Source organism: Marmota monax, unplaced genomic scaffold, assembly GCF_021218885.2.
Source record: "Marmota monax isolate L192 unplaced genomic scaffold, Marmota_monax_Labrador192_F-V1.1 WCK01_AAM20220418_F8-fsc00023, whole genome shotgun sequence".
Lineage (NCBI taxonomy): Eukaryota > Metazoa > Chordata > Mammalia > Rodentia > Sciuridae > Marmota > Marmota monax.
This window is the reverse complement of record NW_026692907.1, coordinates 4,990,171-5,127,500: the sequence shown is the minus strand read 5'-3', so window position 1 is coordinate 5,127,500 and position 137,330 is coordinate 4,990,171. Positions and strand designations below refer to the sequence as shown.

The window sequence follows — 137,330 nt, the reverse complement described above, 5'->3', positions numbered from 1 at the left end:
TATAAATTGAAGGTTTGTGACAACCCTACATCAAGCAAGCCTATTATAGGTTCCATTTTCCCAACAGCTCAGATGATTGTTAGCATTTTTTAGCAATAAACTATTTTTAAATTATATATACACATTTATAGGCATAATTCTATTGTACACTCAACAATCATAAATTTATATGCACTGGGAAACCAAAAACATAATGTGATTTGCTTTATTCCCATGATCTAGAATCACATCCACAAAGTCTCTGAGATATGTCTGTATTTGGAAAAATAACTTAAAATTTTTGTTGTTTCTGATTTATAAAAGTAATACATGCTAATTGTAGAAAAACTAATAAAAATAAGAAAATATAAACAAGAAGTTTTTTATTTATTTGCTTAGTTTTGGTACTGGGGATGGAACCCAGGGGTGTTTAACCACTGAGCTACATTCCTGGCCTTTTTAATTTTTTAAAATTTGAAACAGGATCTTGGTAAAGTATTAGGGCCTCACTAAGTTGCTGAGGCTGGCTTTGAACTTGTGATCCTCCTGTCTTTGAACTTGTGATCCTTCCTGATTCACTGGGATTACAGGTGTGCGCCACTGTACCTGGCCAAAGAACATTTTTAAAAAATCACTTCAAATTTTATCTTAAAAAGATAATCAGTTTAATATTTAGATATACTTCCTTTAATTCTCTTCTGTGCATATTGCTTTAAATATATTTTTACATATACTGTGACAATGTACTCGGGTGCAATTTCAGTTCTGCTTCTTTTCCCTAATTTTTTCCTGAGAAACAAATGTTATTTCTTTATTAGTGCCCCAACAGGCCCTGTCTCTTCCCTACCATAGTCTTGATATCTAGTATTTATAATTTAGTGTTTAATAACCCTTGTCACCATTTCAACACTGCAATTTTTTTACTTCTTTGTTTACCTGTCTTCCTCTCCCATTCCTACTACAAACATACAAGATAACAATGTTCGTGATGGCAAGAATATATTTGTTTTGTGTCGACTGTATCCTGGTGTCTGAGATAGACCCTGGCACATAATGGGTGCTCTATCTGTTGAAAAAAAAATAATCTCAAAGAGGAAAGCATGATCAAACATCACAAGAGATGATACCTTACTTTAAAAGCCGATTGGATGTTGCCAGTACAAAATACATATTTGCACACATTACATGGTCACTCTTGCCTCTTGTATCAAGTTCCCTTCCTAGTGGTGTAGGCTACAGTACACAGGCAATGATGGATGTGCCCTTGTGAGTGATGAATCAGGGGTCGTGGCTGATGTATTCTTTTGTTCTCACAGGAGTTCTCGAACATCATAGATTTCCAGGCTTTTCTTTTATATCATCCTCTTTGTTCTGCTACGTTTCCTTGTGCCTTTTCCATTCCCTATAATTTTGGGTCCCTAACTTCACTGTGTCCTAAAAAATGGTTTTTGTTTTCATCATAGCCTTCAGTTTTACATATATTCTTTCTCCCTTATTTGGTTGGTTTGTTCAGCTGTCTGGATCTTATACTGTGTACTTGAAACTTTAGTAAAATCAGGCCATTTCCTATATTACCTAGATGTTAGGTGGTGGGACGTGGACCATGTAAACTCTCATTAATCAAAACCTGGATCATTGGAAGTGTTTTATTTTTCAACAATCCTTTCACTTTTATCAATAATAGTTGTGTTTTTCCTCATCTTATGCACATACCAAGATGTGCATGACATGTACACGTTTAAATCAATGCTATACATTACTCAAATAAGATAAGGTCTATAAAAACTTTTAAGCACTGTAGTATATACATTATCCTGACACAATATCTCGGACTGGTACATTACATCCCTTGTACATAGTGTTCTCTGGGGTGAACACCCTTCCTGTTTTAGAAGGCCATCATCAAATCCTCATTCTACTTTCTGGGCTGAATAAACTAATTCATTTAAAATTGCTCCTATGGTCTCTTACTCAGTCACTTAATGATCTTTGTATTGTGTGGTTTTTCTCTGATGTATAGCCTATTTGGATGAAAGATTACCATGTGAAAATAGAATCTGTACACACTGTCATATTATCAATGCACTAAGATTGCTAAAGTTACTTTAAAAACACTCTGTAGAGACCAGGGGGGCTTTAGAAAAATACCTGGTTATGGAGTACCTGCTCCCCGGCCTGTCTGTAATGTGCCTCTCTAAGCCCTTGTTCTTCCTCAGTGAACCAGAGACTGATCCTCACACCTTCCTGTGGGGGTGCTCCATGGTCAGGGGGAGGGTTCACTGGAAGATGTGTGGGACTGTTCTCAGCCCTCACAATGACAGGAACTGGCTGGGGTGGGAGAATGCAGGGAGGGACATAAATATCCTGCAATGCCCAGGACACTTCTTTGTTACTAGAAATTGGCCTGACACAGTATGTCCCTAGTGCTGCCCTCAAAGAATAGGTAAAGCAGCTTCCTACGAATCCCCCTTCAACAAATTAAGGGACACTAGTGGCAGGACAGGGATGTTTTGTGATATATATATTTTTAAGTCAGACTTCAGAATCTATGAGACTTTTCTGAGCTGATATGATAATGATTTTAAAATAGATTTCTGTATAAGTCTTCCCAAATAAAATCTGAAATTTCCTGTTTTATAGGATTCATCTTAAAATCTCTGATCAGCTCACCATCTAGACTAGGATACTTCTGTTAATGGCTTTAACAATGATTAGGTGGTTTCATTTTTTGTCACATTTTAAAAGTATTGTTTGACTCCAGTCAAATCAAGTAAGCCATATTCCCACAAATCATATAAGATACTTTTTTTGCATGTATCTGTGTCAGTCAGCTTTCTATTACTGTAACAAATACCTGAGATAAATCAACTCATGAAGAGAAAGGGTTTATTTTGACTTACAGTTTTGAAGGTCTCAGACCATGACCAATTGGCCCCATTGCTTTAGAGCACTTGACTAGAGATGCCTGTTAACCTCATGGAGGCAAGAAAGTAAGGAGAGAGAGAGCAAGAGATTTATCCTGCAATCCCCTTTGGGAACCCACATCCAGTAACATGAAATACCTTCCACTAGACTTCACCTCTTAAAGGTTTCCACCACCTTCCAACAATGCCAAGTAGAGGACCAAGCCTTTAACACAATGGACATTGGGAGGGCATTTTTTATCTAAATTATAGCAGCATTTATTTCTTATTCCAGCTGCTCTGGGGGCAGCCAGCCCTGCATTATCTCTGACAAAGGTCACATAGGCCTAAATTGAAATTATTTTACTTTCTGGCTCTACCTTTCACCTGTCTCTTCCTTTGTGTTGCGGCCTTTCTGGAACCTTCTAGGGGCCAACACAAAGACATGTGCAATCTGGAGACAGAGGAGGCGAACCTATGATCTTGTAGAACACAGCCAGTGGATAAAGTCTTGGTCTCTTCTGCCCCCTGCACCAGAAGTCCAGAGATAGAGCATATTCTGATTCTCAGGAGCATGGTCTTTTGACTCTTTTACACTTTGAGGCAACTAATTACACATTGCTCACTTTGGCTCATCCTCCTTCCTTGCTTCATTTTCCTTGCCCTTAACTCTTCTTCCTTGGGGAAAATAAAATAAAAATGAAGCACACAAACTCCTTGCTTCAGACTCTGTTCTTAGGAGATCCAGGCTGAGATATGAGTAAAGTGGATAACTGAAACCATCATCTAGTTCCTTCAGAACAATCTCTTGCAGAGATCAATTTGGATTCGTTTACAACACAGGATGAGAAGCACAGAAAAACAATACCATGCAGACTGCCAGCTGAGCTGTCAATACCGTCCAACCGTCATGCCACGTTCCTCTTGGAAGCGTATTTTCCCGTTCTCTGAGATATCGATTTCATAGAATCTCTATCCTCACACTTCCTGGCTTCATCTCTATCCCGTTCAAATGACAACCTCTCTTCCAATTTAATTGAGGAAGTAGAAACCACCCGATGGGCACTCCCTCCTCATCTTATCACCACGTCAACAGCCTATCTGAACCTGGCCTCTTCTCCTTTTCTCCTATTTCATCTGGCCAAGTGTGCTTTCTCTTCTTGCAGCCAACTCTTCCCTATAGATCAAATTCCCTCTGTCCTCTCGGAGGCTTGATTTCTTGTTATTCCCCCCTCCTTCTTTCAGCTACACTCTCTCACTCTACTAGATTGTTCCCATATGCATTAGAATTTTCTCCCATCTTTACAAGATCTCACGTAAACTCACATCGTCCTGCAGCAACTTCTACACCTCTGTGAAGCCTTAAATTTCTCTACTATTCATTCCTTGACTGGTTAGACCTCTGCCTGCAATGCTTCACTGAAACCGCCCTTCCTGAAGTCACTGATCACTCTGTTGCTTCATCTAATGATCTTTTGTGTGTTTGTGTGTGTGTGTGTGTGTGTGTAGTAAGAATCATTTTTTATGGCTCCATTTTAACTCAACCTCAAGCAGCAATGGACATTGCTTAGAGTTCGTTCCTTTCTAGGACCTCTTTCCCTCGCTTCTTTGTAACTCTCCTCACCTGCGGCCAGTTTCCCTATCTCCATGAGTTCCTCCTCCTCTTTCTGCCTGTTGAGTTGTCAGTCCTCACAGTCTTGTCTCTCTTCACCCGGGCACATGCTTAGCCATTCTTACACACACCCACAAATTCAAATGACACCACTTACAGGTGACTCATAGATTTATACCACCAACCAAGACCTCTCCTCTGACCTCCACCAGGAGATGGATCTGGTGTTTAGGAAGTCATCTTAAATGCACCTCCATCTCAGCATGCCCAACACGCCAACTCACCATTCTCACCCCACCCCCCCAACTCTGCCCAACCTGTTTCTTTCAGTGTTTTCTCTTCTTGTGGTTGAACTTAATGTCCATCAATTATGTAAGCAGAATACAGTTAAGAGAAACACTCTCTGAACCAACCCTTCTAAATACTCTCTTAGATATTTTAAGAATGTTTTCATAAATTTGATTTGATATTAAATCTATTTTAAAATATTTCTTCCCTCTGTCTACTCAGAAGATCAAAGTCTTAACCAACCTAATGAGAAGCTCTGGAGCAAAGAATAAGAGTCCTGCTGGGTGAGGTGGTACATCCTTGTAATCCCAGTGACTCTGGAGGCTAAGGCAGGAGGATCATGACTTCAAAGCCAGCCTTAGTCACTTAGCAAGGCCCTAAGCAACTCAGCAAGACCCTGTCTCTAAATAAGTGTAAAAAAGGCTGGGGATGTGGTTCAGTGGTGGAGTGCCCCAGGTTCAATCCCCAGTACTCCCCCCCCCAAAAATAGAGTCCTAATTGAGTATAAATGGCCAGGCTGTAGTACACTGTATTCGACTGTGTGTGTTGCCATAACAAAATATCATAAACTGGGTAGCTTAAACAATAGAACTTTACTTTTTCACAGTTCTGAAGGTTGAAAAGTTCAAGATAAAGTTTAGCAGGGTTTTTACCTAGAGTGAGGAGATCTTTACGAGATCTCACGTAAACTCACATAATTAGGCAAGTTTTTTCTTGAAAGAAGAGCTAAGGTGTACTTCTGTGATAGTTATAGTCTACCCTTTGTGCCATGTAGTTCACCTCTTGCCAGAGTATCTCTCTCCTTCAGGGCTTTTTAAGAGAGTTTGGGATGGGACACCTGATTATGCAACTTACTTTTTTTTCCCCCGTCAGCACTTTGGATTAAATTTAGGGTCACTTTACTACTGAGCTACATCTTCAGTTCTTTTTGTTTTTTGTTTTGAGACAGGGTCATGCTCAGTTGTTGATGCTGGCCTTGAACTTGCAGTCTTCCTGCCTCATCCTCCCAAGTCACGGGGCTTATAGGCATGCACCACCATGCCTGGCTCTGTGCAGCTAACTTTTGCCCTCTGGTCCAGCTTGTGCTTGCTCCCAGTTGTAATAATTCCATCTTAAGATAGATTGCTAACTGGGTTGTCCAACTCAATGTGTCTATCAGAACCTAGGTCATGACGAATAGTTCTTGACATCTGATCATGTAGTATCCTGTAGTTACTCATCCCCTGTCTACCAGGACCCAGCGGCATGTCAGGAACTGTTTATCAAGAGGCACGCAGTTCTCTGCAGCAGATTCCTGTGGAGAAGCCCAAGGTCCTGAATTGTGAATCTCCCATCAAAGCTTGTCACAAACTAATCATTATACTTTTTCCACCACTGATACTTCTAACAACGTAAGTTCTGCCAAACTGGCCTGAGTGGCAGAGCTTCTTGCACCACACCCCAGATCTGTTGTAGAGCCCTTTCCTATCCCAGGTCCCACTTGAAGGGGACAGGCTTTCACGACATCCTGTATATAAACAGTATTTCTAGGTGTGGAATGTGTCCAGAGCCCAAAGAAGTTTACCATGTATTGCATTTCCATCTTTATGGAAAGATACAAGAAGCATTGGCTTGTCTTTTCCTTTGGAGAAATGTTCTTTGAAAAAATGTGCCTGACCACTGGACCTTGGAGAATTTTGGTGAAATTGTCAGGTCCTGAATTACAGGGTATATCCCTTACCCACTGGAGAATACATGAGAACAAACTTTTTGCTCATCTTGCCAAATCAGTACAATGTCATCACCATAATGGATTGGTATGAGGTTTTGCAGAAAATCCAGAAAGTCCAAATCTCTTTGGTCTGTGTCAGACAAGAGAAGTTAACATAACTCTGGGGGCAAAACTGTGAGTATGTATAGTTGTATATTTCATATGAATAGATTCTGATCCTCTTTCTTAACTGGGTTAGAAAAAAAATACATCCTTCAAGTTAATGGTGACATACCATGCACCAGAACCCATACTAATCTGCTGTAATTCAGAGACCATGTCCAACATGTTAACTACAAATAGGGCTATTACCTGGTTGAGTTTGTAGTGGTCTACTCTTATTCTCCAGAATCCACCATCTGGTTTCTGCAGAGACCAGACTGGCTGGCCACACAGAGATATGATACCTACCACCTTTCATGCATCCTTGAGATCCTTAAGAATGACTCCAGTCCATTCCAACCTTTTTGAGATATAATGTTGTTACTAATGCTATCTGGGGTGGGGGTGGGGCACTTGGCCATCCCTGCTATCACAATTCTTTGCTCATTGGTCAGGGCGACTACAAATGCCAAGTATGTCAATCTCTATAATACATTCAAGGATTGGGGAAATAATCACAGGGTGGGTGCACAGATGTAGTACACCAATTGTAAGCCACACTGGCCAAGAATTTACTTATTGCTTGGTCCACTCCCCCTGCCCCGCCCTTTCAGTACTGGGGATTGAATTCAGGGGTGCTTTGACACTGAGCTACATCTCCAGCCTCCTTTTTAAAAATTTTTTATTTTGAGACAGGGTCTCACGAAGTTGTCCAGACTGGCCATGAACTTGGGATCTTCCTGCCTCATCCTCCTGAGTAGCTGGGGTTGCAAGTATGCTAACTGGCCCAATTTTACATGTAGTGTACAGAGGGTGATGGTAACATTGGATTTCTAGGTGTTTGTATTAGTTTCTCCAGAGAAACAATACCAATGGTGTGTGTGTGTGTGTGTGTGTATGTGTGCGCGTGCACACACACACGTGCACCTACCCCAGTAACCCTCACCTCAAAGCCCTTGCAACATGGACCTTGGGCCCTGCAAACCTCTTGTCCATGCCAGCACTCCGCTTCCTGCACTCATTCCTATCCCTCTGTCAGAGGTCCTTCTCCTACATTTCTGCCAACCTTTCTGATTCAGGCACTGTGCTCTGCAGGCATCCAACCTGCACTGGGGCCTGCACTCCCACTGCAAACCACTGCCTCTTCAGAGATTTGTCTCCCTCCTTTCCCAAAAAAAGTGGACTAGCTCTAACCTGGTGTGTTAACAGCTTTTCATCACTGTGACCAAAGTACCCAACAAGAATAACTTAGAGGAGAAAAGTTGAGTTTGGGATCACAGTTTCAGAGGTTCAGTCCATGGTCAGCCAACTCCATTGCTCTAGGCCTGAGGTGAGGCAGAGCATCATGGCAGATAAATGTGGCAGAGGCAAGTTGTTCAGCTCATAGCAGCCAGGAAGCAGAAGGAGAGGGAAAGAAGAGATAGAGACAAGATACAGTTCAAGGCCACTCTCCCAGTGACCTACTTCCTCTAGCCACACTCTGTCTGTCTACGATTACCATCCAGTAGTCCATTTAAAATTATGAATCCTTCAATGGATTAATCCACTGAGATTACAACCCCTAGGATCTAGTCATTGCCTGAAAGCCCCACATTTTAGGTATTTTGGGGATCATGCTTTCAAAACATTACTTTTGGGGGGACATTAAAGATCCAAACCTTAACAATTGACAACACCAGCGATTATCTCTGCCATCAGCATGCGTGACTATATCTTCCCCAACAAAACCTGAGCCTCAGCCTTCGGGAGAGGATGTCCTTTTACAAGTCTATCTTTGCTTAGTTACTTTCCCTCATCCCTAGGGCACCCTCCTATCTCATACATATTATTTTATGATAGCTTAATTATTCTTATAGAACTTCTTTTAAAATCACGATATGGTTTCTGTTCCCTGTTTAGATCCCAACTGATTGAGATTGAGAATGGTCCCAGGACACAGGCCCAGGCACATGGGGGTTGGTTTGGCCGTGCACTTGTGTGTGTGGTGCTAAGGACATTGCTAGTAGGAAACGGGTGCTAGTTAAACTGTGGTGTGTAACGTCATCACCATGAATCAAATTGTGGTTGGTTGTGATGGAGTGCCAGATGAAGCACATACTTTAGAAACTAAAGTGTCTTCTGAGCTTGACCAGCATAGCAGAATGATAGGTAAAAGGACTGTGATAAGGGTTGACTTCTTTCCTTTTTTTTTTCTTTTTGTACCAGGGATTGAACCCAGGGGTGCTTAACCACTGAGCCACATCCTCACCCTTTTTTATTATTTAGAGACAGGATCTCACTGAGTTGCTTATTACCTTGCTAATTTGCTGAGGCTGGCTTTGAACTTGGGATCCTCCTGCCTCAGCCTCCCAAACTGCTGAGATTAGAGACATGTTTCACTGCACTCGGCAGGTTGGCTTCTTTGGGGAGTATTTTGCCACTTTCAGAGAGAAAATGACAACAAAACAAAAACAAACAAACTTACAAAAAAAAAAAAAAAAAAAAAACCAGAGAGAAGATGACAAACTTGGCTCCATTGGCTTCCAGCTCTCTTGTCTGTGAAAGCAGCTTTCTCTTATATCCCATGCTGCGCTAAGAAGCCCCTGGTCATGGCTTGCCTGGGCCCTGAGGCCTGCTTCCTGCTGGGCTGGTGGCTGTGGACCAGCTCTGGCCTGTGAAATCAGAGAACATTCCCTCACCCTTCACCTTCATTATCTTTCACTGTACCTTTCAGATGAGTCGTAAAGCCCTCTACTTCTCCTTTCTTGAGTACTCTCCCTTAGCCCTAAGAATATTTATATCTTATACCACTCTCTTATCATAGCTTGTTAATTTCTTCATATTGAATTCCCCTGTTTAAATCACTGTGTGATTTCTGAGTTCTAATTGTATATACACTGAAACAAACAAAGCCCAGGCCTGGTGTTAGGCACAGGGCCAGAAACTGGTCAAGAAATCACGAATTTGTATTGAGACAACTGTTCTTGCCCCCTATTTATCCACCCTGCCTCTTTTTTCTTTTTTTTTTTTTTTGTGGTGCTGGGGATTGAACCCCGGCCTTGTGCATGTGAGGCAAGCACTCTACCTACTGAGCTATATCCCCAGCCCGCCCTGCCTTCTTTTGATTCCAGATACGAAGCAATACTTCCTTGGCTGCCCATCTCTTTTGCTCCTAGGGACGCTGTGCTCTGTTGACCACATCCAAACTCTGTGGGTCAAGCCCTCTTGGATGACACACCCTCTTGCCCATCATTATGGTAACTGTGGACCCCCAGCTTCTGATGCTTAAGCACTACATTTTGGCCCCATCCCTCTTCCTACCAATGAGCCCCATTGTTCTCCTACTCCCAGCCCTGGCCTTTGGAGGACAGCCACAGCTCAAGTTCTTAGTGAGGCTGGTGGCTCCCTCCCTGGCATATTCCTGATAGATAGCTGGTAAATTGTGTAATCTTTGAAACTTCCATGGAACAAAATCCTCTGTTGGGTCTTTTAACCTCACATAATATGTCTACTCTTTTATTTTCTCACTTCATAAATATTCAAGCATTTCAGTTTAACTCAGCAGAAGCTGTTACTTTCCTCAAATTCGCTACCAGTGCATTTGCACCTGTCCCTGTGCAGATTTTTGGAAATGCACTGAATCTACTATTTCATGAGAGTCCTCTGCCTGCCCCTGCCCAAGTCAATACTTAGTCTTATATTCTAGTCCCTTTTGATACTATGTTCTCAAAATCCAGTCCCACAAGCACACCCCTGGCTCCATCTGGAACATGCTAATTTTTAAAGCTCATGTGGAGTATAGACCCTATCTTTTTTTTTTCTGTGTGTTAGTCAGCATTCTGTTACAGTAACAAATAACTGACAATCAACTTATAAAGAGAAAAGGTTTATTTTGGTTCACAATTTTGGAGGTTACAGCCTGTAGTTGGAGACTGTAATTGTAGCAGGCCCATTGCTTTTGGGCCTGCTGAGAGGCAAGCACATAATGGCAGGAGATCTTGGAGGAGCAAAGCCATTGACCTCATGATTGGAAGGCAAAAGAGAAGGAAGGGCCCACAATCCCCTTCAAGGGCATACACAATGACCTAAAACCTCCCATGGGTCCTTCTTTTAAAAGCTTCTAACTACTCCCACTCCAGCCATGGGTTGGGGACCAAGCCTTTAACACATGGGTCTTGTTGGGGGGAGGGGATGTGGAGTGGCTTTTAAAACCCATTCTATAGCATTTTGTCATTCTATATGGCTACTGATCTGGCAGCTCAGGCCAGTTGCACTGTGAAGTTTCTAGAGTGCCTTCCTCCATAAGGAGAATGCCAGGGTGAGGTGGGGTAGGCCAGTTCTGGAGGCTCCAAGGGGTCACAGAAGCTCAGGGGCATCCACTCATACATCCTTATCGCAGGTGTTTCCCAACCAGTGCCCTGACATTGGCTTAATAAATTGTGTGTGTGTGTATGTGTGTGTGTGTGTGTGTGTGTGTGTGTGTGTGGTGGTGGTGGTGGTGGTGGTTTTAAGTGTTCCCTTGTCTCTGTGCTGCAGGATGCTCCTCAATTCTGAGTTTCTATTTTAGCTTTTTCTGCTACTCACTATAGGAGATGTGGTCTTCTTCCTAAGATACTGAAGAGGCTCTCAGGCCTACACAATGAATTCTGTATTAACTGTCTCAGCTTCTCTTTAACCCTAGGTAGAGTGCAGCCAAAGGAAGAAGGGGCACAGGATACTTCAGATTTTGGGTAAGGGGATAGCATGTACAGAGGAGGAGAGGCATCTTACATCTATCCAAAGTATGATGGAAGCCCAGAGTGAGGCCTACAGGAATGGGAAAGAGGAATGGGCTGAGAGTATTTAGGAGAGAATAGATCACAAATATTCTCCTCACATAATTAATGTAGCAAAAAGGACTGAAGAATGGATGCTTATTGAAATTGGGGTATAGCCAATTTGATGGAAAAACAAAGCCTGTATTTCACCAAGGGGGTGCTTATATTAAATGAAAAATCAGGATATAAGCTTAATATAAGCTTAATACTATAGTATTATTGTAAGGTGGCCGTCTTGTCCTGGAAAGGGTGGTAGTAACAAGCCATGTTAATTCAGCCTCACTGTACAGAGTTAATTGAGGGACACAAAAAGCAAAGGGCATGTTGAGGTTTAGATTTTTTGTTAGGATACCATTGCACCAGAAAAAGAACTCTGGTAGAGCAAAGGTTGGGGAAGAAATTCGAATGACCTGGTCACAGGATGCTGAACCAGAAGCAGTGTAGCAGCAGGGGAAATTCCCTGATGAGTTATGAAAAAAGAGATACTTCCTCAAAGGCTGGAGAGGGAGGTCCTTGGGGTCTGGTTGAGGTATTGAGAGGAAGATCAACGGGTATCGCAGTTAACAGAGTATGATCCAAACCTGCACAGAAAAAACATTCTGAAATGTTATTAACTTTGGATAAATTGAGAAACTGAAGGCCCTGACCTATCAGGGCCATCCATGAGAAATGGTCAGCTTTAGGATGGGCAACTACATCTGGCTGGTGTTGAAGTTCTTTCTCTTGCTCCTGGATGGTTATGTGAATTTGAGGGAACATTTGTATGTAAGTTCTCTATATTCTGATAGAGGCTGAGGAGTGCTTGGCAAAACCCCAAGAATAAATTTACTATCAACACCAGAAGCTCATTTGGGGTCCCATGGGTCCTAAATAGTTAATTTTGTGTAGGCTCGATTCTCATAGCAAGGCTTATCTAGGAAGCGTTTCTTGCATGAATCATAAGGGCACCCGCCATAGGTGTTAGGCCAGCACTTACAAGATTCCTCAGTTTGGTCTGATATGAAGCATAGTAGCATTGCTGAACATAGGTGGGATGAGGTCTCCTGATTGAATCCAGTAATGTCGGATTCAATCCAGTGCAGCTAGTGGAAGGGCAATCACCTTGACCCATAAACTGAGAGCAGGTGGTGCCTTGTTGCTTGGATGTAGAAATGTGAGATTGGGCAGGTAGGACACAAGGGGAGGTGGTAAAGTGACTAGAAAGCTTTAGTTGATTAAGAAAGGGTGCCCATAGAGTAGTTCAAAGGGGCTAAGGCCTGAGGGATCTCTAGGACATGCCGGAATTTGGGTGAGGGCCAATGGCAGGAGATTGGGCCAGGACAGCCTGAATTCAATAGCAAGTTTAGTGAGACGATCCTTGAGAATGCCGTTAGCCCTGTCAATCTTACCCGAGGATTGGGGTCGGTAGGGGATGTGGAGCCTCCAAGTGAGGTTGAGACCTTTGGAGACTAGTTGAACAACCTGAGAAGTGAAGACCAAACCTGGAAATTTGCTCAGTGAGGATGGAGGTGACATTGTCAGCAGCTTCCCTGGAGGGAGGGAAGACTTCTATCCAACTGTAAGAGAGTGCTATCCCCCAAGTCACAAGCAGTTAGATCCTGTGTCAAGGTTGCCTAAAGAGGTGGGGGCTGGCCCTGAAAGCCTTGGGGTAGGACCGTCCATGTCAGCTGTTGAGACCTAAAGGATCCTTCCCATGTGAAGGCAAAGAGGTAATAAGAGTCAGGATGGAGAGGCACTATAAAGAAGGCATATTTAGGATTCAGGACAGTAAAGTGAGTGGTCGAATGGGGGATATGAAAAAGAAGAGTGTACGGGTTGGGAACCACTGGGTGGATGGGAATAACCGCTTCATTAATTAGGAGGAGGTCTTGGACTAAGTGATAGGCACCTGAGCGTTTGTGTACAGGCAATATGGGAGTGTTGCCCGGGGAGTCAGTAGGGATGAGGAGTCCCAGGGCAAGTAACCTGTCTATGATGGGTTTAGGTCCCTCTGTGTGGGTTTTGGCCTGAGGAGGGAGGGGGAAGACAGGAAGGTGGGGCTGAGAGAAGCTTGGGTGGATCTGAGAATGAGGAAGAAAAAGAAGAACAGTGGGAAAGTGGTTCCCCACCAAGAAAAACTTTAGCAGTAGAACAGATAGAACAGAGGGGAGGACGGGAGAGTATCTCAAAGACTGAAAGTTTCTGCCCACTTCCCTGTCTGGCGATAGAACTTGTTCAATTCAGTGAGGGTTTAAAATCGAAAGTTCCTTCTGGGGACCATTGTGACTCATTGTCTAAGTCACACTGGGGCCAGGCCACAGTGGAGTAAAAGATGGTGGTTACAGCATTAGTCTTGAGTAAGTCCTTATCTGGCAAAATTTGAATATAGACATCCAAAGGAGTTTGGGGGTCTAAGGAGGACTCGGTGTTTCCCATGAACTTCTGGCACCCTTGGGGGTGGGTGGGAGCAGAAAAAAAGCATCCCAGATTCTGATTGCACTCAACCAAGAAATGGATAAGGGCCGGTCGGGGGTTGGGGAGTCCCTGCAACCCACTGGGGGCCCAAATGAATCGGAATGGCTCACACAAGAACTGGGACATTTCCACAGTTCCTAGGGCCTTGAATGGAACCGGTAGAGGTCAATGGCACGCGTATGATAGACCCCTTTGGACAGAGAGGGTCTGGAAAGTCAGGGGAACAAGGGAACTTACCCCACTCCCGTGGCCCAGATGAAGGGAGAGGAAAGGAAGAAGCAGCTTAGGAATTTCCTAGTATGTTTGAAGACAAAGGTAGACCTCTACCCCAGATGAAAGGTATGGGGTAATCCCTCCTGCGTTTTGGCACCAGATGTAAGGTCAGACAGTAGCAACCAAAAGGAGGCAGCTTTTAAAAAGGCTGCTGAAGGAGACTTTGTTGAGATTTCACTCCCGGGTGGAACTCTCAGACCAGGAGAGTAAGAAGAAGGTCTGAGAAGAAGCGTGCAGGGGCTTGACCAGACTGGAATTTTTATTGGACTTCAGGCAGGAAGGGAGGGCTTGGGACAGGAAAAGGGATTTTTAGAGGTCCTTGTTTTACTGGGGTTGGTTGGGGGTAGCTGGCTAAGATCCAGGATTGGCCAGGAGACCCTGCTGATTGACAGGCGGTTCTATCAGTGCCTACTTGGTGTTTCTTTCATGCGTGGAGCAGGCTGCTTGGTGCTTTGTTCCTAAGTCATCACCATCAACCTGACAATTATCATCATCATTTTTTTAAAATCAGATAGACAGGAAATAGTATCTGAAAGAAATATACTAAAACATGAAAGGTACTAATGTTACAGGAAATGGACAATGTCTCTTCCAACTTTTTCAAACTTTTATTTGGAGGGATCCTGGGGATTGAACCCAGAACCTCAAGCATTTAGCTATAAGCATATGCTCTGCTATTAAGTTATACCCCTAGTTCCACCTTCTCTTTTATTTTTCATATATTTTTTAGGTTGACAGTAAAAAAAAAAAAAGTTTTAAGAAAAATTCCAATACATTACGGGTGACACTATGCACCATGTTCAGTCAGAGGAATGAGAAGTTGTGCTCCATTTGTGTAGAATGTGTCAAAAGGCATCCTACTGTCATGTATAAATAATTAGAACAAGTTAAAAAAATTAAAACAAAAAAATGCCAATACATATATCTTACATACACACAGGTCTTTCCCTCAGTGCCTTGGTTTCCTGCTCTGTAATGGAATTTAATGTATTTAAGCCTTTAGCAGTACAATGCCTAGACCACGGTCATGGTCAGCACATCATTCCTTTCCAACAGGAAAGATAGTCGCTGCATTTGTTCAGGATAATTTATCATGCTGCATTATGCAACATTCCTGGGTCCTAATCATTATTCTGTGCCTGTAGCAAATGCCAGTCATAGTGACTATGAAAAAATAATATTACACATTTCCAAATATTTTTGGTTGAAAACCGCATGTGAAAAAAATTATAGATTACAAAGTATAGAAATAGATCTATGAAGGCAAAAGTTCTTTCTGGCTCTTAACAGAATCTCTCACATGCAAAACAAAACCAAAACAGAAACAATGGAGTGTGGTCAGGACTGGGAATGAAATCCAGGATCCTGGTTTTCTCTATTTGAAACTCATCTCTTGAACTCACTCTGTAGATTAATTTCCTGCATATAAAATGAGGCAGTAGTCCATCAAGAGTCTTTCCAGTTCTAAGAGTGAATGATTTTTATGCATTAAAGAAATACTTGTGCTGAGGTAAATTCTTTCTGTGGCAAAGGTGGACACTCCAGACTTGTGAGTTAGGGAGGGGAGGAGTTCTGATTCTATCACTCTCCTCCCTGTAGATGCAATCAAGTGATCCAGAGGTCAGAATGATAAAGCCTAGCAGGAATTTAAACAGCCCCCTGAGCTTTTTCAAATGGAGATTTTACTGGCCTACAAGAGCTCTCAGTGTTGTGTTTTCTCCTTCAGCCTTTTCTTTTTGAATGGTCTACCTGATCCAGAATTCTGCTGTATTTCTTCCCTCCTTTGTCTATATTTTGGAAAATTTAGCATTTCAAAGAGTTAATTCTCCATTAGGGAATGTCATTTCTTAAGAAGCAGTCCCATCCTGTTGGGTGAAATGTAAAATGTATAATCTGAATTAGGCAGTTTAATTAACACTTTATGTACCTTCTTTATTTATAGTAACACTGAAAAGCTACCACAGCTCTCCTTTAAGTGATCGGGAAACTCAGCAGCTGGCCAGAGTTCACACCTGCTAGTAAGCAGTAGTGTCTGCCTCCAACTCTTGATGGTAACAGTATCAAAATTAATCAAATGAATCATTTAGACAACTCAAGAAGGACAACCACTCTCTTCCAAGAGAGAATCCAGACATATGTTTATTGAGAGTTAAGAAATGAGACAGGGGAAGTCACTCAGTGGTAGAGCACTTGTCTAGCAATGTGTAAGGCCCTGGGTTCAACTCCCCAGCACTACAAAAATGACTGATTAATTAATTAGTTAAGAAATCTACTCAGACATTAACCCTAATATTTTTTCCCTGTGTTTCCTGTTCTAAGTGAGAGTGTGTACCAAATCCTAGAACTTGAGTAACTACTGATTACCCTAGGAGAACGACCTTGAAAGAATGCTTAAGGACAGAAATAAACTCATATATTTTATTTTTTTCGAGGTTATTGTAAATGGGATAGTTTTTCTACTTTCTATTTCTGAGGATTTGTCACTGATATACAGAAATGCCTTTGATTTACGGGGGTTGATTTTATATCCTGCTACTGTGCTGAGTTCATTTACTAGTTCTAGAAGTTTTCTGGTGGAACTTTACGGTGTTCTAGGTATAGAATCATATCATCAGATAATAGTGCCAATTTGAGTTCTTCTTTTCCTATGTGTATCCCTTTAACACTCTGGCTAGTGTTTCAAGAACTATGCTAAATAGAAGTGGTGAAAGAAGGCATCCTTGTCTTGTTCCAGTTTTTAGAGGGAGTGCCTTCAATTTTTCTCCATTTAGAATGATGTTGGCCTGGTGCTTAGCATAGATTGCCTTCATGATGTTGAGATATGTTCCTGTTATCTCTAGTTTTTCTAGTGTTTTGAAAATGAAGGGGTGCTGTATTTTGTAAATGCTTTTTCTACATCTGATTATATGATTCTTATCTTTAAGTCTATTGATGTGATGAATTACATTACTGATTTCCTTATGTTGAACCAACCTTGCATCCCTGGGATGAATCCCTTTGATTGTGGTGCACACTCTTTTTGATATGTTTTTGTATTCGATCTGCCAGGATTTTATTGAGAATTTTTGCATCTATGTTCATTAGAGATCAATGTTTATAGCAGCATTGTTAACGATAGCTAAACTGTGGAAACAACCTAGATGCCCTTCAATAGATGAATGGATAAAAAAAAATGTGGCATATATACAGAATAGAATATTACTCAGTAATAAGTATTTCAATATTTTTATTTTTTGTATTAACAATGATAAAGAAAGATACATAAAGCTTAATGATTCATTATAAATATAAATCCCCAAACACAGGTTATTAGGATTCTATATTTTGTCTCTCAGTTCCTGTAACTAACTCCATGGATGCAGCAGGGCACCAGGAAGCTCCAGGGAGCTTCACTGCAGTAGAAGATTACAAATCTCACCTGTGGTGGCCCAGACTTATAATCTTAGTGACTCAGAAGGCTGAGGCAGGTGAATTGCAAGTTCAAGGCGAGCCTCAGCAAATTAACAAGGTCCCAAACAGCTTAAGGAAACCCTGTCTCAAAATAAAAAATCTTTTAAAAAATAAGAATTCAGATCTAAGAATTGTATATGGAGCAGCCCTAAGGTCACATAAATCGCCACAATTTTATGAGCATATTTTTCTGCCCCCTCATTTAAAAATCACAGAGCATAACTCTTAGGTCGAAACCTTATCAAATCTTAGTATTAAAGTAGGAGTCTGCCAAATTATTCCATCATATAATTTTGATCATTGTAACAGCAAAAATAATATAACAATAGTATATCTTCTCAGAAATTACTTTTAAAAGTTTTTCTTAGTAGAATCATTTCAATCTAGATTTCCATATTCATTATCTTAAATTCCCATATCAACCCAGTGTATAAAATTTATAATTTTCATTTTAGCAATTCAGGAGCTGAGGTTTACTGAAAGTTTGCAACTTATTCAAAGTCCCCCAGCTACTCAGTGAGTGACAGACCTGGGGTTCAAATTGCTGGTACTAATGGCAACAACCTTAACACTAGGCTACTTTAAAAAAAAATTAGAATTACTTTGTATGTGCCAGAGAGAATTCCAATGACTTCACAGTGTGTATAAAATCAAAGAAAGCTTAATGAATATTGACTTAAAAGCTCAAAAGAGCAGAACAACTATCCATAGATATCAGAAGAGTCCTTTTGGAAATTTTTATTTTACTGTGTTTTAGATCTTAGGATGTACATTTTATTATAGAAGTACATTTTATTATAGATGGTTTACTGGCCTGCTGAGGGAATTCAGCATACATTTTTAGGTCTATTATTGACATGATACCAAATGGAACATTTACAGAACTGCAAAAATGAGCATATCATAGTCACTGTCCTTGTGAAAGACAAATCTCAGAGCACACAGATGAAGTTGATAGCAGACAGAATGTTGCAAATATCATGCCAGAAGTATGGGCAGTGTTATGAGAAACTAGCAGAGGAAAGAAGAAATAATGTAATATGAAATTTCATCTACACTAAATATAACTTATGTGATAATAATAAGTTTTGTTGCTTGCAGATATCAGATTGTTAAATTCATGGTAGAGGAACAATGGGATGGAAGTGGCCATGGAGATTCAGGAATATATGGACCAAATTATTTCTTCCTTGCCCTGTGAAATCACAGGAGAAGGAAAGGGAACTCCCTAAATTCAGCAAAGTTCCAAATAAATGATGTCATCTGGGAAAACCAGTTTTCAATTAAGATAATTCAAATCAAATGATTGTTAGGGCTGTGGGGAGATTTTGGCTACCATCTTGCACAACTCCCACCTTAAAGTTGAAGAAACCCAAGGCATAGATGAGTGAAGATACTTGCCCAAGATTATATAATCAATTGGAGTAGAAATAGAATTAATATTCTGGTGTGCAGACAGCAAGCTGCTTTCACTGATGACTGGTAACATGTATAATATGGTCTGAAGCAAAAACAGTTGGATTACCCTTCTGGGATATATACAGTGGAGCCTTATACATGTCAGGCACTTGCTACTTACTGAAACAATAACAACAACAATAACAATGACAAAAATCTAAGTAATGTTGGCTTTTTGATATTCTCAGAACAAATTAGAATTTTATACACACACACACACACACACACACATATATTTGACATCTGGTCACTTGGCAGTCTGTTAGATATTTCAAATTTAACATATCCCCAAATGAACTCCTGATGTTCCCTCCCCCAGAGCTGCTTCACTCTCAGTCTTTCTCCTCTCTGTTGATGAGATTTCTCCCATCTTTCTAATTACTTAGGCTAAAATGCCTAGAGTCACATTTGCTGTCTCTCTTCTTCTTCTACCACAAAGCAATCTTGTCAGCAAATCTTGACAAAAAAATCTTGTCAACCTGTTGGATCTACTTTTAAAATATAGCCAGAAACTGACCACTGTCCTCACTTTTTCTACCATCTACCACCACTGCCTTCATTCAATCCCCAGCCACTCTTACTGTGGCACTCTCTCTACTAGACTCCTGGCTCCAGCATTTGTCTGAACCCTGTCTATTTTCAAAACAACCAGAAGGAATCTTACAACATAAGCAGATCAACACGCCTCTGATCCCTGGTCTAAAATAGACTCTCGTTTCACTTAGAGTAAGGGTTAAAGTCCTTTCATTGGCAGAGATGTTTATAGCATCGTCATTCATGATAGCCAAGAAATGGAAACAACCTAAATGTTATTACATAAACAAATAGATGTTACCTCCATTCAGTGGAAGCCATAAAAAAAGAGTGAAGTGCTCATGCGTGCTCCAACTTGGAAGAACCTTGAAAACATCGTCCTAATTGAAAGAAGACAATTACAAAAGGCCAACTACTACTCCATTTATATGAAATGCCAGAATTGGCAAATCCTAGGAACAGAAAGATATTAGCAACTCCCTAAGGCTGTCGTGGCTGGAGGAACTAGGAAATGGGAATGACTGTTAATGGGCACAGGTGTCTAGGTAGAAATGATAAAAATGTTCTAAAACTGATTGTAGTGATGATACACATCTCTGTAAATATACTAAAACCATTGAATGGTACATTGTAAATGGGTGGATTTTATGGTATGTGAATTATGTTTATATAAATCTGGTTTTAAAAAAAGAGAGTTGGGAAATAGGAGAGGGGGGGGAGGGAGGGAGGGAGAGAGAGAGAGAGAGGGAGAGAGAGAGAAGGAACATAACAAAAGAGTGTATAGAAAGGCCTCAAATTGGGAAGGAACTTTATACCTATTAGGAACAGAAAGAAGGCCAATATCCTAGAGTATATGAGTAAGGTGAAAAACAGCTGAAGAGTTAGATGAAGACCCTGATATGAAGGGTTTAAAATTTTATCAGATGCCCTAAAGGAAGATTTGAAGGAATTAAAGCAAGTAAAGAGATTTAATCAAATTTCTATTTAAAATACCGTTCTAGCTGGCTATTGTGTGGAGAATTAGTCCTGGGCAACTGTAGAGATGGGAAGAACAATTTAAAGGTTACTGCAATCCAGCTGCTGTGGTGCACACCTGTAATCCCAGCAATTTGAGAAACTGAGGCAGGAGGATTTCAAGTTTGAAGCCAGCCTCAGCAATTTAATGAAGCTCAGTCTCAAAATATAAAACCAAAAAGATTGGGGATGTCCTTGTGCGGTAAAGCACCCGCCCTGGGTCCCAACCCCAATACTAAAACAAATATTTTTAAAAAGTTATTGCTGTTGACTGGACAATTGAAATTAGGACAGAGATGGAAATGGGCTATTGGAGAGGCAGTCCATGAGAGTTGGAGACTGCTGGATGTAGGACGTCAAGGATATGGGTAGTTACAGATTCCATGAACTCGGATGGAGACTGCAGGGGTGCAGTGGATTTTCGTGGTGTGGTTCTGGATGAATTTGAAAACAATCAAGTAGACATGTAGACAGTTTGATACCTGATTGGGTACAAATCCTGACTCTACTAGATACTAGGTATGTGACTTCTGAAAAAGTTATTTTTTTGTGACTCCTTCAACTATAAAAGGAGATAAAGTAACCTAAAATAGATACATAATCTATTAGGTTCTTGTAGCCTGTTGGATGAAATCACACACTTTGGACCTCAGTTGTCAGCATTTGGACGCTGGCTCTAGTTGTTGTAAGTAACTTGAGAAAGTTACCTACCCTTTTGAGTCTCATTTTCTTAATCTCCAAATGGGCATAATAATAGCAACTATCTCACAGAGCTGTTAAGTAACGTATGCAAAATGCTTAGGGCAGGCACAGAGTAAGCAGATGCCTAGTGGTAGCTAATACTCTTAGTTCACAAGGTTGACAAGAAAAGATGAGATAATACATATGAAAGCAATCAGCATGTATTACATGTTTAAAGAATGTTACTGAAGGTTCCTCCCTTGTTGTTCCACCTGAACTTTTTCTTAATTGGACTTTTTTGTTTTTATTTACATCAAGTTACCTGGACACTCTCCAAGGATGAGAAAACCCACTAAATTGCCCAACTGTTAAAGAGACTAAAGTCAGGGACAATTGCCTGCGGAGGGGAGGAGGGAGGAGGGAATGTCTACAGGGAGGACAATCCAGGCTGGGGAGACAGAATGCAGTAAGCAAATGTGAATGTAGAGTACACCGCAGAGCAGACGGCATAACTCCTGGGAGAAGCGGGATTGGTTTGGGACACTGGATTCCATGAGATCAAACCCCACAGCTGTGAATTTTACCTAGTGGCAGAACACTAGAAGCAGGCCTCCTCAAGAGAGGACATTCATTTGACCATATAGAAATTTTCTGTGAACTATCCCTGAGGCCTCTGCAGTTGCTACTGGCCCTTCATTCACTTGATCACTCATTAATTTATTTCTAATCCATTCAACAAATACCTACTGAGTGCCAGGCACTCAGAGACAGAAGGGGGAAAAGACAAAGTTCTGATCACAATAGAGTTTAATGTGTCATGGGAGAAGGCAGGAAAGGAACAAATGAAGTACAAATGGCCTGATAAATTCCATAGAGTCAAATAAAGCCAGGACCTCAGAGAGGCGGAGTCGTGACAATCTGTGACAATGAACAAGGGGATGAGGAAGAGGGAAGTGTTCCCAGAGGGCCCTCCCCAAGTGTCCCTGTCATTCTGTATCCTGCTTTTCCTTTCTCTAAAATTCGAGGATATAAAGAGAAAAGTGTCTACTGGATGGAGGAAGAGAAAGCATTGAGTTATTAAATGTGTTCCTTTCTAGGGCTGTCACAAATTGGGTGTCTTAGAGCAACAGCAAGGTATTCTCTCATAGTTCTGGAGGTAAAAAGTCCAATATCCAGCAGGGCCACATTCTGTCCGGGACCCTTTGAGGAGATGTCATTCCTTGCCTCTCCCAGCTTCTCGTGGCTTCTTATGCATTTCTGGCCACATCACCCCAGTCTCTGCCCCTGTTATCACATGTCTGTTTCTGCATGGCCATATCTCCTGTGTCCCATAAAGACACTTGATATTGGATCTAGAACTCAGGAAGATCTCACCTAAAGATCGTTAAGTGAATTACATCTGCAAAGACCCTTTTTCCAAGTAAGATCACTTTCACAGATTCTGTCTATTAGGATAGGAACATATTTTTTTTTTCTGGGCTACTGTTTAATCCATCATACCCAATAAAAGTCTTTTTCAGTTCTCCTTTACTTTCACTGTGGACTTTCTGAAATCCCTCATTTTTTTTTCCAAGTAGAAAAGTTGTTTATTAAAAGGTGTGTGTGTTGCTGTTTTTGTTTTTGTTGTTTTGGAGGCACTGTCAATTCAGAATTGAGGCCGGTAACTGAGAGTTGCCCGAGGTACAGATGTTCACATGGCCATAACCATTAACACGGTCCTAGGGCAAGGTGAGCCTGACATCTGTTTTGGAGTTGCGAGGACTAATTAAGTTAGATTTCCAGATTAACTGTGAATTCTCTGTTGGTCTAACTTCCGATAGACAAATGTGATCAATGTTCATACTCTGGAAAATTGAAGACATTCTTTCACCCATCCCTTCTCCCATCCACACCATCTATAGCTGAGCTACTACTCTTACTCAGATTTTCATTCATACTTTTAAAACATTTTAATAGTTAAGTCTGCCTTGCAGTATAATATGCATACAATAGATGCAAAACCTTTAAGTTAATCTTGCACTCCTGTTCTTTACTTGTGCATACCCATGTGACCATCATCTACATCAAGCCCCCAGAAGCCTTCTTCATGTGTCTTCACAGTGAATAACCCCTCCCCAAAGGCAGCCACTATTCTGGGATCTCCCTGTGGACTAATGACTTATTTTCAAACTTCTTGTAAAGCAAGATAGTATGCTGTGACAGTTTGGATCCTCTTTGTTTGCTCTTGTGGTGCTGGGGATGAGGGCATTTTATATTCCTGGCTGGTTTGGATCTAGAATGTTCCCGACAGGCCATGTGCTGACGTCTTGGTCATCAGCCTGCAGTGCTACTGGGAGACGGTGGGATGTTTGCAAGGTGATGCCTAACGGAAGAAAGGCAGGTCCCTGGGAAATACCCTTGAAGATAATTATGGGACGCTGCCCCACCCCCTTTTGCTTCCCAGCTACCATGAGGTGAACATGACCTCTTCTGCTACGTACTCCTGGCCGTGAGGTTCTATCTCAGCACAGCCCCAAAGGCAACAGAGCCAAGCAACCACAGCCCCCAAACTCTGAGACTATGAGCCTAAATGAATCTTTTTCTTTTTTTTTTTAAGGTTGTTTATTTATGGTATTTTTTTCTGGAAGATGGAAAGCTGAATATCACAGTTACTTTTTTAAATATTTTTTAAATTGCGCGCGCGCGCACGCGCGCGCGCACGTGTGTGTGTGTGTGTGTGTGTGTGTGTAAGCTTTCCATTGCTGAGACAAAATACCCGAGAAAATCTACTTCAAAAGAGGAGCCATTGATTTTAGCTCATGGTTTCAGTCATTTGCTTCTGTTGTTCCTGGGGCTGTGGTAGGCAGTCCCTCATGGCAGATACAAACCTCACTGCCTTTTTCTTTTTTTTAATCTATGTTTGAAAGAGTCATCCAAACTTTTCTGGGTAGCTGTTATATTGACCACCACATATATTGGATACTTAACAATTCACTGAGTCATGCTAACCTGTGTTGTTTCCATTTGTAAGCTATCATGAATAAAGCTGCTATGAACCTTCTTGTATTAGACTTTCAGTGGACATATGTTGGGCATATCCCTAGGGTAAGATTGTTGGGCCCCAGGGTAGGTGTGTCTCAGTGGTGTACAGCCCAGAAATTTTCCAAAGTAGCTTCACCAGTCTTCAATGCAGTTGGTTCATATCCTTACCACCCCATCTCATGAGGATTTTGAGTGTCAGCCATTCTGATGTACACACATAGGATTTTCGCTATGATTCTAATAGCATCCCTTTAGTGACTCATGGTGAGCATGTCATATGCGTGGTGGCCACTGTGCACCCTCTTTGGCGAAATGCCTATTCAAGCTTGTCCCCATTCCCTTAAAAAAAATCAGTTCATCTTTTCTTATCAATTTGTACGAGTTTTAAAAATATACTCTAGAAATAAATTTTCTCTGGATTATGTATTTTTGCAACCCATAGTTTATCTTTTTACTTTCTTAATTATATATTTTAGGGGGTTGGAAAATTTTTCTGTAAAGGGCCAAATAGTAAATATTTTAGGCTTCGCAGGCCATGTGGTCTCTGTGGCAACTACTCAATCCTGCCATTGTAGCACAAAGGCACTTAGAGAAAATACGTTAAGTGAGTATGCTTGGCTATGTTCCAATAAAATTTATTTACAGACACTGAAATTTGAATTTCATATGCTTTATATACATCATGAAATAGTCTTCTTTTGATTTTTTCAACCGTGTAAAAATATAAAAACTATTCTTAGTTCACAAGCTGTATAAAGACATATGGCAGGCTGGATTTGGCTCACAGCCCATAATGTAGCAAGTTCTGGTTTATTTTACAGAAACAAGATCCTAATTTTAAAGAATTAACAATTTATCAATCTTTTCTTTTGTCATTAATGCTTTTGGTTCCTATATAAGAAATCTTGGCCTATTTGAAAGTTGTGAATATTTTTCCCTTTCAGTTTTATTCCACTCGTTGTATCATTCACATTTATGTCTACGGATTCACATGGGCTGGAGTTTTGTGTGTGGTGTGTAGTAGGGGGTTTTATACTTTTCTCCTTGAGTTGTCACACGCCTGTTTTCAACTTTATTTTGTAACTATGGTGTATATTCTCTGTGAAGTTCTTCCTGATGCTTTATCAGTTAAACTCATACATCTCTTCTAGTCATTTATTGAACAATTACTTTTTGGAGAATTATGATGTACTATGCTAGGTGGTTTGTCTGAAGGAGATGATAGTCTTTTGAAGAGAAGAATTAAACTGTTGTAATAAGTACCATGGCAACATGGCTAGTATTTGTTGATATGTTTTTCTCCTTTTAAAAATGAATTATGTGGCCTGGCGAGGTGGCTTGGCCTATGTTCCCAGTGGCTCCGGAGGCTGAAGCAAGATCTCGAGTTCAAAGCCAGCCTCAGCACAAGCGAGGCGCTAAGCAACTCAGTGAGATCCTGTCTCTAAATAAAATACAAAATAGGGTTGGGGATGTGGCTCAGTGGTTGAGTGCCCTTGAGTTCAATCCCTAGTACCGCCCCACCAAAAAAAGAAAAAAATGAGTTATGTGTAGAAAGAGACCGTAAGCTTTAATTTAATTTTCTCTAGAGATTAATATGAATCCTAGTATAAAAAGATACCCATGAAAATTTGATTAATGAATAAGTACACATATGTCTTCGATGAATAAATATATACACAAATGCAGTAAATGTTATATAGAATAATGGTACACATGAATTCACTGAATAAATACACATACATGTGTATATACATATACAAACATATATGCACACATATGCAAAATCTTCCTTTCTTCCCAGACACACATAGCTAGAGAACCATTTTCGAAACCACCAATCATTCTCCTGTGTACCTTAGAGAACAAAGTTTATTCAGTATAGATCAACGATGAAAGTCTTAAAGGTTTCTGTATCAGAACGCCTGGGTTCAAATCCAGCCCTATTACTCAGCTGCTGGGTGATCTTTTTTTTTTTTTTACTTTTTAAAAATATTTATATTTTTCATTGTAGTTGGACACAATACCTTTATTGATTTATTTTTATATGGTGCTGAGGATCAAACCCAGGGCCTCGAACGTGCGAGGCGAGCGCTCAACTGCTGAGCTACAATCCCAGCCCTGTTGGGTGATCTTCAACCAGTTACTTAACCTCCCTGTGTTGCAGAAACTTCAACACTAAAATGGGAAAATCTTCTTCATAGAATTCTCTAGAATATTAAGTGAGTTAATATATATAAAAAATAATCAGAAGCCTAAAGGTTCCAGAAGACAGGAGTTTTTAATCTTTTTCAATCGCTGATAGAGAGTGTTTGGCACATAGTAGATACTCAGTAAATACGTATCGAGTGAATTACCAATATCTGGGTCATCAAAATCTAGAAATCGTTAGCTGTTATGTTTTGCAGGATAGAAAAATTCTGCCCATCCCAACCATTCCCTGTCCCTCCACTACAAGCTTCGCTCTAGAAGCGGTAGCATTTTTCCATAATGACACAAGGTGGCAGCATCGGCTTCCTTTTGGATTAGCCTGGTTCTAGTCTCAGCAGTTCTAGAGACAAATTATCTCCAGCATCTTTTAAGTTTCTCCAGCCGTTCTAGATTCTGGTTTGTTGATGATGCTGTTTTTTTTTTTTTTTTAAATTAACAAATTAACTTTTGAATTATCACATGTTTAGCTTTTAACTGTCCTAATTTCTAGCTAAGGAAAAGATTACTGATTGAAGAAAGGTAAAAAAAAAAAAAACTTGACATGATTTCAAGGTTGAGTTATAGTAACACTACTGCTTTGTGTTCTTAAACTCTCTTTTTGTAACAAAACAAGCGCTTGACAAATTATGAACCAGAACCTCTTGTTTCAGAGACAAAAGGTGCAACAATGTTGTTCCCTTCCAATTCTATAAGAAAGAACAAAACAAAATAAAACTTCTCCTCTGTCCAATACAAACATAAGGCTAAGTCTGCAGCCCCTCTAAGTTACCCTGTGAAGCAGAAATTCCTCAGCAGCTTTGTGGGCAAGACCTTATGAGATTGAGATATATATATAAAGAGACTTGGATTGTGGTGCTTCAGAACTTTCCTTACTTCCAACCCAAGCAAATACCTTTAGCTAATGTTAGAATCACTTCCACTTTACATGGGGGAAAACCAGCTCCATTCATTTAAATGGGCTTGCCTCAGTTTTTCTCATCTGTTAAGTGGGGCTAATGATAGCAACTCCACCTACTTCAGTGAGCTGAAAGGGAAAAAAAATAGTAGTGAAAGTACTTAGAAAATGAAAGCAGAAGAAGATGTTTAAGCAAATGTGTTTCTTGAATTTCACAAACAATATTAAAGAAAACAATGTGTAATTAGATGGTTTTTAAAAAATCATCATCTTTGATTTAGTACCTACAAAAACCTCTAACAATTGAGTGTTTGAAAATGAGGAATAAAGATGACGAAGATACTAATGCACTTAAGGCAGGATGAATGAAATCAAATGGCATATTCAGAGCTGGTACTTGATAAACACTTTTTGAATACCTGTATTTGATTAGGTGTACTATAGAAATAGTTTTCACGTAATGCACATGTGTGTGCGCACATGTGCTAGGTATTGAATCCCCAGCCTCATGCATGTTAGACAAGTGTTCTACAATTGAGCTATATCCCAAGCTCTATATTGTTCATTTAAAATATTAACATTCAACCAACATTTATTGAATGCCTCTGAATACCAAGTATGTTCAAAATATATTATTTCATTTTATGATTTTTTAAAGTCTTCTCCACACCAAAGAAATATATCAGCCCCATTTTAAAGTTGAGGAAACTGAGGATCAGAGAGGTTACTGGGCTTGTCTTGGGTCAAACAGCAGATCCAAGACTCTTTGACCTCATATCCTATGTCCTTCCTGCCCTTACTCAAGAGTGTTATTGGGCTCCTCCATGCAGTCCTGTGGAATACCTCATGATATCAAATCCAGCTCCTACAACAGCAAGCCAACAAACTTTGTTTAGTGAATACCGGAGGTGGACTGTAACAATTTTAAAAGAAACCAAATGAATGGGCCCTTCTGAAGTTAATTTTCATGGCTTAAGAAATTTGAGTTCTGACTTTGAGTATACAATTTTATGTAAAGGGACTCAGCTACTTTCCCTTAAATATTCCCAGAGACAATTTATACCTTCTCAAAAACTAAAAATGATTAATTATTAGTTGTTAAGGGTTAAAAAGAGAGAGTAAGAAAATTACGAGGTAACAGGAGATCTTAGAAACGAAGCCTATTTCAATCTCTTGGGAGGGATCAGTTATTTAAGAATGATGTGCTGTGGTTGCCCACACATAATAAGTTAATCTTAAAGAGGCATTTATCCCTGCTGATGGGATAGTTTTTATACAGACTCGTTTAGTGAACTGGATGTCATTTTAATGTGTGAATTTGGGTAAGCTATGTTTACCAGGAATTTTAATTACCTAATTACTTTGAAATGACACCATTCTAAACTACCAAGTCTGTTTCACTGCATTTTATTTATTGGTAAGATTGTTCAGCTTTAATGTTTAAAAGAAGAAAAATTATAATAAAAAGAGAGAAAAAGAAAAAATGTAAAGCCAAGAGGCCTTCAAACTTGTGTATCTGGCTGGCTGTTTTATATCTGATTCTTTAAAGAATCATACTGACACTATATTTTATAACTTGTTCAAGTCAATTTTAATGAGGATTTGTAGTATTCTGTTCCATTGAAGAGATATTCAAATAAATTTTTGTTTGCACAGAACTACATGCATCAATTAACACTATGATCTGTTAGTTATGAAAAAAATACCCCACATAGCCTCATAAATGGAAATGTAAAACTCTTATTTCAACTTCCACTTATTTTCCCTTTTATATACTGTTGAAATATCAGATTTTTATCTTCATTAATAAGTAGTTGGGGTTTAATCCAGAGAACATTAAGGCAAGTAGGTTCTTAGTAGCTTATCTAGCACAGACTAGAGTTAACACTCTTACCCAGTAATGTTTAAAGAGACCAACAATGGTGAAACTGTTCAATAATGGTAAAAATCTGATTTAAAAATATTTTTATTCTTAAATTAATAAATAAAAGTCATCTCACAGATAATGAAAAGCAGATAGAAAGCTCAAAGGCAGATAGCTGAAATTTACTTGCTACAGTTTTTTTTCTTGGGCTCTGGGCTTCACTACATGCACAGAGCTAGCAATCTCTCTTTTTTTAATTTGTGTATATATATATATATATATATATATTTCAGTTGTAGATGAACACAGTATCTTTATTTATTTATTGGTTTGTTTATTTTTATGTGGTGTTGAGCATCAAACCCAGGGCCTCAAACCTACTAGGCAAGTTCTCTACCACTGAGCTACAGCCCCAACCCCAGAGCTGGCAATCTTTGAGAGGCAAATTATGGGCTACCTGTGTCAAGTGTATTAAGACAGAGTGGGATACAGAGGTATGAATATAGGTAGCCCTCTGAGGGGCACAGATGCTCAGGGGTGTTTGGAACCCAAGGAGAGAAAAGATGAGAGGGGGCTGTGGTTTGGGGAAAGCTTTCGGGTACTTTTATATTGGAATTCAGAAGGTGTGGTTTGACGACCTAGAATTTCTAGGACAATCATAATTTACCAAGAGGATTGGGTGGGTAAGGAAAATACACTGGAACCCTGAATCCCTTTTAGAATTTCATTAATTATGAGCTTGGCGTTGTATTGTTTCTGCTAAACATGACAGGAGACTGCATTTCTCCCTGAAAACTGTTTGATAGCAGATAGATTCTTTAGTTCCAAAACTGCCTTGGAGATTCAGTCATTCTTGCTTCCAGAAGATAGCAATTTTGTTCTTTCTTTCTCTCTCTCTCTCTCTCTCTCTCTCTCTCTCTCTCTTTCTTTTCATATCAGGGATTGAACTCAGGGGCACTTGACCACTAAGCAACATCCCCAGCCTATTTTGAATTTTATTTAGAGACATGGTCTCACTGAGTTGCTTAGTGCCTCACTTTTGCTGAGACTGGATTTGAACTCAAGATCCACCTGCCTCAGCCTCCCAAGCTGCTGGCGTGCACCACCACGCCTGGCTTTTCTTGTTCTTATCCAATCCAAATTGATCTCATTTCAGCAGACATCAAGGCTTGAGCACTAGGGAGATACCATGGGGCTGGTGATTTACCACTGACTAGTTTTGCTAATGATAACAACAAATCAGATTGAGATAAGTGTTACAAGAGTGTTATAAACAAAGTGTTGAGGGTGAGATTAATTCTGTGGAGGGGTCAGGAAAGGGTACAGGGATGAGGTGATATTTCAGAGGACACTAAGGAGGAGCATTTTGCAGTCTGGGAAGGGAAAGGTATATATGAGCCAAGATGTAGGAAAGCAGGCGTGTGGAGTGTGAAAGGACTGTTTTCAAGAAATGGAAGTAGTTGCTTGATGGTTAGATGTAGGTTAATGAACCCTCTAACAAGTCAATGTAGGAAGAAGATATAATGCATCAAAAAGGCACACTTATTTCTATTTCTGGATCACAAAAAGAGACTCTTGGAAGAAATGTCTAGTTATTGCCTTCCATGTTTTCAGTTTGGTTCTTCTAGATACTACAGAAGATGTAAAAGAAGGCCTTTTCCCTAGAAGTGTTCATTATCTAGAAGGAGAAGGAGAAGAAGAAGAACTCATACAAAATAAGTAAAAACAATATGGCAGCCTCCAGAGAAACTCATTAGATTGCTTGAAACTGGAGCCCCACAGCATTCCTGTTGTCCTGGAATCCCCCTTGGTGGCACACAGAGCTGGAAACCAGCACAGCTTGCAGCTAGCTCGACTGGCAGCTACTGGAAAAGCTTGGGAATCCTCTGCCCTAGAATCAGGAATAAAAGTAATGACTAACCCTCACAGAGTACTTCCTGTGTAAGAGACACTATCCCAGGAGCATGTATGGATTAAATTTATGCATATGCTAATTAAATTTCTAATGTTGTTGTGTTGTGTTTGGGAGAAACAGTTATCATCTGTAGTTTACAAGGGGGGAAACAGGCACAGAGACCCAGCCAGCTTTCAGGTCCAGGTATGTGGCTCCAGGGTCCGGAAGTCTTTTTCACCATAGTTTCCTCCTAATCAAGGCACTCAGGACCTGGCACCGAATGAGAAGATCTTGAAAACAAACAAACAAACAAACAAACAAGCACAAACAAACCCAACTAGTTTCTTTTAAAACTGTAATACTCTAATTCAAGTCAAAATAAAGACTTGGAAATCCCAGATTCATAAACAAGGAGCAGTGCACTTTGGTAGTACAATCCTAACTTTTGTATCACCCAGGCCAGCAAGAAAATGTTTCTTTTTATTTATATATTTTTTCCTTTTGTGACAATTTGGTGTTTCTGAACGCTAGGGGCTCCCGGATTCTCTGGTTTGAGAGTAACTTTTCCTTTTAGGATTTTTTTTTTTTTTTTTTGAAGGGGGTGGGGGAAAATGTGGCCTTAATTATCCTACGTTTTAGGCAGCTTAGGAAGGGGCTGTGCTTTCGGAGTCCCATCAGAGCCAAGTAAGGAGGGCCCTCTCTCTCTCTCTCTCTCTCTCTGCCTCTTTTTAAAGGAGCTCGTGAAATAAAAGTGCAGAAAACAAACCGAGCGATCACAGCAGCAGCCGCAGCGACAGCAGCAGCAGCAGAAGGAGGAGGAGGAGGAGGAGGAGAAAGAGGAGGAGGAGGAGGCAAAGTTGGAGTGGGGCAGGCGCTGCGGAGTTGCAGGGCTCCGCGCAGCTCCCATTCATTAAGTAGCCAGCTGCGGAGGAAGGTGGCCGGGCGCCCGCGCTGCCCACTCGCTACCTCGCGCGCGCGCACACACATACGCCAGACCCGCGCTCTCCAAGCAGCGCCTCTCTGCAAAAGTTCCTGCTCGGGATTTGGCTCTCTTCCCTCTTGGACTTTCGAACGACTTGGGAGTTGAGAGAGGAAAGCAGAGGCGCCCAGGGGGAGCAGAAAACACCACCGTGTGCAGCTGGAAACAGGCAGCCGGGCTGCACTCTTTGCCGCCGCTCCCCGAACCCTGCCGATCCGCCACTCTCCGGAGCAGCCCTGCCAGAAAGGCGACCAGGGCGTCTGAGTGTGTGGCTGAAGTCGTGGGGTGTCTTCACGGGGCTGGAGGCTCGCGCCGCAGCCAGCGCCATGCAAAACTACAAGTACGACAAGGCGATCGTCCCGGAGAGCAAGAACGGCGGCAGCCCGGCGCTCAACAACAGCCAGAGGAAGAGCGGCAGCAAGCGGGTGCTGCTCATCTGCCTCGACCTCTTCTGCCTCTTCATGGGTGAGCTCAGCCCCGCTGCCCCTCGGCCCTCGGCGCGCGTCCTAGTCCCTCCCGCGGCCGCGTCCCAGGGCCGCGCCGCGCTGTCAGCAGTGGGGCCCCGCAGCCCTCCTGGGCGCCCGGGCTGCTCTGGCCCACGGTCCCGCCCTCCGCGATCCCACCAACCTCCCTGCCTGTGGATTAGTGTGTTTGGGCATGCTGTGCGCTCGCGGGCCACGGTAAACCGGCCCCTTAAGAGCAAGTCTTCTTCTGGAGCCCGGGCACAACCCCACCGGAGGGGTGGGCTCCATCTCTAGCAGAGGGGAAGGTGGTTGAACCATGATCCAGAGCCAGCATATACTTGTCGCCCTTCATCCAAGTCAAATGGATCTCTGGGCGAGCCGGGCTCCTGCCTGGAGCCGCGCTGCCTGGCCCCGGCTGTATGTAAACATCCAGCCCTTCCGCCGCCGCTGCCTCGCCAGGCCAGATTTGCAAGCTCAACTTTTCACTTGCTGTTCTCTTGAATGCCCCAGGGTTGGGACAGTGCTCTCCCCGGGCTTGTTGCTGGGTTCCATTCAGTAAGCACCTCTTGTGTGCCTACTGTGTGCCAGGTGGTAGGCAGTTTCGCTGGCATCCGTTTTAACTAACCCTTTCTCTGACTTGGTGCCATAGGGGCCAGGAACCCCATTTGGGACCACAATTTAATCGCACTCCCGGAAAGTAGAGGAGATGCTCCATTTTTGTTGGGAGTCGTTTGAAGCTACCCCTTAAAGGGCGGTGGGAGTTAAAGGAATTGGGAGTGGGAGGGGGTGGAGGATTTATGGACTCTGTTGGGGGAGGGAAAAGCTCTTGACGCGAATCTATAGGAGTTCCAAGGTTGAAGTCAGCGTAGGATTTTTATTTTTTTTTAAGCGAATTATAGTGTAATGGAAAGTGCATAGGACTTGTCATCAGAACACTGCCACTCTGCCACTTGCTGGGTGTGCCACCTAACTGCCTCTTTGGCCTCAGTTTCCTCCTTAGTTGAATGAGTGAGTTGAAGTAGATGCTCTCCGAGGCCCCTTCTTGCATTAAGAACTCGGATTTGGTCCAGGAGCTGTTCTGCCAGCTCTGCTAACTGAAGAAACATCTGTGTTCCCAGTTCAGTTCCCTTAAAATAGAACTCCTGCATGGAGACTTAAGTCCCCTTTGAAATGGATTTGTCCATGCAGATGGTGCAGACCAGAGACTTCTTAGGCAGGAGTTCTACTCCCTTGTGTTCAGGACTCAGTGTAGAGAGTATAGCAGTGTAGGGAGTATACAGTGTCCTCTAATCCTTGGCTTGGCTGCCTGTGTAAAATCTGAGAACCAAAGAAAGATGGCATTTTTAAAGTTTAAAAATAAGAATAGCCCTCTTCAGATAAGGAGAGACCTTAGAAAGTAAAACTGTGCTCTGCAGGCAGGGAGAAAGGTCATCACAGTTCAGGTGGCATATCTCATTTCCAGCTCTCTTAGTATTAATTCAACATTAGAATGCTATGTAAAGGAATTGTCACTGGGGGGCCTACCTTCCTGGTGGCAGTTGTCTTATTATCATGCACAGTGGGACAGATTAGTACCTACCATCTTGTAACCAAGCTATTGAATTTTTAAAAGACCTTCCCAGGTCCTGGGGGAGTACACTGGCCCTAAACAAGTTGAAGCTGTTCCCGGTAAACTTGCCTGGGGCTTCCCAGTGTTCACTCTGGCTCTCGCTGGTGGTAGGGTAAAATCTAGGCTGCTTGTGCAGGGTCCCCCTCCTGCCTCCCACTTGGTGATAAGGAAAGCCCAGCTAGAACATGCCTGACAGCCTTCCTACAGTTTCATTGTTCTCCTCCCTTCCGCTCTTCCAATTTCAGAAGGCTATCCCAAGACATGGCATATTCCTGTTAAATGAAAAAGAAAAAAGTATGAAGGAATTTGGGAAAAGACATACCCTCCAGCTATAGTTTAGCCAGGAACACAGAGGTATTCTGTTAAGCATTCAAGGTGCAGGTAAAGGGTGTGTAGGTGTTTTAGTTCTTCATTGGCTACAACGTTCCCCAAGCTAATATTGTAGACCTGTTTATTGTGTTTATTCACAGTTGGTCTTATGTTTGAATAGATGATTTTGTTTACTTAAAAAATGCAGCCAGATGTCAGGACCATGGGTTTTATTATAAAAGACACATATCTACCTTTTCAAGGTCTATGTGTCTTATTATTAAAACCATGGCAATAAAGTCATTATTGTGTTTCCACCTAAGCAGAAACCAAATTACATTTTTCACTAATTCAATGTCTTCGTAATACCTTTAATAGAAAAACTGTAAGATAAACAAATATCTTGAGATATACTTATGCAAGAGAAATCTATTTGGTTTCCAAAGAAAAATGAATAACACAACATGTGATTTTAATATTCCACATACTACAGTCCTAAAAAAAAATTGTTTCTACTTAGTTGCCTTTCTGCCTAAGACTGTCAATATGATTTAATTTTTATATAGTTTACAGATCATATGGTCTGGATTACAGGGCACTAATATATTAAGAAGAGAGACAGTTTTCTGTTTATTCTCCCATAGGATTATATACCAAGCTTCATCTCCTAGTATCTGGAAAAAATAAAAGCTGATGTGCTATGTAAATGTTATGTAAGTGAAAATATGCAAGTAGTTTAACTTGTTTCACATACCTTTTGGAATATTAAATTCTGGGTGATAAAACAAAAATCGCCCTCTTATTTGAAGGCTGAAAGAAAGAATTTGGTGTTAGAAAAGCCCAATGGGAGTTTACTTGCTATTTAACAGCTATCTTTGCCAACTGAGTACTTTTAAATATAATTCTGAATCTTTGCATGGTGGCTTTTCTGAAATTCATTTTGTTTTTGTTTTAGTTAGGTAACCTGTATCCCCTACTGTTTTTTTTTTGTTTGTTTGTTTGTGTGTGTGTGTGTGTGTGTGTGTGTGTTGGTTCTTGTGTATAAGGTTCTATGAGAGTGGCAAAGAAGATTCCCAGGCAAAAAACTGGAGCCCACCTACTGTTTTTCTAGGCTCTATTATTAGTCTCTTTTCAAAATACAGATTAATTTATATATTCTTAAGTATGACTCCTATGACAATATTATCTCCATTTTATAGACCAGAAAACCAAGTCTCAAGGATGGGGAAGACAGATTCACACTGAGGTTCATTTCTAATTCTCAGCTTAGCACAAGTGGAGTCTTTTCCTCATCTGGACCCCGAAGCTCAGATTGCAGGAAGTCCTGTCTGTTTGTCCACATTTCTTGGTTTCCCATTTGCACCACAACAGATGGATAAAAGAGGTTGATTCTCCTGAACACTGGATACAGAATTTAGGTGGACAGCAATCGTGATATTTAATTTGGTTGGAATGTTTTTTGGACACTTTTTAAATTTGCAATGAAATGGTTGAGATAAACTTTCAGAGCTGGTTCCATATGTGGGGTATATAGAGTCATCATGAATAATATGAGATTACTTAATAATGAGAGAGGGGCAGTGTATAGAGGAGTGAACAGGTGACTTGGAATCAGGAGTTAGGTTCCAGGCTGGCCAGCGGCCAGGAGCTAGTTGTGTGATTATGGACAAGTTGGTTTTCTGTGGGTTTCAATTTTTTCTATCAGCTAAATGGCTAGTTGAGTGGAATTATGTCTAATGTCTCAGGCCCCCATGAAGCATGCTAATAGAAAGGAAGGATGCAGCGTCTGAAGTCTACCTTATATATGCATGCTCTTCACATACATTAGCTCTGGGAACTATCACAACAACGAGGCGCCCAGGGGCCTGGGTTCCAGTCTTGTCCTGACATTACATTGCTATGCGATTTGGGGAAAATTCATTTGAACTTTCTGGGCTTTGATTTCCCGATTATTGTAGTGAAGGGTGGAGCCTGGATCATCTGTCAGTGTTCCAACCCTTTAACAACTTCACCAGTCTATGTTAATAGATATGTAGGAACTCAGTCATTGTTTCTTAGGGATCATTTATCATTAATCAAACTGTTATGTGTTTGCCCGAAGAATTAATGTTGGAAATTACCCTACATTGGTGTTAATTCCAGAGGGAAGGTTAAGTATTGCTTTTATGAGTTAATCCAGTCTGCTGAGGAACTGGCTAGATTTGTCTTTGGTCCAGTGAGTTCTTTTCACCTGCCCCCTGAAATTTATAATAATCACAAGCAAGCAAGTAAGCAAGCACAAGAGGCCTTTCCCCTTTTCTTTGCTCAGTTATCACATTTACTCAGTATGTGCTTTTAATAACACAGTAGGTTTTGATAACTTAGTCTACCATTGAATCACAGAACATAGAAACAGATTTTCATTAATCAACTGTTGAGCTGCCTACCCAAATACCTTGCAGGGATTGCAATAAATATGAAGGGAACTTGCACTTAGTTTGTAAGTTCTGCTGGATTTCCTAAGGATGGTGGGAAAAACCTCCATTTTCTTATTGTCCAAAAATTGCTAGTCTCCCCCACCCTTCCTCTTATCTGTTTCCTTTTTCTTTCTTTACATTTTCTTATCTTTGGAGATACACCATCCACCTTCTGTGGGAGACTGCAACAACTCTGCTAGATCCAGAGTTGGTGGCCTTTTTCCACTTTTAGCCCTTTTGAGTGTCAATTTTGGATTTTTTCTTGACCCCTTCCTGTGAGGTTGTTTGGGCTGGCAGGCCCAGTTGGTCACAGCATGATGCTAATGAGACTGTAGTCAAAGGCTTCTTCCCTGTGCAGGCAGTTATATTTATGGAGAGACCGACCTTGTGTGTGGCAGCTCAACTGGATACACATTATTTGAGGAGTAACCGTTAATTTTTTTTGGGGGGGGGTAGGTGCTACCTATTATGTCAAGATTTCATAAACTTACCTAATAATAGAACCATGTGGTATGAAATACAGATTCTTAGACTCCTTCTCAGGAAATCCCAATTCAGTAAGCTTTGAGCCAGGGCCGAGGATTCTATTCTGTATTTTATAAAATCTTTGGCTGATTCTTATCAGACCAATTTTAGAATCACTACATTGTGTAATAGCTGATGTCTTAAGGGCGACTGAATTATGTAGTGGGTTTATTTTTATTTTTATTTTTTTTGCCCTGCACTGAATGTTCTAGCACTTTTTGCATTGTTAGGTTGTCTGTACTTTTTTTTTTTTGGCCAATGCAACTGTCTTTTTCAGTAAGGAAAAATCAAACTTGCTAGAATTATTTCCAAAGGAAATAATACCTCTGCTACAGTGCTGGAAGTTTCCTTTTGGTTTTCAGTGTGAGGACTTGGTGGTGTCTCTGAAGTCTGACAGGCTAGATTCCTTATTTTCTGGTTCTAAACTGAGTTCTGTGTAGTCAAAGTTGCCAGCCAAGTGACTACTTTGGGAAAATGAGATGTTAACTCTGATTTTATATGTGTGTATGTACATATGGATGGATGGATAGTTAGATAGATACATATAAATAGATAATGAAGTTTGTGCCTGAGCAAAGAGTGAAGTGGGAATAAACAGAGTCTTTAATAGATCAAAGTTAGTTTGGCACAGTGTTGTAGGAACGACACAGAATTTGGACTAAACCCAGTTCTGGCTTCAAATCCTGCAGTGAAGCTATGTTAGGACACATAGCGATCAATCAAGGATCGCACTGGGCAGTGAAGAAGACAGACTTATCATGGATAATCGTGAAATAGTTTAAAATGTGATGGATAAGCCTCTCTGTGGACCTAAGAAAGGTGTAACTTGGGCAAAAATTGTTGAGCCTCTCAGGCTTGTCTCCCCATTTATAAACTAGCAAATCTGGAAACACCCTTGTGTTGTGTAGCCCGGGAAGGCGAGGCGATGAGTCTGAAAGCACTCTGAAAAGTGGAGGGCACTTGGTCGTAATTCACAGTCGTAGTATTTTCAGTTCCTTCCCAGTTTCCTTACTGCTCAACGATTATATGAAATCCTCTTTCATTTTTTGGCAGCAAAGTTTCCTGAAATATATCAAGGGGAAAAATAACATCAGAGGAGAATCCTAAGAAAACCAGGCAGAGTGGACACAAGTGTTTTCCATTAACTGGAGAAACGCAGCAGCAGGTTCCTGACCCTGTCTGGGAAGGTCGGAGTGCAGGAACCCAGTCATCTTCGGTGGCTCCTTCTTCCTCTTTGAAAGGGGACAGCCAGATCAGGTCATCCTGTGGGAAGGCACAGACGGAGGCAAACAACACCTTAGGCAAGGGTGGGGAGAATTTGGGCCATCTCTTGTCTGTCATGTGACTGACTGCCCAGGTGGAAGACCTAAACTAAAAAAGAATGGTAGTAATTGGAAATGACCCAAATGCTCCTTATCCAGGACATTCTTATTCATTAAAGAAGGGTACTGCTATGCTATTTATTATTCAAGCCAATCATGTGGCTTATTTGTTTTTGTGTGTGGTACGAGGGATTCCACTGAGGGTCTCAGGCATGCTGGGCAAGCCCTCTACCACTGAGATACACCCTCAGCCCTTTGAATATTTTATTTTGAGATAGGGTCTCACTAAATTGCCCAGGTTGGCCTCAAACTTGGGAGCTTCCTGCCTCAGCCTTCCAAGTAGGTGGGATTACAGATGTTCACCACTGTGCCTGGCCAGATGAGGAAACTGCAGCTCAGAGAAGTTAAAATAATTAATGCATGTGTACTTAGCTTGTAAATAGTCACTGAGTTTTCCACAGCTCTTGTCGTTTACCTCGTTGTCCACTCTTCAGTGCAAATAATGCAATGAAAACTTACTCTATTCCATTCCTTTTCACAAATTTCAATTTTATTGAGTCCATGTATATACACTGTGGTCTACAGGGTCCAATGTAGGACATAGACTTAACACAAATACTTGTGAAATGGTTTAAAATGTGATGAATAATGTAGACATAAGAAAGAAAATACCATTAGAGTAGTTCTTTATTGTCTAGATTCATGGAATCTTTAGAATTTCAGTATCAACAATACGAAGGTTTTTTTCCTTTTCTTTTTTTAACAATCTCAGTCAAAAAACACACCATTTTGGGGGTGGTGGTACCGAGGATTGAACTTAGGGGCACTTGACCACTGAGCCACATCCCCAGCCCTATTTTGAATTTTATTTAGAGACAGGGTCTCAGTGAGCTGCATAGCACCTCACTTTTGCTGAGGCTGTCTTTGAACTTTGTCTCATGATCCTCCTGTCTCAGCCTCCCAAGCTGCTGGCATGCAACACCAAGCCTGGCAAAAAAAAAAAAAAAAGAAAAACAAACAAACAATAAACAGACCTTTTTGAGTGAGTGGAGGAGGCTGGGAGGTATGAGAGGAAAGGCACAGGCTTTGGAGACATAAGCGCTTACTCGTGTTACCTAATCCCACTGAGGGCGCAGTTTTCTCATTTGTAAAATGGGATAATACGCACATGTGTGTGCAGTTTTGAGGACTTCCCTGGTATGGTGCAGACATATATACCTAACAGATGGTGGTTGCTGCCATCATTGATTGCATCCTGGCCAAGGCCCTTGGTGCCCAGATGGGGACCTGAGACCTAGAGAGAGCAGACCTAGAACCAGGGTCTTACCTTGCCATTTGGCTTTTCTGATGTTTACTTGGCAGTTTGGAATCAAATATCACTCACGCGGTACAGCTCTTCTGAGAGCGTCCTCTTTTCTTTCCTTTGGCGGTGTCAATGAGCAGAGGAACAAGATGAACAGGTTTCACTTTTAATCTAAATCAGTGGATTTCAGCTGTGAGACCAGGGATGCATGGGGAAATAGGAAGGACTAGGCAGTCTTTGATATGTTCCTTCAAATGGGTTCTTTTTTTTTTTTTTTTTTTTTTTTTTTTAAAGAGAGAGAGATAGAGAGAGAATTTTAATATTTATTTTTTAGTTTTCGGCGGACACATCTTCGTTTGTATGTGGTGCTGAGGATCGAACCCGGGCCGCACGCATGCCAGGCAAGCGCGCTACCACTTGAGCCACATCCCCAGCCCTCAAATGGGTTCTTGTTCTAGAAAGTGCTTATTACCTAAGGTCACTGCAAACTGATTTCAGTTTGAATAGGCACCACCTTTTAAAAATATATCTATCCTAGGAGAGAAGAAAGAAAAACCTTTGTTTTCAAAGGTTTTGCTTTTTTAAAGCCTCTCAACAACTCTTGAGGTAGAAATTATTCTGGTCTGTTGAGAACAAAACTGATCCACTTTAAATAATTTCTTAAGGTCATGCATTACTTGGTGGTTCTTAAACTCCAAAGAAGGCTAGCCAGGATCTTGAACATCCTTGTGAAATTATTTCTTCCCGTAGGTCCAGGTTAAACTACAAATTATGTTCTGCTCTCAAATCTCCAAATTTAAACCCAAACCAAACGGAACAACACATGTAGGACTCAGTTGGAAACCTTTGAAAGGAACTTGCTGATTCCTCTGTGCTTTAAAAGTATACATTGCAATCAGGGTATCGGTGGTGGTTACGTGTGTTTTTGAGGTTTGTCACAAATTAACAAAATTATATGCCTAGAGAGTTTTGCAGAGAAATGCAAATCAATGTAAGCGCCTTGTCATAATAAACAGCAGGCTTTGGTTCCTGTTTATGTATCCTTAAAGCACATGATTACATTGACGCGAAGGAAGCTATCCTCATTGATGTTTTCTTTGTATCTGGCCCCAAAATTAGTTTGTGGCATCAGTATAATTTCTAGAGAGTATATTTAATTAAGTCTATGTTTGTATCTGTCTTTCAAGTGTGAGTCTTGTCTTCCTCAGATGTTTCTGGAATACCTACTGTGTGCTACAGCCCCAGGTTTGCTCTGGAGGAATTCCTAGGCTGGTGGATGGGAGACAGACTTTTGCTGGTGATCTGTGCTCTAATGGATGACTGGGGAGCCTGCAGGGGGTGGATAGCCACACAGGAAAGAGTAATGGAGGGACAGGCATGGAGCTGGATCATGCAAGATAAATAACAGCTCCAGACCCAGGAAAGGGGAGGATGTTGGAGGCTAGAGCTGAACCTGGGTCCTGGGGATGGAGAGGAGAAGGAGGGTGGGAAAGGCGTCATAGGTCATTCCTGATCTCCTGGTTGGAAGCCCAGGGTCTGCGATGACGCCATTCCTTCCCAAACACTTAAATGTGGTATTTATGGAAGACTTAGGAAACTCATGTGATAAGATTAATAGATGCTTCTTTATGTGCATAGCCTGATTACAAAGATGAAGTTTAAGTTATCTCTTTTAAAAACTGTTTAAATTTAAATTTTTAAATTCCTCAAATGCCCCCTAAAATAAGTGGACTGGAAACCTTGGTTTAGAGAAAGGGTTGTTCTTGGGTCGTAATCGTGTATTTTTCAACAGCTTTATCGAGATGTGATTCACTTACCATACAATACATCCCTTTGAAGTGTGCGATTCACTGGTTTTGGGTATATTCACAAGTTTAGAAAAGTATCACCACAAATAATTTTTAGAATGTTTTTATTACTTCAAAAAGAAACTGTGCCCTTTGGTACTCAGTCTCCATTCCCATCCACCTCCCCCATCCCATGACAAGCCACTAATTGACCTTCGTTCTCTACAGATTTGCCTCTGCTAGACATTTCATATAAATGGAATCATTACATAATGTGTCTTTCTGTGACTAGTTTATTTCACTCAGTATAATATTTTCAAGGTTCATTCATATTGTCCGATGTATCAGTACTTCATTTCTTTTTATTGCCAAATAATATTTCACTGTATGGATATACTGCATTTAGTTTATACATTTAATACTCAATGAGTCTTTGGGTTATTTGGGGGCTATTATAAAGAGTGCTGCTGTAAACATCCAGATACATATGTTTTCAATTCTCTTAGGTCTGTATATTTCAGATTGGAATGGCTGGATCATATGATAACTACATTGAACTGTTTGAGGAGCCTGTAAACTGTTCTCTATGGTGGCTGCACCATTTTAGAAATATCTTAAGATTAAAGTATGTAAGAAAAAATACAGAAGTTTTACTGAAGATCTTTGGAATTAACATATTCATGAAACCACTATGGTGTTACTTTGTTCTTAGAGGTATTTTGCACAAAGAAACAAAATTTTTAATCAGTTTAGTAGTGTCACTGCTTTTAAAAGGAGTGCACAGAGAACAATAAACTAAGAAACACATGCTGGGTGGTCAGCTAGACCCGTGGAGTCACACTGCCACAGAGGGAGGCATGACACAGAAATGAAAAAAGAAAAAGGATCTTCACTGTACCTTAAAAACTGCATATATATATATATATATATATATATATATATATATATAAAATACATATATATAAAAATGTAAATGTTAATGCATATACCTCTCCCTACCCCCTCTCTCCTTCTCTCTCTCTAGCTCTCTCTCATATATATATATATATATATATATATATATATAAAACCTGTGTTACTTATTCCTAGGATATACTTTAAAATAATTTTTAAGTCCATGCAATAGAAATCTTTCTATTTAGTTCCTGCCAAGATTGATGATTCATCCTTTTCTCTCTCCCAGGATGCATGGCTGTATGTATAATTATCATCTCAGGAGTTAAAATTATTATGTATCTTTTAGACTTCTGTACTGAATGTCAGGACATATTAAAGGGTGTAAGACAAGCACACATATTTAGAAATTAGTTTGATCACCAAGCTAAATTGCACTAAAAATCAAGCCAAAGTGTGTACCAAATTAAATGACAAGCACTAAGAGAGAGTGAAGAAAGAGCACTTACTTTTATTATTAGATGCTTTACATAATATCACGCTTAATTTTTCCAATAGCAGAATAAGCCAAATGCTAATAATGGTTTTGTGGCTCAGAGAGGGTGAATGATCTGGCCAAGTTCACATAGCTTATATGTTTGGGGCGGGGATTTGGGTTGAAGCCTGCCCATGTAATGACTTTTGTTTAGGTTTATTGAATGCTACCTCTCATCAGGTTAAGCACTGTGCATACATTCTCTTATTTAATCCTTTAAGAAGCCAATGAAGTGCTGATCACTATTATCTCCACTTTACAGAGTTAAGGTTCAGAGAGGTTAAAAATAACAAAGGTTGTGCAGCAAGTGATTGAGAGCTGGGATCCCCAGTCTGTCTTGTGAGGCCATTCTTAACCACCAGGCTCCTGCTTGTGTTATCAGAGTGTTTCTGAGGCCTAGACATTTCCCTACTTCCCCATGCTGGTTTTCACAGCAACAGCAAGTGAAGAGTTGTCCCAATTGAGTTAGACTTGTCATTCCCACCTGGGTTCTCTGGACCTAAATAGGTCTATTAGGGTAATCCTGGAGCATCCTATGCTATTTTCAGTGCTTCAAAAATATCTAATGGGCTGGGCTATAGCTCAGTGGTAGAGGCTTGCCTAGCATGTGTGAGACACTGGGTTCGATCCTCCACATAAAAATAAATAAATAGATAGATAGATAAATAAATAAATAAAGGTATTATGTCCATGTACAACTAAAAAAATATTAAAAAACGTATCTAATGTTTACTTTTACTAGTGATTATCTTGCCAAGATTAACTCAGAGCATCACCATCTGCCAAAGCATGGGTATTCTGCATTTGTGACTGCATGACATTAGTCATCATCAGACTCTATTGATCTTGCTCACTATTTTTGCTAATCAGGAGATGTGCTTGGCACTTTCTCTGGTTTTTTTTTTTTTTTTTTTTTTTTTTGTGTGTGTGTGTGTGTGGTGCTGGGGATTGAACCCAGGGCCTTGTGCATGCAAGGCAAGCACTCAACCAACTGAGCTATATCCCCAGCCCACGCACTTGCCACCTTCTAAGCTTTGATTACTAAAAGTGGAGAAGTAATACTGGGTGCAGTGACGCTTGTCTGTAATCTCAGTGGCTCAGGAGGCTGTGGCAGGAGGATCACAAGTTCAAAGCCAGCTTCAGCAGAAGTGAGGTGCTAAGCAACCCAGTGAGACCCCATCTCTAAATAAAATATTTAAAAAGTGTGGGGTAGGGTGTGCTGGGGATGTGGCTCAGTGGCTAAGTGTCCCTGGGTTCAATCCCTGGTACCAAAAACAAAAACAGAAACAAACCTCAAAACAAGCAAACAAAAAATAGAGGGCTTTCAATCCTAAGGGAATGTCTTGGTTTTAGTTTTAATTTGTCCAAGACCATGAGGAACCTTTAATTATAATTTTTGCCTTAACTTGTTTACAACTGTGCTTGTCCCAGCTTGTGAAATCCAAGAATTTATTATTAATTATCCCTTCCATTGAACAATTGTACCAAATGATAATGTGTGCATTTGAGAGTTTGAATTTCAAATTTCTTTCTTGTCTCAAATAATTATTCTCATTGTAGATCTTCCTAACCCTAAAAAGCAAACAAAGCTGCAAACCCACCACACCCAGAATTAGCACTCTGCAGGCAACTGGGAAAACTGAGAAAAGGCTGGGAAATGAACATTTTTGAACACTTACACTATTGTCAGGCACATTCACAAATCCCATTGAATCTTACAACCCTGAAGGGGTGGTACCCCCCTAACTGATGTCACAGATGAGGCCATCACCTTTCAGAGAGTTTGAGTGACTGGCAAAAACTGAGGAGCTCCTGGATATGAAACTGAGGAGCTCCTGGATATGAAACTGAGGAGCTTCTAGATATGAACCAGCCAACACTGGTGCTCTTTCCTCCAAAATGAAGATTACCATTTGAATTTTCACTGATTACCAATTTTTTTTTTTAACCAAGGATTAATCTCAGGGGCACTTAATCACTGAGCCGAATCCCCAGCTCTTTTTTTGTATTTTGATAGGATCTCACTGAGTTGCTTAGCACCTTGCTTTTGCTGAGGCTGGCTTTGAACTCATGATCCTCCTGCCTCAGCCTCCTGAGCTGCTGGGATTACAGGCATGCGCCTGCGCACCCAGCGGATAACCATTTTTAATAATGAGCATATAAAGCAAGCAAGTGAGCTAGAATGTTTTAAAAAGAAATGATCAAGTATTGTAGAGTATTTAAGTTTGATTTGGGGTTTAAAGCCTTTTGACTGTATCAGTATTTCCTGTTTTTCTGTAAATTCTTAGGGGACAGAGGTTAGACTCAAGATCTTTAGGCTGGAAGGGAAGGGCGTGAACTTTGCAGGATACTTCCTACGTGGCAGGCAGTGAGCTGAGCATTTCATGCATTATTAACTTACTTGAATTTCACAACAACCCTATGAAAGAGGAGGTTGGAGTTCATTTCAGTTTTCTCAGAAGCTGGTCAGCAGTGCCTGTCTCAGTTCTTACAGGTGGGTGGTGACCCATTGCATTAATAATTCAACTAGTTAATCTCCAGCAGAGATCATTTACTACGCTTCCAGGGAAAGTGCTTCTCTAGAATCTGCCGTGAGCAGGTCATTGGACCCTATATCTTCTTTTATTGCAAGTATCTCGGCTTCAATTTTGTAGAGCCTTTGAGGAAAAGTACAGAAGCCATGATAGGAGAACACTTTGCAAGTGTCATCCAGGAATGGAATGGCTTTCCTGCAGAGGGATAGCAATTTCAGATTGTATTGTTGATTTTTATCAGTTTTCTCCAAAGGAGTTAAAAAGCCAGGGGTATGAAATGGCCTGAGCAAGGACCCTGAACTTTGGAAAAGGCTCCATGCATTTCCCAGGCTATTGTAGGGCTCCTATTCAACTGAGATTTCAATGGTGGTGTGATTAGCATGAGACCATGTGTATAAAATAGGTCTTTTTCCCTTTTCCTAAAAGAAGTTTTGTGGCATTTCTTTTTCTGACAGAGTTGGCATGAAGCTTTGACAAACACAGACTCATGGAAAAGTTAAATAGGACTTACAGCAGGCCCATTTTGCAAAGACCCTTCATGCTTAGAATGCAGAGCAGCGAAGCCACTAGCAGGAGGTGTCTTGGGCCATAGGAATTTTAGCAAGGCTGTTCCTGCACCCTGGCCCCTGGATGAATAGAAAATACCCACAAGGCTACCAGGAAAGTGGATTCCAGGCTGTTGACCATTCCTGTTGTCAGACAACCACAGAGAACATTCCTGAGAGTTGGCTGTCTATCTTCTCTTTCTCTCTCTCTCTCTCTCTCTCTCTCTCTCTCTCAGTATTTTATTGAGCTAAATACAAAGTGCTGAGGAAGATATAAAGAAATATTCAATAGGTGGATCCTGCCCTCAAGGAGCAAGTGAGAAGATGGGCACTTGAACATTTGTTGGAAAAAAACAAAGTCAGATGTCTTGAGCTGATAATTAAATGAGATTATGAAAACATAGAGTCTAAGAGGTAGCTCATTGCTGATCTGGGCTCTGGTCCCAGTTTTTCCTGTGTAAGCTGGGTGACCTTGGGCAATGCTGCCACTTCACGCATTATAAAATCAGAATAATTAGTTCCCTGCCTACCTCACAGAGCTGTTGAGACCCAGTGGTGTGGTATCCCATATGCAGAGGAAAATACTTTGTAACTGTAAACTCTTATTTGCATAATTGAATAGCAGTGTGCTTTCTTCATTCTCCCCAGAAGCTTGCTGTCACTCACGCAGATCTGAGAATTTTCTTTGCAGATTCTTTTTCTCAGGTGATAATCTCTGCCTCTCCCATATAACCTTTGTGCAATTAGTATACAGGAGTCACTTCTCAAAACTGCAACTCTGAGCACATAGGCACTTCTTCAGAATAGGATTTTTATGAGCCCTGGTTGACTATGCAACACGTTGTCAGTATATTCAAGAACCTTCAGAATAGGGCTCCAATCAGCACTCTGTCTTCCGTCTCTTTTTTCTCCTATCCCCTTCCTTCCCATCTGTCCTCCCTCAAGCCACACCTTTGCCCCAGACATCTCCACTGTAGCTCTTCTAGATGGTTCCCTGCCATGTTCTTTACCTTTGCTTGGTCTGTGCTGTGCTGCTCAATTCTTGTTGACCACTCCGGGTGCTACCGGAGCCTCTCTGAAGCCTTTCCTGGTTTCCTCTGTGAGGAATCAGCTCTTCTTTGGACTCCACACTATTTTGTGTTGACCTTTCTAATGTCAAAATTTTCGACGTCTTTTATAGTTTTGTACAGTTCTATTTTGCGTTCCTAGTATATTATGGGTGTTCAAAAAATTTTTTTTGTTGAAAGTAAAAAGTCTTTTAGAAGTACAGACAAAAAGCAAAAATAATATTAATAATAAATTTTTTGTTGCTTATAATCCCATAATCTTGAGGTAGCCACTGGTAGAATATCTCTTCTTTCTATACATAGCTGAGTAGTAATAACTAGGCATAGTTATGGAGCTAAAAACTAGGTATATCATTAAGTCAGTGTGATGAAAATGGAAAAAAATCTTTACTTGCTAGAGTTTGTGATAGCCCCTAATAAAGTATTAATAAACTTGAAAGAATTGGGAATATGCAACTAACTTAAGGGCATCTAATTATTTTAAATTCAATTTTGCATTCATATAGTGTTTTGAACTTGGTCAACAAATTGAATTCATGCCAACCATGATGGCTTCCATTAAATTTTTTTTTAACTACCTTCCAGGTTAGGGCAGTATTTAGGAGTGATATTTTTCATCTGAGTCTTGCCTCATAGAGGATTCTGAATGGATTGAGAGAGAGAGAGAGAGAGAGAGAGAGAGAGAGAGAGAGAGACAGAGAGAGAGAGAGACAGAGAGAGAGTGCATGCACTGCGCAGGAAAACCTCCAGTAGAGGGTGGATATCCAAGCTGGGAGGCAAGAAATCTTGTTTTATGTCCTAACTGTTGCTAATTGCTGGGCCACCCTGGCCAAGTAACATTCCCTCTCTGTGACTATTGAATCAGCTGTGAAATGTGACAGTTAAATCTTCCAGCGTGAAGAATTCTCTAGTTCTCTTCCCCAAATAGGGGGGCAGTGTGTGTTCTTCCTCCCACAATCCTGTTCCTTAAAATAATGTGAGGGTCACACTAGGAGGGAGGAGGAAGGGGGATAATTTTCTCCTTCACTTTCCTCTGTTGGACTGTATTGTCATGCTTGTCCTTACTTCTGTCACTTTGAAAGGGTTTATTGCTTTTTGGCCATTAGAAAGCCCTTTAAAAATGATCCTGTAGTGTAAACCTTTGTTATATTTGCCTTTTTTACTTATTTGGGTCAGCCTTGCTTCTTGAGAGGACCGAGACTAAAATACTCCAGTATCTGACTCAGAAAAGAACTCAGGCCACAGAGCATCTCCTGGGTTCCCAGTGCTTCATGCTGTTTTATCCGATCCCTGCTGTACCCTGGTGGAATGGGCGTATTCCTCTGCTTTTACAGATGACAAAACTGAGACATAGCAGATTATTAGGAATGACCTTGGGGCTATATTTATTTCAAAGCTTAGGTTTCATTATTACTTAATCAATATCCACCCCCCCGCCCCCCATGCAGGGCACAGCTCCACAAAACCATCTTCAGGGGTTCTTTAATATCGAACCCCTGCTTCATACTTCTGAGAGGTCATGTTCATTCCTTGCAGGCAGTTCTAATTGTTCAAAAAAAGGTTATGGTGACCGAAAATCAGCCTTCTATGATTTTAACCCAGCCTCTGTGGTTTGGTAGGGTATCAATTGGTAAAGTAATTATTAGCCTCAATAATATTATCAGTCCATTTATCATTAAAAGGGCCTGAATTAATGGTGGTGATGAGCCGCTTCAATAAACATGCACTGAGAACCCTGAGTCTTCCGGAGCAGATGCTAGACCACTGCAGGTGTAGAAAGACAATGAGCACTCTGTGCGCAGGAGCAGCGTGTCGGGGGTGGCTGTCAGAGAAAGGCTTCTGAAGGCAGCAGTGGCAGTTAGGCACCGTCGTCAAGGAAGGGGCTGTAGTGAAGGATCCGTTTTAGCAGAGTGATCTTCCTGCCTCTGATCTGCCCCATACCAGTGACCAGTCTTTAGAACAATCTTAGAATGCAGGAGGTGGAGGGCCCAACCATCCAGAATCCTCCCCTCTCCACCTTACTTAACAGATAAGAAAACTAGGCTCAGAGATATTAATTGTCTTAGCAACTGGGGAGAATCCAGAGGAAATACACTCTTCTCTTGTACAGGTTCGATTTCAATTCAAGAAAAACATAGCGTCCCTTTACACTAAGGAGATGGTCATTCTGTAAATCAGATGTAGTCCACAAAACCTTTTAAACCCTAATAAAACATCATAAAGCACAGTAGTATATTATTGTCAAAAATATTCCAAAAATATTTTAGAAGGGAATCACCCTTGTGCACCATCCTTTCACATCCCACAACCCCAGGCACATCTATTTTAAGAGTTTTGTGGTTCTGAGTGGCTCATTTGGAGTAACGGGAATTCTCATTGACATCCACCTTCGACCACACTAGGCTCATTACTTCCTGGAGATAGCACATCTGGCCTTTGTTCACATTCTCTCCCCTTCTTCCCCATGGGAAGGCAACCTGTTTGTTCTTAAAGTTCGTTTCTGTTCACCCTGCCTCTCACTATTTCAATGCAGAGTCCTTTCACCTACTGATCTCAAGCCATTACAACTCTAGTGCTAGTTAGTGACCCTAAAAAAGTTACTTGCACTCTGTTGACCTAAATTTCCTTTCCTAATTAAGGGGAAGTTGAGTAACGAGGTCTTTGACATCTGCAGAGGTTGTTAGGGAGTCACAGCAGCATGCTTGGGGGCACTGCCTGTTTCTTGGAGGTCTTGATGTGTTGAATTGCAGAATGCTGTCACTGGGCACTGCCCAGAACAGAGGACAAGGTTGACCATAGTCTACTCACAATGTTAACCACACTCACAGAGTTCTAAACGATGTGCCCCAATGGAAAGATGGGTCTTAGAAAGTCAGTTCAGTTCTGGGTTCCTTTGATAGCTTATCACTTGAGGCAAGTGCTGTGACCTTCTCAACTTGAGTTTCCTCATCTGTAAAGTGGGGGCAGCAATTCCTATTTTACAGGTTGTCTGGAGATCGGGAGGTGCCTGGCAGACAGCAGGCTCTTTGACATTATTACACCCTGGCCCCTAAGTGTTTGGAAACTGTTATCTGTCATAGATAATTGGCAAGCTTCAGGACAAATGAGTGCCTAAGAGAGCTGCTACCTGGATTTACGGCTTGTGTGTGGTATACAAAGTTTGGATTAGACACGGTTTATCTGATCTTTGAAAAGTGACTCTGGAGTCCTTCCAGAGAATCAGGCGGTGGCTGCCCAGATGTCGTTACCTTTCCAGCTGCGTTTTTCTGAAGGTGTTTTCCAATTGGGAGGGGAACATGTTGGAAATTTGTCTTTAATGCATTCCAGCGTTCTGAGGCAGAACCTGCCTGAGAGATTGAGCAGAGCGTATTAACCAATATCATTTAAAGTTGATTAAAACTATCATCTTAATTAAACACAAGAGAACAAGAAGTTCTCAGTCTTCTGGTAGCAATTAAAGACTAAAGAGTCAATTCGAAGTTGTTTTTGCAACTCTTAAAATAATACTCCCTCCCCTCCCTCCCATGAAAAGAGTTTCTTAGCCATAGACATGCCCTCACATTGAGGCTTGTGAAAGCTGTTAAGGACCACAGACCTGCTGGCAAAGACCTTGCTGCCAAGGCATCTGAATGCTCAAAAGCTAGGGGTTCAAGCTCAGGATACGCTGGTTGGGAAAGAGAGCTCAAACAAAGGGCCTTTTGAGGCAGAAAACTGGGCTTTGGCTTCAACACAGAGCAATGTGGGATTGGAAAAGTGCCCTGGGACTTGCTGAGGAGAAGAGGGACTACGAGATCGATGGAGGAAGTATAAAGTTTCCCCATAGAGCGAAGGGTTATATTTCAAAACCTTCGAAAGTTGGTTTCAGAAGGAGCTATCTCTTCGCCTGTCAGCCTAATCAGCATGCCTGTAAAACGTGGGTTTGACAACGTAGGTCTTCCAGCAGAAAAGGGGACTGATCCATGAAGACACAGAGACATGACCTTTCTAATAAGGACGTCTGACCTGAAGAGCAGTGGTTTTGATACAAAGCCCGAAGCAGCTCCCGTAATCCCTGCATTCATCCGCCCACTTTAGCTGCAACGTGTATTGATTGCGTGCTCTCTGCTAGCTTGACGCTGCTGTGGGATTAAAAAGATACAGTTCCTACTCAAGGAGCTCAAAATCTAGGTAACCAGAAGGTGGGGACTGGAAGGGCAGGAGATGGCCCTGTGGGACGAGCTCTTCATTCTGCAGTCACAAACATACGACCCTCTTCCCTCCACCTCCCTAACTGGTTATTAGAAGTCAAACTTCTAATCCTCGTATTCTAAACAGCAGCAAATTGACCATCTAGAGGAGGCCAGCAGGGAGACAAGGGCTAGCTACAGGGGAAAAGACTCCATTGCACAACTTTTTTTTTTTTTTTTTTTTTTTTGGCACTGCTGGGGATCAAACCCAGGGCTTGGTGCATGCGATGCAAGCACTCTACCATCCTATATCCCCAGCCCTCCATTACACAACTCAAGGGGGAGAAAATAAATCCTGGTGGATTATACTTTTTAAAATATATTTTAATATAAAAAATTCTATATTTTTATATGTCTAAATTTCACTTATCATGCAGAGACTTCCTGCCAACTGCTTGGTAAGATGGGGATGGGGGAACAATAGGGATGGCAAGGAGAAGAGTGACTTTGGCAGAACCATTAACAGTGTGAGAGGGCACAGGTCAACTCAGCATTGTCCCTAAAGAAGAGCAGTGACGTCGGGTCACATATTTGAAAATTGATCCCTCTGAACAGATGGGGCTCAGGAGATATGAGGCAGGGAGGGACATCTTATCATAAATTAGTGATGTTACACGTTTGCTCTGTGCCTCAAGAATATTTCCTCCAATGAATGCACCTGCATTTCAGGTTCCTGGGCCTTCTTGAATCTGCAAACAGATGGCTTAACAAGTTTGATTTGTCATGAGATGCAGGGATGGCTTTTCTCTTAGCTAGGACTCATAAAATGCAGATAGCATTTTTAATGACTATATCTAATCAGAGAAGACAATGTTGATTGGTTTATTGAATAATAATTTGGAAGAAAAGTTTCTAATGTGTTTATATGGATTTAACATAACTTTTTTGTGGTGCTAAGGGCTTCATCCATGCTAGGCAACTTCTGTACCACTGAGCTACATCCCCAGACCCCACACAGTTGAATTAGAGTATTTGTATAATTAAAATTTGGAGAAAATGTTACGTTTGGATATTTGAAGGGACATAGATAATAACTATGGGTCTATGTAGAACAGTGTAATCTGAAGCAGGGAACTCAGTTTTTTACTATATTTGTAGTGCCTAACATGAGGCCTAGCACATATAAATTTTTCAATGAAAACTGAACAAAATTTAGAAATTCAAGTCATTTTGATGCTAGTATATATACATAGTGTGTATGGGTACATATGTGTATGTATGTTTATGTGTACATATATGTGTGTGTGTGTGTGTGTGTGTATATATATATATATATATATATATATATATATATGCCTTTTTTTCCTAAAAGGTAAATTCATTTTCTGTTAATTGGTGCTTTAAACTTATTTACTCAAGATCTGGAAAAGATGGGGAAAAATCACATAGATCACACTTGATCTACTGCTTACTGCAAACACTATTGCTATTTTTAGTGTATTCCTTTTTATTTTATTTCCTTTATTTAGGTATATATGATTTTCTAGTTGCTAGTAGTCATAATTAAAATTATTTTTACTTGATCAAATAACTCTTTTTTCCCTTTCTTTAGGACCAGAGATTGAACTTAGGGGCACTTAACCACTGAGCCACATCCTCAGCCCTTTTCATTTTGACAGAAGGTCATGCTAAGTTGCTTAGGGCCTTGCTAAATTGCTGAGGCTGGCTTTGAACTTGTGATCCTCCTGCCTCAGCCTCCCGAGTTACTGGCTTGTGCCACCACACCTGGTATCTAAATAACTCTTTAACATCATTTAGAATTAAGCATCACCCTTTATTTTACTTCCTTCGCTGTATTCTCCCAAATCAAGTCTTTAAGTGGATACTCTTGCTTCTTATATTAGTTTGCTAGAGCGGCTACAATAAAACAGCATGGCTTAACAGAAATCAGTAACTCCCAGTTCTAGAGGATTAGAAGTTCTAAATCAAGGGGATGCAAGGAGATTCCTTCTGGGGTCTGTGAGGGAAACCTGTGTTCCAGGCTTCTCACCTTGACTTGTAGATGGCTGCCTTCATACCTACATAGTGTTCTCCCTGTTGCCCTTTATATATGCCCTGTGTTCAGTTCCTGGTGACATCATACCCGTTCATGAGGACGCCAATCACTTTGGATTAGGGTCTACCCTAATGACATCGTTTTAACCCTGTAAAGACCGTATCTCAAAATAAGTTCATACTCTGAGGTACTGAGAGTTAGGACTTGGGCATATGAATTTGGTGAGGGGACAACACAATTCAACCCATTAACCCCCACCCCCTGCCATTTATATGTGAGGAAATTGAAGCCCAAGCTAAGTTGCTTGAGACTGGAATTTAGGCCAATGATGAAATGCTACATTTTCATCTCATCCTGTTTCCTGCTCATCATTGAAAACACTATGAGCAGGGGAGAGAGAGAGAGAGAGAGGTCTCCCTTGACCTGAGTTTGCTTAGCGTGAAACAATGTTTGGTGGTTATTAGCTGCTAAATTTAATTGAGTTTGACCAGTTGAGACTTACATTTTCATGTTATTTAAAAACCAAATCTTGGGGCTGGAATTGTGGCTTAGCGGTAGAGCACTTGCCTGGCATGTGTGAGCCCCTGGGTTCGATCCTCAGCGCCTCATATAAATAAAATAAAAGATCCATTTACAGCTAAAAAATATTTTTAAATAAATTAAAAACCACATTTTATCTAACTAAACTTCATTGCCATAAAGCTTCTTTTAAGCCAGTTGGACCAATTGTTCCATTGGTATTTGGAAGTTCATAAAGGCTAATTGGGATCAGTAACTCCTTGGATATACAGCCATATTCCATAGTTAGTCAATGTTAGATATTGAGCATTGATTTCCTTCTTCTCTCTCTCTCTCTCTCTCTCTCTCTCTCTCTCTCTCTCTCTGGCAAATTGCTTATTGTAGCTTTTAGTTTCCTTCTCTTGCTAAGTGACAATAGCTAACTATATTCATATTATGCACACGCATGCACACACACATATGGATCCCAGCAGCCCCAGGGAAGGCTAGAACCAGTATGGCAATAACCAGTAAATGTAGTCAGCCAGTCCCTGGTCCTTGGGCTGACCTTGTTCCCAAGGAAGACAAAGGCCCTGCCAAAGCTGTTGAGCAAAAGGCGCTAGATGGTGCCTGCTCAGCCTTCTCCATTATGGGGGAGTGGGAGTGGTGTTATTCTTCATTTTAGACCTAGCTAGAATTGAAGCCTGGGAGTAGCACCTTCCAAGCTGTGCTGTTTGAGATCACTGGTGTCCCCTTCCCACTGAATACCCTCAGGCGAATCACCACTCCTCTTTCCTTACATGAATAAAAAAATGAAGGGTTCGAACTATGATTGCTCCATGTCCCCCATTGAGTCTATGCTCCATTCATTGTAAATGCTTAATAGATACTTATTGGGGAAAAAAAATGAATGAAGAGAGAGTGAACCAATGCATTATGGGACAGAGATGGAAACTGATGATATGAAGTGGACCAGGGAAGTTCCAGAGGACATTCCATTCAAACCAGCATGAAGTGCTAAGAAAAGCCCCAGTTATTTCCCTTTGGCTGGAAATAATCCAACATTAAAGAGGCTTTTTCTTTTTAAGTTCCATGTATACTATTGCTTTTGTCTGCTTTAAAGGTTCTGTTTTGCTCTCCCTGGGGGACATCTTTCTTCTTTCTAGTGTATTTTGTATGGAAGACCATGAGCAATAACAGTAGTGCCCATGAACTGAGAGCGCTCTACATATGGCATTGCGACGTTAAGCTTCACAGTTACCCTTCAACATTAGTTGTATTAGCTTTGTTTTCCCTGCAGCCTAGAGACGTAAGAAACTTGCTCAATGACACAGGACTAAAGAGAGGCAGATCCAGGCTTCAAGCGTGAATCTCCTTCACCCCAAAACCTGTGCTAGTTCTGATCTCTCTCTGTTCAGTCACTCCCTCAAGACCCACAAAATAGCCAAAGGCTGTGGACTTTCACAAAACATATTCAGTAATTATCTGTGAAATAAAATAATGGATCTCTTTATGGGGCAAGATAACACTTGTGTCTCCTTATCTCCTCGTGCCATCCCAGATTCATAAAAGCAACAGTAACCAAGTGTTTTCTGTGGGCCAGGGATTGTTCATAGCCTCTCCACATACTCTTATTCCTCCCATGTCGGGGTGAGAGGCTAGGTGACTTGTTTAAGGTACAGACTAGGACCTAGGTGTGTCTGCAGAGTCTACACACTTGCAGGTACATCATGCCACAGTTTCCCTTTCTGCCCCGTTAGCCCCTCAGTTCTACTGTAGACCTAGGTACACTCTGGCATTGTGCTGTTAGGGTTACCTGGGGAGTGTGCCTAGGGAGATTGCACAGTCAGTTTAGACGGGTGTTTGCAACCCTGAAGGAGTCAGCCCCAGATGCTCCTGGAGAGCAGACATTATTTGAGTTGTGCTGTTCAGGACCTAGTGTGGCGTCACGGCTGGGAGAGGCCCGAACACATCTCATTCAGGGTGGATGGGGATGTGTCTAGGAATGTAGAAGGCTGCATGCTCCTCAGTTAGCAGGAACCAGCTGACTGCTGCAGCCCATCTCTCACAGGATCACCAGAGTGACCTTGTTCAACATGACCTGGCTGGGCCACTCCCTTCCCCAGGCATATCCACATTTTGAGTGTCTTCTGTGTACCCAGCACTGTTGAGAGGATAAATATTAAACATTGGCCCTTCCGGCTAGGGAATCGGTCATGTTTGAAAGCTGCACACACAAAACAGAATTTTAGAACTGATTAGAGATTGCTGAGCCTGGCTTTTCTTACAGAATGTTCTGGATAATCCACGTTCTTCTGGGTTGGTCATCTCCCTGGTGAAACTGGCCGTTGAACTTTGATGGAGGCCTCAGGGGAGATGTTTGTGCTGAACTTGCTCTGGTGTGTGGCCAACTAGTCCAGCCTCCTCTCCTTACTGGACAAGGAGCCTCAGAGAAAAAAAAAGGGACTTTCTTAAATCACCAAAGGGTCCAGTGTTGGGCTCTCAAGCCCCAGCCAGGGCTTTTCCTGCTGTGCAGAGGGCTTTCCAGTGTTTCTCCCCACCCTCGATTTGTCTGAAGAGCTGATAGTCCTAAGGCACGTATTTGCTCTTACATCTTGAATTCATGCGATTCCCAGACTTTCCCTCCTGAGACAGGTCTCTGATGTCTGGCATCTGAAGTCATCTGATTTTCTTTCTTCAAGTTGTTCTGACAGAGATATTGGAAAACTATGTTCACGATGAGGGAGAAGAGAAAGAGTGAGGGGAACCGCAGGCTCAAGACCTCATGTTCCTTATGGGCTTTTCCTTGGATGGGGAACTCTTTGAGGGCAGGAACACCCTGCTTTGCTCATCTTAGTATTTCCCCTCCCCAGCACACATCAGGTGCTCATTAAACATTTGATATTCATTGTGGCTTAAAATTTTGTTGGTTTTGCTGTATACCTATGTAATTTCATGATGTGCATAATACATATCAGTGTTTTAAATAACCTTTTCTTTCAGAAGTGAAGTTTTTACGTTTTAGAGTAGGGATTCCCAAATCACCTTGAGATAGAATCACTGAAGATTTTACTAAAAACGAGAATTCTTGGGTTGGGGATGTACCTCTTCTTGCCCAGCATGCTCAAAGTCAAGGGTTTGATCTCCAGCACTGCAGAAGAAGAAGAAAAAGAATTTCTGAGCCCTCCCTGGAAATTCTAATGGAGGGAACCTGAAAATCAAGGTCCAGAGGAGAAACTCGTTCAATTCCAAATTTTACCCTTTAAGGCTGACATGAAAATAAGCACTAGCCTTCAGGTCTGGAATCTTAACACAAACAAACAAAATACAGTCTGTATAGAAATATAGCAAAGATCTATCCAGAACAATTGGCCAGTATACCTTGTGTCAGATTGCAAAGGGTGATGGAGAGAAATGATTCGCAAGCCTAATTAGACCTGCTCCCCAGTTCTCAAACCTGCAGCTCTAAGCCTCCTGCTAATTGGCAGTCCCTTAATAGATTAGGACTTGGCATCAGGTTTGCATGTTATTATAAACCACACACAGAAAAACCCAGTGGCTGAGGAACTCCTGCCAAACCCAGGCCTGGGTTTTTGTGAGGCTTTTGAAGTGCACTGGTCTTTCAGTGTTTTGTATAGCCAGTGTACTGAAAGGCATCAAACCATTCCTTTGGATGGGATTTGTGAAGGGCAAGTTTGTTGAATAATTAATTCCCCAAGACCCATTCTGTCATCTTGATGGACAAGCTGCAGCCCACATATGCAGCCTCACTCTCAGCAGTCCCTGGAGTATGACAGAGAGATTATTTCTCACGGATATTGTCCTATTCCTAGGAATCACCCCCTGCCCCTTTGTGCTTTTGGGGGGAGAAGGAAGCAACAGTAGCACGTACCTGCTGTGTGTGTGGCAGGCTGTTGGACACACTGCGTCAGGGAATCTTCAGGGCAGCCTTACAAGACTGCAGGATCTGTTTTGCAGACAAGGAAACTGAGGTCCAGAGAATTCACTAGTCGAGAGTCGCACTGCCATGGCTTGGGCAGAGGTGGGAGGGACGTGTCTGCTAATTCCACACTGCCACAAAACCAAATCAAACCCAGGAAACCATCCTTGATTTTCTTTCTTGGAGCTCAGTGGAAGAATACAGGCCGTGACACCACTTTGTGTGATTCCCATCTTGCACTGTTTGCATCTGGGATAAGCTGTGTTCTATGCATTCCCATTTCCTCACCTTGTTAGATAGCAGAGCCCCTATTTCCAAGGTGGGGCTGTCCAGGACTGAGTAGAATATCACGCAGAGGGACAGAGAGGAGTTGGGGGATGTTGATTTGCAAGTGATCCCAAGGCCTTTTGGCTCCCAAAGGCACATCAACTCTTCTTCAGCCTTCGAGCGGTCTCTTCCCTGTTGTCCTTCCAGTTAGGTTCCACTTGGGAATCCTTCCATTTCATTTCAAGTCCACTTCCAACAAAAGGGGAGCTGTAGTGGAGGCTGAGATTTCCATGAAAACCTTGCATTTCTCAAGCAAACATACCAGGCAGCTCTCATGGCAATGCCATGGTGAAGGGGAATAATGTTATTTGGCATTTTGCCCTTTAAAAAAGTGTATGTATGGGGGTGGGGTGGGAGGAGGAGGATGGGCAGAGGGAACAGTGGGAGCTTTGTAATTGGCTGCAATAGAGGGGTCAGGTGGGCAGGGTCACCAGGGGAAGGAGGGATAGTGAAGGCTTCAACATCCCCCCGGCCCCAGGGCCTCGCAATCCTCTCCCCACCACTCTGCCTGATTCACATAGTTTGAGAGGTGGTAAAGGGGGGAGTTAGGGAGATTTTATGTTTTTGATTTGGAAGAAGGGCTCTAGATATTCTGTCCCTCTGGGGGAAGATGGCCTCTTGCTGCTTTGCAAAGATTAAGGACCTGGCTTCCAGAACCATTGGAGAATGTCCTAGGAACTACCTTTTCTCTCAACAGCTGAAAAATGATCACAGTACAGTGGCTTCCTGGGGAGCTCTGGCATGAGAACCCAGCTTTGGAACAATGGGGTCCCTATAGCAAGCCACCTAGGAGTTATGGACTGCACCAGCTCTCCCTGGTGCATCCTAATGCCTACATTTTGTTGTCCCCATCGTGGTGGGGGAGGGGCCACGCGTCAGAGCAGCTAAGAGTAGCCCCAGAGCATCTGGATTTCTATCTGCAGGAAGAGGGCTGCCCGTTGCTGAGAAGCACCCCTCCCAGTTCCAGTCAGAGCCTCTTAACGATGAAAAATGTGGAGGTGCCCACTTCTGTGGAAGATTGGCTGGACCCTGCCGCCACCTGCACCGCTGCTCTGGGACCTTTGCCTCTGACCCTGTTTGGGCTCTTGTGAAATCAAGCTCCTCCTAATCACCTGAGAAGGATTATTGGGAGAGATAAAGGGACACCACCTACATACCAGGTGGAACAGTGTCACAGTTGTAGCAGGGGCTCCCTCTGATCCCCCTCCCCATTTTTTTTTTTAATGATGCCTCCTACTTTGACAGAGCCCAGTGCTGCAGATTTATTTAAATTTTATCTGAAAGTCTGAAGACAGGGTGTTTTCTGGAGCTGTTCTTTAGGAATGAACATCTTTGAACTCTGGAGGTCTCTGCTTGGCATCTGTGTTCGCAAATGGAAAAGAAAACTGTGTGTTCTGTTACCTCAGCTGGGATCAGGGTGGGTGGTGAAGTCCTCCTGCTTCATAGAAATGCCCTGGGAACCCCACACCTCGAATTAAGATGAAAACCCCTAAAATAGAAAAGCCCATGAGACACCTGGTGAGACCGGGTACCCCTTTCATTTTACACATGAAGAAAAGGAACCCGAGACAGCAGAAGTGAAAACAGTCCTGTGATCACGCGGTTGGTTCTCAGGAGAACGAAGACTGAGAAACACAGTTATTTTTTTTTTTTTATCAATTATTGTTGATGACTATTTATTTATTTTTCAGTCCTGGGGATTGAACCCAAGGATGCCCTACCATTGAGCCACATCCCTAGCCCTATTTTATTTTGAGATAGTGTCTCGATAAATTGCTCAGGCTGGCCTTAATCTTGGAATCCTCCTGCCTCAGCTTCCTGAATAGATAAGATAACAGGCGTGTACCAGGGTACCTGGTGCCTACTTCTTAAGATACATTGGCAACAAAAACTTCACTCCTATTTTCAGACTTACTGTGTAATCTTATGGATGTCAAGATATTTCTTCTACTCAACCAAAAACTGGTGTTTGGTGATTTTTTTTACCCTCTAGAATATTGATTGAGCTGACTCCTTGCTCAGACCCCTAAAGACCCCGTATACTCAGAGGTTGAAAGGCTGACTAATTTTCTAGACTAGACACAACTTAGAATGACTGCAGCACATCTACTTGGCTTCAACTTATTTCATTTTACTGTAATCCTGGTGGTGATTAAAATAGAAACTAAGAAAATTCTTCTGGATTTAAGAACATTTTAAACTGCTTTTTTTAAAAATAAAATTACTGTGCATTTTTTTAGATGTTTCAGATGTTTATGTTTTAGGAACTAGATGAGCTCCCTCAAATTCCTCCCCCCCACTCCCCGCTTCAGGGAGAAAAGTTGGGTGGGGGCGATGAGAATGGAATAGCAGTTTGTTAACTTCTTGTGAAGAACACCTTTCTGAATCTGAATTTTTCTTTCTTCACTTTATATAGCTTTGAAGCTGAATGTGGTGGCATTTTTTTATGCTTCAAGCTACTCTGGAGGCTGAACGGGGAGGATCCCAAGTTCAAGGCTAGTCTGGGTGACTTAGGAAGACTCTGTCTCAAAATAAAATAAAAAAGATTGGGGTGTAACTCACTTGCCTAGAGTGTACAAGGCCCTGGGTTCGATTCCCAGTATCTCAAAAAAAAAAAAAGGATGTGTGGGTGCACCCTGAGTACATTGTTGGTATCTCTAATGACAGCAAGAGATTTTTAAAATATATTTATTGGGCTGCTGGTCATTTTCTGATGGGTGTCCTCATGCTGCCATTTGAGTAATGCCACTGTAGAAGTTCCTCTCTCCTTGCTTATGGGTCTCCGTCCCCAGAGTATGCATTTTTAGAGAGCAGGGCTGAATCTTATTAATGTCTGTACCCATAATTTTCTCAGTGAGGAGTTTTTCTCCTTCAAAGCAACTCTTTTGCTCTCCCCTCCTTTCTTGCTCACCCAGTGCCATTTGGAAAACTCAGTGAGGCACGGACCAAGATTTAGCTGTCTGGGAAAGAAGTTTGAGTTGTACTTTAATCAGGTGTCTTGTAATGCCATGCACTCCCTGGATACTTCTAAAATGAAAATTTAACCTTTCAGGACAGCACATAGAGAGGAAATCAACTGCAAATTAAAAAGTAATTAGTGAGCATTTAGGCAGAAGGTCAAAGGGATTATTTTGGACTTCAAACTTTTCAGCTTTCAGGCTGTATTCAGTTACAAAATTACATCCCCGAATTATTTGTGCAGGTGGCTGCTGTCAGATTCGAAGAAGGTTTACTGTATTTCACAAAAGGAACATTGACAGGGCTGGGAATGGGAGTGTGCTCCTGGGTGAGGGTTGTCTTCTCCGCAGCACCCTGGAATGGCTCCAGTCTTGCTCAATGCAAGTGACAGTCCCTGTCCAGGTTAGTCCGGCCACCTTACTGAGGAAACCAGTTAAGCCAGTTGATTGACATCTCGTAAACAGAGGGATAGTAGATTTTCAGGACTGGGAGGGAAGAGAACTAACCTTTGTTAAATACCTACCATAAGGTATTTCACCTCATGGTTCTTCGGAGTGGGTATTGGCATTCTTTTTACAGTTGAGGCTCAGAGAGGTTAAGCAACTTGCCAAAGATCACAGAGATTACAAGTGGCAAAACTGGTTTGCAAAAGCAGGTCTAAATTACTTTCTCAACATCTGTGATCTTCCTCTTACTTGGAGCTTTCTTCCAGGGTGGTGAGTCCTAAGAGAGTCTTAGCAAATGGGTTTGGGGTGTGCAGAAATGGATCCCTCAGCCCTCGGGGCAGCTGAGTCAGATCTTCAGTTTGCCTCTCAGAGGCTACAAAGCCTTTGCCATAGTTTTACGGTGTAAAAGGGACTTGGAAGCTGAAGCTGAAGAGTTTCAAAGGTCATCCAATCTGAAACCTGAACCTGGTTAGGTTCCTCACCACTAATCCCTGATTAGCGTGTAGTGTGTTGTTTGCAGGGATTGAACATTTGAGATGTGAGCGATATCAGATTAAAATTCAGAACAGGAAAGAAATGATCCACAGATCACAGAACGTATTTTATGGGGAGCCACATTTTCTGAATTTTGAGTTGTTTCCTAAACATTTATTCAACACGTTGGTTGAGCACCTACTAAGTGCTAGAAATTACTCTCTCTGCTGAGGATCCAGTTGTGAATAACACGAGTTCTTTTCTGAAGAGAACTTTCAGAGATTTATAGAAAAGGAACACTTACAGTGCTTGGGTGGTGGGTCTCTGTCTTCCCATCTAGTAAATGGAGTAATGACCTCTAAGATCTCTTGTGCTTCCAAAATTTTATCATCGTATTCCTGTTATATATATGCCTAACTATTTAGAGTAAGATTTGTAATGCCAACAGACATCTTATGGACTTTCATCCCTTCTCACCTGGCTTTTATTCTCTAGGATTAATGATCTTCTCTCTGGAGGCTGGTTTTTATTATTTTAGATAACTAGTGCCTTTAAAAATAGAGCTCTGTGCTAACACCACTTAGTGTTACATAGAGAGCTATAAGTTGGGTCTGCTCATGTTTTCTGAAGCAGAGCCATGCAATGTATGAGGATGCACAGTGCTTTCCTGGCCAGTAAAGCAGGTGTTCTGCTGGCCCCACCACCAGGCGCATGTAGTACATGTTCTAAGGGTTTTATAGTTTCTGTAAGACTTAACTTTAGATCCTTGTTCATTTTACTAACTGTGGGACCCTTGGCAATTCATTTAGCCTCAGTTTCCCCATATCTAAAATGTAAAAATTTAACTGCCTCCCACTGGTGACTAGACTTAATTCTTGGATTTAGAATTGAAAACATAGTTAAGGGGCTCAGTCTTGAGTTACCATCAAGACATAAACACATTGCACACACATGCCTGTGCACACACTCACACGTCTAATGTGACCATTATTCACTATGGAAGATAGTGTTGCATCAAGAGTTACAGTTATTTGTGCCGGGTGTGGTGCCGCAAGCCCGTAATCCCCGTGGCTCCTGAGGCTAAGGCAGGAGGATCATGAGTTCAAAGCCAGCCTCAGCAAAAGTGAGACACTAAGCAACTCAGCAAGACTGTGTCTTTAAATAAAATACAAAATAGGGCTGGGGATGTGGCTCAGTGGTTGAGTGTCCCTAAGTTCAATCCCCAGTACCCACCCCCACCAAAAGAGATAATTATTTGTATAGTTCATCAAAATACTCCTGTATTTTCTAGTGCAGGGATCAAAAAGTCAAATGTCTATAGAGCCAGGTCCTTAAATGACCAATGTGACAGGGTGGGAGAAAATTGACAGTTTAGGCTCCATGGGAAAGGCCAGCAAAACACAGTCTTAGTGTCAGGGAGACTCTGGAGACTAGTGGCCTTTTGGGGGCATGTGCTTCATTTGAAGGAATGGCCCCGGTTACCACTGCCCACATCACTACAGTCACTAGAGCTGGTTAAGAAGCCTCGATATAGGGGCTGGGGTTGTGGCTCAGTGGTAGAGCACTTGCCTAGCATATGTGAGGCACTGGGTTCGATTCTCAGCACCACATATAAATAAATAAAATAAAGGTCCATCAACAACTAAAAAATATTAAAAAAAAAAAAAGAAAAAGCTGGATAGTCTGTGAGGCTGCTGCTATTAAGTGTTAATTACTAATTTAAAAAGTTTAGACATTTAGACATCTTGGCCCTTGGATGGGCCAAGCAGAACATCTCTGTAGGCCAGATTTGGCTGTGGGATGCCTGTTTGTGACCTTGACCCCAAGCTTGAGCACGTAGTTGATAGGTACCTTGGAGTGCCCTGACACCTGGGCTGCCTACTCGCATGGTTTTGTTTCTTCCAATAAGATATCAGCGCTTCATTTTTGGCACCACATCTGGCTCCAGTCTGGCCTTTGGACTGTCTTGAGCTCTGGCCTTTGCAGGTGTCTGATGTCCTGCCAGTCCATGGGCTGTTTGTTCTCCTGTCATGTGACCGGGTGGCTTTGTGTACACCTGGGTAGCATGGCTTGGGTGGGAGGTGCTGACGGATGCATATTTACTTGTTGGAGAAATAAAAAAAAATGTTGTTTCTTCACTTTTATTATGGCCTCTCTTAAAGCCTCGTCATTTTTTGACAATACGTGGCCTGATTCCCGTTAGGATGCTGCTTCCCTGGATCAGAGGGCGGATCCTGCTAACCACTGTCAAAGGCCCATCTGTTTACCCAATCCTAAGAAGTCCCCAGAATTACAGGATTTTATGATCATGTTTTCCCCTTGGGATCAGATTGCACTTGGGAAGTAGCCAGTGGCTCTATGGCTGCTTGAATGAACTTTGGACAAAACTCTGCTCACCTCCTGACCCAGCTTAAACCTCTCAGTGGTTTTGTCATGTCTAGTTGCAAAAACTAACACATTTACTAATATTTACTGGATATTTTATAAACTATCTCAGTCTTCACGATCAGCTGTGTATCCTGAGAACTATTATAGAAAGTCCTGTTGGGTGATAATAAAAATGAAGTTCAGAGCGGTAAAGCAACCTGCCCAAAGTCATACAGCAAACATGACAGGGGAGAGAAATCGGGTATGAAATCCCATTTGCCTGATTCCAAAGTTCATGGTTAAACCAGGAAAAAAATGAGCAACTAACCCTGCCGGAGTGGGTCACGTGGCTAAGTGGATCCTCTATCAAAGAGATACTTAAGGTCTTAAAAGATAAGTAGGAGTTTACCAGCGGTACTTTAATACAAATGTTGGGAACAGTGCAGAGTTGTTAGGAAGACTGAATGTGATTGTTTGTGTGGGAGCTAGGACATGCTGTGCACACATGTGATTCTTGCAGTGTCCTGGTTCTGGGTAGCCATGCTATGAACAAATAACCTTGGTTCCTAAGGGAGACCAAGGCAGTGAGAGCAAGTGGGCCTGTAGAACTCCATCTCAACATCCGAGGAGGAAGTGTATTATTTGTTCAAGGTTAAATGCACTTGGAAGAGCTCTGTAGTTGACTTTTTAGATTGGTAAAGCCTGCGCAGGCATTGCTCGTGTGTACTCAGCAAGAAAGGCTAACTGTTTGTCCCCATCTCTGAATGAACTTTAGAGTCAGATGGTTCTATTACATATCCTAACTGTTCCTCTTTTCAGCAGAGTGAACACAGAAATTGCAACTTCTCTGACTCTTTGTTCTCGGATGTGTTCTAGCAATTAAGTTAGAAGATTGTATTGTATTAAGAGTTAAATCAGCTAATATAGCCAAAGGTCCTAGCACATAGTAGATGCTCAATGAATGCAAATTCATGCCCAGCCTTGAAAAAGAAGAAGGAAATCTCGGGAAGAGACTCAGCTTTACTAGAGTGGAGGTGTTACCAATCCTGTTGCCGTGGTAGTTGCATATTACTAGAAATAAAATATTTTATTTGTGACATCTTTAATGGAGACAAAGAGGTCTGGGGCTCTCTCAATGAGAGGCATGGACTAGGTCAGTTGCTGATCAGTTCATTCTATTTCCAGGTATATGTGATAATCCTTTTAAAAATCTTAACTGAAAAGGTCCAAACAGCCAAAGCTAGAGATTTCAAGAAAACTGATATTATTTTAAAGCATAAAATGTTTTCATTGAAATCACTTTCAAATAAAAAAAAAAAAAGTTCTTCACAACCATGAGAAGACTAAAGGCAAGTTTCTCTTTGTCACGGAACCTGAGGCTTCCTGAAGGTGGGAGACGCAAAAGTAGTGTGGGGTCTTGGTCCTCTTTGTCCCCAGCACCTAATGCAGCGCCCACCTTTTGTAGATTGTCCACGTTTGCTCACCGAATTGAACTAAAGGAGTCAGGAAACCTAAGCACCAGGTTAGCTTGGATCTGCTGGCAGTTCCTTCCTTTGTACCATGTAACTGCTGTTGGTTTCGACAGTCTTCTTTTTGTGAGAAAGGGCCTGGACTTTCTAGCACTGAAGAATGAGCATTTGTCAAGGAAAATCTCTAGCCCCAGAATATTCCTGTTCACACCAGCCAGCAGCAAGTGTTTTTCATGGCAGTCTGTTTCAAAGGTGAAGAAATGCCTTCATAGGAAACTTCATCTTGGCTGCTCTGGATTGTGTCCAGTCTAAAAATCTGGACAAATATTGTAAACCAAAGAAAGTTTGCACTCTTCTGAGACCAGTAGCAATTAATTACTTTAAATAGAAGCGCTGTCACTTACAAGCAACATAAATATTTGTATTTTGAACCTCTAAGTCGTAGCTGGGTTGACCATTCTGACCTTAAGTGATTAAAAAAAAAAGGCAATTGGTCATATTTGAACAAGGAAAGGGGAAGGTCAGGTCAGGGAGGAAGAAAACATGCACCAAAAGAGAGGCAGACCTGGGTTCAAATCCCAGTGACCCAATTACCCATTTGGGGACTTTGGAGAAATTTATAAAGTTGCTGCCTTCAGTATTCTGTTGGGTACAAATGAAAACAACGGTCTACAACTTCTTGTAGCTATTATAGAAATTAAATAAATCAATTCCTAACTAGACTTGAAAGTAGAACTCCAGTGTCTTCTGTCTGTATTTCTGATTTTGACCTTAATTGGTGCTGTTTGCTTGCTCTGCATTTTAGTTGACCTGCTTGATCTTTCTGATTCTCGGTTTTCCCATTTGCTAAATGGGTGGAACTGCACCTTCTCATTACTCTGCGCTGTAGGTAAAACATGTAAAGTTCCAGTCACGGAGTCCGACTAGCGGCCTAATTTGAGCAATTATGCTGTACCAGATGCCTGCACATGTACTCTGTATCCTGTATTATTTTGTGGGTAGGTACGTAGGCTTTCTGCAGATGTTAGTTTAATTATTGCTCTTGCAGATCCTAGACTTTGCTCATTTTAAGGTACCTACAGATTGGTTTAAGTGGAAAATTGGAGAACTCTCAGAAAAGGCACTTGAAAGACTGGGTACACAGGAAGGATGGGAAGCCCCCTCTCTGTCGCTTTCTGACTTTGGTCGTGCAAAGACTGGAATCATTTCTCTTCATTCTCTCCCATTCTCCCCTCTCTTTTCGACCTCACCGAGGGCTTTCTAAACAGCACCTTGAGAGAAGGAGGCTGTGTTTAATTTTGTGCAAATGTGAAGCTGTGGCTGCAGGGAGTAGGGCTCGGGGCTGGGTCACTCTGGTAACACTTCCCACATGACTTTATCAATGGGTGGGCCACGAAAACTTAGCCTGTGTTTTCTTACACCCCACCCCCAAACCACCCAACCTGCCCAAGTGTTAGTTTTTCAAAGCCAGAGAAGTTTCAAAGGCCTGAACCCAACACAGGGGCCTTTCTTCCTGCTTTGATTTTCTGCCCATTAAGTGTTTGTCAGTGAGTTCGTATTTCGCCTCCTCTGCAGCCTACACATCCCAAGAAGTCCCTGGAGGTATAGGAAGTTAATTGACCTTGATTAAAAGAAGAAGAAAATGCTTGAGTCTGGTTTTAGGATCACCATATTATTATTCTCTCTCTCTCTCTCTCTCTCTCTCTCTCTCTCTCTCTCTCTCTCTGTCTCTCTCTCTCTCTCTGGCCCTGCTCTGCAAAAAGCTCGTAATGCACAGTTTATTATCAATAAATCTAAAGTCCAGGATATTGGCTTCAGAGTTTTGACTGGATTAGATGTGTGTGTGTCTAATCAGCATGTGTGTGGTGCATGGCAGTGAACGTCAGCACGTGTTATTGCCTTGATGGTTCCAAAACATTTTCTTTTTCTTTTTTTCCTTCACAGGCCATGAGAGTTAACTGAGCTTCAGTTAATTTATGAACACTCAGGTGCCTCCTGCTCTCTAGTTTTAGTGACTCACTTTAGAAAGTATTCGACATTTAGAGTCGGATCATTTGAACCTCATCCAGCTCCATCGCTTACTCTGAAAAGTCACTTTAATCTCTTTTTGAACCTTAGGGTAGCTTAATGTATTAGTTTTTATGACAGTTTCTCCTATTATCCTTTGGGCCACTGGAAGGGGACTTGGCATCTTTTCATCTTGGTAGCTCAGCCAGTGCCTAGGACATAGGCATAGCCAGGTTTGTCCGACTTGCAGTGGTTTATGTGGGGACCCTCAACACTGTGTAGGCAGAGAATAGTTGTCAGGTAAGTGCTGGCTGTTGGGAGTCTTGGTGCTCTTCTTCCCCGGCTTTCCTTCGTTTTCTATTTGTATTTCTCCTCCACCCCTGGAGCAGAGTCTAAACTTGTATTATAAAAACCATCCGTTTTGTGGTTGCCAGTATTGGAATCCTTAAACTGCATGGATTTTTTTGAGCATTCTTAGTCCATAGCTCCCAGAAACCTCTCTGATTCACGTCAGGGTCAACTCAAGCCTCCCATCCCTTGTGGGACACCTTTGCTGATCCTGGTAGACTGGACTTAGTGCCCTTGCTGCAGTCTACACAGTGGTCTTTCCTCATACTGGAGAGATTTGAGTGCACTTATTCTGTGACTTTGTCACACCACCACCACTTCTCCAGAGTAGCTGCTGTGACAAGTCACCTTCAGCATCCCCAGTCCAGCACTGGAGATTTTCTTTAGGCAAAATGGCAAACGACTGTGGTGATGGATAATAAAGATGGTACCCGTGTCGGAAATGGAGACTCTGCTTTGGAAAAGGACAACTTGTTTTTCTGTGTCCTCAAAGCAAAGCATGGGCTTGTGTCTCTTGAGGACTGCCCAGTTGGGGACTGTTTATGCATGGCCTGTCAACTGAAGGCAATCTGAGGTTACCGCTTTCTGGAGGGAAGTCAAGATTTGACTGGCATCACTCCCCACACCCCCTGTAATACTGCAAGTTTGGAGGGGAGGCCGAAAAAGCCTTTGGGTTTTCTAAATGTTATCTCCATGCCTTTCAAGCAAATAGGCAGAATATGTTCAGATCCAGCTTCTTCTCCGTTTGTGGTCATCATCCACATAATCAGAACCGGAACCTCTCCCCAGCCATAGGCAAAGAAAGAAAAGGATTTGGATTGTTCCAAAGAGAAGGCAAAGGAACTGAGAGGACAGATTTTTTTTTTCTAGCCATCTCTGCGGGACTTTTTTCTCTTCTCCTTTTTTAACATTTATTCACTGTCTTTGTTAGGTCTCAGACTCGGTATTGACATGACCCAGTGTCATTCCCTTGAATTTCTTCCACCTAAAATTTCCTGACTGGTTTTGATGATGTCTTCCAGCCTGGACTGTAAGCTCCCTGAGGCCAGGGTCTGGGTCATGTTTGTATTCCATAACTTAATACACACAGTTAAGGGTCAATGAATATGTGTTGAGTAAGTAGATCCATGAATAAATGAACCCATCAGCTTATCATCTCAATAGTCCTAAAGTTGGATTTCATTCTTCCCATGGAGCACGTGGGAAGGGGAGACTTGGAGGTGGGAAATCACTTGCTCAAGTAATAGGGAACAGAACTGAGACCATTAACTGAGTTCTGTCAACTCCAAAGCTCCTTACACGTGTTTTATTGTCCTTAGAAACATATGTTTTACAGGCCTATCATGTGAACACTATTAAAAATAGAAGCTGGAGGCCTAGAGCATAACACAAGGGTAAGAAACTCAGAGTCTATTCCCTCCCTGAGTTTATTAGCAACGCTTTGGCTCCCAGGCACCATGGAGGCTGCAGCCGGCTCGGACTCGAAGCTAAGCTTTTTTTTTTTTTTTATCATGATGTGTGGAACTTTAAAAGTAGACTATTAATATCATACGGCTGGCTTCTCAGCTACTTTTCATAGCCAGTTGGGTCACATTTCAAAATGTTTGGGCTGTGGATTGAAGATGGGGTTTGGGCCCATATGTTATCTCTCCCCAGGCCCCCCCTGGACCCAAAATGGTCCGCTGACTCCTGTCACTTTTGAGCCAGAGCATTCCTCCTTTGCCGCCCCCCTCCTCTGCTCTGCGGCACAGAGTTCCAAGAGCTAATGGTTATTGCCTTTCAGGGCCCCTCCGTGTTTACTTTGAGAAGGTCAGGCACAATACTGTGGTGTGTCGCTGTTCTTTCTTTTCAAAGCACCAGTATGAATTTGATAAAGTAAATTGTTGTTCTAGCAGGAAGCAGTTAGGGGTCACAAAATAAATATCCGTAGAATTCAAATAAATTCAAAGAATAAAACCAAATAAATCCATGTGCGTATGCATGGTGATACATAAATACACTTTTAAGAAAGTGAGCATTTTTATCACTGCTGGTCTGGACCAAAGTAATTGAAAAATTGTGGAGTTCATGATACTTTTTTTTTTTTTGGAGGCGGTCAGGGGCTTTAGCAACGTGACATGAATTTAGTTCTTTTAAGTAAGTGCTTATCTCGAGATTTTTTTTTTCAGCTAATGAATTTCACATTTGGATGAAACCAATTTGCAAAGTTAAATTAGGGATTTAGGCATTTAGTAAGGTGGACTGAGGAACCCTAAATGAGCTAACCATTCTGAGTCTCTGTTCTTTTCACCTAGAGATGGGAGAGACTAGTGCTTAAATGGTGCTTTAAAATGACCTTTCAGGGTTATTGAAAGAGTCAATGTGAAAACACTTATAAAGTGTCTAACACACTATTGGTGATCAGTCAATGATGGTTGTTATCACCAAGATAGTTTTTGTGGTCTTTTTAGTCCTGAGGTTCAGTAAAACCCCTAGTCCTCTTACTTTGTGAGGTGGCGTTGGAACCTGATGTTGAACTTGGGCAGTAGGAGAGCAAGAAATATTTCAGTGTAGAGAACAGCAAGAACCAAGACGGTCACTGGGTGTTCTCTGAGGGGTGTGTGTGTGTGTGTGTGTGTGTGTGTGAAGTGGGTGGAAGAGGAGAGGAAAGGAGGGGAGAGGAAACTACGAAGCTGGAGAGGAGGTTCAGGTCATGGGCAACTCCTGAGGTCAGGCTTAGGGAATTTATCTCACCCTGGGCAATGAGGAGCCCTTGAAGATACTCGTGGTCAGAGCCCTTCAGGAAGTAAACTAGTGGATATGTAGGAGACATTAGGAGCCAGGAAACCAATTTGGAGACTGCATTAGTGACCTCAGAGTTATTATGGGCATGTACCTTTTGCTTCAGGGTTTTGAGGGACTTTTCTGGGCCGATATTAGAATCCATTGGCCATGACCTTGGAGAGAATGGCATCTGAGCTGGCCACTGATTACCAGCAGCAGCTGCAAGAGCCACCTGATTTTCCAGTGCCCTTGGGCTCCTCTCCAGGACTGCAGACGATGAGGCTGAGCTAGACTCTGCTGTCTTGTCAATGACTCTGAGCATTGAAAGAAAAGACTTGAAAATAGCATTCATTGAGCAGCTACCCTGTACCCGACACTGTGCTAGAGCTTTTATGTGTGTGATCTCATTTAATCATTGTCACACCTCATTTAATAACTGTGAGGAAACTGAGGCTCATGGAGATGGAGTGAGGGCTAGAGGTTGCACCCACCACAAGGAAGTGGTGGATTTGAGATTCACATCTAGGTTATCTGATTGCAAGGCAATTAGCCTTAGGGTGAGCTGCCCAAGGGGAAGTGGGTAAGAGCAAAGAAATGATGCCTTTGGAGGCATAGTGGGCATCACAAGGTTTGACTGTATTAGTAATTATTGATCCTTAGGCTGGGAATATAGTTCAGTTGGTAGTGTGCTTGCCTCGCATACACAAGGCCCTGGGTTCGATCCCCAGCATTACAAAAAAAAAAAAAAAAGGTAATCATTGATCCTTAATAATTAATGCTGGTCATTATCACCAAGACAATTTTGTGGACTTTTTAGTCCAGAGGTTCAGTAAAACTCCTAGTCCTCTTACTTTATGAGGACCATTAATTAATCCTTAATAATTAATTGACCTTTAACTGTTAGCAGGGTGTTGTGGAGCAGGGTTGTGGAAGAACCTGCCCTGGTTCTTCCAATACCCTCCTCTGAGTTTGGGGGGTAAGAAAAGAGGATGATCCCTATCATGGAATCTTCTTATAGCCCATGGATTGCTACAAAGGAAAGGAATTTAACATTGCTATCAGTGTCATTTGGAGAGATTTCTGCTGTCCTTGTTCCTCTTTGCTACCTTGCACTGATTCTTTTTTTTCCCCCTTTCCTGTTCTTGTTTTTCCCTGTATGTGCGTGGTTGCAGCGGGACTGCCCTTCATCATCATCGAGACAAGCACCATCCAGCCTTACCACCGAGGGTTTTATTGCAGTGATGAGAGCATCAAGTACCCACTGAAAACCGGAGAGACGATAAATGACGCCGTGCTCTGTGCAGTGGGGATTGTCATTGCCATCCTTGCGGTAAGTGTCGGGTCTCCACCAGGTCCACCTTGTCTTGACACTTTCCTGTGTTATGGTATTATAGGACGTCTGCGCCAACAGAGATGTGTATACCAAGCCAAGGGAGACTTCCTCCAAGTACAAGCCAACAAAACCAATGGAGAATTCTCCCAAGTAGAATTTTACTGAATGCTATTTATTGTCTGCCATTGATATTATTACTAAAAGCCCACATTTACTGTGCAATACACACTATGCACCCTTTTAAAATATTTTTCACACATTATCCTCAACAATCCAGTGGAGTCTAAATATTATTCTTATTTTTCTTCTGCAAATTAAGAAACTAAGGTCCACTGAGTAAGACTAATTTGCTCAAGATCACTTGGTTAATAAGTTGTAGAGTTGAGATTTGAACCTAGTTATCTCTTACACAGATCTGAGCTCTGGGCCACTGTGCGGGAAGTACCTTACCAGCTCTCTCGGATGTTTTCTGTGTTCTTTCCATGCTTTTTCTGCACTTAGCTTCAGTGACTATGCCACTGGTGTGCTCTGGCATAGTGTTTAGTTTTCCTGCCAGTGGCTGTGGCACCAATGTAATAGGATTTGGAGCCCAGACAAATAGCTTCTAAACCTGGTCCCCCGATAACAAGTCATAGACCTCTAAAACCAGCAGTGACCATCTTGCATCATGGTGCTGCAGTAAGGTATAAAAGGGATTATGAAAATTGAAACACTTTACAAACTCTTAATTGCTGAGCAGGTTACTTGCGTGCAGGTGTAAAGTCCAGGCTTACAGGTCCAGGGCCTCCAATAAAGGGTGCAGTCCTCATTGAGGACGTTACAGAAATGAGCCGTGGACTTTGACAAGATGCAGAGTTATTTTGAGCCATGGTGACCCCACGAGAATAGGGGTATGGCCCACATGGGCCCTACTTGGAAGGTCACCACCCTATTTTAGTGTGTCCATTTAAGGCAGAAAAGGAGGAGGATAATTGAAATCCAGTCTTGTGATTTGCAAGTCCTACATTGTCACAGCTTCCAGAATTTCCTAAGCTTGTTTTCTGCCCTTGAGCCCTGGCCATGTGGGTGAAAGGGATAAGTGACACATCCATCAGGTTTATAAATCCCTTTTGCAGATCTTTCGAATCACGTTACTGTTGAGCATAGTGTGGTAACTCAACTTTGGCCTGTATTAGAAAGCTAAGCATGAAGAGAGATAATATTTAGAACACTAAATGTGAAATAAAGGCTCTTGTCCTCATTATGGAGATGGAAAATCCAAAGCTTAGAGGGATTCTATGGCTTAAAGTCTGTAGTCAGAAAAAAATCTGGTTCAAGCCTACGCTTGGCTTATTTCAAAGCCTCTTTCCATCATGAAGACTTACATTCAAGATGGCTGCCCAACCCTAATGAGCTGCTCCAGGGGATAGGCGGTTGGCTTATCTTGCCTACTCTAGATCAGATGTACTCTGCTGATATTACAGGAACCACATTGCATGAAGTTTTTCTCCGGACTTGCCCACTCTGGGGGTTGGTTGTAAACTTTTGAGACCCCTCTTTGTTTTTTAATAACATCGTAAACCAGGCGCACAACCAGCAGTTTGAATTTGGGGAGGGGGAAGGGGCCTAGTAGAATTCTTTCCAACCTTTAAAAAGAAAAACAGTCCATTTGGCAACTGTAGTAGTTTCTCAAAGGTGGACTAAGGATCTTTGTTGTGTTCAAAAGCTGAAAAACGAAAGGTTTGATTTTACCATTTGTTCCAAATTGGTGGCTATGGAGTTGGGCTCTTTAGGAAGAATGGCTGTTCCCGAAAAAGGTGTTTGTGGTGGAAGGCAAATAATTGCACAGTATCTTGGGATCAGTTTGAACAGGTGCTTTTGACAGCTGGAGGATCAGTTAATTGAATGCTTCAAAGGAGCACGTTAGACTCCAGGAGTGTCCTGAGGTAAGAGCAGCACCAGGATGGCTCTGTCACATGTCTTCCTATCTCTACCTGGTCGTGTTCCAATCTTGCCTAGTGGTCTGCTTCCAGGCACATCGCAGTGGAGAGGTAAATTAGGAGGCTTTCTTAATCCGAATTAGGTGACTCATTGGTGCCCCTGACCCTCAGTTTTCTCATCTGTGAAGTGGGAGTGGTGTTGGTAGTCCCGAGGGGAACTGGGTTGCTGAAAGAATTCATGCAATAATGCCTGGAGACACACAGGTAGCCACGTGCTACCTGGAATGTGTGTGGGGAGGTGTGGTTCTGGGTTCTCACCTGACCCCAGCATGGGCAAAGGAAATGTTAAAGGAGCTCCTTTGAGGGCCACGTCTCTCTTCCCATCTTTCCTTAATCCCCAAGCAAAGGTCCCAGTCAACAGCTCCTCACCTGAGGCTTGTCAAGGCCAGTCTCCACCTCCTCCAGCGACGCCAGTAGGTCTAAGAAAAAAAAAAATCTGCTTTTCAGAGCTCAGCTGTACCTGTCCTCTTCCCTCATGTCATGTTGATGTTTTAATTAAAATGCTGTCTGAGGCTGGGGATGTGGTTCAAACGGTAGCGCGCTCACCTGGCATGCGCGGGGCACTGGGTTCGATCCTCAGCACCACATACAAATAAAAATAAAGATGTTGTGCCCACCGAAAACTAAAATATAAATATTAAGAAAATAGATAAATAAATAAATAATAAAATGCTGTCTGAATTCTCGGGTTTCCTTGAAGCAGACCTGTGCTCTGGGCCTTGGTTATAGGACAAGCAGAGGCGTTGCTTCCTTATTCTATGTGAGATCAGCACGATGGTTTGATGGTTTTTCTACACCTTGGGGAGACACCAGGCAAGACAATGCCACACTAATTGCTTTCCCTTGTTGAGTTCTGCTGTGTGCCCTGGACTATGTCCATGCATTTCACCCTGGAAGAGACCCCAAAAGCCAGGTATTGTTACGTTTAGCGTGGGGCAAAGGACATACAATCCAGGTCTGATCTGAGCTCTTGTCCTATGGGACATGTGTCAAGTTCATGACTTTCTTCGAGCCTCCGTAGACTTATCTGTTAAATGGAGAGAGTATGTCTACGGACTAAGGTTTTGAGAATAAAATGAGCTCCTGTCTATAAAGTGACTCAGTGCCTGGCATATACAGTCTACCCAGTAAATATTAACTATCTTTATTGTAAATGAGTAAACAGACTCAAAAAGTGAGGCGACTTAGCCACAGCAATATATCTGAGAAGAAGAGACAGAAAAAGTCCCAATCTTTCCTTGGAGTTACTGAATTAGAACCCAGGTCATTTGAGTCTCCCTCCTTTGCAGTAGGACTTTTGCCTCCTGATCTAGCTGCAGTTGCATGTCAGCTGGAGGCGTGGGTGGACCGTGGCCCCTGATGATGTCAACTAGCCTGCTTTCCTGCCCTGCCTACCAGGAGTACTCCAGGAGAAAAATGCATGCAGAGGCCTCAGAGGCCAAGTGCAGAATTTGCTTTGGTTTGCTCAACTCTGGAAAAGCTATACAACTTAACAACAGCGACACCACATTTCCCACTTTTCCATCCTGGCCATAAGAGCCTGGCTGGCTTCATCCAGAACCGGCTTCTGATCAGAGGACATGAGTGACCCTCATAGTGGGGGCAGGCTGCGGGGCTGGGAATCTCATCATCTTGCTACCTGCTGTCCTGGGCCTTCTGCTGCCGAATGTCAGGTCTGTTTGAAGCAGCAGGAGAAGACTTGCCTGATTTGGAGGTCGTGGATCCAGGGTGAACAGCCCCCACAACAAAGGAACGGAATGGCAGCGGAGGCCAGGGTGGTGCAGAGATGCAAATCATCAGAAGTTATAGGGAAAGCAGACACCTTTCTGTGGCAGGACTTATGGAAAAACCCGGTCATTTTGACCTCTTTTTCAGATGTATCTCAGATTCTGGAATTATAGCATAATAGGAATTCCTTCCAAATCCACAAAGCAATGGTTCCTATCCCTGCTTTGCAAAAGCTTAATGACTCTAGCAGCAGCGAGATTAGAAGCAAGCAATAAAATCCCACCTCCTATCTAGCCTCCCTTCAGTTGTGCCTTGCACTGTGTTATGAAGATTATTCTAAGCAAAGTTTTTAATATGGCAAAAATGCTCAGTATTCTTTATAAATAAACACGGGCTCAGTACTTGCTTTGGTCAGACCCCAGAAGGGATTTATATAGATTCTTAATACCTAGGAATTGATGCATGGGTGAGTCATGGATGAATCCCCTTCTCCTTCTCACCATAAAAATGCTACTTTCCCTCCAGGACCCCTCGGCCCCTTGAAACTGATTTCTGTAATTATTTTCCTAACTAAAGAAAAAATCTCAGGCTTTGGCATCATCCGACTGAGGCTCAAGTCCCAACTTCTGTGCTTACTAATTCTTTTACTTATCTTGCAGCCTCAGGGCAACCATTGACCCACCACCACCACTCCCCCACCTTGGAGCTACATTTTTTCCTTTTCTCTAAATTCGTGGCAGAGTTCATTTTGGTTCATCAAACAGATGATATTATATATGTGAGATCGGTGAGACCCATCCTTTCTTTTTGGAATATAGCTGTTTGCAAAGTGCACACTCTCTTATTTGCACCTGGAAGTCATTCTGAGAGGTGGATTGTTAGAGCTGAGACATCTGGGACTCTAGGTTATTCAGTGACTCTCCCATAACTGGCAAGGCCAGACCAGGAATCCTCTGATTCATAAGCCAATGCTTTTTAAATAATGGTGCCACTGCTGCCTTCTAAGCCAGCTCTTGACTAGGCATCTGTGGCATGCTAGATACTGGGAACACAGTGGTGAGGCTTAGTCCAATAAACTGCATGTTGTCTTGTGGCCCTAAACCCCATCTCAGCAGGCAAGTAGCACCTGTAATAGGGTGTCTTGTGATGCATTCCTGCCCAGGTCTTGTCTCCCCAGCTAGATGACAGTTCCTAGGAGACAGAGGCCAGTCTTTTCCTCTGGCACACGGTAGGAGCTAAATAAAAACCAAGTAGACATCTTGAGGAAGCATTCTGCTGCCTCCTCCCAGGCTTCTGAAGATTGTGGAGAACCCTGGGCCCACCTCTATTCTTGGCAGTGTCTGTGCTGAATTGTCTTATCTGTTTACTGGTCTATTTCCTGCCCATCCTGTTAGCTGCACAGGGTAGGGATTGATCTGATTTGATTTTTATTGCTAGTGCAAGACAAAGGCCATGGTACTCAATATCATGTTTGTGAAAATCACCAAAGAGGCCTAAAATTATGGGCCAAAAACCAAAAGCATTTGGCCACATGGATGTCAGAGGCTCTGTGGAGCAGGGGCAGGTATCCTGTTTGCTTCCTGAAAAATCTTAAATAGGTTCCATGAGGTGCATGGGAATACACTCTGTGCCACATGCAAATTTCTTGCTGGAGAGACAAGAAGAAGAGCTTAATACCTCCAGGACTTGTTTATTCAGGATCAGGCTTCGGTTTGCCCACATCTGGAGTTCATTAGTCCCCCACCCCCATCTCCCTTTATCTGCAACAACTCTGCCAAGAAAACAAGGCTCCCCAACATTGCCTCCTCATTAAAGGCTGGTCGATTTTCAACTCTGCAAAAAGTGAAGTTGTGCTGGCCCAGCAGTGTGTTAGTGGGAGACCCAGTCCCCTGGTTTACAATCCACTACATCTGTGCAATTACCAAGACCACCAACAGAGAGAGGCCACATGAATCCTTCAACTATGTTGTCCCCTGATCAGATGGCTATGAGTTCTTCTGAGACCTTCTCCCTGGGGGATGCTGGGAGGGACATCTATTTGGGATTTAACAAACACAGGCATCGAGGTTGTACTGTCTGGGATCTCGTGTGTTCCTTTTCCTGCCACCCACACTCATTCCTATCCCTGGGAAGAGGTGACACTGGCAGCGATTCTTAGTTATGTACAGCTTTTAGGGGTTCATGACTTTGGGGAAAATGTGTCTAGTACCAAGATAACAATAGTCTCTATTTCAATTGATAATACTCATGAGGCTGGGAAATATGTTGTGTGAGTCAGTGTGTGTTGGGGAAAGGGGTAGACCATCCGATTGATGGACCAAAAACTAGTTTACCTTATCATAAATCCTCTCAACAGCTATGCAAGGTAGGTATTATATTTATTTCATTTTATAAATGAGAGAGGACACTGGAGCTTGAAAAAGCAAAGAGATTAGTCCAGGATTACTCTGCTTACAGAAAGAGGGACCAGGAATCAAAACTCAGGTCTGTCCTGCTTTGAAGTCCATGCGTTTTGATGGACAGTTATTGAAGACCCATGCTGTGCAGAGTGCTCATTATTTAGTTAGCTGTAAAGCTTTTTGTTCCTTGGGTGGGGAGGGTTCAATGTATGGAGGAAGACAAATCATACACAATACTGGCAGACGGCCACCAGAGATGGACAGTGTGGTGCGATCTGCGATTTGTACAGAAGGTGAACCTGTGGTGAACAGCTCCCTCCTAACAAGCTGATGTAAAATATATAGAATTGTCCTTGGAGCTTAGGGTCCAAAGGGGATGCAAGGCAAGACTAAACAAGACAAGCTGCACTATTAGACCTTCAAGAAGAGGAAAGAATTGGTCAGCAAATAAAGACAGGAGGAGGAAATGCACAGCAGGGGGTCACAGGGAGGGAGCGTTTCAGAACGTTGAAACTTCTTTCCTTTGGGCTTGAGAAACAAGCTGAGAAAAAAATGATTCTCCTTGCAAGATCCTTCATCCCCACATGGTGTCACGTGAGAATACAGTGCTGTTGGGAGTTCAGAGGAAGAATGCTTAAGGCTGTTTTCATCTGCAGAGGCCCGCATCAGTCATTGTTTAGTGAGAACTTGCCTCATTCAGTTATCACAGCAACCCTTATGCTCCTGATACTGGTATCAACCCCATCTTATGGATAAACAACTGGAGGCTTGAGAGCTCGTCCAAGAGTCATAACTGGAAAAACCAGAACCCTACCCCGGCAGAGTGCTCCAGTACCCTGGTTAGACTTGAACTCTGCTTTGAAGAAGGGGTGGCATTTTCTCGAGAGATCCTGATATTCCAGGCAGAGGGGATTGCTCCACCAGTGGGAGAGACTTGGCAGCAATAGTGCTTGCAGGACAACTGTCAAGCAGACCCGGAAGTGCACAGTATAAGGGAACTGACAAAGTCCAGGCAAGGAAAAAAAGATGGAAGTAAGATTGTGGAAGTCTTTGAATGCTGAGGATTTTTTACTCCACTTAATTGCTAGATAATGATTAGAGTATTATTTCACGCTATTGTGCTCGGTTTTCTAATGATTGTAAGAATGAGACCTGAGCCACGAAGGTAGGAATGTGGGGTAGGCTGGAGCTAGAGAAACAGAGAGGGAGAAGGAGGCATCTTTTGGAGGTCATCTTCCCAGAAGGAATAATTGAAGGTATTTCAAGAGGCTGAGATCGAAGCAGAAAGCCAGGGGCACAACTTCAGGGAAGAGTCACATTTATGGGGTGGAAGCCAGATGTGGAAACTCAAGAAGAAGGAGAAATTAGTTTAGAAATAACAATAACAACAATAAAAAGAGCAATATTAAGGAAGCTGAGCAAATTCAATGTGAAAAAAGGAGTACAAAGTTGTGAGCAGGCAATGTCACAGAAAGAACAGCCAGGAGACTCTCGCACGGACTACAGAGCTGGTCACCCAGGAGCCTACGGCTCTGAGTCCCTGAAAATATTAATGGAAAATAATAATGCTCCATGCTTCAAACTGTTTTCTTCATAAGACTTGTGTGATCAAGTCAGCCGTTGCTGATTCCAGACATAAATATTTTCTGAAGATTCTGTCTGGCCTCTTTGCTGCCCATGTTCTAGATGGTGGAGTCTTGTCATTATCTACAGAGCCCAGAAACTCCTCTGATGGCCTTGGACAAATCTATGTCCTCATTACCTTTCCCAGGCATTGATCTCCTCCTGCCAAGAGGCTGAAGATGACCAATTGAGAGAGGAATCAAAGATTAAATTTCTAATCGATTTCCAGTTACAGATGAGACTGTACTGCATTGCCCTCAGTAGAGCAGTCAGCTTCAGAGAAAATGTAGCTATGCTTCTGTCTCCAGGCTTAGGAGCAGAACCTTGAGACTGAGAAAGAAACTGAGATGATTCTTCATCATCAAAGATTTGTCGAACGACTCTCTTATGGGTGGAAGGAACTTCATCCGCTGAGATGTGAAAAATAACTTGGCTCTTTGTGGTCAGCAAGGCCTTAGGTGTGCAAGGTCATCTATGTCTGTCTGTCTCTGGAGACTCTGCTGCCTGCCAGGGCATCTAGGAGACAGCCAGCTTGGCACAAGCAGTTAGAACCTTTTCTTTTTCTTTCTTTCTTTTTTCTGTTTTTTTTCAGTACTGGGGATTTAACCCAGGGGGGATTTAACCCACGGGGGCTCTGCCCCTGAGCTGCATCCCTGACCCTTTTTATCTTTTATTTTGAGACAGTGTCTTGTCAAGATGCTTAGGGCCTCCTGTGATCTTCCTGCCTCAGCCTCCAGAGCCATTGGGATTATAGGTCTGGGCCACCATGCCCTGCCATGCCTTGTTTTTGATTGAGGGTGACTCACTGGCCTCTCTGTTCTAACTTATAACGTGTCAGTAATAATTTAGTAGTTCATAGGGTTTTGTGAGAAGCAAACACAGTAGATATAAAAGTGCTTTGTATTAAAGCAGATTAGAATATAGGGAAGCTTGTCCCTCAAACTCAGCAAGGGAAGAAGATGAGTTCTCAGAGAGAAATTGTTGGGACACTGCAAAAACGTTACCTTTCTTGGGGTAATTTCTAAATAGAGTAGAAAGTCAAAAATAAAACAAGATGGTAGTGTGGGTTATCCTTTCTGCTTTGGCTTTCTTTCCATCTGTTTAGTTCCCCTGAAAAAGACATCCTAGATGAAATGGTCAAAATTCCGCATCATCTGCCGGATGTGGTGGCGCATGCCTGTAATCCCAGTGGTTTGGGAGACTGAGGCAGGAGGATCGTGAGTTCAAAGCCAGCCTCAGCAGTGAGGCCCTAAGCAACTCAGTGATACCCTGTCTTTAAATAAAATATTATAAAAAAGGGCTGGGGATGTGGCTCAGTGATTAAGTGCCCCTAGGTTCAATCCCCACTACCAAAAAACAAAAACAAACAAACAAAAAACCCAAAACAGTATTATATCATCCATACACACTATGTGCTTCTACCCTGGAGGAGCAACACTTCCAAACTCTTCAGTTTGGAATGCTCTCTTTCAAGGAACTCTTGGAAGTATCTTGGAAGAGATATTCCCTAGGAAGTACGTGTTAGATTTTGTTTTGTTTTGTTTTGTTTTTCTTTCTTTCTTTCTTTTGTTTAAGAGAGAGAGAGAGAGAATATTTTTAATATTTATTTTTCAGTTTTCGGTGGACACAACATCTTTATTTTATTTTTATGTGGTGCTGAGGATCGAACCCAGCGCCCCGCGCATGCCAGGCGAGCACGTTACCGCTTGAGCCTCATCTTCAGCCCTGTTTTGTTTGTCTTGTCTCCAGTGGAAGGAGGAAAAAAAACACACACACACACACACACACAATTTTGGAAGGTGTTAGGTGCCAGGCAGTTGGCATATCACCTTATTGAAGATGCAGTCCTGCTAGGCAGATATTGTTAATCTTATTTTATAGGTAGGGTCCCCTAAACCCAGAGAGGTGAAGTCACTTGGCCTAAAGTAAGAGATGGGACTCAGACAGATTTTTCTTTCCCAAATCAGTGCTTCTCTCACCATCCCATGTTCTGTCCTTTCCAAAAAAATCGCTCCTAAGTTTCTTCAAATTTCCTTTCCAGAACAGTTGAGTATTTGTAAATATGTGGGCAGCTGAACTCTCTTTCACCAGAAGAGACAGGAAGAGCAGCTCCTCACTCCAGGAGACAGGGTCCCCACCAACTGCAGCCGCTGGCAGGCAAGGACGGGTCCCGTTCTGTCCCCTCCTAGCTGAACTGCTGTGCTTCCCCACTTTATGAGTTTCCAGCCTCTGTGCCAAGGGCTTTAACAGGCAGGTAGGGAGAAGCCCCCCTCGCCTGGCAGCCTGCCACCACCCCCAGATCTGTGGCTGGCTGTTCCTGAAAGGCCTCCACATTGAAGGCATTTTTCTCTGCAGTGAAATTTACATATCAGAGCCTTGCTGACTGAGGCAGAAATAAGGGCCCTGGGGGGTGGGGACAGAGCCTTTGGAGGGGGCAGAGGAGGGAAGAGTTCATTTTATGACCCAGGAATAAAAACATTGTGAGTAATGAATAAAGTCCGAAAGCTATAAATCTGGGACTCCAGCGTTCAGTGTGTAACGTGTCGGAGAACAATTTAAGCCCTCGCCTCTCCTGTAGGCTAGGTGCGGTGTTTGGGCTGCCTTTCACAGCCCGAATTTCATTAAATGGGCTTTTAAAGGTTAGGATTACAAGAAGCCAAGTCCGGCTGGTTCATAATGATGATTTATGGCTGTGTTGCCGACTCCCCGACCCTTCTGTACAAGGGGATAGAGAAAATACATAATTTGTTGCTCATTAACTCCAAAATCTGTCAGGGCTGTCCCAGAAGCCATGTGGTCCTGGAGTCATGTGTCTGCTAAATGGCTTCAGCCTGGCCCTGTCCTCAAATGCAATTGCTGTTCTTCCCGTGGAAAATGGTTTTAAAACATTAGAAATAATAAACTTCTCTTGATGGAGACTGCTGGGGATCTTTGCATCTGAGAGACAGAGAATACCTGGACTTTTCCTCTTAACTCCACCATTGGCAAGCCTCACATCCTTCAGATCTACCCAAGCGCTTAGAATAGATTTATCTTCTTCGCAGAGTTGCAGACCAGATGAAACTCAAGTGCAGAAGAACTGTAATAAGAGACTGCTATCAATGTCCTTAGGAACCCGAGGTGCCAGGAAATGCACTCCTTTTTACCTCTTTATCTCCCCAGGAGAGGAGAAAGGGTTTTAATTCACAATTTACTATTGAAGACTGAGGCTGTGATGAGGGAAGTTGTAGAACGATGGGAGTTTAGAGCTGGGGACAGCCCTTGAATTATCATTGATCCCTCCTCCCTGAGGTGACTGAAGCGGAAAAGTGACTCACCTGAGATTAATCATAATTGCATGTGAGATGTCAAGGTGCCATATAAACCCACGTGTCCTCTCTCAGCATCAAGCTGGAAATCATGCTGGTGGCTGCTCAAGCAAGCCGCTTAGAAACAGTTTCTTCATGTGAGCCAGCAGCTTGGTTCTGGGAACTCGGGAGCAATCCTGGGGCAGGGGTGGTGTCCGGGCTGTGGTTCTGTTTTCCTGCCTGTGCTGTTATTCATAAGCAACCTTCCTCTGCTGTGGTATCACCTTTGCCTGGTTGGGAAGCTCGTGGTGGAGGGAGGCCCGGAGAGTGAGAATAAATGTCACTGCGGTGATGAGGGGGATAAGTCATGGAATCCAGTGCCATGATCCTGCAAATGAAGGACCTGATACCCTGAATTCACTCAAGGAGTGGGGACACCACCCCTGGCCACTTGACTCCTTCAGGGTTCTTGCCTGCATATAAGACACGTGAGGATGATTTATAAATAAAGAAGAATGAGAAGGTAGGGGAACATGATTGTGGAAATCAACATCTGGAACTCGTTAGCCTGTAAGGTTACATAGGGTAAAAGTGTAAACAGGTTCAAAAGGGGGTTAGATCATGAACGGTAGGAAAGAATGCTGGACAGGGAGTCAGTGCACCTGGGTCTAATCTTTAGATGTGAGTTAATTTGGACCTCAGTTTCTTCTGAACATAATGGTCCCTTTCATTTCTGACTTGCCATGCTTCTCGGATTTTAATCTTTGCAACGTGTTATCACAGGGCCCTTGGTAATGTTCAGAGGATATTTCCAGTTTCTCAGGGAGGAGCTCTGGGACTCCTCTCCTGCTCCCCTTTCATTCGCTCCTTCAGTGACAGTCTGTGAGCACTTTGTAGGGTTAGATATTAGTTGTCCTGTCTTAGGGGATGGCTAGGCCAGGATGCTGGTTGGACTGGCCTCTGCCCACGTGCCCATCATAGAGAATCACACTCAACGTGACCTGGGAAAACAAAGTGGCGCTTACAGATACCACCCATGTATCAACACAGCCTCTCTGTGCCAGCATTTGCAGTGGCAGTTACTGTTCTCACTTCTGCACCTGCTGGTCCCTGGGACCAGCTGGTGTTTCCGTCCTACATGCTGCTTTCTTTCCACAGACTTTGGGGCCCTTGAAGGCCTTGACAGACCTCATGACACCTTCCCTCAGTGTGAAAACCTAACGGGAGCCTTTGCAAAGGAGTGCCCGGATATGCCAGTCTATTGCTTCCCTTGTGGTCATGAGCGGCTCTCTGCTGGCTGAAAGGGCAAGTGTGGCCCTGGGAGGAAGTGGGAAAGGATCTCTTGTGGTGAGCGATGAGTTGACCAGTGCTGTCCTCAGGCTGTGGTTGCAACCAGGAAGTGGCCACAGCTGTGCTGTGGAGTTAAGACCAAGGGAGCAGGCTGTGTGGTGTGCATCAGCAACGTCAAATAGGTCCTCTGATATACAGACCTATGCACATTCACCTTACTGAGCAGAGCTGCCCCGGTGTTGCACGGAAGACCAGGCGGTTTCAGGCAAGTAGCAGACACCATGGGACAGAGGAAGGTGTGCAAATTTAGACACACTTGCTGACCTTTGCGACCTGAGGAGACAACACAGGCTGACTCAGAGACATTCATGAGCATCAAAGGCATTATACTGAAAGTCTCTTGATTTTTAGACTGGTGTTCCTTTTGCCATACCATACTTCTGAAAAGTAAAATAAAAGCATCTCTTTCTATAACTTGGTGCATTTCCCATCCATATTATTATTAACGCATTGTTATTGTGAACCTACTGCTCTGCAAAGGTGAGAAGCATCCTCTCATGGAGAAGGACTGAGGTTCAGTGAGGTTAAGTTAGTGCTAAGGACACCAGGCAGGTGGCGGAGCCTGGATTCAGACTCAGGACCTGCCTGTGGGGTACTCACTGCTGTGTGCAGAAACCCCCACCACAGTATAATGTTGCCACTGGGGCTCAGGCCCTCAGCAGAGTCAGTGCTGTTGGTGACACTTTACCCCAAATTTCAGAGACCTCCAATCTGCAGGTCCCCTGACATTCTGGCCACCCTGAACCATGTCCTTGATTCTTCATTTACTTCTTTTTTTTTTCTGTAGCAGAGCCCTTTTGTGTCTGTCTGTCTCTCTCTCTCTCTCTCTCTCTCTCTCTCTCTCTCTCTCTCTCACACACACACACACACACACACACACATAATTTTCATGCCTTAACCTCCTGAGTCATTGAGATTTTCTCAAATACATATTTGATTATGAATTTTTTCTTGTTACAAAGTATTATGTGACCATGTAGGACTTTATTTTTTTTTAGGTATTTTTATTAGTTATTGATGGATCTTCATTTATTTACTTGTTTATATGTGGTTCTGAGAATCAAACCCAGTGCCTCACACACGCTAGGCAAGTGCTCTACCACTGAGCCACAACCCCAGCCCCATGTAGAACTTTTTTTAAAAAAAGGAAATAATGATTGTGTTATCAGTATGATTATTCCTCTGGTGCATATTTGTGTCTATATACTTCTTACGTAGAAAATTGGACTTTTATAGATTATAACGGGTATGTAAATACTGAATATTCTCCTATGTCATTTAATACTCTTTACACCATCCGTTTTGAAGATGGGTCTTGATACTGCCTAATCTGCTTCTTGTTTCCCTTTAGATCATCACAGGAGAATTCTACCGGATCTACTACCTGAAGGAGAAGTCTCGGTCAGCAGTTCAGAATCCCTACGTGGCAGCCCTCTATAAGCAAGTGGGCTGCTTCCTCTTTGGCTGTGCCATCAGCCAGTCCTTCACGGACATTGCCAAAGTGTCCATAGGACGTCTGCGCCCTCACTTCTTGAGTGTCTGCAATCCCGACTTCAGCCAGATCAACTGCTCCGAGGGCTACATTCAGAACTACAGATGCAGAGGCGATGACAGCAAGGTGCAGGAAGCCAGGTGAGGCGCCACCTCAGCACTTCCCAGTGGCCACAGCTTGCACCCCTTCAATGCAGAGCAGTTCACAGAGCACCCACTGAGCACCTGTAGTGCTAGGCTCTGGTTTCAGTGGGTAAATAAGGGCCCAGACCCGATTCTTGCAGGATTCAAGATTGAGTCACATGATTGAGACAGATATGTAAAGAAACCATTATGATACAGCACTGCTAAGTCCATTCATTTATTCTTTCTTTTATTTATTCATGCATGCCTGCTATGTTCCAGGCATGTGTCCAAAGCACCACCACAGATGCAAGAATGAACAAGACACAGTGCCTGCTCTCAAGGTCACAGTCTAGGGAGGGAAGACAGACAAGCGAGTATCAGGGATGTGAATATGCCCTTTCATGGCCCTTTCTTGCTCTTGCAGGAAGTCCTTCTTCTCTGGCCACGCCTCCTTCTCCATGTACACTATGCTGTATCTGGTGGTAAGTACCTACCCTCTGATTAGCACCGAGTCCAGTCCTGGCCTGAATCCCTCAGAATCATTAGGGACAGACTTCACTGTGAAGTCCTGGAAAGAGAGGTTTGCTAACAAAGTTAGGTTTTATTCTGGGCTTGGCACTGCCTGAGCAGAAGTTATTTTATTTCCCAGGCTTCTTCCACTTTTCACATAAAAATAGCATCTGCCATCTTTCTTGGTAAGGATTGCGAATCCATTTTGAAATTATAAAGCGATGAAGACGCTCATATGCTTTCATGGTGCAAGCCCTGCTTTCTGGAAATCCATTAACTCATTTGATCCTTAGAAAATAACTTTATGTTATAAATAATATCCTCTCTGTTGTGGGAAAAGATAACTAAGTCAGGCTCAGAGAATCCGCCAAAATTTGCATAAACACCAGAACAGCTGCTCAAATCCAAGCCTTGTGATCCAGCTCCTCCCAATATTCCCTGTATCAGTTCTCCATCTTCCTTAAAGATCATCATCATCATCTGACCACAGAGAGTGGTTTTGAGTTTTACTCAAAGCATCGTTGAGGACACCTGGCCTCCTCACAACACTGTCAAGTACAGAATCCTTATCCCTATTTCTTGAATCCAGAGATGAAGGTCCAGAGAGACCAAGGAGCACATTTGAGATTCTTCAGCCAGGGGTGGAGCCATGGTTTGAATTCACAAGCTGCCCTTGCCCTGGCTACATCTGCCTTGATTTCCTGGGATGCTTGGGCAGTGCAGGAGGAGCACCCTCCTCTCCCCAGCTGCCTGACAGCAGGCTGTTTGTTTTTCTTTGTCAGTTAAGTTTGGTTTTCTCTGCCTTTCCTCTCCCCTCAATGAGGTCTGTGTGCCAGGGCACTTCCTGCTTCCAGCTGCCTTGGTGGAGTTCAGAGTGAGAAGGTGTTGAGAAGTCAGACAGAGCGCTCCGAAGAGCATTAGCTGTTTGAAAAAAGATCGTTTTGATTTCAACTTATTTAAAAAGCCTAATTAGGAATTGGAAAAACACAATAGAGAGATTGTCTCGTTCTCTTTTGCTTCCTCCTGTGACCCCCACTCTTTTCCAAGCCTGGAAGCCCTGGCTTTCAGGTACCTAGGATACAAAGCTTAAAGGTGGTCCCAACCTGTGAAAACATTACCCCTGGATCTTTTATTCATGAATAGCACTTCCTTCCATTCTTTTTGTTTGTTGGTTTGTTTTTGTTTTGACTTTAGAAAAGATAATTTAGCAAAGTATTTATGTTCCTGCTGCATGTGTATATTTTACCCAGAGCTGGAAGCAATTTTACAAATGTAATTTCAGTGTTTTGTAAAAGTGCTTAGAAGAGTTGGGTATGGGTTCATTTTTTTTCTTTTTAATGTTCCTTCATTTTATTCCAAGAGAAAAACATTGGATTATTTTGAAGCCAACACTGGGCAGGATGTTCTTTACAGCTGCCCCAAAGGTGAAGATGATGTTTTGGGGGAGCCTATTTTGGGGGCTCCCGTCACTGGGGACTGTATCTAGCTTATATGGTAACATGCTGTCAGGAGTCTGATGAGATGTGTTTTGATTTTCCTTTTTCTGGAAACAAAGAAACCCAAATCTAAGAAGTAACAAAATTCTGCAGCCAGTAAGAGACAGAAAAGCTACCTGAAGTTTAGTCTTGAAATGAGTCCACATTGTGGTCTATTCTTTCCATTATGTTGTGCTACAAAAACCAAAACCAAACACAGACAAATCTCATCAGGATAAGCTTGGGGAAGATAACCTCTTGATCCTAACTCCATTTTCAACTGAAGGAGACTTGCTTTTCTACACAACTGTTTTAATGGTTGAGATGTCCCTACCCTCTCCACCAGGCCCATGTACCCCACTCCACCCACCATCACCCCTTTACCAGCTGAGGTTATGGCAAAGAGTCTCTGTATAAATCATGAGTGAGGAGTGATTTTCTGTCTTCTTCTTTCACCTCTTCCTCTTTCTCTTCTTCCCCTTCCCCTTCTCCTTTTCTTTCTTCTCCTTTTTTATTCTTTTCTGTATTGGGGATTGAACCCAGAGGCACTCTACCACTGAGCTCCATCCCCAGCCCATTTTATTTTTTATTTTGAGAAAGGGTCTCCCTAAGTTGCTGAGGCTGGTCTCTTTAACCTGTGATCCTTATACCTCAGCCTCCAAAACTGCTGGGATTACATGCATATGCCACCATGCCCAGCTATAATGAGTGACTTGAAGATTTATTTGCATGTCTCTGAGGGAGGAAAAAATTCTGACACCTTCCTATTGTTTGAAGGTAACAAGGAAGAAAGGAAAGAAGGGAAGGAAGGAAGGAAGGAAAGAAAGGAAGAGAGAGGGAAAATGAGATGAGACCCTGATCCCTCATCTCCTAATAAGCCTTTTATCACTCCTCCCACGTCGTCATGCCACAGTGCACACTCTTAGCAACTCTTGGGAACATGTACCCATTCAACATTTACAACCCTCAGACACCCACATGTACACGTCCCTACACACAACTCATTTTTACCTGTAAAGTCACCTTGGCCTGAAACAACCTCTGAAGCAAAAGGCTAAAGATGAGAGTGGTACTGTTTGCCAGGGTGATGTGACACAGAAAGCTCATCCCTTATAATAACCAATTTGCAAAGTTTTGTAAAGAAAGTTCCAAGGCACTGTAGCTGCCTGTCAGAGGAGGTGGAAGATCCTGTAGTCAGTTAGAGAAGCCCTTCCACCCTCCCTGATGCTTTTATGTTGTGTTTCAGGAAGTGCAGGAGTTGGGCAAATGGACCCTGGCCTCCTCCAGTAAGCCCTATGCTTTTGCTAATGTGACCTTGAAAGGTTGGGAGACCACTTCTGAACATACAGAGAGAATCCAACAGGCATTACTATAGAACCAGGAACCAGAAGTGGGGGATTAGCTTAGAGACTCGGGGTACTCATCTATCAAGTGGAGATTGTCCTGTCTATTCCACAGCGTTCTTGCCACTTTTCCTACCTGGACTTCACTTTCCTCATCTGTCAAATGAAAGAGTGGGATTAGATGGTGTCTACACTTCTCATCTCAACATCTCTGTGGTTCTACTAGAAAGAGTTTTTTTTTTTTGTCTGTGTGTAGTGCTAGGGCTTGAACCCAGGGCCTTGTGCATGTAAGGCAAGCACTCTATCAACTGTGTCCACTTTGCAAGAGTTTTGAAATGCTCTCTGTGTTAAAAAGAAGATGGGAAGCTCTCAGGGACAAACACCTACACTGCATACAGTTTGAAGACAGCAGGAGACGAGAAACACTAGCCGGCCCCACTCCTGCAGCTGCCATCTATGGCCTCCCTGGCTTTGAAGGGCACTCCATATTAGGTTTTGATTTGCAAAATGGGTAGCTTGGAAAAACCATGCCCCAAACACCAAATTATATCTGGGCACAGAAGCTTAAGGATGAGGTTAAGGTTTGTTAGATATTAACGTGAATTCGAATATGAAAAACCCCACAGCATCTATAAGCATAAATTTTGCTTCCTGCCTCTGAGCCTTGGCCTGCACCCCAGGGGACCACATCTGGATTGGTCCTGCACCTCTATGTTTAGGGGTTGAGGATGACTTGGCTGTCTGGATAAACTACAGGGCAAATCCCAAATCGTGTAGCACACCTGGTGTCTCCTCTTGTGCCAGGTGCTCTGCTACCTTCTGGGGTTACTGAGATGAATCAGACCCAGGCCCTGCCCTCAAGGAACTCACCAATGCATTGAACATTCATGATTTGTCAAGTGTTTAGTGAGTGACTATTATGCACCAAGCACCATGATAGGAGTGGGGAGATGGAGATTAGTAAGGAGCAGTCAGCCCTTGGAGAGTTCAGACTGGAGGCGTAGGTAGACAATAGCAGTCTGATGCATTGTGCAGAAGGGGCAAGGGGATGTGTACTTTATCATGGGAATTGTGGCATCCATGCTAACCTGGAACAGTAGGTGGCACAAGCCAAGGAAGGCTTCTGGTAGGGTTGGTCCCATGAAGACAGGAGACATTAGAAGAACTTCCTGTGTGCAGGTGAAAGGAGGATAGGGATTTGGGGGATTGGCTTTGATGGCTGGAAGGACACAGGGAGTGGAAGGCACACTTGAGGGTTGATCATCAGCCTTTGGGATTTTCCATCCCAGCTCCTTCTTTTGTAGCAAATTTGTGTCGAGGCCTTTCCCCAGCTGCTGTGTTTTTCCCTCTAAGTCTGTCTCTTACCCCTTGCCTTTCCCCAGGTCACTTTTTCAGAGAACTTTACCTGACCACACTGTTTAAAGTGACAGCCCCATCCTCCTTTGTAGCCTTATTTTATACCTCTCAGTGTCTAACCAGCTACCTATTATATATTCATTTGCTTGTTTGTCTCAACTAAATTGTAAGTTATACTAGGGAGAACATTCTTTGTCTTTTTTTAAAAAGAATATTTATTTTTTAGTTTGAGGTGGACACAATATCTTTATTTTACATTTATGTGGTGCTGAGGATTGAACCCAGTGCCTCCTGCATGCTCGGCGAGCGCTCTACTACTGAGCCACCACCCCAGCCCCATTTTTTGTCTTTTGAGTCACTATTGCATCCCACTCCCCAAAGCAGTTAAGTACGCAGTGAACATCACATGAAGGAATGAGTGAATCCCAGGCCATCTGATGCTCAGAGGCTGTGCTCCTTTCCATTCCAATCAGAATTTTCTTTTGCCTCCTCATCACTGACCGATAGACCACAAAGGGCCGATGTGGTGTAGGGAAGACCTTTTCTGCCACTGCTCAACACTTGACCCATTGGATTTTCTGTGCTGCCCCATGAGAACTATTGATGTGTCAGAGGGTTTGTTGGGTACCAAGGAGACAGGGAAGGGGCTGTCCTCTGCCAGGCATGTTCTCTAGCCTGTGGTTGTTAGTCATTGAGGTTTTGTTCAATATGTTTGGAATCCCAGAGCATGGGATCTGGTGTGCCCATGAGATGTACCCACACATATTGGGAGTGTCTGTTGAAATCCTTTGCAGGAACAAGATTGTTGTTTCCAAGGGAAATAAACCACTGTATCAGATGTTTTTCCTCCCTAACTCATGCATCTCTCCACCCCTCCACTCCTTTACCCCTCATCCATCTATTCATCCATCCATCCATCCATCCATCTCTTTCTGAGCATTTGTTCTATGTCAGACCCTGTTCACAAGGGAACACAGAAATGTTCATAATATGGTGCAAAGTCATAAAAGTAAATAGTTGTAGAATAGTTGGAGAACTTTTCTGATTCTGGATGGGAGGGGATGGAGCATGAGGTAATGCTTCTTTTCTCCAAAGATCGAAGAGACTAGTACAAAAGATCAAGATTTGGGGTGTAAAGCAGTAATTTCCTTAAGGAGACCGGGTAGTTCTGTACTTAGATCATGGACTCATTTACTTTCCAAGTAAATCATGGTTCTCTTTAGCCTTGATTTCTTCATTTGTGAAATGGGCACATTGATGTCCACTTAAAAAGAGATTGTTGTGGGCTGGGGATGTGGCTCAAGTGGTAGGGTGCTCACCTGGCATGTGTGAGGCACTGGGTTCGATCCTCAACACCACATAAAAATAAAATAAAGATATTATGTCCACCTAAAACCAAAAAATTAATATTAAAAAAAGAGAGAGATTGTTGTGACAGTTGCAGGAATTGTACTTTGAAACATCTAGAGCACTGCTCAGCAAACTGGTCATTTTCTTTCCTTCTCCTGACAATGACTAAAGACAAGATTTGATTAGCTTTAAAAGGAGGAGAAAAGTCACCTAAAAATTCTTCTTTGGTCCTCAATGCAGATAATTAACTTTACAGAGAGAAATGCTAGTTCTCCATCACGTGAGTGAGTCACTAAGCTCATGAATCACAGCCAAATGGGAACCATCAAGGAGACTGGAGAAAGGAGAAAGTATCTTACTATGGGAGTTGGAGATCTGGATAGGCTTCCAGGAAGAGCAGAGGCAGGGACATAGGAAGGACAAAAGCCTCCTTTTCACTCTTAGCTCTCAACTGTCCCTAGAGCAATGGAAATGAAGTGAGAGGACAGTAGAGACCTGTTTCACCAGTATGCAAATCATGTCATGAAACACAAATGACTTAGCAAGAATGAGAGTGTGACTCACACACACACATCTGACCCGGCTGGTTCAAACCAGAGGAGCATTCAGCGTAAGGAGGCTTTGTTGGAATTCTGCAGGACTCCAGTTTTGAAGCTGGGACCAGGAAAGAGAAGGGAGAGCTCCATTTTATGGGGTGATCTCTGTATTGCAAGGACTTTTCACCTGTGATTCTCGTCACATCCACAGTTCTCTAGAAAATGGAAACAGAATCTTGGTACACGAAAAGGACTTTAAGATTGAATATAGACTTATATATACATGTGTGTATACGTATACATACATACACATACGTGCACTTTAAATTTTTTTTTTTAGTTGTAGATGGATACAATACCTTTATTTTATTGGTTTATTAAGTGGTGCCAGGGATCAAACCCAGGGCCACACACATGCTAGGCAAGAGCACTACCACTGAGTCGCAACCCCGCCCCACATACTTGAATTTTTGTGAGAACTTATTTCATTCAATCTGTGTCTTTCAGAGTTTTGAATATAACAGATGCTTGCAGCATTAAAAAAATAGAAAAATCTTACGAGCTGGAGATATAGCTCAGTTGGTAGGGTGCTTGCCTTGCATGCACAAGGCCCTGGGTTCAATCATCAACACCACACACACAAAAAAATCTTATGTGATATGTGAGAAAATAGATGACTAGTCAGGGACATTCAGCTGCTATGTAGTAGAGTAGAGGTTCCACCCTCGTTGTTCTGATTGCAAATCTAACCCTGGCTCCCATTAATGTCCAGGAAATGATTCTGCCTGCTGATGCTGCAGCATGGCCCTGGGGTCTTCCTCCACAGAGATGGGGATGAGAACACTGGACAATCTGCGGACTGTGGGAGGTCCAGTGATTTAGGCTTTCTGGTTTAGTCCAGCTCTGCTCATCCTTTTCCTAACCAACCTTTGTGGGCTGCATGACTCTGCTGAAACCCCTACAGGCATTCTGATTCTGATTCTGGGAACATCTTGCTGTCTCCTGGCATCTTATGGTCAGCAGGGTTGACTTCCTCTCTTGAATAAAATGTACCTGCCCCTTTGCACTGGAAATGGATTGAAACTCCAGTTATTTTTTTTTGTTGTTCCCAGGTCCAGAATGTATTCAGCCATCCTCATGAGGCCCAAACTTCTGGCCTGGAGTGACTTGTGTATGAACCTGCAAAATTCCACCCAGTCAGCTCTGAGATTACTGAGAGATACAGGGAGTTGCTGAATACAACTCAAAGCGTGATCAACCTCAAAGCCTGCTGCCCCTAGCTTAGATCTCAAATCAGATGACTCCACTGGGTGGAGGGCTATTGCACAATCTCCCTCAGTGGTTTACTTGCTTTGGTGAAATCGCCACAGTCATTGAGTACATCTCATTTATCAAGGCATAGGCAACTAGATTTCTCAAGAATGTTTTGTGTGCCTGTCCTCTGCCCACCAGGCTCCTTTCTATGTTATATCCTTTGATCCTGAGAGGGAAATGTGGTCCATCCTGCTTTATAGATGAGACTGAGGTGCACAGAGGTCAATGACCATGCGCTTGAAATGTGCAGAGTGGCATGGACTCAGAGCTGTATTCCGCCCCCCAAAATGCACTTGACAGTTGCACTGTCTCCCTGAAAGCCCCAGCTGTGGATCCCAGGAACAGTCCTGCTCCGGAGTGTAGTCATCACTGATGGAACTGGGGGAGCAGCTGCATCTCTGTCACTAGAATGATGGCTTCCTTCAGGAATTTTCTCCTCATGGCGCCTCCTCTTGCTCATTCATAAGCACTCTTCCTCTCTTCTGGGAGCTATTCTGAGGCCTGTCCTCTCCTCCATCCTCAAGTTCCTCTCGTGCATCAATTTTCTTTTAATGCACTCCAGCCTGAGAAGTCTCTGAGTCAGTGGCAGGGGAGATGTGGGCCTTGTCCGGTTGGGAAACCCACCCTTCCTCTGCCCCACCCTGGATTCCAAGGCCTGAGACCTGAAGTCCGTGCAGCTAGCGAGGGGAAGGGTGGAGAATTTCAAACAAGTCTTTTCGGAAGACCTGCAGCTTTGTTCAGTGTGGGAAATAGAAATATCTTGGGGCTACTTTAAATGTTTGATGGACGAAGTTGTTCTGTTTATTGAGTGGCATGTTCTGCTGTCCTCTGTCTGCCTTAGCAGTCAATCCGTACCACAGCCTTTGTGATAGCAGCTATGACACTTTTATGGGGGAAGGGAAGCTAAGGTTCACTGAGGGTCTTCTGATTAAGACCCACATCTTTCTACTATCTACCCGCCTCATCCACTGCCCAGCACAGCTGGATCAGGGCCAGACCACAGTGGGCACAGGGTATGCAGACTTTTCCTTCTTCCCTGAACTTGCCGTTGTTCTGAAGACTTTTTTGCTGAGCAGGAGCTGGACCAACATCATTCCATCCCTACTCCCAGAAGGAAGGGATCTTTTGATCCATGATGGCACAGTCTGCTGAAGGTCCTTTCAACAGAAAGGAGGGAGTGGCCTTGTGGACTGTAGCTTTAGATTCACTGTGATTTGGGCATTGCTTATATTGAGCCAGCCCTGCCTAGAGCCCTTAAAAAGCATCCGAATTATTATTTTGTTTTCATGGTATTGGGTGCCTTGCTCAAAACCGTATGTTTTTCACCATTGCATACGGTAATATTCTCTGTGATCCAGTAGGTAGGTGTTCCGTAAAAATAGTGACTTAAAGCCAAATAAATCTTTTTTTTTTTTTCTCTGCAGGGCTTCTCAGAGCCTTTAGAAATCTCATAAGCATTATCAGTGACAGAAATAAGGATGTATTATAGAGTAATGAGCATTTGCCAGTTTCTTTTTTGTTTTATTTTTTTAAATAGTCCTTTTGTATTCCATACAAAGTGGAGAATATGGGTCTTTGTATTCCATACAAAGTGGAGAATATGGGTCTTCTGAATAAAGACCAGGTTCTTTAGTTTGACATCCAAGGTCCTTTGAGAACTGACCCTTTCTTGTCTCTGTGGCCTTATTCCTTTTCATGGACCATGTATCCTCTTTTCTGAGGTGCTGAATGACTTGAAGTTCCTGGGGACATGGATGGCAGAGCTCAGCCATCCCTCTGTGTGGAATCCATACCCTCCCCACTGCTCCCTTAACCCCCAGCAAATGCTCCTGTTCATCTTTAAGGTTCAAGTTGTTCCTTCCCCTTAAGTCATGGACCCTGTTCCCCCAGCTTCCTTCATGGGACCTACAAAACACATTAGTACAGTTTTTTTGCATCCCCTAACTAGGCCTGGCCAGGCAGGAATTTAAACTAATCGTTTCTGTACATTTTTTCACCTGTCATGGAACCTGGCTGACACTTTTGATCTCAATCTCTTCTGGCTATAGGTACAGGTTTTGTCTTTAAGGATTATTTTCAGCATAAGTTTTTTCTATTCTTTCCCCCTAAATTTTTCTATGATGTCCATGGGAATCTATTTGAACGTACATATGAACTACTGAATTTGTAACAGGATGATTTTATTGCTTCTTTTAGATTTTTAACTGGTTTTTAATTACATATGAGAAGACCACTGATTTTTATCACTGGTTTAGTGGCCAATGACATCAGTACAGCCTCTTATGTTTTTCATTCATTACTCTTAGATTTTCCAATACTACGCTTACATAATTTCAAAATGGTTATGAAGCTGCCTGCTGTTTTCCATGCCTGGCTTTTTTGGAAATAGTTTTCCAAGTCATTGAGGGTTGAGTCCTAGACGCTATTCCTGCAGCCAAGAGTGACTGAGCCCTTCCACTCTTCTGGCTCCTCAGAACTGGCTGCTTCTTGCTTCTTCCTGACCCCAGAAGGAAGGGCAGAGCCCCCCTTTGCCACTGCCACAGGTCTGCCAGAGGCCAGCAGCCCCTCCCTCTGCGCTTCCCCTCTCCCCTGGCCTCTCCCAGGGCTTTGATTTGTAGTCGGAAGTTCCCCTTGTCCCTTTGCCGCTTCCCCCCCTCATTTCCCAAGTTCCCACAGGAACCTGGGAAGTAGGTTGTGCCCAGAGGTTAGAACGGAAACTGCAGCCAGATAACTCTGAGGGGACAATACCCAGTTGACGTCATTTCAACTTCTTTCCTTCAGCCAGAGGTGTTTTTAGTTTTTTTTTCCCCTTCCATTTTTCTTCAGGTTACTCTTCTACTCGCCACCCCCACCCCCCATCCAGTGTCCCTCAGTCTCTTCTTGAAAGTTCTCTGGCATTGTCTAGTTGGTTTATGTGTTTCCTTCTATGCTAATTCAAAATCCATAGCTCCTAGTGGTGACTTAGAAACTTGTCCTTGGGTAGAGTGCTTTGTTTTGAAGCAGAAGCATCCCTCTATCACGACCACTTCCCCTATCACTATTGTATTTCCACCACCTTAGGGGTGGGGAGAGGCAGGGAGTGTAGGGATTGTCCATCCGCTATCTCCAAGGAAATGCACAAATGGATTAAGTGGGTTGTTATCAGTTGTAAAGTAAAGTCTTTACTGACCCATTACTGGTCTTAGTCTCAGTCAAGAAGATGTTAAAAGGAAACAGACGTGCCAAACATAATGTGAAATTCATTTGTGTGTATTATCTTTCTCAGCTTTCCCTAATTTATCTCTATTTTTCTTATTTTTTTTTTGTTGTTGTTGTTCTTGTAGAACTAAGGCTTGGCATTTAAATAACTGGCTCGAGGTCGTGTCCACATTGAATGCTCCATCCACAACCTACTGCCCCAAGTCTGGGGAGTTCCATTTAGCAGGAACACAGTGTGATTGGAGTTGGTGTCACAGGGCCTGCAAACAGGATTCACTCAGTGTGATTGGAGTTGGTGTCACAGGGCCTGCAAACAGGAGTCACTCAGTGTCTGCTTGTTTTGTCTCCTCTCTCCAGCTATACTTGCAGGCCCGCTTCACCTGGAGAGGTGCCCGCCTGCTTCGACCCCTCCTGCAGTTCACCTTGATCATGATGGCCTTCTACACGGGACTGTCCAGAGTATCTGACCATAAGCACCATCCTTCTGATGTCCTGGCAGGATTTGCTCAAGGAGCCCTGGTGGCCTGCTGCATAGTAAGTAGCCTCTTGGCCTCAGCACGCAAGCGGAGGCCTTTGCTTGTTAAATGTTTCCAGCTCAGTGACCAAAGCCAGAGAGCCCTTATTCCTGTTCTCTTGGTATCTGAAGAACCACCTCCTCCCCAGAACCCCATTGCTAAGTGCAAATAATTCTTGCTTCCTTCCAGACTGTGAGTTTTGATCCGACAGGATCTGTAAATCCTCTTCTCCATAAACACAGAAGGTGTGAGTTTATAGAATGTTGCAACTGGAAGAGACCTTAGGTATTGTCCCATTTACTCGATTTATGTATGAGGACATTTAGACCAGAAACTTGTCAAGGTCACATGTCACATGAGTTAACAGAGTTGAAGTCTCCTGACTCACAGAGTACTCACGTGCCGCTTTGGTGGATGGTTACTCTTCAGTTGAACTCTGCTTTTTGGAAAATGCCTACTGTTTCCACTGTGACCCTTGAGGCCCTCACTCTGGCTGCAGCAAAGGAGGTTTGCTGAAGCTAAGTCCTTCCCGGGCCAAAGGGCTCTCTGCATATTAAGTCAGAGTTCCCTGGAGACTGCACTTGGGAAGGGCCACATGCTGATTTGCCCCAAAGGGTTGGGCTACCCCTTGCATACATTTCATCCTGACTTGCAGAGAGGGTGGGATAAAGGCATTCCACCCCTCTGAGCTCTATGGGGTGTCTCTGTTTTTCCTGCCCACTGCAAGGTTCAAGGGGCTTATTCAAGAAACATGGCTGAGCACCTGTTCTGACATTGTGATTTCCTGGGTCCTCTTCAGAGGAGCTGCCCCCAATGCAGCAGGAGACCCTGAGCTCTATAAAGGCTTAAAGATGTTTAAGCAGCACCCATGACATAGGCTGAGTTGTTGTTAGTATTGTCCCTGCTCATTCACAGACAGGATTATGAACAATAGAGAGATCCAGAGCTTTTCTCCCTGTTCCTGGCTTCTAAGCCTGGCTGCAGTCCTGCGTCTCTCTGCAGTCACCCTCTCCTTCTCTGTAATAGCATTTGTCACTCTGTTGCGACGTTAATGTGTCTCCCTTCAGACAGGCAGGGACGGGGACGGTATGTAACATAAATGTTGGTCTCTCTGTCTTCCCGAGGCCTCTCAGGGTTCCTAGCTCCAGAGGTCAATGTGTACTTAATAAGCAAAAAGCTCAAATCAATGAGTTGACTTGGCCTTTCTTGAGATCACTGTAGGGAATAGTCTCCTGAAGGCAGAGGGATGAATAAAGGCTGAGCCCTTGCCCTTAACGAAATCCCATTCTGGCCACATGCACAGCCAAGTCAAGCACAGGAGCTACAGTACCACGTGGGGCTGTGGTGGACACATGGGCAGGATGCTCCGGCAGGTGGGCGACAGTCTGAGGCACTGTGGGCAAGAGGAGGGAGGATGGTCAGGTGCTCAGAGTGGACACCACCACAAAAGTAGGATCGGAACCACTAGACAGCCTTGACATGGCCTCCTGCCTAAGAGGCTGGCTGTCTAGATGGCGGTCTTCACTGCTTTCTGTTTCCTTTCTTTTCTCTTTTTTTAAGTGAAGAGCAGAAGGGAGAAAGATTGGGAAACAAACTGTTAATGAGAGCAGCTGTCACCGTCCAGCTTGTCCTCTGGTGCCTGGCCCTTTAATGTGAAATGACAGTGGGGGATGGGTGTTTGCACTGGAGGGTAACCCTGTGCTGCCTGTGCCCTCTGAGCTTTGCTCCCAGCAGGAGCACAGTCCCCCGGGGGCCTGCTGCTGTGTTTCCTTCTTGGTGGCGCCACTGCCCTAATTGGAGCCTCCTGCACCCCCAATTAAAAAAATTAAAAGGTGTGGGGATTGTTCGGGGCCTTCACTCTCTTTTATACTCTAGAGCACTGGCCGGGAGCAATTAGACAGTGTTTGGAGGACCCAGGCTTATTTTCAATAAGGAAATGAGGGTCTGACTCTCATCCTGTTTGACTCTTGCTGTCTGTGGGATGGCATAGGAATTTGGTCCCCACATTGAGAAAGCACCTTCTGTTTGCTGGCACCTTTGTAGACATTTTACCATCGTGTCTCCTTTTAGCCAAGTGGGACCATTTCACAGATGAGGTAACTCAAGTTCAAGAGTCATGACTTCAGTCATCCAAGGTCAAAGAGCTGGTAGACAGCTGCTCCCAGGATTGGAACGGGCTCACAGCCAGGCCTTCTGCACTTGGCACTTGGCAAGGAGGGCAGGCCACCCAAGCTGGAGACCAGCGGAGGTAACCCGAGGCAGAAGCTGCATTGACAGCTGCTTAAAGAGTGCCATTTAAGTGTGTCAAAGGGTCCTTCCCACCCCCGGGCTAATCCAGCCACCACTTTGAGTTTGAGAGCCTGTTTTGCCATATACAGATAGTTTGGAAAGGGGTGATAAATATTTTTCCATCTTCTGCCCATTTAGCTATGAATACACAAGGGCAGGGACTCAATCTTTCTTATTATTTTTCTCCAAATTCCTAATACAACCAGATGCACAGTAGGATCCTTGGTTACCGTTGGCTTGGAATCACAGGACGGAGTGGTCCGTTTCAAGTTATCCAAGAGGCCAGGGCGAGGAAGGGCCTCATAGTTGTGGCTCCTGAGCATAGGAGTGTGGGAAGCTCTGCTGAGAGAGAGAGGCAGTGTGTCCTTAGCCTCTGAAAGCTATCAGGGCTTCGTTTTCCTGGTTGTGATCACAAAAGAGACAGGATCGAGGGCCGGCCCTGAACTGAGCCAGGGATGGTGATCCAAGAGGAGGTATGGGGACCATGAGGCCGTCTGGTGAGGACACCGGGCGTCCTGGAAGGAGAACAGTGAGGAGGAGGAAGGCGTCTGCCTCACAGGTGTTGCTGCTTTACCAGCCTCCTCCCTAGTTGTGCAACGTGGCTCTCACGTGGCTCTCACATTCTCGGCAGGAGCATCTGGCCTCTGCTCTCCTTGTGCGGTGTAGCAGAACCCCACCCAAGAACCAGAGCTGGCGTTCCAGTGAGTTCCACAAGAAGCCCAGTATGCTTCTCACCCATGAGCATGGCTCCGTTGAGTGGTTCTTTTTTTTTTTTGTAGGGGGGCTGGGGTACCAGGGATTGAACTCAGAGGCACTCAACCACTGAGCCACATCCCAAGCCCTATTTTATATTTTATTTATAGACAGGGTCTCATTGAATTGCTTAGCACCCCACTTTTGCTGAGGCTGGCTTTGAAGTAACAGAGTGCAATGCGTCAAAACTCCAGTAGCAGTCCCAGTCCCACATCAAACCCAATCAAAAGAAAAACACTCATAATTTCACTTACCCAGGCAGTATTTACATTGGGACAACTGGTCGACCTCCGGGATATATGTGTTTGTGTGTGTGTTGCCTTGGAGGAGGAAAGGAGTAATTGGATGAGGGGGTCAAGGAAAAGAGAGAGAGAGAGAGGGGAAGGGTGAAACTTAGGGGCTGGGTGTGTGGCTCAACCGGTAGCATGGGGCGCTGGGTTAGATCGCTCCAAATAAAACATAAAATAAATAAAAATAAGTTAAAAAATAATAATAATAAAATAAAGATGTTGGGTCCACCGAAAACTAAACAATAAATATTAAAAAAAAAAAAAAAAGGAAGGAAGGAAAAAAAAAATGATCCTCCTGCCTCAGCCTCCTAAGCTGCTGGGATTACAGGTATGAGCCAGGCTATTGAGTAGTTCTAGAAACACAGAGACAACCCCTGAGGTTAGGAAGTTTCACAAAGAGGCAGTACAGAGTGGTAGAAATGCCATGGTTCAGGGGATCAACACGCTCAGAATCCATTCCCCCCTCTACCCAGATAAACCTCCTGAGCCAGGCCTCTGTGGGCCTCCGGTTCCCTTTACAGAGATGTGACATGTGTTGACATTTATCGAGAGCTTACCTTGTGCCGCCACTAGGGTAAGTGCTTCACCTGGATCTTTAGTCCCCCAAAATCCTATATCAAATATTGTCCTTGTCTTCACTTGAGATGAGAGACAGAGTCCAAAGGGATTAGTCCAACAGAGAGGAGGCAGAGAAGCCACAGTGGACTCAGGACAGAGTGAGTCAGGGCCAGGACTGCACAACCCCAGCTTCTAGCGCCTCACCTTCATGTCCCCCACCTGCCCCTCCGGGTGAGCCAGACTTCACCCTCCCCAACACGCTGAGCTCTTAGCTTGGAGAGCTGGCTACCTTTGATGGAGCACAGCTCCAGTTCCACTTCATTTCCTTCTACCTTTGTTTTTTATGGCTGCTGTCCTGTAACAAATCACCACAAATTTAGTGGCTGAAAACAACACAGATTTGTTTTCTGACCATGGGGGAGTGTCAAGAGGGAGATGGGTCATGCTGGGCTGAAGCTGTGCTGGGAGGGCTGCGTTCCACCCAGATCCCTAGGTAGAGTCCATTCCTCCTGCCTTTCGAAGCTCTCTGGAGCTGCCTGCATTCCTTGGCTCTTGGCCCCTTTCTTCATTGTCAAAGCTGGAAGCATGGAATCTTCTGGTCTTTTTCACACTTTCTGGCCTCCACTTTATTGTTGTACCTTCTGTGACTCTGAGCCTTCTGCCCCCCTCTGCTAAGGGCTGTGTGATTTACATTAATAACCAAGGTCATTACCATTTTAAGACCCTTGGCTTAATCTCATCTGCAAAGTCTGTTTTGTCATATAAGGTACCATCAGCACATGTTCTTTTTTAAATTTTTTTTCTTTCTTTCTTTTGTGGTGCTGGGGATTAAACCCAGGGCCTTGTGCATGTAAGGGAAGCACTCTACCAACTGAGCTATATCCCCAGCCCAGTACATGTTCTTGAGAGAAGGATATGGACTCTTTGAGGGGCCCTTGTTCAGCTCATTATACCTTCCCCAGTCCCTGGAGATAGAACTGTCTACCTTTCTTCTGTTGCTCCCACAGCCCACAATAATTTCTTCCCACCATGATTTTTGACCTATTCTGTCAATTACCTGTTCATATCCTGATTCCCCCAATAAGACTGTGGGTGTCTTAATAGCAAAATCTATGCTTAACCTGGTTATGGGTTCTCAGTGCCTACTATGGTGCCTGGCATGCAATAAGTTCTTGGTAAGCATTGAGTAAATTGTGAATGATGAATTGGCATGTGGCCTCAGGCAAGACACTTCCCTTCAGTCTGATTTCCTCATCTGTGAATTAAAGTTGGAAGCCCTGCTGCTCCGTGACCTTTTGGCACTGAGATCTTATGATGTGGCTCTTTGTGTAACTGAGCTGGACTTGGGTTTCTCAGGTGAAATTGTCTTCCTGCAAAAGCCTGTGAAGGTGCCCTGTACTGGGGGATTATGACCTGCCCTTAAGCCCCGAGTAGTGCAGTGCATTAACCTGGAATATTGGGTCAGCCAAGCACTTTAACCCAAGTGTGTTGGGGATAGTTTTGTCACAGTAAGCAGACTTGTCTAGACAAAAAATCACATGCCAAATGGGGATGGGTTATCCCCTACAGAACTGCTCACTACTTGAATGCTTCCCAGGAAGGGAACACAGTAGAACTTGATACAGATCGAAAATCTTCAGTGTGGTGGTTCAACCCCAGGCACAGGCCCTTAGGGCCAGGCAGACCTGCACAGCTCCACAGATGTGGACAGAGGTGCACAGGACTAGGGCAGAAGGTCACAACCCAGACACACCCAGATGTTCCCAGACACACAGACATCCATTCTCTCTTGCCAGAACTTCGAACCACAGGCAAACAGACACAAACTCAGGCACACGCTGACCCTCACAGCCCTCCTCCCACCTACACACCCTCAAAGTCACCCCTAGCAAAGATGCAGTCTCCAAAGCTGGGCTCACCCAGGGACTCAGATGAAGGGACCGACATCAGTTCATTTCCTGTCTAGTGATAACTTGTATGTCTGCTCACCTCCTCACTGACCCTCTAACAGATGGCAAATGCAGGGCCCTGGGAGGGGTCAGGGGAGGGCCAGGCCGCCATTGCTGTGGGTTCAGCAGAGGAAGCAGCTGCTCCTGAGTTTCATAAACACAGGGCAGTCTTTCCTGGCTTTCCTCTTCCCAGGGTGTGGCCCAGCCAGCAATTGCTCTTTTGTGTGCTGCTATCTTCCTCCAGGATGTAGGGAAGGGAGAGGGCATTCTTTGTCTCCGCCCTAGTGCACTGACCTTGGGAAGAGAGTGCTGGTGGAAGAAGAGTTCAGTGATGGCGACCTTGGAGAGGAAACACGTGAGGAGAGGGCCACACCTGGCCCAGCACACTGGCCGGGTTGGAACCAGATTCTGGTAGCTCAAGCCCATCCCAGCCAGCTACAACAGCCATTCCAAGCAAACTTGGTCTGTGCTGGAGTTTGTAAGGGACTTCTTCCTCTCTCTGGAGATTCCCATCTGCTCTCTTTGGGTGTATTCCATGTCTGGGTGCAGGGGAATGGTTGAAATGGCCTCCCAAATCTCTTATGGCCTTGCCAAAGCCTAGCTCTTTGCCAGTGGTTCCTGAGGCTGACCTTGCCACCACAGAGCCCCTGCTCAGGCAGGTGGAAACATGGATGATGTGGGATGTGGTGGAGAGAAGGGAGCAAAGACAGGCATTAACTTTGGCCCCAGGCAATGATAACAGTGTGGTTCCAGTCCCCTACTGTTTGCAAAGTACTTCTCAAGTCTCCTTTCACTTTTCCCTGCTGAGGTGAGTGGGGTGTGTGACCCTATACTGACTCATAAGGGGGAGCCACATTCCTGCCTCTTGCCGGTTGGCCCTCTTGGCCAAGTCATTTCACTTCTCAGCTGCCTTTTCCTACTCAACGAGGGGGTTTATTGTATTTACGTGATTTTTAGACTGAGGATTCAATGCCAATGAGATGCATTACATCGGGCACACACAACATGCTGAGTGGATGGGCATTATGTGGTACATGCTGTGCTTTGTCTTAGGCATTCAGAGCTAAAAGGAGTTGGTCCTTGAAGAACTTATAGTGCAATATATGTTTCCAAGACTTGATCCTCATCCATAATAAGAAATACATTGTACATCATAACCCCACAGAGGCATCCAAACACAAAGTAAGGCTTACCACTTAATGTTCCTAGACACACAGACATCCCTTCTTAGTTTTTTCCATTTAACTCTTAAAAATGCGGATGGTGACCACCCAGTAGCTTACTGAGGGCTTGAGACCAATCTGATTGGAACAAACACGTGGAAAAGCAAGTACAATGGAAGGGCACAGCTGGTGGCATGGGGTCCATTACTGAGGACAGCAAAAGACAAGAGTGGGGATCATTAATTCTCCTCGAGGGTTTCGGAGGTCTAGAACTCCTAAGGAAGGTGATTCTTGAAAGATGAGTGGACATTTGTTATGACATACAGAAGATCAGCCAGGGATCTGTATGTAGAAAGAATAGCATAAGACATAGGGATGGATAGAAAGAATGCCTCGTTTCTCGGCTCAGAGGTGCAAACCATTGGAGCTTGTAGGATAAAAAGGAGAGGCCAGCTCAGTGAATAATAGCCCCCTTCTCCCTTTTAGCTTCTAAATTGGAGGATTTCTGAGGATGGTGGCCCTTGTCTTTGTCCATTCTCTGTCATCTCTGGGTGCCACATTCCTGAGCACCAGCTCTTGCTGAAACTAGTGCCCCATTGCAGGGCCACCAGCCCTCAGGGTCCTCCTTACTGGGTGCCCTCCTTTGTGCTAGCCCAGGAGAACCTTCCTGCAGGCTCCTCAACAGGGCACTTCTTCAGAATGGCCCACAACACTCTCCTCTCCTCCTCCAAACCCACTTTCTTCTTTTAGAGAAGGTTAACTTCTTTTGTGTTCCTCAGTAGCAGTGATGATTCTTAATGATGATAACTGAGATAAGATGTGAAAAGTCCTTCAGAGATAGGAAGTGTTTTCACATGTATTATTCATTTAAGCTTTATAGTAAATATAGGAAGTTAGTTTTCTTTTTAATAATATTTGCACACAAATCCAGGGCAGGAAGATCACCTGAAATCATCAAACCTTTTCATTTTGTATCTGTTCAAGATGACACAAGAGTGTGACTTGGTCCCAGTTCCACAACAATAGCCATTTGGGGACTGGATCCTGCTGCTGGACTCCTGGGGTGACACTCTTTCTGCCCCATCATGTTTCTTCTCAGATGCATCAGGAAATCACTCACCACAGACACTGGCAAATGTATCCTGTCAACAGCTGCTGAAAGCCCTTTATTGAGGACAAAAAATAATGATTGTAATTGAGTAATGCCATCTCCAAAAGACAAGGCTGCCAAAGATAACTTTCGTCTAGACAGCACTTACTATATAGTAGGGCAGGAGGGTGAGTTGATTCCCAAGGCTTTCTCCTCCCAGGAAATTTCTCCTTTCCTTAATCTGGAGAGTGTTGAGTATGGTGGACCAGAAAGCCCAAAGGAAATTTCAGGGCCAAGACACACTGAAGTGCATGCAAAATCAGCAGCAGCAACCAGGATCTCTGTTGCACATGGCAGTGGGATCAGCCTTCATTGAGGGCTGCTGTTCCTGAACTGTGAGCACAGAGATGACTCAACACACCCATGCCTTTGAGTAGCTGACAGTCTAGAAGGGGAAACATGACATAGCATTGAAGGATCATGCATCCCGGCCTGTGGCCTAATGCTGAAACGGAAGGTCATTAAAAGTTCAGTAGGGGAACCAAAGAGGGAAGAGAAGGCAGCTCAGGGAGGCATCCTGGTGTCCAGGGTGCAGATAAAAGATCCTGTCTCAGAATATTAAAGCCCAGTGACACACATCCACGCAATGGTACATCTATCATTTGAGTCCATCCATTCATCTTCATAGACCGCCCACTGAAGTTCTCTTGTCTGTAGTCTGCACAACAAATACCTGTGGTGTTGTTGAAATGCAGATTCCAGGCCACTCTCCAAATTGGTCTGTCGTGTGCCTGGAAATCTGCTTTTTCAAGAAGAACCCAGGTGATTCTGAAACAGATAATTTGAGTGCTGCACTCAAACCCAAAATACCAGAATAGACAATTCTTGTCTTCTTCTGCTTCTACGATTCTAAAATCCTTTGGCTTTTATAGTTATCTGCCCTGTGCTGGTATCTAAACTCAGTGGGAGCTTATAAAGAGTCTCCGTGGCCAAGAGCATGATTCCTATCTTCAGGTTCACTCACACACAGTCAGGAGTTGAAACACTCTTGGACTCCAGGAACTTTTAACAAGACAGTTTAGTTGTCATACTCTGCCCTTCACAAAATGGCCCTCAAAATGTGCTGATCCAACCGTCCATGGCCCTGGAGGTAGAGACCTGGCCACCACCCAGACTTCCTGCTTCTGGTGGACTTGGTTCTTGGTGAGCTCCAGCCAAGCAGGCCCAGCAGGACCAGGCCATGTGTGCTCCAGGCGGGGCTGGCATCTCCGCAGCAGGTGAACACTGGCAAGAAGACTCCAGAGCATCTTTTCCAGTGTGACTCATTTCCAAAAATAGCCCCAGAAATTGTAAGTCTTTAAAAGCAGATCCTATCTGCCTTGTGGAAAACTCCAGGTCAGCACACGGTCCCTGGAGCTGTCTTGAGTCAGCATCCACTTTCCCAAGTTCATTCACGTTCTTAATGGCTCCTCTTTTCCCCTCTCCTTTCTAGTTTTTCTAGTTCTTTCTCTTCTTCCTTCTTTTTCCACATAAAAGCAAGATACAAAGAAGTGAGTTTGCGTAGACAGGCACTGAACCCACAAGCCAGGGGTAGTGACTTCTGTGTGTCATGGTGCCATACCTGAGATCCACATTACATCCCATAATCCTGATGGTAACCCCCAAGAGATAGGCATTGTATCCCTCACATGGGTATTTGGCTGAAAGTGGCAAACCTTGGATTTGCAAACAAGTCCATCCCACCTTAAAGAACAAAGCTTCTCAGCAGCGCTCTGTGGTTGGATGGGAATGGGGGAGAGGGCGGTGGTGCTAGAGCCTTAACAGCCATTCATAAGGAGCTGCTCCCTGCACATTTCTTATCTCTTCATCATGTGGTGTGGATGGGGTTCCTACAGCCTAGAGCTGCTTTGTTTGTGTGTAGTCCTGCTCTTGAAGGAAGAGCCACATTGTCCAGAGTGTTTGGGTAAATCAAATCGCCTTCCGCCCTGAGATCTGATCACAGAATAGCTTGACATTCTGACTCAGCAGGAGGTCAGAATCACTTCCCCAAGACCATATCAAAAGGAGCCAAAATATTAGAAGGCGGAAGAGAGCTATCATTTTCCCCCTCGCCCTAATTACCCCAATTTTAAGAGTTTTCAGTGGGAACCAATGTGGAAAAAAAATTCAGTAGTAGAAAAACAGAACTAGCAAGAAAGTCATGGCTAAAGTCACACCCACCCACACAGACACATGGCATCTATCAGCTACAGGCCTATCCTCGGTATTTCAAAATCACTCTCTTCCTCTTTGTCTTCATAGTGCCATCCCAGGACTCATCTTCTCCTAGACTCTGTAGTCCCCATTTTGGGGCTCCCTGTACCTTCTCTGACTCCTTTGAGTTATTAGCACGACCTTGTTTCGAGACTTTCCAGTGCTTCACCCTTGACAATGATGTCTAGAAAGGAGGGGGTCTGAAGTGCTGGACGTGTCCAAGGAGGCCTCTCAAGTTCAGGCCCTCTGCTCTCCAGCTTCACTGATGGCTCTGTCCGGCCACACTGAGCATCAGGAAGTCCTGAACTTTCTGTTCTCCCCGACTTCTGCACCCCAGTGTGCTGCTCCCTCTGCCTGTAACAATCTCCAGGACATTCCCTACCTGGGGAACCCCTCCTTATCCTCCAGAGTTAAGCCCCAGTAGCTGTCCCCTGGGGAAACCTTCTAAGGGTCACTCCCCATCCCTTCAGTCTGAGTTTAAAGCCACATTCTCTGGGCTTCTTTTCCACTCTGGCCTCTTTCTGTCACACTCCTCCAAACACAATATTGTGGAGGCCATTTTCCTACGTGACTCTCCCTCATTGGCTTAGACTTACCTTGAGGACAAAGAACTGTGTTTTGTGAATATTCAATTTCATATTCTTGGGACTTAAAACACAGCAGGGGTTTAATAAATGTTTAATAATTGCCCTGATTCTTTTTTCAGAAAAAGTAATTTATAAAATTCAAAAAATCAGAGAAATGAAATTAAAAGCCAACGTCCTGAGCACTGTAGCTTAGACCTCCTCTTGGTATCTAGCGTCTAGTTTTCTTGTTTGCTGAGACAGTGCTCATTGTGGTATGTTCTTTTGTACAGTGAGAAGACCTGTGGAGCTGGGCTGTGGACTGGGAGTGGGTTTGTTCTGTGGACCTAAGAAAGGTCCACTAATCTGTGTAGAGCCTTTCCAGCCTCTGCCTCCAGGTAGAGATCACCCAGGAAGTGGAACTGTTCCAAGCCAAGAAGTTTACCACTTTTATTTACTAGAGCTTTTTGTGTTCTGTTGTTTAAGCATTAGGAAGATGAAGCCCTGTTTGAGTCTTGATAGGATCACGTTTAATGATCCCCCCTCAAAAAGTGTTTGTGTAACCTCAAGCCATACTGAAAGCAAGGAGGTGGGATTCTGCCTGACCTCACTCAACCCTTCGTCTTGCTGCCTGGCCGTGTGCATTGTGGCATCCGAGTATGTGCTTCCCCTGAAGTCTGTTGGTCTTGTATATACTGGTAGAACCCAAGGCCAGAGCACTTGCTTTTCATGAACTAGGGGGAACTTTAGAAATTCAACAACAGGGCTGGGGATGTGGCTCAAGTGGTAGCGCGCTCGCCTGGCATGTGTGCGGCCCGGGTTTGATCCTCAGCACCACATACAAAACAAACATGTTGTATCCGCCGGTAACTAAAAAATAAATATTAAAAAATTCTCTCTCTCTCTCTCTCTCTCCTCTCTCACTCTCTCTTGAAAAAAAAAAAAAAAAGAAATTCAACAACAAACATTTATTGACCACCCGGTAGGTGCAAAACCCAACTTAGGTGTTGAGGGTGATCCAGGGTGATAAGGACTGGGTCTCCTCTAGAGCCTCCCATCCAGGAAGAACAGCCAGCTAGCAAAGCTTTGAAGACATGAGGGAGCATCACTTAGTCTAGGCTCAGTAATTACTGTGGCATCCACAGCATTAGAAAAAGAAATGCCTTTTTATTGGCACAATTTTAGGTCTTCTTGAGTTCACTGTGACCTTTAACCTTCATATTATTTCCACCTTGCAGTTAGGCAACACAAACTCTAACATGCAATGAATATGAACCCCAAAATATTAGATTGGGAGATAAATCAGTAGATTGAGAGGTCAGTGGTTCAGGTGTTTGTTGGGGATGAGGGAGTTGTTCTCTGTCTGATTTGCCCTCACACATGGAATCTAGGAGAAAGATCTCTAAGAAACTAGGACTGGGAGAGCCTGCTGAGATAGTGGAGGTAAGAGCCAGTGATGGAGAGATGGATCGAGACCTTTACCTAGAGACAAAGCAAAAGGGAGGATGATTTTAGGTAGAGAAATGGATACAGAATCTACACCTGTCTGATGATAGCATCATTTTAGTACAGTAGGAAGGGAGGGCATGGGGGAGAGAAGGGGCTGGGGTAGGGAGGAGTTGAAAGTTTCATCATTGAATACATTGAACTTTGATCGCATCTGTTCAGTTTTTCTTATACTGGGGGCACTTGAAGACCACCTCCCCAGTTGCTCCTAATGGATTCCCTTGTTGGGAAGCCTGGAGCCCCCTAGCAGCTGGCACACAGGGCGTTTCCTTCCTTCCTCTCAAGTTTGACCTTGGCTGGGAGACAGACCTTTCTGTCCCAACCTTTTCTCTGTTCAAACTGCCTTAGAAAAGACAGGGAGAAAAGACTTAGATTTTTTTCCCCCCTTTGCAAAAGGGTACTTTCAGTGGCTCTCAAGCTAAAAATGTATTAAAGGGTGACATTTCTTGGCTAAGATCCCCTTTTCTTGTAGCAGCCAACAAAATGAAATGTTTATAATATGTAACAGGCTCAAAATTAGAAGATACAAAAGAGTTTTGTGGGTCTCCAAATTTATTTATCTTCTGGCCACTCCGTTCCCCTCTCCTGGGGTAGCCAGCATTACTAGTTTCTTTATGACACTTTGTTGATTGCTGTGTTACTAGAGAAGTGACATTTTGGAAATCAGTTCAACAAATAATCCAAGGCCTTACCATGACCAGGCCCTGGCTGTTAGAGTCTTAGTTTTGGTGAAGTTTTCTTTTTTTTTTTGGCCAGAAAAAAGGTGGCCAGAATGAAAAGGCAGTACCTTAATTGTTAGTGAGCACTTTACCATCTGCAGATATTGCAAAACATTTCAGTTCTGAAAGTGTGGGATGTAGATTTTGAGGGGGCTAGGGATTGAACTCAGGGCCTTGTGCATGCTAGGTAAGCGCTGTCCCATTGAACTACATCTTTTGCCAGGAACTTTGAAAGTATTTTATTCCCCACTTCCATTCAGCTATGTATTTTCTATTAAATTACACAATTGACAGCTGCCACTTATAATTACTTAATACAAACCCCTGCTGCTAAATGGCTCAAGTGGAAATCTGTGTATTTACTTTGCTTATCTAATACAAAGCACAGGTTTTTGTTATTCCAGTAGCTCATCAAGTTCTTGACTCTTGCATCATAGCTCCTTGACACAGCAGCTACATCTGAGCCATCCTTATATGCTTGCCAAAGGGTTTTCAGCACTCAATGATTCTAGGACAGACTCCTAGGTCACATGCCCAGAGGAGGAAGAATGCTGGGTATGAGGATAGGAGATTTTTTTTATTGACCTTTTTCCTCCAAGTTAGTTGCTGACTCCCTCTGCAAAAAGACCTGGCTTCTTGTCCCCTATGAAATGATTGCTATCATGGGGTTTTTAGGAAAAAGTGGTCACTGCTGCTTCCTTACTTCAGCTCCTGTTGACAGGAACTCATATTGGCCAATCTGACTCGGTTACACCCTGAATTCCTTTGTAAGGAAAGGGAAAGTAGCGTGGATTACTGACTAATTATGACTTGCTTCCCTTGCTTAAGAACTTCTCTTTCATTGCTCATTTGCCCTGAGAAATCAGGAAGTCTGGGGTTGCAGGTACAGAGCACTGGACTGAGTCCATAAAACTGGATTCTACTCTTGCACAACCTGGGCCATGTCACTGTCCTCCAGACCTTAGTTTTCCCATTCAAACAATAAGAGTTGGACTATGTGATCTCTATGGTCCTTCCGGATTTAGAGAGCTATGGTTTAGGGCTCTCTTTTCCTAAAGTCTGTGTACCTCCCACCTTCCTTCCATTTGCCTCTGCCTGTCCCCAGATTCCAGGTGGCAATTACTAATTCGGATCTCTGATTTGTTCTCCTAGGTATTCTTCGTGTCAGACCTCTTCAAGACTAAGACGACACTCTCCCTGCCTTCGCCTGCCATCAGGAAGGAGATCCTTTCACCTGTGGACATTATTGACAGGAACAATCACCACAACATGGTGTAGGTGCTGCCCGCCTCCTGAGCTGTTTTTTTTTTTGTACAATGACTGCTGACAGCAAGTTCTTGCTGCTCTCCAATCTCATCAGACAGTAGAATGTAGGGAAAAACTTTTTTGCCCAACTGATTTTTGAAAAGGAAAAAAAAAAAAAGTCTTACCTTGTGGCCTTCCAAAATAGGTAGCGTTCACCTATGTGGAATCAACAGCAAACTAACACCAAGTGCCGGAGTCCTGGATGTGCAGTTGGTTTAAGTGTTCATGTTCTAGTGAGCACGGGCCTGTCCCACCACAAACACTAAAATGATTTGAGTCTTCTGGTCACCTTCTGTGACCTGAGAATCCCAGGCCTGTGAGAAAAGTGCAAATTCAATGTTGTAGCATATCACACCAGAATTAGCACTGAATCCACAACCTAGCCTTGGGGGACTCCCCTCTGGCATTCCCCCTTCTCATCCACTCTATTCTCTACTGTGACTGTGACTTGGTTCAGGAAATTTTGTTTTCTTAAATCTAAGGAATGAGCATATTTGCTCAGTCAAGTGGTCAAGATCCCAAATCCAAATCCCTAGTCCTTAGGATTTTCTATCACAGCTCCTGACCCCTGCACAGTCCACAGGCCCACAACCATGGTCCCTCACTTTAGAGATTAGAAGACTCTTTGTGGGATGAGTGAACTTCACAAATAGCACAATTTCAGAAGAACTGGAGGGTCCAGGCCTCCATTTGTCTTCTTTTGACTCATCGTCCTGTGATGTTGTGATGTTGTGATGTCGATCACAGGATGCTGATGTTGTACACGTCAATCACCGGGCACTTGCACACTCTTAGAAACCGTTAGACTTCGGTTACTGCCATCTCCCTTGAAATCCGGGGTTTCCTATGAGTGTCCAGAGATGAGCAAGGGCATGGTCGGCCTCTGGCTGATGCAAAACAGCCTTCTGGACAGGAGACGGGAGAAAAAGGGCAGAATGAAAGATGAAACAACCTTTCAGCTACTCCAATTCGGAGGGAGCCAGAGTAGCAGCCGGTCTCCTGCCTGAAAGGCTACCCTTCAAGATAACGGAGCGGAGAGGGTTTCCGTGGGAGTTGCTCTTGCTAAGCTGTGTAAAGCACTGTTGTCTTGGGGTTGACCCCTAGGGCAGTTCTTGGTAGGTTCTGCTGGGCAGAACACATGGGTTAAATCTCCGTAGAGTTTTCCTCATTCTCTATCCATAAGTGTCCTTCCAAGCAAGGTCGTACTCTGGGTGGTAGATGGGGACCCCTTCTACTGGACCTTTGAGGAAAGGAGGAAGAAAGAAATGCTTCTTGATCTTGGATGCAAACCTTTCAAAGGGCTACATGTAACCATATGGATCAACCACATGCACATCCTTGTTACAGAATCCGTCCTTTCATTTCAACGTATAGCAAGCTATGATTTTTATATATAAATATTATATAAATAATGTATAAAACATTAAAAGTTAACTATGTAAAATATTATTTCTGAAGCAATTTTAGCTATATCCACTATGATTATAAACTGTGTCTCGACCTGTGTTATTTACTTTAGCTGCTTAAAAAAGCAATGAGTTAATTTTTTTTTAATCTCAACTAAAATATCAATAGTTCTGTGGTAGCCATTGTTTTACAATGAGAGAAATAACTGCAACTAGAGAAAAATGTATAAAAACATTAAATTGTCAGTATTTTTGTAAGGTTCCATTTTGTAAAGAGAATAATATTCAAAGACTTTTGTAGCATACAAAGTGAAAACTTGTATCTGCGAAACTATACTTGTATTAAATGTGCTTTTTAAATAAAAGCTCATAACACAACTAATTAAGGAAGCTGGAATGTTGGAGGGATGTTTGTGTTGGGTGCGTGGGTAGGAGGAGGGGGAGGCAGGCCAGCCTCTGATTGGCCCCCCTCAGAGCACCGCCTTCTGATTCTGCCAGTGGGCAACATGGCAACCAGAGGAGAGATACCAGTGGCTAAACTGCTCTTTCATCTCCGAAAGCCTGTTTGCAGAGTGAGGCTCTGGCTCTGCTCTCATCTCAGGGGCTTCTAAAGAGCTTTTGTATTCTAAGAGGGGTTTTCAGTTAGGGAAGTGGGAGCTGTGAGGCACCCCCCCCCCCCAAGGCAGATAAGGAGCCAGTGCTCAGATAAGGTGGGTTTGGGGAGCTGACTGGGGGAGTCCTTCACAGGGTCCACAGCAAAGGAAGAAGACACACTGCTGAAAACACTGTCTCCTTGCCTGTGACCCTCTTCTTGTGCTTTCCAACCAGGAAGAAAAGGGGAAGCTAGAAATTCACATGTTCTGTGTGCCTGTGCGCCAGGTAGTTCTGCCTCTTTGTTCATTTTTACCCTGAACAGTTATTATTTTGAGAAGTAAGGAAAGCCTAGGAATGCAAAGGTGAAACCACTTGTCTAAGAGTAATTGCAGGACAGGTCTTATATTAGTTTCCTATGGTCATTGTAACAAATTACTGCAAACAGTGGTTCAAAGCAACACAAAGTTGTTAATTTCCCAGTTCTGCAGGGTCTGGGGGAGAAGTTCATTCCGCATCTACAATCCCTTGCCTGTGGCCCTCTTCCTTCTTATTGTGCTGTCTCGGGTTCTTCCCCTCTGTCACAGCTTCCACATTCGAGGACCTTAGTGATTATGTGGGACCACTCAGATAAATTTTAGGATAATGCACCTACGTTAAATTAAAATGATTGGCACATTTAATTCCATATGGCTAAACCTTAATTCCCCTTAGCCATGTAAAAACAGTCAGAGTTTCCAGGGATTTGCCCGTGGACATCTTTACAGTTCACCCTCTGGCTTCCAAAGCAAAATAGATTTACTTTATCTCCAAGTTCTTTCCCTCTCTCTCTCTCTCCCTCCTTCTTGAGGTAAGTGAAGTGCTCTACCACTAAGCTACATCCCCATTCCTAAATGTAGTTCAGTGATAAAGCACTTTTGTAGCATGCAAAAATCCCCGGGTTCAATCTAGCACTGCAAAATATATAAATAAAATACATAAATAAACATCTTAAATCTCATCTAAAACTAACTTAACAATCCCAGATCTCATTTTCTAAATCAGGTAAGGATAAGCCTCTGTTCATACCACCCTGAGGTCTAATTGTTCTCCATCTTCGAACCTGTAAAACTAAAGAAACAATTATCTGCTTCTAAAATTCAGTGATAGGACAGGCATAGGAAAACAGAGTCATTCATATTCAAAAAGGAAAGAAGTGGAAAGGAAAAAGGAACCATCAACCCTAAGCAATTTCCAGATCCAGACTGACAAAATCCATTTGGTTCCAAGGCCTGGAAATGTACTCCTGTGGCTTACGGCTTGCTTTTTTGCCAGAAAGACCAGCCTGCTTGCTCTTGGTTATTAGACAAAGTAGGACCATTCATGCCCTGGTATCAGCTCAGCAACTTTTTTGTGAATTGCGATGTACCTTTGGGCCCCAGGGTCAGCTAGGGAGAACCTAAGGCCACACTTCGAATTTTTACTTCAATTCTGAGGATCAAAGATCCAGAGAGAGAAAATAATTCCTGCTGGTGGGGGCAGAAGAGGGGAGAGAAATTGGGAGGGGAGAACTGGGTGATTCCAGCACCAAAGCCTCCTGACATGAGTCCCCTAGTCAGTCCATTGTGCCTCTCTACAAGTAGTTGACAGCGTACCCACAAGAGACATAGCCCCAATTCATGTAGACTTACAGAAAGATGGAACTGCAGCTCAGAATAGCCATTGTCATCACCATGATGAGCCACCCAGCAGTGCAGAAGGATATGTGGACTTTGGGACTCAGGTCCACATCACAGTCTTGGCTCTCCCCGTTACCGGCTATGAGATGTGCCTGAACCTGAGTCTTGGATTGTTACTTTATAAGGATGGGATTTCCAATACCTGTTCTTATACCTCTGTCATTATGGCATTCTCTGAGTCTAGACCCTTGATTCTCAAAACGTGGTCCACAAACTAACAATATCTGCATCCCCAGAGAGTGTGGTACAAGTACAGAAGTGGAAGCCCCTGCCCCACCTAAAACTATACCACCTGAACCTTCCTATGAACAAGATCCCAGGTTGTTCATATGCACAGGAAGGTTTGAGAAGTACTCCCACTCTATACTTCATAAACCTTCAGCTTCTGATCTGGTGTTCACTGCCCCAAGCCACATTTCTGCTAGGCTTGGCTCAGTGCATGCTGGGCAAACATCAGCGACCTCTTAGCTTTATGGACCAAAATCCTATGTCTATCAAGCTTATAACATTCTAACCTGGCACGGTGATGCACCCCTGTAATCCTAGCTACTTGGGAGGTTGAGTAAGGAGGATCACAAATTAAAGGTCAGCCTGAGTAACTAGAAACACCCTGACTCAAAATTAAAAAGGGTTAGGGGAATAGCTCAGTAGAAGAGTGACACTGGGTTTAATGGCCCGTACTGGTGGGGTGGGGTCAAAGGTCTATAAGGTTCTCAGAGACAAAAGTTTATCTTACCTTCTCTGCCAAGTCTTGCATCCCTGTTTGGTATAGTTCCTGGTATTTATTGAGCCAATTAACCAGCCCCAGATCAAAAAGTCACATGACTCTTGGTAACCAACCAATTAAACAGACTGCAGGGATATGGAGAAGTGCAAACCTTTCCCTCTTTCTTTAGGAGTTAGTAAGGACATGTATTTTTTTCTGAGATAGAGATAAAAAGCTTCACCAGTCCCAAGTCTGCGTGACTTCTCCTAGTTAGAATGGATTCACATATCCATTAGCTTATTCTAAAATATTTCCAAAGGAGTATTTATGGACAAATGACTGACATAGCCATTTTACATGGTTTGTTTCATTTAAATCTCCACAAACAACTATTAAAGTAGATATGATTAGCTCCCTGTTGCTGAAAGGGAAACCAAGACTCAATTAAGAATCTTAGTTCACACATCTAATTTGGGATAGAAATTGGGATTCAGATCCAAACAATTTCGGTTATTCATTGAGTAATATTGACTCTAATTACTTCCTATGTCCCAAGCCCTGGTAAACACACCAGGTAGAGTAGTAAATAAAACAGGTGACATTCCAGCTTCAAGGAGCTGTGTCTAGAGGGGAATGCAAGAGATTGAGTGACAAATGTAGGGATTCAAATAAGTATTATAAAGAAAGAATGCTAGAAGCTACGGGAACTCATCCTACAGAGGACTCATCCTACAGAGAGCCACACAGGGCCAGAGCCTGTTGACTTCACTCCTACGCTCCAGCAAAATGAATGAAATGCAGGTGCAGAGAAAAAACAAAGGAGTAAATAAATAACTAGGGCAGTGGGGTAGGGAGGGAGTCCTTGGTGAATGCTGAGGCCGCAGGAACAGAATGAGTCAGAAAGACTGTTCTCTATGGTGGACTTTCTTCCTAACCCGTGTAAGCCCATCCTCTAGAGCAACCAACTCTGGGGGGGAAAAAAAAAAGCTAGTTTCTTACACAAACCTGTCTAATGATAAGTATGTAGAGTTTTCAAAACACTTAGATCCATACAGTCACGTGTGAGTTGTCGTGCCTCCTTCTAAAAGAAAGAAGTGAGCAAAAGACCCCAGAATAGGAGATGAATGGCAGGAATCACAGACACCTCAGTCATTTTCTTTTTTATTTCAAAATGGTGTAAATGACATGAAAAGGAACGGTGACCTATTTTTAAGACTTTATGACAGAGGTATATAAATGAAAGGTAAACATATAAAAGCATGCTCAGCTTTTGAATCATGGAAAATTGCAAATGGAAATCATAATGACTTATCATCGTATACCTAGTGCATTCTTGTCTAAATTAAAACAACAAAACAATACCAAGAGTGATTATAGTTGTGAAACGATTGGAACTCTCATTTAGAGCTAGTGGCCATGTAAATTGGTACAAGCACTTTGGAAAGCTTTGCCAATATCTACTAAAGCAATAATATCATACCCCATTGCTCAGTAATGCTACCACTAAAATTTATACCCAACGGAAGGCTGCATGTGGACTCAGCCAAAGATGTGTATAAGAATGCTCATGGTAGCTCCATCTAAAACTGGAAATGATTCAAATCCCCATCAACAACCAAGCAGACAATTAAACAGTAGAATTAAATACTCACACGCGAATACTATTTAGCAATGAAAATGAATAAATGAATGATATAAAAAAATTGAGTGACTAAAACCAAGTAAAAAAAGAGAATTCATATTTTATAAATTAATTTTTATAAAGTTCAACACAGGCAAAATTAATCTAGATAAAATTCACTAATCTAGTGATAGAACTAATCATCAATCTAGTGATAGAACTCAGATTTGTGATAACCTTTGGGAGTACAGAGAGACTGGGAGAAGATGATCTGGGTAGTGGTCATTATGTGAAAATTTGTTAGGCTGTATTCATGAGGAATGCTCTTGTCTATTTGTCAAACTTCAATTGAAAAGGAGAAAAGAAGGAAGCTTGTAAAAAAATTGTTTATGTACCACAAGAAAAAGGAGACTGACAGTCGATTGGCATCTTTACCTCCCCCAATAGCTTTCCAGCTCATCTTTTCCCATTTCTCCCTGGCCTCCCACTTATGCCAGCCTCATTAACTCTTTCTCAGCCTACATTGCCTCTTCACCAGGTCTCCTTGCCTCTCTTCAGTCGCTTCAAAGATCCTCCACGCAGAGGCCAGAGGGAGCTTCCTAAAGAACAAAGCTAGCTGTGCTACTCCTCTGCTAACAGAATAAAGTCCTTAGCATAGTATTTATTCTTATTTTTAAATTTTAATTCATTTTGAAAATATAATTTAGAGAATGAGACCCATATACCTATAGTTGACATAACAGATTAGCAATTTGCCTCATTTTTTTCCAGATCAAAAGTGGTTATCATTAAGAAATAAGCTAAGATATCAATTAAACCTTGTCATTCCATTCCACACAGTCTATTTCCTGGTCACAGTTACCCTGAATTTTGACGTATGTCATTTTATGTATGCACCCATGAGCAATACATAGAGGAGTTTTAAGTATATGTATATACAAATATCATAAAAGTAATGTGTATTTTTATCTTTAATCTTTCAATGCTGTGCTTTTGCAATTTAAACACGATGGTACACAGAGCTAGAATGTTTATTTTAACTCTGTGGCATCACAGTATATGGAAAAACCATATTTTCATATTGATGACCACTTATTGTTTCTAGTTTTTCACTACAATTAACAGTGAAGCAATGATTTCTGTGTTTTTTTCTTCTTGAACAGTAAGTAAGAATTAGTGTTGCTGCACAGAGAAATGAAATCCTTGGAGAGTGGAGTTCATCTATCTCAACTTTAGTGGAATTAAGTAGTCAAAATAGCTATATTAAATTGATACTCCCACTAATAGCATAGGAGTTTGCTGATTGATTTCCAAACTCAACAATTGGTATTGTCTGTCTTTTAACTTTCCACACTCTGACGAGTATGAACAAGTGAAATTCCTTTGGGTTTTAATTTTCATTTTGATACCAAGTAGTTTGAACTTGTGTGGTTTTAATTTTTTCTTGTAAGCTTGTTTACAGTAGGGCTGGTATTTTCAGAGTGTGTCCTGATTTCTAGAAAGCAGTTTTATGTTTGCTCCTGACAGGAGGAAGACCCCAGGGTTTCATTAGCTCTGGGCTAGGCAAATCTAATCATGTCATTCTCTTTTTAAACTCTCTAAAGAAGATTTCAGAAAATAGTTCAAATTTCTTAGGTTGATATACCAGACTGCATGATTGCCCTCTACCCATGTCTCCAACTTCAACTTCAGTCTGAATCTATTACCTTGTTTTTATAGTCCTCTTGCATATCTGATGGATGAAACCTCTTTTGCTCTGGTCCATATGTTAATGGGGGAGAAAGTAGTTATATTTTATTCAGTGGGGGGAGCTGTTATATTTATCAGTATTTCTAACTGTGTGTGTTTTGTTTGTTTTGTTTTTTCTGGAGACGATTTGTTCTGCAATAGCTAATTTTGCCATGTTGTTAGCTTTGGGGTTTCAGAGTAGGTTGCTTTCATGAAATTGGACTTGCCTATTTCTCTGCCTCTATTTCTTTCCAGACGCCTATCCTTTTCCCTTGTCTCATAAAATCAAGCCATGGGGAACAATTTACAAATTCCCCAAACTCATACCGCTTTCATGTTGCACTATAGTTTCTTCTTCTTGGTTACCTTCAAGGATCAGATCTGCTTCCGCCTTCCATGGAGAACTGAACCCTGAGACCAGGTTGGATGGCTCTGCAGTCCTTCCAGGGCCTTCCTATTCTGTGACTCACTCTGCGTATGTCTGTCTCACTCATCTGCTGCTTGAGGGTGATGACAATGTCTTATCCTTTATTTTTTCCCTTAGGATGGAGCATCATGGCCAGCACAGAGCGGGTCCCTGATAAACACTAGTAGAAGATCAAAGAGTCCTTCCTTTAGTTGATACGTGAAAATGTGTGTGTGTTTAATTATATGTGCAAACATGTATATGTATCTTTGAATACATGCTTGTATATACAATTGGATATGCATGCAAGTTTGTGTGCATGTGTGTGTGTCCAAGTACAGGCAAGGACGTGCTCTTCACTCTTCTCCTGAGTGGGTGACACAAACCATTAGGTGGCATTTGTGGAGATGCTGCAATGTTTGCGGTGAAATTGGAGAGGAGGAATAAAGGATAATTGCCACTTTGGTGACCAAACTGTGGAATATGTGGTCCAAGCAACACTCAGTCAGAAACTCTTGCTATGGAAGGTGCCTGTTATAAAGGGCGAAATCCATGTATCTACCACCACACTGCTTTGGGGTTCAAATCGTTGGGCAAAGAGAGTGGAGTGAGGTTTGGCATCAATGGGGCAGCCTAGGTGGACAATGGTTCTTGTTGCTCTGATCATTTCAAGTTCAAGGGAAACCTGAGTGCCAAGTTCTCACTTTTCCTTTTTCACCCTGGGAGGCCAGCTCTTGCCACACAACAGAGGCCCCGTCCTGTCTGTATCTGTGTTCCCTTTCCTCTCGCTCTCTGGCATGTATGGGCAATCAGAGACTTTCTACCGGCCCACTCACTCAGCCTCTTTCTCTTTCTGCTGGTTTTATGGGATGCTGTCTGGGGTCCACCTTTATTGGCAGAGGAGTTCCATGGCCATGACGTCACCTGTGCTCTGTTGGAAGACCCCAGCATGAATCGAGACATCAGAGGAAATGAGCGGTGATCCCCCAAGGAGACAAGCTCATGAAGTCATCATTGGTGACAGCAAAGGAAATGAAGGAAAACTCAGGTCAGAGTTATAAGTGATGTTTATTCATTCATTCATCATTCATTCAACGAACATAGGCCGAGCCTGACTTTGTGGGTTAGACACGGTTTCTGCTCTCCAGAAATTATGGTTGAATGAGGGAGACTAACACAGGGGCAAACAGAAAAAGAAAGGTAAGCCCAGGATGCTCTAGAAAATTCAGGAATCTAAATGATAGGAAGATCAGTGGGGAAGTGAATCACACAGAGAGAATGGGGTCTTAGAGTTAGAGGAACTTGACCTTTTTTTTAGATATACCTGACAGTAGGGTGTATTTTCACATTTTACTCATACATGGTATGCCACCCATTACAACTTTGATCCCATTCTTGCGGTTGAACACGATGAGGAGTTACACTGGTAGTGTATTTGCATATGAACATAGGAAAGTTATGTCCGATTCATTCCACTCTCTTATTCCCATCATACCCCTTCATTCCCCTTTGTCTAATCCAAAGAACTTCTATACTTCCCCTCCCTCCCCTCCCTTGTTATGGGTTAGCACCCACATTTGGCCTTTGGTTTTTTGGGACTGGCTTATTTCACTGAGCATGAAACTCTCCAATTCCATCCATTTATCGGCAAATCCCATAATTTCATTCTTCTTTGTGGCTGAGTGAAATTCTATTCCAATTCCATTTATTGTTTGTTTGTTTGTTTGTTCTTTTTGATGTTTTTCGAGTTCTTTGTATAACCTGGAGATTAATGCTCTGTCTGAGATGCAGGTGGTAAAGATTTTCTCCCATTCTGTACGCTCTCTGTTCATGTTCTTGATTTTCTTTGCTGGGAAGAAACTTTTTAGTTTGATGCCATCCCATTTATGGATTTTTGTTATTACTTGTTGTGCTTTAGGAATCTTCCTCAGAAGTCTTCCTGAGCTGATGTGATGGAGAATTGGTCCTACTTTTTCTTCCAGTAGCCTATGGGTCTCTGGTCTAATGCCAAGGTTCTTGATCCACTTTGAGTTGAGTCTTGTGCAGAGTGAGATATAGGGGTTCAATTTCAATCTACTACATATGGATTTCCGGTATTCCACCACCATTTGTTGAAGAGGCTACCTTTTTTTTTTTCTCAGTGTACATTTATGGCATCTTTGTCTGTTGTGAGATAACTACATTTATGTGGATCTTAAGTCTCTACTTTGTCACAGGACTACGTAAATCACTGACTAATGGAGCATTTTCTTCTTCTGCTGGAAGTTGGACACAACATATCTATGCAGACATTCTTGATGATTAGATTAAGTGACTTTTGTGGAGTCTGACTCATGGCAAGCACTGACATGGAAGACATGTAATTATGTGCTTCATATAACTGATGCTTGATGATAAATTTTAAAGCAACAAGTAGGAATTGGCTAGCTGAAGAAAAGTGTGAGGGGTCTAGGCAAAGAATTACACTCTGACACATTCCTTGAGCTTTCCATCATTTGATGTGGTTGAGGGAAGGGCTCAGGTGCCGAGGCAGTGGGAGCTGACATTAGAGCTGTAAATAGAGGCCAAATCCTGCAGCATACCTAGCTAGGAGCTCTGAAGTATTTTCTGAAATCCATCTTTAGAAATTTAAAACAAAATAACATGATTTGATTTGAATTTTAAAAAGTTACTTTCAGGCAACTTGGCAAAAGTATCCAGAAATTCATGTAGCTTGGGTTAATAATTGTACTTCTAGCAATTTATAAGGGGATAATCAGAAATGAAGATAAAAATTATGTACAAAATGTACTTTGAAGACTGTTTTATAATAATGGAGTGGGAAACAAATAAATGTTAAGTAATTGAAAAATGATTAGGCAAATTATGATATATTCAATTGATGTAATGTTTTTAAGTGAAAGGATTCAAAAATATTTAAAGGTGTAAAAAAACATTCATAATAAAATGTCAACTAAGAAATTCAAAGCTTAAATACAATTATTCAATTTGGGTTTAAAAGAGAAATAAAAAGAAATGTATATGTGTATACCTGAACTATTGGGAAGAATTATACCTCCAAAAACCCAAATGTATAATTGGGATTATTAGTGATTTCTGTTTAAGGTTTTTTTTCCCCCATAGCTTCAGAAGGAGTAAATAACTTTTTTTTTTTTTGGTACCAGGGATACCTGGGGTACTTGACCACTGAGCCATATCCCCAGCCCTTTTTTGTATTTTACTTAGAGACTTGTTTATTTAGAGACTGAGTTGCTTAGTGCCTCACTAAGTTGCTGAGGCTGGCTTTGAACTTTTGATCCTCTTGCCTCAGATTCCCGAGCCCCTGGGACTACAGGCATGGAGAACAAATAATTTTTATAATTAAAAATATTTTTTAAATGATCTCTCTGGAAGGTACTGTATGGAATATATTGAAGAGGTTTCTATATAGAAAAGATTGAGATAGTTAAATGATGATTGTAACCATTCAAGGAAGAAGTGATACGATTTTCAGCCAGGGCATGGTGGAGAGGGCATGGTAAAGTCAGTATGGATTTCAGAAGAACCAGAATTAAGAAGATTTTTTTTTTCTACCTCCTGAACATGGGTTAAAACATAGAAGAAATCAAGCATGATGCTTTCATTTCTGATCTGAGAAATCCAGAGCTGTGTACTGATCTCAAAGAACAGAAACACAGAGAGAGGGCACTTTGGAGAAGAAAGTGCTAGAGTTCTGTTTTGGATATGTTGAACTTGATGTGTTTGCAGAGGAGGTGGCCAAGTCTAGTGAATAGATAAATAAGCCCGAAGTCCATTCAACAAATACATACTTAGCATCAACTCTGTGGCAGAAAAGGTCTGGACTTTGGAAACAGCAATGTACAAAACAGAGAGGAGCTTGCATACTGGGTGGGGGGCGACAACCTCCATCTTAGCCTAGACATCTGGGCTGGAGATGTGTTTATAACACATCTCAACAACCTGGAGATGGAGGGTGGAGAAATCACAAGCAGTGGGTGAGACAGATAACTTAGGAAGTGTAGGATAGGAAGAGTGGCTGTATTTTGGTTTAGTCAGGTTATTTCTTTCCTATAGTTCAGAGAATTCAATTGCTTTGATAAATGCCTGCAAACCCCTTGAATGTGAGAGTTACTTTTTGATGGTATTCAACTCTAAACCTAACTATGTCTTCTGTGAGAGTTGGGCAAACCACTGTATCTCCTAGACATGGTTACCACAAGTCTAAAATAGGAATAAGGTGGCCTTCATCTGCTTCAGAGCCTGTGTACCTTCTGTCTAGAATGTTGTTCCCTGTGACCTTTCCCTCCTTGCTCCTTCATGTCATTCAGATCTCTTTTTAACTAACACTTTTGCAGAGGTCTTCCTTGGTCCTCTAGTATAAAGTAGTGTTGGGATATTAGGATATGTATATTTTTGGTTTCCATCCATGGTTCCTGACTCACAACCTTCTACCCAAGGCTGGCCACAGAAACCCGAGTTGCTTTTTACCCAAGGGAGTAGATAGACACTCATATCTTCCCTCACCTCTCTGCCTTGGAGGTGTCATAAAGAATTTCTCTGACCTACCCTGATCTGATAGTAGGTCACGATCCTTGGTTGGGTCCTGCTTTATGCCCATGAGGAAGGAATGCTCTACAGAGAGGCCCAGAAGAATGCTGAGGCAGACAGGTCTTGCTGGGCTTCCCCACCAGGTCTCTTAGTATTAGATTGTGTCCTTTTTTTGTCCAATCACATTTTGACATGATTGTCCCCGCTTCATTCATGCTATGCAATGAATTCTCCATGCAAATCCAAAAGGACAGGGCAGAGAGCTTCCGGAGAGTCCGCCACTGGAGGTTCCAGAAGGGTGGCATGCCCAGAAAGGGCAGGGAGTATTTCCCTGGGTTCTATGAACTGCTTGAACAAATTAATCAAACCAGGGGAGAGGGTGCAGGTACCTCCATTTATAACTGATCCACCTGAAGGTTTGGAGGCCCAGACTTGTGACTGGTTCTGAAGGGAGGCAATCGTGGGAACTGAACCTCCAACCTGTGGGGTCACAAGAGAATTGAATTAGAGGACCGACATCTGGTGTCCACGGAAGAATAGCTTGCTTGCTGGCTGGCTGGTAAGCAAGAGTCCACACTTTTTGAGGTCACAGATGTCGTGTGTGTTGATAGTGTGTGAGAGCAGAGGAAAGCATGGTTTGTTTTTTTCAACGCAGTACAAACCCAGGTCCCCATGCTAATCATTGTCTGATGTGTCTGGTATTGTTTGTACCTTTGTTGTTTCCCCTACCTGCCAATTGGTATATATCATCAGAGTATGGACCCAAATTGTCTTGTTCTTTGTTATGGCCCCATCTCCCACGACAGAGCCAGGCACAGAGCAGGAAAGCAATGATTATTTTAAATTATTTAAATAATTCTGAACAAATGAAGGAAGGATTTTATAGCGTCAGGGGTAAATATTAAAAAAAAAAAACAATGACTGAGCATTTCTATGAGCTAAGCATCTTAAGTGCTGAGAATACAGAACTAAATGTTGTCTTTTTTTTTTTTTTTTGGAAAGAGGCTTACAATCTCAGGAGATATGCAGACATTGCAACTAATAAAGGTGAAGCAGAGGTTTGAGTTGGTTCAAGGAAGGACCTGAAAGTATGTTATAGTCACAGAGGATGGAATTAGTGAGTCTCAGGCTCTGGATTGCACTCCTGGAACTGAAATGTCAACTTGTTATTCTCTGACCCAGAGACTTGATTAACAAATGAAAGCTAGGTCAGGAGAATAGGTCCACTTTTAAATCTATGCGAGGCTATGAAAGTTATGTCTTTATGGTTTCATATGTTTGTAAATATATTTTTACAAACACAGTAGGTACTCAGTACATATTTGTAGAAAAATACAGCCCCATTTCAGTGTGAAATAAAGTTCAAAGTTGGTATTTGTATACAATGGAATATTATTCCGTCTTTAAAAAGAAGGAATTCTGACCTTCTTTTTTTGGATGAACCTTCAAGATCTACAAAGTAATAAAGTCAGCCACAGAAGACAACTATTATGGGATTTCACTTATTTGAGGAATCTAGAATAGTTTAACTCATAGAAACAGAAAGAATGGTGGTTGTCAAGGGCTGAGGGAGGAGAGAATGCTGTTTTATGGGAATAGAGTTTCAGTTTTGCAAGACGAAAAAATTCTGGAGATAAGTTGCACAACAATATGAATGTATTTAATACCTGCTCAACTGTATACTCAAACGTGGATACGATGGCAAATATATGCTGTGTGTATTTTATCACAATGAATAACAATAACAATAATGATAATAAAATTCCAAGTGTGTGGCTGGTGATTCAGCTGCACCTGGATCTGTGTTAATTTTGATCTCCTGAGAGGCTAAAGCACTCAAAAAAGTCTGCGTTTCTAGTGAAAGAATTCCTCTTGCCTTCAGACGCTGTTACAGCTGGATGATGTGAGGACCAATAGGAGAATTTCAAGCATATAATCTACATTGAGCTAAAATTCTGAGGTGGGGCGAATGGAATGGAAATTTAGGTTCAGGGAATAAAAAAGAACTATGTAAACTTTCTAATTGCCAAAGAAGAGCTCCTCCATGTATTTGTTAAGCGAACAGTAGGTATCTGAAAGGTATTTAGATTCAACTAGGTATATTTTAAAATGTACTTTTATTTTAAAATTTCAATATGGACAAAACTGCCATAAATTACATTCTTTGCAATTATTTAAATTTATAATGAACAGCTGTAGATGCAACTTTAAAATGTGTTAGAGTATGTCATTTTTTTCAAAATTCTCTTCCTCTGCAGGTGACCACCACTGGTATGGACAATTCTTGTCCTGAATTCGAGAGCTGAGAAATGGGGAGGGAGCTGAAGGAAGATTCGAAGACAAAAGAGCGTTGATTTTGGTTTGGTTTGGGTGTCCTTTTGTTTCATTTTTATTTTTAAAGATGTGCCGAGGACAATGACCCTAGATGGGAGAAGTGGTGGCCCCGATGGAAACCGGAAGGATGCTGGAGGCGAGAACCCGGTGGGCAAGCAGAGCCAGCAGAGGCTGGGCCCATGCGGGGCCAGGGGCGCCGGCCTGCGCACATTCATGGGTGGCAGGGCAGACACCACCCCGCATAGGGGCGGGCAAGGATATAGAATGGATGGGTGGAGAAGGCTCCAGGAAGTTCCCGTCTGCTGGCGTCTATTTCCCCAATAAAATAGGAGCAAGATCAGGAGCTGTGAGTAAAGAAGGGGAAGGAGGTGATGGGGACTGAGAAGAGAAAGGGGTAAAAAATTCATTTTAAAGCAAGAAAGAATGTACCAGCAAAGTGTCGTTGGACATTAGGCAGAATTAAAGACCCACTTGGGGTTGGTGTCAAGAACTTTTTGGGTCCACTTAGCAAGTCTGTGTGTTTTCTGATGACATTTTCCAAGGAAGGCACAGGTGAGGGTGGAGGGAAGACTTGATTTAACTAGAATGGGGTTTGGCAGGTGTGCAGGAGGGTCAAGGCAGCAGAGAGTAATAAAACCGAGGAGCAAGGACCTCAAGCGGCAGAAGCAGAGAAAGGTGGGCCTGGGGCTGAGCCCCAGGGGAAAGGCGTTAGGATCAAAGGATTATTGAGTCCCTGGGCAGTAGTGATTTTTCTTTTGTAAATTTCAGTAAATGCATACCCCCCGCCCTCCCCCCGCCCCCCCCCCCCAGCACTTCCCGACTCTTCCTTCAATAGTCCCTGCATCGTTTTCGTGGGAGGGATCTCTTCTTTTCGAAGGAAACCCGCGATGGTGGTTTCCTCGGGTTACTTCCCCAGCCGGTGCTGCCGGCTGGGCCAGTTCCCTGCGCCCTGCGTTCCCTATTTGTTTTGGTCTTGGCTTTCCGGCCAGTCCTCATTGGAGGAAACGGAGCGCAAAATTGATTGGAGGCTAGCGCACATTCAGGGCCTGTCCCCCAGGATCCTGGGGAGAGGGGGACCTCGCCGGCCGCGCCTCTCTGCCTTCTGCCGCAGGGCTCCTCCCACGCCCAGGGTCCCCGGCCTGCGCCCCAGCCTGGCTGCGAGGCTGAGGTGGCGTTGGCGCAGAGGGCCTCATTGTTCCCGGTCGCTTTGACATCATTTTCTAGGTTTTCATTCCAAGCCAGGACGTTTTAGAATGCAAATGCCATTTGCTTTTGTAGCAGTGCATTTGTCTGGCAGCCGTGCGTTTGTTTGGGGTGAGATCACAGCAAAAGGGTTTTGTTTGGCTTTTTTTTTTTTTTTTTTCCTTCTTTCTTTTTGGAGAGCCAGAGACACCCGGAGCAGCGCAGGGCGCAGAAACTTTCCCGGTGGGCGGGCGGGACAGGCAAGGGCCCAATGGGAGCAGCCTTGGGCTTCTGGCAGGCCTGAATTTGAAAGGAACCGGGTCAGAAGGGTGGCAGAACACGAACTCTTTGTGGCCGTGATTTATCCGTGGGAGAGGCCCAGCCGATCACCTCAAAGCACGCAGTCCTCCAACACTTTATTTCGTGTCTCCTTTGTGCCACAACCCAGAGATGTTTCTGGAGAGAAAGGCAACCTTCCAGGGTTTTCTTGTCAACAGATTCAAGTCTCCTGCCTGAGTGCTTGGATGGTCGGGCATGTCATCTTCACATCCTTATGATAAAAGTAATACCGTCTATATTTTTATTTATTTATTTTTTATTCTAATTTGTTATGCATGACAGCAAATGCATTCCAATTCATATTACACATATAGAGTACAGTTCTTCATATCTCTGGTTGTATATAGAGTATAGTCACACCATTGGTGTCTTCAGACATGAACTTAGGGTAATGATGTCCATCTCATTCCACCATCTTTTTTTTAACCCTCATACTCCTCTCTCTTCCTCCCACCCTTTTGCCCTATCTAGAGTTCATCTAACCCTCCCATGCTCCCCCTCCCAACCCCACTATGAATCAACCTTCTTATATCAGAGAAAACATTCGACATTTGGTTGTTTGGGATTGGCTAACTTCACTTAGCATTATATTCTCCAACTGCATCCATTTACCTGCAAATGCCATGATTTTATTCTCTTTTATTGCTGAGTAATATTCCATTGTGTATAAATACCACATTTTCTTTATCCTTTCTTCTACTGAAGGGCATCTAGGTTGGTTCCACAGTTTAGCTATTGTGAATTGTGCTGCTATAAACATTGACGTGGCTGTGTCCCTGTAGTATGCTGTTTTTAAGTCCTTTGGGTATTGACAGAAGAGTGGGATAGCTGGGTCAAATGGTGGTTCCATTCCCAGCTTTCCAAGGATTCTCCATACTGCTTTCCGTATTGGTTGCACCAATTTGCAGTCCCACCAGCAATGTATGAGTGTGCCTTTCCCCCCACATCCTCACCAATACTTATTGTTGTTTGTGTTCTTAATAGCTGCCATTCTGACTGGAGTGAGATGAAATCTTAGTTTTGATTTGCATTTCTCTAATTGCTAGAGATGTTGAACATTTTTTCATATATTTGTTGGTTTATTGTATATCATCTTCTGAGAGGTGTCTATTCAATTCCTTGGCCCATTTATTGATTGGGCTATTTGGTTTTTTTGGTGTTTAACTTTTTTGAGTTCTTTCTATTCCCTAGAGATTAGTGCTCTATCTGATGTGTATGTGGTAAAAATTTGCTCCCAAGATGTAGGCTCTCTATTCACCTTACTGGTTGTTTCTTTTGCAGAGAAGAAGCTTTTTAGTTTGAATCTGTCCCATTTATTGATTCTTGATTTTAATTCTTGTGCTATAGGAGTCTTATTAAGGAAATTGGGGCCTAATCTGATATGATGGTGATTTACTTTTTCTTCTAATAGGCCTAGCTGATGGAGGTTTGGCATTTCCAAGGAACTGAACAGATACTTCTCAGAAGATGATATACAAAATGTTCAACATCTCTGGTGATTAGAGAAATGCAAATCAAAACTACCTTCAAAACTACCGTCCCTATTTTTAGATGAGGCAATCAAGACTTGACTTAACATCACCCAGATAGTAGGTAGCCAAGTTCTGTTTGGACACAGATAAATCTCCAAGCCCATCACCTAGGTCATGCCCTCTCCGGGGTGCGTAGCATGGTGGGTAGGGAGACAGGAAGGGAAACTAACGATATATCAAAATAGAAGTTAGATTGAACCTTGGTCTACAGGATGAGGCAGAGGCCAGCATTTCTGACCCAGGGAGCAGCAAATTCTAAAGGGCAAGGAGTTCTGGTACCCACAGAATGTAAGTGCTAGAAGGCCCTTAGGGAGATCCCACCCCTTCATTTTACTGAAGAAATAAGTGGGGACCCAGGGAAGGTAGCTAATTATTTAAGATCACAAAACAAGAGAGTGACAAAATGAATTGGAACCCAAGTGCCCTTGACCTTTAATCTGTGGCCTGTCCTTAATAACTTAATAGTCATATTTAAAATTTAAGAGAGTTCACACTTGTTTAGCACTTAATCATGGGCCAAGTACCTCATATACTTTTGCCTCTTTTAGTCTTTGTAACAATCCCATGAGGTGATGCTATTTACAGATGAGAAAATGGAGACACAGAGAAGTAACTTTTCCAAGGTCACACTGTGTTGACTCCAGAGCCAGTGCTCTTTCCTGCTCGGGCTGTAGTGCTGAGAGACAGGAGGCCCAGAGAGGACAGTTAAGGATTTAAGGTCACAAAGCAAGGGAGTGGCATAAAAGCAAAGCAAAGCAAAAACCCATTTGATGTAAAAGTTTGTAAATTATTAAGATGAAGAAACCAAGGCTCAGAGATATATAGTGACTTGCCCAAGGCCACCAACTGCAAAAGTGGTGGGGCTGGCATTGGAGACCATGCCTGGTTCTCTCCATTCTGTCTATTCTGTCTAGCCCTTGACTTGGATGGATAAGTAATTAGAACTCTTTTCTCTCTATCCTCCAGCCCCCATTTTCTACTGGAGATTGAACCTAGTGGTTTGAACAGGTAGGCAAATGCTCTACCACTGAGCTACCTTTCCAGCATGTTTTGCTTTTTATTTGGCGACAGGGTCTCACTAAATTGTTCAGGCTGACCTCAGACTTTATTCCTCCTATTCAAGCCACTAAGTCTCTGGGATTATAGGCATGTACACCACACATGGCTACAACTTTTTTCTTGATAGTCTTTCAAATATTTCAAATATTTCAGCTCTGCCTTGGGACTGTTGGCCCCTGCAGGCAGAGTTGCTGTAGTCTCGATCAAAGCTCCTCTCTCAATGAGGAATTTCCTATACAGGTGCCCTGCAGTGTGAGCGCAGAGCAGGCATCAGAACCTGGGTCTCCCTGCTGCCCACGGGTGACTTTCTACCCTTCCCCTCACTTTCTCCTGGGTGACATTGGTCATTAGGGGATCAGGATCACATGATCCCAAAAGACCAAAATATGGGTTGCTTTTGGCTCTGGGGCCTTTTAGAGAAGCTACTTGGTAAAGCAACTGTAGATTTGCAAGGGTAAGAATCGAAGGGGCAAAGCCAGGTCAGTACAGCTAGCATTAGAGATTTAAGAGTTCTCACCTCTTAAATCTGAGTGAAGAGTGTGACAAGTAGACAGAATTATGAAATTGGGGGTGGAAAAATGAGTGTCCCCAAATATTTCTGTATGCCAGTAACCCACCCTGACCTGGTGAATAAGATGCATGGGAGAGCTCAAAATTAATGAAGGTCATCTGGTTTGTCTCCATGGCTAACTAAGGTGTTTTCGAGAGTGTGGCTTCCAGAAGGAACATTTAGAAGGAGGGCTTCCTCTGTAGAAAGAAGCTCTAAACTCGATTCCAGGAGGGTTCTCAAGCCAGCTCTGCCACCTCTGTAGGCCTCAGTTATCTGTCATTCATTCCCTCTGCTATTCAGTAAACATTTCTTGAACTCTTTCTGTGGGCTGGCATGGTACTGATGGATGAGGCACTTTTAACAAGGTAACCTTTGCTGTTGAAGAGCTCACAGCTTTGAGGGGGCAAGAGTCAAGCACAGAGATTTTGAGTAGACACTACTCAGGGGTATGAACAAAGAACCCTGGAGGAATTATGTCAATAGGACTACAGTTAGCACTTAGGGAGCCTTGTGAAATTTTAGAAAGGCACCTCTTTTTCTGGACCACAGCAGCTTCATGACAGAATGTCCAGCCTGGCAAGCTGAGCACAGATTTCCACCCACCCTAGGTTTTTTCCCTAAGGCCGATTGCTCTTGCCTGATGAACAGTCTACATCCCTGAATGTCAAGATTGCGACAGAAAGGGTTGAAAGAAGGACAAGGTGGAGGGATCCATTTTAGGCAGAAGAAAGAATATGGACAAAAACCAGAGGCAAGGGAAGGAGCTCCCCACACTCGGGCACGTGCCCTTGGTTCAATGTGACTAGAAGGTAGAGTGAAATAGAAGCAAATGAAACTGACAAAATTCCTTGCCTTTGAGGACATCCCTGGAGCTTGATAGGCCTCCAGTATCAAGTCAATCTATCAGAGGGCACATTGATTTCTGTCCCACCTTCCAATATTGAATGAGCTCCTAGATGAGATGTGCACAAAAGCCCTTTGAGAACAGGGTTCATTCTGATATCACTTTTAATCCTAATCCAGGTGAACAACTATAGTGCCCATGATTTGGGGGCCTGTTTCTGTAACCAGGCACCTCCCTGACCCTTCTTTGTTGGAGATAGATATTTCAATAATAATACTTTAGGAACTGTTGGGGTCAGCTGAGAAGGCTGGGTGGCCTGTGACTTCCTGGGGCCTGATCAAGAATTCTCTACCTCATGCTCAGGCTGTGGTACCTGCTGCAGTCAAAAGCTTTTTCTTTTCTGAGTGAAACAGGAATGGATACAAGAAAACGACTCTAAAAGTCATGAACGAAAAGGAAACTCTGCCTATGGGGTAAACACTCCTGAGCTCAGGAAGGCCTTCTCAGGTGGTGCCTAGGTTAGAAGCTGACAGAGGCTGGGCCCTAGGCTTGGGGGAACTTGCTCCTTGTCACTGTGTGACTTCAGGCAAGCCACTTCCCTTTTGTGGCAGTGAGTTCCTTCCTCTGTTAGCCAGGAGGTTGGGCCTATTCACACTTGAACAGCAGAACCCTTTGAACTTCTCTATGAAACAAGTCCACACACAGGGGATGCTATTTGAAGGCAACGGAGGGGTCCTGGGGTTCTGTTTATTCTGCTTCTATCTTGTCTTCTCAGAACTTCTGACACTACTGTATATTACTCTAGAGGGACGGAGGAATTTAATTTGAACTGATCAGATTCACTTTTTTTTTTCTTTCTTTTTTCTTATAGGCCAGCTCTTCTAGCTCCCAGCTCAGGGCAGAGGCAAGGGCAATTTAAGAGTTCTGTGGGCTGGGGATGTGGCTCAAGTGGTAGCGCGCTCACCTGGCATGCGTGTGGCCTGGGTTCAATCCTCAGCACCACATACAAACAAAGATGTTGTGTCCACCGAAAACTAAAAAAAAATAAACATTAAAAAAATTCTCTCTCTCTTAAAAAAAAAAGGAGATACTATCATTAAAAAAAAAAAGAGTTCTGTGATAATTTTCATTTTGTGTTTACATTGACGGATCATCCATCCCTTCTCCCAATCAGTGTGAACAATCTGAATTATCTAGATGACCCCTCCCTCCCGACTTCTATGTATAGGTATGAGGTTTCCGTGGCCCCGTTTGAATCTGTATTTCTGACTGTGGCAGCACCATGAGAGTGTCTAGACTGTTACCCTTGACATTTCCATGTGGTGTGTTTCCCAACTTAGAAAATCTGTGATTGTTTTTTTTTTCCTTAAAAGGATGTATTGTTAGAAGACAATGGCATAAATGAAATAGGAATCTCAAATATGAAGTCCAGGTAAGTGGCCCAGGGCCAAATGATGGCTCCCAGTTGTCAAGGCCTCGGTTCCTTTCATGGTGTCACTCTGTAGTCCTCAATACTTGCCTTGGATCTTGTGATCTAAGATGGCAGTTGCATATCATCCTTCAGGAAGGGAAAAGTGGAAGAGCCCATATTTCCTTTTGGAGACAGAAGTTGTACACAGCATTTTTTTAAAAAATATCTCATAATTTGGTCATATGGCCACACTTGGCTTCAAGTGGGGGAGGTCAAAAAATCTCTAGCAGGAAAATCTTGTGATCTACTAAAGATTCTAATGGAACAGAAACAGGAGGCAAGTAGCTATCTCTAGCGCAAAGGTGTACTCATTTCTCAAACTTGAGAGACACTTTTTTCCTACAGTGCTTTCCAGATGTGAAATTCTGGGATCTGAGTAGAATCCAAGGCCTTCAAGCTGGATGGGAGCACAGGAGTTTAGTTTTTCCAGTCTGTATCACAGGATGAAGAGATGATAGACCCATGATTTTGCAGCTAAAGCAACCGGGTTCCCAGAGAGTTTAGGTGACCTTCCCAGGGTTAGCAATGGGAGAAACTAATCCCATGTCAGTGGTCATGGAAGGTTGGGATTCACTGGGCGCCTGGAAGGGCTCTTACCTCTGCTTTGTATTTCTGTACTCCCACGATGTGCTGGCTACTGCTCTTGAGGCTGCACCTTGCCCTACACTGTTGTTTTGGAGAGTAAAGCAGCTCTTCTCTGGTGATCAGGGTATCCCGAAAAGAGCAAGAGCTGTGGAATCCTGCTTCTGCTTCTTATTTTGGTATGGGCGCGTACAAGGCCTTTCCCCTCTGTTTAAAAAGAGGATAACATCCACCTCACAGCTATCTCCTTTTCCCTCCATCTCTGCTTTCCCCTCCTCTCCATCTTTCCCCTTCCATTTCCGGGCCTACTCTCCTCTTTTCATTCCTTCATGGGATGACATCAATGAAAGACCTGAGATGGGACCTAGAATACAGAAGGGTAAGCCAAGGGTAATTTCCTTCCCTTCTTCCTCTTTCTTCCTTCCCCTCCCTTCTTTTCTTTTCAATCTCATATGATATTGCATATTTTCCCACCAAGCTTAATAATCACAGGACCTAGAAAACTGGATAAATTTAGTGGTTACTCTAGATTCTCTTCTAAAAATTGGGTGCCCAGAAATAGCATGCCCGGATTGGTGAACTTCTGCTTCCTTTTAACATTTTTGCTTGATTTAAATAAGACAAGAACTACAATACTTACTGGGTTTCCCCCTCTGACTACCTCATTGCTGGCCCCTGACCCGGCGATTCCCCCTTCCTCTGCATGACCTCAGAACTCTTTAAAATATTTATTGCCATGGCTGTTTTTCCCCTTGTCTTCTGCCACAGGATTCTATGGGTTCCTTGAGGACAGGGCATGTACATCTGCATAGCAGGCAGCCGAGCCCAGGATCTGGCCAAGAGGAAGTGCTCCTTAATCTCTGCTGAATACGGGCAAGCATCTGTTACCACAGAGAAGCAGGTCAGGGGAGGATGCAATGGAGAGACCATCTAGTCCCACCTTGACACTTTATAGATGAGAAGACTGAAGCCCAGTTGGAGATCTACTTCCTTGGAGCTCCGATCTTTTGCTAGGCTTCTTTGCCTTTGTCACAGTGCCTAAGAATACAGGAAGAAAGGACTGGGGCCAGGGAGGAAGGAAGGAGAGACTAATATTTATTAAGCACCAGCTTTAAGTCAGTGCTATCTCACTTTATCTTGGTAACACCCGAGGGAGGTCCGTGACATCCTCCCATCCTGTGAGAGACGAAAATGAGGCTCAGAAAGGTGAAGTCATTCCTCCAGGTGCACACAGTTCATAGGAAGAGGAACTAGAAACTGAAGCAAGGTCCCTGAAGGCAAGGCCAAGATCTTCATTTTCAACCATGAGTCAGTCACTGAATGGTCAAGTGTGAGAATGTGTAGAAAACTAGAGCAATCTATGGGATTCTTTTTAGCAGCAGTAATCACAGTTATATGGCCTCAAGAAAGTCCCCCGATGTCTCTGAGCCTCAGTTTCCTCATCAGTAATGAAGGATGGACTTTGAGTGTTGAGGTCTCTCCAAGCTTTCCAGTGCTGGGACACAGCCTGACTCTCCCTGAATTCCTGGGCCGTCCTGCGAGCCATTTAAAAATGATAGATGCTTCCAGGAGGAGCGATGTCTCTTTAACTAGAATCGTCAAGGTCAGGCCAAGAAAACTTATTTGGGGGTTTTGATGGGATTTCACTTAATTAATTGGGGTGAAAAGTTCAGCGCTAAGTTGGAGGATTGGCTTTTCAGCTCTAAGTTGGAAGAGACAGGAGCCCTGACATGATTTGAGGTTGTGAGATGACAGCTCAGGTCTTAGGCAGCAGAGCCCAGTCACTCTCAGCTCCCTGGGGGAGGAGGGAGCTGCTGGGCAAGAGTAAATATGCTGTCTTGGTCACCAAGAAACCATGTCAAATTTCTAGGGTTTTCCTATGTTTTACTCTGCCTACTGCCAGGAGGGTTTTCACAGTGGTGTGTGTGTGTGTGTGTGTGTGTTTCTCTCTTTTGCTAAATATGTTTTATTATTCCATATTTAAAAACATGTAAGCAACAAATTTTTTTTTTTTTGGTACCGGGAATTGAACCCAGGG

General features: G+C 43.0%; 1 protein-coding gene across 1 annotated transcript; it reads left to right on the top strand.

The window, feature by feature from the left end:
• The first annotated feature begins 31,947 nt into the window (after nucleotides 1–31,947).
• Nucleotides 31,948–114,463, top strand: Plpp3 (phospholipid phosphatase 3). The gene is made up of 6 exons (XM_046450922.2): nucleotides 31,948–32,620; nucleotides 72,497–72,654; nucleotides 86,375–86,655; nucleotides 87,065–87,122; nucleotides 98,080–98,256; nucleotides 112,523–114,463. Exons 1-6 carry the CDS (start codon nucleotides 32,482–32,484, stop codon nucleotides 112,646–112,648), a joined length of 939 nt encoding a protein of 312 aa, XP_046306878.1. The 5' UTR covers nucleotides 31,948–32,481; the 3' UTR covers nucleotides 112,649–114,463.
• The last annotated feature ends 22,867 nt before the right edge of the window (nucleotides 114,464–137,330 follow it).

Bases quoted from the DNA above. Each gene is read 5' to 3' on its own strand.
- Plpp3 (XM_046450922.2), top strand. From the start codon at position 32,482: ATGCAAAACTACAAGTACGACAAGGCGATCGTCCCGGAGAGCAAGAAC. The intron at 72,655-86,374 runs GTAAGTGTCGGG...GTTTCCCTTTAG, and splicing joins TTGTCATTGCCATCCTTGCG to ATCATCACAGGAGAATTCTA. The intron at 98,257-112,522 runs GTAAGTAGCCTC...TTGTTCTCCTAG, and splicing joins CCCTGGTGGCCTGCTGCATA to GTATTCTTCGTGTCAGACCT.